This window comes from Lactuca saligna, chromosome 7 (genome assembly GCF_052625555.1).
Source record: "Lactuca saligna cultivar CGN05327 chromosome 7, ASM5262555v1, whole genome shotgun sequence".
In the NCBI taxonomy this organism is placed as follows: Eukaryota; Viridiplantae; Streptophyta; class Magnoliopsida; order Asterales; family Asteraceae; genus Lactuca; species Lactuca saligna.
In genome coordinates this window covers 58512726-58656904 of record NC_136423.1, presented here as the reverse complement: position 1 = coordinate 58656904, position 144179 = coordinate 58512726, and the positions used below count along the sequence as shown (strand labels likewise).

General features: G+C 36.3%; 2 protein-coding genes across 3 annotated transcripts; both read right to left on the bottom strand.

Moving 5' to 3' along the window:
* Positions 1-34603: 34603 nt before the first annotated feature.
* On the bottom strand, positions 34604-54410 carry LOC145005896 (EG45-like domain containing protein). Of its 2 annotated transcripts, XM_078965011.1 has the most exons (4): positions 54196-54410; positions 53822-54098; positions 53530-53614; positions 34604-34776 (listed from the first exon to the last, which is right to left on the bottom strand). In XM_078965011.1, the coding sequence occupies exons 1-3, from the start codon at positions 54302-54304 to the stop codon at positions 53548-53550; spliced, it is 453 nt and encodes a 150-aa protein (XP_078821137.1). In that variant the 5' UTR covers positions 54305-54410; the 3' UTR covers positions 34604-34776; positions 53530-53547. The 2 variants fall into 2 exon arrangements, with proteins under 2 accessions (XP_078821137.1, XP_078821136.1); XM_078965010.1 differs by lacking the exon at positions 34604-34776 and having other exon boundaries at positions 53408-53614; positions 54196-54409.
* A 9687-nt stretch (positions 54411-64097) lies between these two features.
* LOC145005945 (EG45-like domain containing protein) lies at positions 64098-64910 on the bottom strand. The gene is made up of 3 exons (XM_078965046.1): positions 64749-64910; positions 64373-64649; positions 64098-64282 (listed from the first exon to the last, which is right to left on the bottom strand). The coding sequence occupies exons 1-3, from the start codon at positions 64855-64857 to the stop codon at positions 64276-64278; spliced, it is 393 nt and encodes a 130-aa protein (XP_078821172.1). The 5' UTR covers positions 64858-64910; the 3' UTR covers positions 64098-64275.
* Between the last annotated feature and the right edge of the window lie 79269 nt (positions 64911-144179).

Genomic DNA, 144179 nt, shown 5'->3' with positions numbered 1-144179 from the left:
TATATAGTGTCCTAAATAATATTCGCCATCCTATTTATATATAAATCATGCATCTCTACGTGGCCTATCAGTTTTCACCGGTACCCCCAATATAATCATTTCCATAAACATGCATACGAATACACCACAATCCCCTCTATCTTCGATGTATTCCTATTGTGGCATGTCTATAGCTTCAATAAATTCCACAATTGCAGTTTCTCTGTGTCCATCAGGGTAATCGTTCCCATACTCAATCACATCTACCTTTGAGATAATACTATCACCAAAACTTTGGAATTCTCCACCAATCTTGTACCTTCTGAAGAAATTCATAGATCGTGTTGAATCATAAATGTTTACTTTCCACATTGTTAAATCTAGCACTGCCGAAAACCGATGGACACCAATAAGGTTTATGGGGAATAGAACCTGGAAAAAAAAATTAATTAATTAAATAGTAGTAAATTTAGTAATATTATATATATATATATATATATATATATATATATATATATATATATATATATATATATATATATATATATATAAAACTAAAATGACCATATCCACATCCTTCCATTAAGGATAACCTCCAATACTATTTGCTACATTCCATAAAAAAATGTTACTTTTTGGGGTTGCCAATTAATTTCTTGATGGTATATCGTCCACCTTGCGTCCGTTGGCCGTCTTTCCATGAACAAGTCGCTGGATATTGCAATATGTTGTACGTTTTAAAATAAAAACGTTACAATTATTTATATAAATTATCGTCTAAAAAAGTAGTTAATGTTTAACGAATATTACAGAAGAAATTAACCACCCAGAGTCAGTACTTCTAAGTGACCTTGACCAAAACTCCACATCCGGTGGGAGTATATGCAACCTATGTGTAGTGTTGAGGTTGGAAGAGATCATATTTCATTCTTTCCAAAAATCCAACGTACTATCTGTTGGATTTGGTGTCTAAGCCTATAACTATAACATGTATGTACTTGACCCGATAGTAGCATGGTCCTTTTGGGTTGCCTTCACATGTATAATTTGATATGATGGTTTCATGAGAATAAGGTTATTGATGATTTATTAATATATTATAAGTATAATATATTAATATGGTTATTTAATTAGTATTGTCTAAGAATTAACTTGGAATTACTTTTGTGGTCAAAAGAGACTAATTAAATATGGAGGGATTGATTATGTAAATCAATGATACTTATAGTTTGGGCTAAGTGATCCATGATTATGTAAGTGGACTAAACCAATCATATAACCCATGGATAGTCCATGGAGGTTAAAACCATGGGTCACAGGAATGTGGAAAGTCATGGATCATTAGGGTTTACAAAGTGTAACCCTAGCACTTGCCACAACAATAAATAGACCCTTCCATACACCAAATTTGGTTGCACGAACCATAGAGACAAGTAACATATTCTCTTAGAACCTCCTCTTGCATATTGGTGTTTGTGAACCATTAGAGGCATCACACTTGATGTGCTCAAGCTTTCGAAGGTGAAGAACTCTACCATACTCAAGAGTTATGTATCCTAACTATGTTTTGATTATATATATATAGCTTTAAATGTATGCTAGCTAGGGTGAATGCTTTGGAAAAAGAAAATGCATGTATAATTAGAGAAAACGTAGATAAAAAACATTTAGGGTTACATGTGCACTTAGGAAGTGTAACAATGCTCAAAATCCATGAGTGGTATCAATGCGTAGGATTGTTTTCTATTATATTTGATGCTTGCTTGTTTTCAAAGTTTAAAAAATTGAGTTTTCTGCATTCTAACTAATGAACTCGCCGAGTCCACTGGGGGACTCGACGAGTTCATGCAGAAATGAAGCTAATCGACGAGTCCACTTCATGGACTCGCCGAGTTGGCTGTTCAGAGTGCAAAAATTCATGTTTTTGGCCAATATTGGATTTGATCGTTACCCCAAACTGTTTTGAATCATAAACGTATGTTTTTTTTAAGGTATGGTAGTGATCATGCTCATCCAATTGAAAGGTTATTATCGAATTTTTAAGATAGTTGTTGTTTTATATGATAAACCAAATTGTTTTATAATTGTTGATATAGAATTGCCTTGTATATGAGTTTATTTCGATAAAAAATTATATGATAATTTATTTGTTAGAAATATGATCTATTTGATGTTTAATGACCTCCATAACTTGTCCTCAAGTTACAGAAAATGAAAGGTTTCATCATTAAAATCAAATTAAACTCATAGGTTATGAATACGAAGGGTTTTGACAAGTTTCCAAACTTGCCCTCAAGTTTTGAAATTTTCAAAGTGTCATTAAATGAAACTTTAATTCCAAACCCTATATTTTTAAAAAGTTAAAATTCAACCCTTATACTTTACAATATTATAGTTTCGTAATATATATATATATATATATATATATATATATATATATATATATATATATATATATATATATATATATATATATATATATATAAGAACAAGTCACTCTTACCACTAGTAGGTCTCATTCACGAAGCCAGTCTATAAGGCGGTATAAGGTTACTGCCTATAAAATGGTGGTTTAATGGTTGTCCACTCTCACCCACCGCTTCCTTGACTAGTGGAGGGTCGTTAGCCGAACGGGTAGGATAGGACACTAATTCTCCCTCATTAAAAGTATAATGATAAATTAAAGTAACTAAACTTTTTATTTAATTCCCAATCTTAGTTACTTTAGGAAAATGTGAAAATGGTGCTAATCCATGAAATTACACTTTGCACATTGTTAAGTCGTTAGTGGAGCGTGTGTGGTTAACCGACACACTAATCAGAGACTGACAATGTGTGGCAAAGGGTAGCTTGGTGGTATTCATAGATCAATGGAGCATGTGTGGTTAACCAACACATTGATTAGGTGATTTGTGACATTGGGTGTACCATGTTAATTTGCATGGTTATTCACACCTTGTTTGTGATCCTCAGCATCCTAGTCACAAACTTGAAGGAAACAATAGAGATTTAAACATCTCTTTGAAAAGTTCAATGAATCTTAAAGATCTAGGAATTTCAAACCAATTAAAACCTAATAATCTATATCGTTTTTCATGCTGGAAATTGGTAAATCATCATTTACATACCTTCAAATATTCTGCAATTGGATTACGGCATCCATCTTCGCAATTGTAGAATAGTGTGTTGGATCCTAGCCTTAATATTTCATATTTGGTGTAATATTAAGGATTCTCTTCTAATCTAAACTTTGTTTTTCTTCTTTTTTAGATGTCTACCCCAAACAATGCTTCCGCACCAATTCCTTTAGGTTGTTTCTCCCTAATGAACCTTTGTGGGAAGGTCATTTTTGATGGCTCGAATTTCAACGATTGGATTCGAAACATCATAATAGATATTCATTATAAGGACAAAGAATATGTCCTTGATAAAGAGCTAAAGGAAATTGATGTCACCACTACTACTCCTGCACAAATTGCTGAGCACACTACTCAAGAGAGGGATGCAACAAAGGTGTCATGTCTTATGATTGTAACCATGACTGTTGAGCTGCAGAAGTCCTATGAGGACTATTATCTCTATGAAATATATCATGATTTGATGGAAAGATACCATCAAAGTGCTCGACAGTAAAGGTATGAGATCATTGCCTCCTTGATCACAACGAAAATGAAGGATGGTGAACCCATCACGACCCACTTGTAGAAGATGCAGAGATATGTGGACCGCTTGCTAAAATTGAATGTCAATTCTATTGAAGAGTTGGCCATAGATATAATTCTACACTCTTTACCTTCTTGTTATTATCATTTTTGTACGACGTATAATATGAACAAAGAGGAGGTCACTCCCAGCAAGCTTCAAGGGCTTCTAAGGACTACAAAAAGCAACCTTAAAGGCAAATCGGTCGTGTCTACTCCTACTACTACTTCTGCCCCTGTTCTGGAAATAGGAAATGGAAATGTAAAGAAGAGGATTGCTCCCTCCAAGAGCCAAAAGGGAAAGTCCCTTGATGGATCCTGGTTCAGTTAATCCTTCTTCTAATCTGAAGGATGCTGATTGTTTCCATTGTTATACAAAAAGGCACTGGAAACGAAGTCGCACCAAGTACTTGTAGGACATAAAGGATGGGAAGAACAAACCCACCTTTGTCGGTATTTACACTATTCAATCTAATAACTCATCACATGCTAATTCTTGGGTCCTTGATACAGGTTGTCGATTTCACATTTGTTTTGATTTGCAAGGACTAAAGAGAAGTAGGGATGTGGAGTACGGGTAGATAAACTTAATCATGGGAAATAGTAAAATGCCGTATGTGACCAAGATTGGAGATTATTCTTTATTGCTTAGAAATGGTTTAAATGTGAATTTGAAAAATTGTTGGTACTCGGCCGATATGGCGAGAAATATTGTTTCTTTTCACAGTTTGTACAAACAAGGTTTTACCTTTTCCTTTAATAATGAAGTGGGTGCAATTTATGCTTACTATAAGGGTGTATTTTATTTTCAAGAATTACCTTGCAATGGTGTATATGAAACTGTGAATGTTGTAGATAACTTAGGAAATACTGTGTTGAATATTGATTCGTGCAATGCTTTGGACAAGGCATGCTTGTGTCATTGTCGTCTTGGACATGTCAACAAGAAGCCCATAGCCTAACTCCAAAAGGATGGAGTCTTGGAGTCATTCGACTTAAAGTCGGATAACACTTATGAATCTTGCTTACTTGGAAAGATGACCAAGTTACCCTTCACTGGTACTTGTGAAACGGGTGAAGGTTTGTGGGACCTCATTAACACCGATGTGTGTGGAACATTCAGAACCGCCACATGGGATGCTAATCGCTTCTATGTAAAATTTACAGATGATTGTAATAGGTATGGCTATATCTACTTAATCAAGAATAAGTTAGAAACCTTTGAAAGGTTCAAAGAGTTTAAGCAAGAAGTGGAAAATCAATTAGGCAGGAAGATAAAGATGCTACGATTCGATCGCGGAGGAGAGTATATTAGTATCGAGTTCCTTGACTATATTAAGGAATGTGAAATTATTTCACAACTGACGCCACCTAGAACACCACAACTTAATGATGTGGCTGAGAGGCGCAATAGGACCTTGCTAGACATGGTTCGTTCCATGACGAGTCAAGCTTCATTACCAATCTCATTCTGGGGGTATGCCTTAGAGTCTACCACGCATATCCTTAATCTAGTCCCTACCAAAAACGTTTCCAAAACACCTCACGAGATGTGGACTGGGAAGGTTCCCACACTAGACCATATCAAAGTTTGGGGTTGCGAGGCTTTTGTGAGAAAGGAAACTCATGACAAGCTCGAACCTCAGAGTGATCAATGTATTTTCATCGGCTAAATGCAAAAGTCCTTTGGATATCTCTCCTATAGACAGAGTGAAAATGTTTTCTTCCTTGTGAAGACAGGAGGAGAGAGAGAGAGAGAGAGAGAGAGAGAGAGAGAGAGAGAGAACTCAAATGCCAAGAGGACAATGGGAAACAAATTGACCTTGAAGAGCTTCAAGAGTTAAGTGATAAAGGAACCTCAAACACTAGCACTCAACCCGAGGAGGAAACTTTGATTGAACCAATTGACAAGTCCGAGGTGTTCCAGTAATGTTAGTGTTCCACCTGTGTTATATGGTTTTCATACAACAGCTGAAGGTGCTACATTTATCAGTGAAACCACACTGATAAAATTTGATGAACCTAACAACTACAAGGAAGCCATGGCAGGCCTCGAGTCTTCAAAATGGAAAGAGGTTATGGACAGCAAGATTCAGTCCATGTGTGACAATCAAGTTTGGAACTTGGTTGATAATGTATCGGTCCGTAAGACAGTCAGGTACAAATGGATCTTCAAGAAGAAGACCGACATGGATCGGAATGTACATTTTACCGGTCCATATAAGGCAACTGGTTGTGAACGAATTTACTCAAACTTTGGTAGTTGACTATGATGAGACGTTCTCACCTGTAGCGAAGATTAAATCTATAAGGGTTATGCTAGCCATAGTTGCATTTCATGAATATGAAATATGGAAAACTAATCTCAAAATCGCTTTCCTTAATAGAAAGTTGGCTGAGGATGTATACATGACTCAGCTAGAGGGTTTTGTCAGTGCGGAGTACCCTAATAGAGTGTGTAAGCTTGAGAAATCCATATATGGATTGAAACAAGCATCTCGTAGATGGAATCTTTTTTTCGATGAGAAAGTCAAATAGTTTGGATTTTCGATAAGTGAGGATGAGTCCTATGTATATGTGAAAGCTAGTGGGAGTATAGTTATGTTTCTGGTGTTATGTGTTGATGACATACTACTCAAAGGAAATGACATCCCAACCTTGTAGGATGTCAAGTCCTGGATTGGGAAGTGCTTCGCTATGAAGGACCTCGGAGAAGCTGCCTATATCCTAGGGATAAGGATATTGAGAAACAAAAGTAAAGACTAATAGGACTTCGTTAAAGTACGTACTTGGACAAGGTATTGAATTGTTTCAGCATGGAGAACTCCAAGAAAGGTGACTTACCTATCCAAGGTAAAACCATTTTGAGTAAGACTCAGATTCCGATTACAAAGGCTGAGATAGTAGAAATGAGTCATATACCATATGCTTCTGTAGTTGGTTTGATTATGTATGCTATGACTTGTACTTTCCCTGATGTGGCCTTTGCTTTGAGCATTGTCAGCAGATATCAAGGGCGCCCTGGTAAAGCTCATTAGAATGGGGTTAAGAATATTCTTAAGTACCTGCAGAGGACTAAGGACTGGGTGTATGCCCTCGGTGGGAGTGATGACTTAAGAGTGACAGGGTATAGCGATGCGCGCTTTCACACCAACATAGATAATTTCTGCTTTCAGTCGGGCCGGGTGTCTACCCTGAATGGAGGAGCAGTGACATGGAAAAGTTCCAAGCAGGAGACAAGCTGATTGAACGTGTGAATCAGAGTAAATATTAGTAAGCGAAGCAACGAAAGAGGCAATATGGTTGAAAAACTTCATCGGAGACCTTGGAGTTATTACATCCAAAAAGGAGCCTGTGGAAATTTTCTACGATAATAAAGGGGCGGTTGCCAAGGAACCGAGAGATCATGGAAGATCCAAACATATCCACAGAAAGTACCACTTCAGAAGACATCAAGTAGAAGAAGGTCACCTCGTGGTAAATAGGATATCGTCAGAAGACAACCCAGCAGATCCTGTTACAAAGGGACTCACTAAGGATAAGCACTTGCAACATGCGAGGGGCATTGGGCTAAAGGACGATATTAGTTTTAGTGATTAGGTAAACCGAAACTCGTAATAGCTAAATTGTAATTGACATTCGATGTTTAAATAAAAGGGGTTTTATTTACAACTAAAGTTACTGTCTTGTGTCAATTATTTACTATTGTTTCACTTTGCATGTTTTGACTTCGAGAATAAATAAGATTTATTCAAACTATCAGTAGTTGTTCATACTTCGGAAGTAAGTACTAAAGAAAAATGTTGTAAAACCTTGTTTATTTAATAAGTAAATAAACAAATTAATAAATGAATAATAGTCCTAAATGCGGAATAATGTAGCAAAGAGTTAGTTATGGGGGTTAAAATGTAATTCACAGATTAATTTTTAAAGAATTTTGGAGGTTAAGGGTGATTTGTTATAATTAGATTAAAATTGAAAAGATATTATGAAAGCAAGGGCTAAAGTTTAAGTGTTGGATTCAATTTGAGAATAAATTATGGGAGACGGGCTGTTTATTAACTATGGGACTTAAATTGGAAAGGTTTTAGATGGTTGGGGGCCGAATTGTAATTCATAGAGTGGATTTGAAAGGAATTTGTGGGATAGGGATTGATTGTGTACAAATAGAATAATGTCTAGATGGATTCGGGGTTTAAAACCCATCACCAACTTTCCCTCACCCCCAACCCCTCTCCGCATACATTAACCATAACCCTAATAAGTCGTCTCCAACCGCCACCCTCCCTTCATCTTTGGTTGCTGCCTCTGTTGCTGGAGCTAGGGAACCACCGTCGAGTGCCACTAACATCATCACCATAGAAGCCCTATTACAGCCGTTGCCTCCATTGCCAATGATGAAAACTTTTGTTGTCGCTGCTATTGTCGTGGTTTGAGGAAGCTACTCCTATTGCCGGGTGCGAGCATCCCAGTCGTCGTCACCATTCTTGCGTTTTTCCGATGGGTCGAGCCATCGATCGTGGTAGCCTCTATCTCCGTGCGAGAGCAGTCAATGGCCTAACTATTGGGTCTATGTGTGTATTTGTGTCTCCAACCTCCTTTCGCCATCATTTGCCCAACACGCTTTATGGTCGCCGCCACTCCAAGCAGTTGAGGTGCGACGCTACTGCTGCTCCGACTACCACGTGCCACCGCTAGGGTGGTAGTGTTTAGATGTATTTCTAGTGAGAACTAGCGTATGTTGTCATTTTTTGGAGCAACGAACCAAAAGAAAGCATCACCACCATCGTGTGGTGGTGGCTGACGATGCAACCTGCCACTACTGCCTTTCCAGGATTCTGCCGCCGCCATGTACGCCGCTAGGTGGTGGTTGTGTTACTATTTCGAGCATAGCAATGGGTGTGTATTATTTTAGTGTTGTATGATTGGGTTTGTTGGCCGGATAGATCCAGAAAGTCGCCACCACCACAAGCCACTGCCAGCCAGCACTAGGGGGGATGTGTGTGTGTATATTAAAGTAGTTAGTGTGTGTGTTTATTTGTGGATTAAAAGATTGGAATTGTAATTAGCAAAAGAGTAATCAAAAGAACCATAACCACCACCGTGAGGTGGTAGCCACCACCATGAGCCGCCATTGGCCACCACTACCCAAGGTGGTAGTGGGTGATGCCCCACTAGTAAAACTCTAATAGACCTAGCAAAACCTTAAAAGGCTTAAAGATTAATTTTGGTCCTATTGGGCCATGTTTGGGTGGAAACCCTAATTAGGGTTTAGAAAACCCTAATTTAGTTATGTGGGCCTTAGACTTATTGAGATCCACTTTTGGGCCATTGGAATGGATTGTGTATTAAGCCCAAATTATTCCATATCATTTATCTAGTAGAGTAAAGGGCTTAATGGATTAATTACTTAATGGGTTAAGTGAAACACTTAAACCTAGCTGTCATTTTATGTGAAACCCTAGTTTCATTTAGACCTTTGAGTTGGGTTTGGTATAGGCCAATATGGGCCATCCAAGAATAATCTTATGGACTAGACATGGTTCATTCCATGATAAGTCGAGCTTCATTACCAATCACATTCTGGGGGTATGCCTTAGAGACTATTGCCCATATCCTTAATATAGTCCCTACCAAAAAGGTTTCCAAAACACCTCACGAGATGTGGACTGGGAAGGGTCCCACACTAGACCATATCAAAGTTAGGGGTTGCGAGGCTTTTGTGAGAAAGGAAACTCACGACAAGCTCGAACCTCAGAGTGATCGATGTATTTTCATTGGCTAAATGCAGAAGTCCTTTGGATATCTCTCCTATAGACATAGTGAAAATATCTCTCCTATAGACATAGTGAAAATGTTCTCTTCCTTGTGAAGACAGGAGTCTTGAGAGTGAGAGACAGACACAGAGAGAGAGGGAACTCATATGCCAAGAGGATAATGGGAGGCAAATTGACCTTGAAGAACTTCAAGAGTTAAGTGATGAACGAACCTCAAACACTAGCACTCAACCCAAGGAGGAAACTCTGATTGAACCAATTGACAAGTCCGTAGCTCTGAGGTATTGCAGTAGAGTTAGTGTTCCACCTGTGTTATATGGTTTTCATATAACAGCTGAAGGTGCTACATTTATCAGTGAAAGCACACTGATAAATTTGGATGAACCTAACAACTACAAGGAAGCCATGGCATGCCTCGAGTTTTCTAAATGGAAAGAGGTTATGGACAGCGAGATTTAGTCCATGTATGACAATCAAGTTTGGAACTTGGTTGATAACGTATCGGTTCGTAAGACAGTCGGGTACAAATGGATCTTCAAGAAGAAGATCAACATGGATGGGAATGTACACACATATAAGGCGACTGGTTGCGAAGGGTTTACTCAAACTTCAGGAGTTGACTATGATGAGATTTTCTCACCTGTAGTGAAGATTAAATCTATAAGGGTTATGCTAGCCATCGTTGCATTTCATGACTATGAAATATGGCAAACTGATGTCAAAATCGCTTTCCTTAATGGAAAGTTGGCTGAGGATGTATACATGAGTCAGCCACAGGGTTTTGTCAGTGTGGAGTACCCTAATAGAGTATGTAAGCTTGAGAAATCCATATATGGATTGAAATAGGTATCTCATAGATGGAATCTTTGTTTCAATGAGAAAGTCAAATAGTTTGGATTTTCGAGAAGTGAGGATGAGTCTTGTGCATATGTCAAAGCTAGTGGCAGTATAGTTAGGTTTTTGGTGTTATATGTTGATGATATACTACTCATAGGAAATGACATCCCAACCATGCAGGAGGTCAAGTCCTAGCTTGGGAAGTGCTTCTCTATGAAGGACCTCAGAGAAGATGCCTATATCCTAGGGATAAGGATATTGAGAAACAGAAGTAAAAGACTAATATGACTTCGTTAAAGTACGTACTTGGACAAGGTGTTGAATTGTTTCAGCATAGAGAACTCCAAGAAAGGTGACTTACCTATCCAAGGCAAAACCAAATTGAGTAAGACTCAAATTCCGATTACAAAGGCTGAGATATTAGAAATGAGTCATATACCATATGCTTTTGCAGTTAGTTTGATTATGTATGTTATGACTTGTACTTGTGCTGATGTGGCCTTTGCTTTGAGCATTGTCAGCAGATATCAAGGGCGCCATGGTAAAACTCATTGGAATGGGGTTAAGAATATTCTTAAGTACCTGTAGAGGACTAAGGACTGGGTGCATACCCTTGGTGGCAATGATGACTTAAGAGTGACAAGGTCTAGCGATGCGCGCTTTCACACCGACAGAGATGATTTCTGCTCTCAGTCGAGCTGGGTGTCTACCCTGAATGGAGGAGCAGTGACAAGGAAAAGTTCCAAGCAGGAACCTAGCTGATTCAACATGTGAATCAGAGTACATATCAGTAAGCGAAGCAACGAAGGTGGCGTTATGGTTGAAAAACATCATCGGAGACCTTGGAGTTATTCCATCCAAAAAGGAGCCTGTGGAAATTTTCTACGATAATGAAGGGGCGGTTGCCAAGGAACCGGGAGATCATGGAAGATCCAGACATATCCACAGAAAGTACCACTTCATAAGACATCAATTAGAAGAAGGTTACCTCGTGGTAAAGAGGATATCTTCAGATGAAAAGCCAATAGATCCCCTTACAAAGGGACTCACTAAGGTTAAGCACTTGCAACATGCGAGGGGCATTGGGCTAAAGGACGATATTAGTTTTAGTGATTAGATAAACTGAAACTTGTAATAGCTAAATTGTAATTGACATTCGATGTTTAAATAAAAGGGGTTTTATTTACAAGTAAAGTTATTGTATTGTGTCAACTATTTACTATTGTTTCACTTTACATGTTTTAACTTCCAGAATAACTAAGATTTATTCAAACGATCAACAGTTGTTCATACTTTGGAAGTAGGTATTAAAGAAGACTGTTGTAAAACCTTGTTTATTTAATAAGTAAATAAACAAATTAATAAATGAATAATAGCCCTAAATGTGTAATAATGTAGCAAAGAGTTAGTTATGGGGGTTAAAATGTAATACACAGATTAGTTTGTAAAGAAATTTGGAGGTTGAGGGTGATTTGATAAAATTAGATTAAAATTGAAAAGATATTATGAAAGCAAGGGATAAAGTGTAAGTGTTGGATTCAATTTTGAGAATAAATTATGGGAGAGGGGCTGTTTAGTAACTATTGGACTTAAATTGGAAAGGTTTTAGATGGTTGGGGGCCGAATGGTAATTCATAGAGTGGATTTGAAAGGAATTTGTGGGACAGGGACTGATTGTGTACAAATACAATAAAGTCTAGATGGATTCGGGGTTTAAAACCCGTCACCAGCTTTCCCTCACCCCCCTCGCCTCATACATTAACCCTAACCCTAATAATCCGTCTCTAGCCGCCACCCTCCCTTCGTCTATGGTTGCCGAGAACCACTGTCGAGTGCCACTAACATCATCACCATAGAAGCCCTATTACAGCCGTCTCCTCCATTGTCGACGATGAAAAATTTCACTGCTACTATCGTGGTTTGAGGAAGCAACTCCCACCGCTTGGTGCGAGCATCCTAGTCACTATCACCATTGTTGCATTTTTCCGATGGGTCGAGCCATGGATCATGGCAGCCTCTATCCCCGTGCGAGAGCAGTCAATTTCCTGATTGTTTGGTCCACGTGCATCTTCGTTTTTCTGACCTCCTTTCGTCATCATCTGCCGAACACGCGTTATGGTCGCCGCCACTCCAAGCAGTTGAGGTGTGACATTGTTGTTGCTCCGACTACCACATGCCACCATTAGGGTGGTGGAGTTTAGATGTATTTCCGATGAGAACTAGCGTATGTTGTCATTTTTCAAAGCAGCGAACCAAAAGAAAGCATCACGACCACCGTGTGGTGGTGGCTGATGACGCACCCTGCCACTGCCACCTTTCCAGGATTCTCCGACGCCATGTACGCCGCCAGGTGGTGGATGTGTTACTATCTCGAGTATACCAGTGGGTGTGTATTATTTTAGTGTTGTATGATTGGGTTTTCTGGCCGGATAGATCAAGAAAGTCGCCACCACCACGAGCCACTTCCAGCCACCACTAGGGTGGATGTGTGTGTATATTAGAGTAGTTAGTGTGTGTTTATTTTTGGATTACAAGATTGGAATTTTAATTAGCAAAAGAGTAATCAAAAGAACCATAACCACCACCGTGAGGTGGTAGCCACCGCCGTGAGCCGCCATTGACCACCACTACCCGAGGTGGTAGTGGGTGGTGCCCCACTAGCAAAACCCTAATAGACCTAGCAAAACCCTAATGGGCTTAAAGATTAATTTTGGGCCTATTGGGCCATGTTTGGGTGGAAACCCTAATTAGGGTTTAGAAAAGAATAATTTTAGTTATGCGGGCCTTGGACTTAGTGAGATCCACTTTTGGGCCATTGGAATGGATTGTGTATTAAGACCAAATGATTCCATATCATTTATCTAGTAGAGTAAAGATCTTAATGGATTAGTTACTTAATGGGTTAAGTGAAACACTTAAACCTAACTGTCATTTTATGTGAAACCCTAGTTTCATTTGGACCTTGAGTTGGGTTTGGTAATTGGGCCAATATGGGCCATCCAAGAATAATCTTATGGACTAGAATATTTAGATGCGCTTTATGGTAAGGCCCATATGAGGGTTTAGGCCTAATTTGGAAAATTGGGCCATAGATAGGCCATAGTTTGGGCCTTGATGGTTATATGATATTAGGCCCTTAGAAGGCCATATGTTGGGCTTTGAGCCATAGTTGGACTTTTGGGCCTTTGGATTGGGCCTTGGGCTTGAATCAAGCCAAGTTAGGGGTAAAACAATATTTATCCCAAGTATGTACATATGGTTATGTGTGGAACCCAATTATTAATTGGGTGTTATTTTGATGTTGACATATTCAGAAATATGTCATCCAGCAGCTAGGGTTTTGTCAGCAGGGCTTCAGCAGTGTGAGGTGACTTTCCCTTCAGTAAGAACGGGTCTAAGGCACCAATATCGACCCGTTTAGTAGTGTAGTATGCCAGGGTTGGCCCGATGCAGATTGTATGTTTCCGGACTTCGGTTCGATGTCGGGCGGGGTCCGATGCAATGGTTTAGCTTCATGTTATATGTTATGTTTTCTAGACTTCGTTCCGATGTCGTGGCAATCCCGAGAAGTATCTATGTATGCTTGTTGTCTTTGTGACTCACGTATGTTTGTGTTATGTGTTATATGTTCTGAGGTTCGATCCAATGCAGTAGGCGGGGCCCAAGTTATTCCGAACTTCGGTCTGATGTCGAGCGGGGCCCGATGTAGTAGGCCGGGCCCAAGTTATTCCGGACTTCGGTCTGATGCCGGAGGGGCCCGATGTAGTGGGCGGGGACCAAGTTAGTTCGGACTTTGGTCCAATGTCGGGCGGGGCCCGATGCAGTGGCCAAGGCTCAATATGTGTTATTGTATGGTATGTGGTAGTTTGGGGAGAGTCACTAAGCTTCGTGCTTACAGTTTTCAGTTTTGGTTTTAGGTACTCAATTTTCAAAAGAGTAGCTCGAGAAAATTGCAGTACACACACCATTTGTTCAGCCTGGGATGTTTATACTCCGATATACTTGACAATTGTTATAATATTTTGAGATACATTGTTTATGATTTTTATGCAATATATGATGACTATGGTTTTTTACTGATGTAAAATAAATTTTTTGGACTGTATTTTTGGGATGTTTCAACTGTCATGTGTTGGCTTGTAGGATTGTCTAAGGAGTTAGGCATTGCAATAGGTTTGTTGCACCATTCATGAGTACTTCTGAAATAAGATTTGAGTATTTGATCAACCCATGCTCACTTGAATCACTTCTTGAAATTTATCACGAGTAATCTTGAGATGATAATATCATATATATATATATATATATATATATATATATATATATATATATATATATGTGTGTGTGTGTGTGTCTTTAAACCTAGTTATATGAGTTGTTGACTATGAGTTAGCCATGTATTAATGGCACGAGAACACATAAGTAACTTGATGGTATAAAATGTCGTTGTGCATGATTTAATGAGTAGTTAGTACATGCATATAATGTTAAATTTTATATGTTCCTTTTATCCTAAAATGATTAAAAGCGATATCTTGGACCCCTCTATGATTTTGTTTTGACCTATGTACTGGGCCCGGTCAGAACTAAATTGATGTGTTCAGTTATATGTCAGACAAATCGGAACTCAGGAAACGAACTACTGGACAATAAGTATGACATTGTTCCATGTATTTGTACAGCTGATATCTTGAGAACAGAGGAGTATATGATCCCTTATCTAAAGGATACGTCACTAACCCGGTCAGAGTTAATAGCGGCTTTTGGAAGCTTACGATTGCTAAGTCGGATCTTGAAGTCACATAGGCAACCATAGTTATTAGACTTATCCAAGTGGGAGACTATTGGATTTGGTGTCTAAGCACATAACTATAACTGGTATGTACTTGACCCGATATCAGCATAGTCCTTTTGGGTTGCCTTCGCCAGTGCAATTTGATAGGATGGTTTTATGAGAATAAGGTTATTTATGATTTATTAATATACTATAAGTATAATATATTAATATGGTTATTTAATTAGTATTGTCCAAGAATTAATTAGGAATTAATTTTATGGTCAAAAGAGACTAATTAAATATGGAGGGATTCATTATGTTAATCAGTGATACTTATAGTTTGGGCTAAGTGATCCATGATTATGTAAGTGGGCTAAACAAATCATATAACCCATGGATAGTCCATGGAGGTTAAACCCATGTATCATAGGAATGTGGAAAGTCATGGATCATTAGGGTTTACAAAGTGTAACCCTAGTACTTGCCACAACTATAAATAGATCCTTCCATACTCAATAATCGGTTGCACCAACCATAGAGACAAGTAACTTATTCTCTTAGAACCTCCTCTTGCATATTGGTGTTTATGAACCATTAAAGGCATCACACTTGAGGTGCTCAAGCTTTCAAAGGTCAAGAACTCTACCCTACTCAAGAGGTATGTATCCTACCTATGTTTTGATTATATATAGCTTCAACTGTATGCTAGCTAGGGTGAATGCTGTGGAAAAAGAAAATGCATGCATATTTAGAGAAAATATAGATCCAAAGCATTTAGGGTTGCATGTGTAGTTAGGAAGTGTTATAGTGCTCAAAACCCATCACTATCCGCAGAAAGACTGTCTAATAGTAGATGATTTTAAACATCACTAATGTCTTCATTCACAATGTCTTCATTTTCTTTTTGAGACACTCCACTGCTTTTTTTCCTTGGTTTGGTGATTTTCATCAATTTTGGTGTGGAGTCAATCTAAAAAATTAAAATCTTACTAAATTATCAGCAACATAATTTTTTTATAAATACACCAAATTTAGATTAGATTAATACAACTGTGAATGACGTCTGTTGATATCATGAGACACCCCTCATTTGATGTAGCCTAACAATAGGAGTGACTGCTTTTTTGTGATGTTGAACGACCTGCAGTAACGACTCAACATATTGCCCCGAAGTTGTTATCCCAACTTCCCCCTCCAAACCATGCGTAAATGTATCATCATTATTCAACTCTGTACCATGTTAATATGTTTCTTCCTCCTCTTCATTTACCATGTCCTCCCCAATAAACCTTGTATGTGGTTTATCCTTTTTCTGTAATACAAAGTCCACTTCAGAAGTTAAGTAAGCCACAACGCCTATTAGACACTTCACCAATACCTTTGTGCTCATCTTCTTCTTCTTTACTGACCTTGTTGATGTGTCGCTTGACATATAACTTGTTTCTACTTGAGACTGTTGCGGGGTAAAAGCATTTGTGTTCGTTTTAATCAAAGATGTTTCCAACTTTTACTTCTTTCTTTGAAGAGGCGAGACAACAATAAGTGGTGGACTTTGCTTCTATGGGGGACATTGCTGCCGTGGGGGAGATTCCAGATGGTTAAGAGTCCAACTCACATAGCGAATATAAAATGACTCCATGATCTCCATCTCGTTTGCCACAACAACAACATGATGGTTGTTAGGCTGCAAAAATCAGATTGTTAGTTTAACATGAAAAAACATTGGAATTTGTAATTATATATAATTATATTATAAAAAATATACCACAGATAGATTTATTATTCGACAACATTGAACCCAAGATAACAATGTTTTTTTTTCTCTACGACCTAATTTGTGGCAATTATTTCGGCATGCGAACATAATACTATGTTGTCTCTAGGAACGTCTCCAAAATACATATCTATGGAAAAAAGGTAAGTATGATGCTATTATAGTATAAAAATGAAAGTACGATGGTATTATACAATACAAACGGAAGTACAATGCTATTATGGTATAAAAAACAAAAGTATGATAACTATTTAAATACATTAGAAACTAACCTTAAACAAAAGCATAAAACCGGCAACGGTATACTTGTGCACTTTTGTCGATTCAGAACTGGTCTGCTTGAATATTCTAAAATTTTATATTTTCTCAAATATTCCATGCATCAACCCCGAAGTATACATCAAGAAATATGTAACCCATGCAAACTTGCAATTTTCAATTTATTAATTATAATTATTATTGTATTTATGTAGAATCTTTAAATGTAATACTTATTCCAATCATATATATTATCAGCAAGCTTGTATACTACCGCGAGAATGCACGTTTTAAAGTCTCATCCGTGGAGACCTTTCCACATAAAAGCAAGTTGGATAAGCATTACCGCATCTTCATCCTGAAGTACAACATAATTCGGAAGCATAATATACTCTTCTAAATCTTTGAGCCGCAAACGTGCATCTGTAATGTCAGGGAACAACCGAGCCCGAACATTTGAATTTGATCGGCATCTTTCGTCATGGAGTAAATCCACATAAGGACTAACTCTTAACCCAATAATCAATATATACTCAGTTTCACCAAAATCCAACTACATCCACTGTGTGTTAAACAGAAATCTCCCCGATTCAAACACTTCTTGAGACCGTACTTCATGCAACATCATCAAATGCACAAGAGGTCACCATTAGGGAGCTGCATTCGTAAGAATCTTCCAAATGGTGACGCTTCAAATAATCCTCGTTGCGATTAACTTAGCCGGAAAAAATAATCTTTAATGATCGTACCGATCATGCCTTTTAAATTTAAATCAGTTTCTTGTTGGTGATCATCGTGCTACAAATATATACATTTAATTTAATATAAAATGTTAGTAATTGAAAACAAAAACAAGGTTTTAAAATTACATACTAAATTCGGTTAAGGCAATAAATAACAACATACTTTCAATTTACATTATAAACTAATAAAAATACCAATTATACCATTCACATCAATTTACATAAAAAAATAAATAGCAACGTACTTTCAAATTAATTGCTATAAAGGGTTCATTTTGAAATTAATTGATATAAAGGGTTCATTTTGTGACATTATTATATTATATATTATATTATATGTTATTTTTTAATTTTCTTTGATTACATTATTATATTATATGTTATTTATGTTCATATATGTTAACTATGTTGTTTATCTTTGTTTATTTATGTTCGTTTAACATGTTTACGAACATAAACGAACATGAACAAACCCCAGTTCATGTTCGTTCGGCTCGTTTATATATATATATATATATATATATATATATATATATATATATATATATATATGTGTGTGTGTGTGTGTGTGTGTGTGTGTGTGTGTGTGTGTGTGTGAATTTTATATAAATATTGTACGGTCATCGTGATTTATGCGAAACTTAATAATATGTATTGTTGGTTTAGTATATATATATATGAGTACGTTGCTTAAGTGACAATTTTACAAATATTGTATTGTCATCCTGATTTTTGCGAGATTTAGTAATATGTATTGTTGGTTTAGATTGTATTATATTGTAAAGAGAGACTATTTAACAAAAGGTAAGTTCAAAACAGATAAAAAGAAGTATACAAGTACCATATAAAATATATAGAAACAAATAGAAATGTCATGCATTATTGTCCTAAAGAAGAAAACTTCAAAAGATCGGATCAACATTGACGGGCAATACGGACAACACAAAAATATATAACAAGGAAAAGGCTGTAAACAAAAGGACAAAATGCAGGATGATGTGGCTGGGAAAACTTCGTTTCACGTCTAAATTTGAAATTACAATAGCTTACCTTGGGATAATGACTTGAGGGGCTCAAGAGTTTTGAACTTTCTTTATATTTAGTATAGATTTTTTTTCGTGTTTTATTTAGGATCTGAATTATTCAAAATTGTTTAAATTTGACTCTTATGATCGGTTATAACCGATAATAATTGCAAAATTTGAATAATTTGAAATAATTTATGAGTAAATCAAACACAAAAAAAAAAAATAATAATAATAATAATAATGACAAAATGGAACAAAATTGAAAGTTTATTATCCTTTCAAATCATTATCTCATAAGTGATTCTAAATGTTATTAAGGATAAGCACAAGTTGAATATGAATGTCACAAAAGTACTGATTTTGTACTAATTATTCGATATACATTTATTGTGTAAGGTACTAGAAACAACATATAGAAGACAATAGAAACGACTTTAATCAATATAGATATTGAAGAAACTAATATTATGGTGGTTTCAAATATATATATATATATATATATATATATATATATATATATATATATATATATACATATATATATATATATATATATATATATATATATATACACTTAGGACATAAATGATAGTTTTCACTCCTGATAGTGGAAAGAAGCGTGAATATAATGCAGTGTTAAATTTGAATGATTTTTTTTCTTTACAAGGACACGAGCTTTGATTAGAGAGTGTTGATGCATAAGATCAACGCCGTGGAGTAGTACATGAGTATTCTAGGTGCTAGTTGCCTTTACATTGTTTATGCATTTTGCATAGTTTTCACTGTTTTTTACTTTTAACTTGTTTTGTCGATACTTTGCTTCCTAGTTATTAGTTCTATCTACCTTTTCTATTTGTATGGTGGTTCTATATGTGCCTTCTCACTGTGCTCCTTTTGATTTTTGATCTATTTCTCGTTTTATTGCTCGTATATGTGTCTTTTTGCCATTGTGAAACTCTATTGATTATTTTTTATTTGTGGGTTGGTGCTTCACATATACATGAATAAAGAAACTCTAGTTAAAAGTTTATCTGAATAACTAGGATTAAAGCAATGAACTACAATATGGTATGTGATACACATTTTATTCTGTAATATTCCTTACAAACACAACACAAAACAAATCGTAGTGACTAAATCAAAATTATTAACCTAATTAATTACTACAAATAAACAAAATAAACTATGGGATTATTACAAAAAGGGATAATGATTTTAAAGGGTAACAAACTTTCAACTAGTTCATATTTAGTCACCGAACTTTTTTCCATGCTTAATTTATCAATGAATTATTTGAAACGTTCACATTTTACCTTTATGCCTGTTGTAAACCTTCACAAAGTTGAAAGGTGGTTACCCTCTCAAGTTATTATCCCTTTAAACTTTAGGTTTAAAACGTAAAATTGCATTTGGGCTAACGTAGGTTTACGATAACCAATAGCTCATGTTTTGTTATAATTCCAAAATTGCAAATTTATGGCGATTACAAAGCTCAAATGACGTTTCTTGTTTCTTGTTTTTTTATTCCACTGGACTTCGCCTCTCATTTCTGATTGCACTCTCACTCTCATTTTCACTGTCAGCTGAAATTATACAAGTCAATATTACACAATTCTTGATTTCTAAATTTGTGGCCTTTTGTTTTAATATTGTGATTGTTTTTGCTGATTAACAAACATAACATATTAACACACGTATTATGAATGACTTAATTTCTAAATTCACATTAGGCTTGTGAGAGTGGTGTTGTATATGTTATGTTGTCACATTAGTTTTTTGGTGTTCACCTCGTTCCCACATTATTTTTGCCACAGTAGATGAGTAGATGCAGTAGATGCATGACATGCCATTTAGGTGGGGTGTCAGATAAGATTATGTTAAATGGTTTGAAATTGAAAAAAATAAGCCAATTCAAGCCTTTCAACCCTTCCTTCTCTCTCCTCTATCATTGGCAATTGAATGTTGATTTCCTACATTTCATTAGGTATTCCCCATTTGGGGGTGATGTATGTCGAGAGTGTCAAGGTCATCCCAACTTCTTGTTGGCTCCTCTCTGTCAAGTCTTAGTGTAGTACGAAATTTGAATTATGTTTTGAGTGATTTGATTGATTTCCTTAATTGGTAGTTTAGTTTTGTAGTCATGTTCCTATTTTTTGGCATCGACCTAGTTGATTAGAACAATGTTTATGACTTTAACATTGTTGTTAAGGTTATATCATATATAATTTTTAGAAATTATACCTCTTAAGCATCTATCGTGTAGTAAAAAAAACGTTAAGAAAATAAACAATTAAGTCTCAAAGTGGGTATCTTGATAGGTTTATCTACAAAAACTACTAGTTTCTTCCCAGTATCAAAACATTGGAAATGATAGCTTTTGATAAAGATATATTAGAGTATTGATTATGAAGAGTTAGTGACCAAATGATAACTGTTGAAACCCTAGGTTCTCATTTCTCATAACCTCGCCCAAAAGGGGATTTATGTTGCTTGGAATCCTAAAAATGAAGGTTTTAGTGAGTGATTATGAAGAAATGCGAAAAGAATGAAGCGTTTTGGCTGAGATAAGCTCAAGAAGTGCAACAAGGATGGAGTTTTCGAAGAGGGTACCAAATCCAAGACCTAAAACATTGATTTAAGCATTTTAGACGTGAAGCGTCCATCGAGGCATCTTAGACGGCATCAAGGACGACCAATTAAGTTAAGGGCATTTTTTTTTTAATTTCAACAATGAGGTCGAGTAATTCAGAAAAATAAAGTTCATAAAGGTGTCCTTCATGACGTCCTAGACATCGACTAAGATGGTTGGAGGTGGCAAGTGTTTTTTAGATACTTTTTTTTTTTTTTTTTTTTTTTTTTTTTTTCAATTCGGGGTGGTGCTTTTAATTATATTTCAAAAAGAATTTAACTTTGTGTTGAAATTAAATATCGTTTCCACAACTTAAGACATTTGATCATCCTCGATACAAAAAGAAATAAAATACACATGAATATGAACAATAAGTAAAACACACCTAATCAACGGATTGCCTCCCAAAAAGCGATAAGTTTAACATCTTTAGCCAGCTGGGTTACATAATTCTGAGTCATGTTTGAATATCAAGTTACCGCTGGTGATGTCTTCTCCAAAAGTGTTGTTTCACCGTTGACCATATGCATGTATAGTTTTATTAATTTTTCTGTTCACTTCGAAAGGTTCCCCTCCGTTTGTGTATTTCATCTCAATTGCACCGTGATCCGCTCCATTTGTGACAATAGAAGGCCCACTCCATTTTTTTCTTAATTTACCCAAAAAGTTTGAGTCGATAACTGAACAACTAAACCACTTGGCCTTTGATAAATTGTTTATGGACAATATGATGGTAGCGAAAAACCTTTGTATCCTCTTTGCAAATCTATGAACTTTCATAAGTTTCCTATCTGATTCCTTCTAATTCATATGGCTGGAACTTTCTCTCTATACCTACATCACTCTGCTAAATATTACTTTTCTAACTGCCCACGTAGCATGGTGTTCCAACCTCACTAGGAGATGAGATGGATTCCCCATAAAAAAATCGATATAAGGACATTCTAATGTGTGTCTTATAGGTTGTCTGATATACCCGAATTAGGCAATCCAATCTTAGTGACTAGACAAACATGTCTTTCCAAAATACATCTTATCGACACGTCCACTTATCCACTTGTTTGTGGGTGATATGGAGTGGTCATTATATGTGTGATTGTGACAACCCGAAACTTTTTCCGTTATCCTTACCCAGTTTCCGTTAATAAAATTTGGGTTTTTATTAAATTCCATCGAATTTCTTAGTTTAAGAAAGACTTTACGTTTTAAATAAATAATATGTATTTTATACGAGTCAGAATAAACGAGAAATCACGCGAAAAACTTGAATTTCCTCGAAAAACACCGAGTTTGCGGTCCAGGACGAGTTTACGGTCATAAACTCGTGTACGACCGTAAACCCTGTTTATGGTTGGAGTCAGGTGGGCCCCACTCACCGACCACAAAATTCCCTATAAATATGAGACCCCCGCCCTCATTTGAACACTTTGGACCGGAAACTCTCTCATTCTCTCTCTAGAACCTCCGACCGTAAACTCCAAAACGCCCTCATTTCTATTGGAAAACCATCAGGAAACACTTCTGGAGGTAGTGTAGGAGCATCTAAAACACGTTTTCATCAAAATCAGCATCACTGTTCTTGAGTTTACGGTCAATCTTCATAGACCATAAACAACCAATCTTTATAGATCGTAAACCTGTTTACGGTCAAATCTTCAAGGACTGAAAACTCAGTTTATGACCGTAAACCCTAGTTGACGGTCATAAATTGTCTGTCGATCGTAAACTCTCCTCTCGACCATAAACACCTCTTTCGTGGGGAAAAGCCTGTTTTCTAAGTTAACCCAAGTCCCGGTAACATTCCTTAACCAAAACCAAGTGTTTATCTAACACTTTATCGAACGAAATCGCTAATTTAAATACAAATATGTAGTTATTTGATATTAGGATTCCGTTAAGTGACACACGCATCGACTCAAGGATCTTCCGGTTTAATCCTTTACGACCAATCAACTGTGAGTTTATACCCCTACGCTTTTATAGTTTTTAAAATATTTTCAGGGGGGAATACAAGCCAAACATTAAGGTTTTCACAACTTAAAAACTGATGCAATTACAAAAATCTTTTATCAAACGTTTAGATACCTTATCCATTTTGTAATATGCGGAGCATAAGGGACGTTTTTATCTAAAACATAATTGCATACTTTTCAGAACAATACATGATCATAACATACCAGTCAAACTATAATAGGTATAGTTTGGGAAATTCATTATCGGTTTTACAAGATTAAAGCTTCTTACAAAGTCATACACATAAACTAAAATAGATTTAGTTTATCTATTACTATGTACAGAAAACTAGAGTATCTTGTTAGATAATTATTTTGCGTATAATTATTTATACTCTACACAATTACAAACGATTTCGAACACGAGAACAACCGAACGACATGTAAACTAGTTAATACAGGTTTGTGAGACCTATCTTCATTATGCCCCTCGGGGTACTGGTAAATCCTCACCTTTAGTATAACCAGAGTCTCCTGGAGGGAGAGCGTGAAATTTGTGAATAGATCTATTCGGGACCGACAATCCCACACCTAAACTGTTAGCTACAGTTAGGCAGGCACGCCTGGGGTGACAAATTTTTTAATCGTACGACGCCTGAAGAAACGTCAAGGAGGTCATCAGTCATATTAGAATGGTTATATGAACTCAAAATAGTATCAACTAACCTTTGTTTACGAGATTTCTTCTTCAATAGTTTTATTTTAATTAATAAGACTACCAACTTACTACACAGGAGGGTAATCCAGGGATCCAACCTTTGATTTATTTTAAGTAATAAAACTACTATACATACTGGTGGTAGCCAGGGTTTTCGACCAGAACATACACTACATACTGGTGCTAGCCAGGGTTTTCAAACAAATCATACATTACAAACTGGCGGTAGCCAGGTTTTTCGAACAGAACATACACTACATACTGGTGGTAGCCAGGGTTTCCAAACAGAACATACGTTTCATAAAGTAATCAGCAATCATGTTAGAAAATATTGGATTTTCATCGAAAGCATGCATACATATGTCAGAACTTAATAACAATGGTTTTCGATACAAACGGCATTTTACTTATAATGAAAAGAAACCATTTGTACAAATTTAGTGACTAGTTTTCAATACAAAAACATGCTTATGAACTCACCAGCTTTATGCTGATATGTTTTCAATACCACTAGTATTCTCAGGACAATGATAGACAGGTACCTTCGCTAGCTTTTGGAGAAGACGGAGCATTTTGGAGTCTCGTTTTTATCTTTGCTTTCTTTTTATGTACAAAAATTATGTTTTCAAACAGATATAAATATTCTTATTGTAATGTAATGGTTGTGTTCACTTTGATTGCTATGATACGATTGTTGTGATACTATGCATGACGTCGCCCGCCCAAGATGTTTCCGCCGTTATTTCTGATGGTTCGGGGGTGTGACAAATTTGTATCAGAGCTATTGTTTATAGTGAACCAAGTATACTGAACCATACATAGTATACAACTATAAACAGTAAGGGGCTGAAGTGCTCTAAACTAAAAGTATACTTTTAAGACATAAGTATTTTTACAAAAAGTATACAAGTATACCTACATACCAGAAACAATATCATTAGTAGAACAAAACAAAAGTAATTGGATGTTGGATACTGTGGTTAAACCTAGGCAGTTATGTAATCATGTCTAGGGTCAATATAGCCTGATCAACTATGTTTATTCGAGACATGACTAACATGTCTTTGGGAGTGACTACGGTGTTGCAACAGGCCTAAAACTTACCAAGTATCCATACAACAAGATATCAATATCATATAATCTACAACTTAAAACACTATGGGAGTATTTTAGTCAGAGTCGAATACATTGTAGAAATTCATTTCAAGTGTTGCTACTCATTCTTTATGTTGGAATAAAAACTTCTTATAGATCGTTAGATTCATGCAGAAAAATGAAGATAAAGAATTGATGAACACAAGAATGGTTTAACTGATATCGAATGATTAACTTGAACACCTCAGAAGTACTCTATCAAGAACTTCGACTGTAGAGGTGTTTAGGGTTACAATGCAACAGAGATAATAAATGACTATTGTATCTTTCAAGACATACATGCATGCACTATATATATATATATATATATATATATATATATATATATATATATATATATATATATATATATATATATATATAACGTAACCCTAATCTATAATCATAGTTGGACAGCCCAAACTGGATATACAAAAGAATGGCCCATGGCGCAACACATAATACCCAACAATCTCCCCCTTTGCGTCAATGGACTCGAGAGCTCAGTTCGGTTGAGCTACAATAGACTTCTTTATAGTCTTGAACACGCTCGGTATGATGGCCAAAAGATTTTTCCTGAATGTGATGTACCACCGATGAACAAGATTGATAATGAATTCCAAGCAATCGGTGGAGAACATGTACTTGTCAACAAGAGCAAACAAAAACTTTTCACCTTTAGCTCTTGTGAACATAACAATTAGGTGAGCAGATTCAATATGACCAAGACTCATTTTGTTGACATCTCCTGGATTTGCAGTAGGCTTCACTGTTGGTTTCTTCCTCAAAATAGAATCTCTTGATCCATCTTGACAACTTCATGGATGTAGGAAGCCAACATCCTCTTTAGATGACTTTTGATCGGCTCATACTCTTTCGCATTAGAGAGAAATATATTAAACAGCAGGATCCAATCATGAGGATTTAAATTGGGAAGATATGCTAGGGAAATTAAAGAAACCGAGTTATCTAAACCTCAGGTTATTTTGAATTGAACATTAACAAACTTCCCTACAGGCAAAGGCTTCAGCACCTTGACCATTGTAATTTTCTGTGCGCTCCAAGCCAGGTACTGAGGTTGACCGAACTGAAGATAAAATCAATAAGTTCTCGGTCGATTTGAGGATGAGGTGAAGGGACTTCATCAGTCGAATCAAAACAATGAAAAATTAATGCCTTTCGTGTTATAGGCATATCAAAGTGTGAATCCCTCGTATTATCACATTCAAACGAAGTCACAAGTTCCAGCAAGTATGTGCTTGGAGACTTTATAGCTTCTTTGATCAGTGTTTCCTTAGTCCAAGGGGGGACAACTTCTTCTTGCCACTAAGAGCATCATCCTCTTCTTTCTTCTTTGTTTCTCTTTTTTCTTCTTCCTTTGCAATTCGAAGATTTTCATCTATCTCCTTATCCCTTTTCTTTCAGTTCAGGATCTAAGAAATAGTTTCTTGATCTTCTTCACTATTATCTTTTTCCCCCAATGACATGTTTCTTCTTTTATTTATTACTAGAACCCGAAGCTACATTATCCTTTGGTTTGGTTTTTACAGTCACCTTCGGTTTAACATCAAGAGGGATCTTCACAGTACCTTCTCCCACTTGTTGCGGAGTGGCCATCATCTCCGAAACTCCCTTTATTTCCCATAAGAGTTCAATTGTTGGAATGAGTTTGGAGGTTAGATGATTGTGAATGGTAAGCGTAAGAATTGGTTCATGAGCTTGAATTAAATTGTGCAGCTGAGTAAGAACATCCCCAACACTACTACGAAAAACCACACGCTCGATTTTTAACAGCGAAATCTCTCTTTCTGCTATGGAAAGTTCAACCTTCTACACTTCATTGATAGCAATCTGTTGAGCAAGATCATCTCGTAGTTTCCTTTCCACCTGGAAATCAGCATGTAGCTTGACTAACCAAGAGTCAACAGATACCAGAAAGGTCTTGTTATTAGTAAAAACATCAGACCGAAGAGTCTCAAATTTGGCTTGTTCTCCTTAAAGAGACTGAGATAGGGAAGCAACCGATGCATTCACCTTAGCAGCATTTGTTTCAACATGACCCTTGAGAGTATCAAGGAAAACCTTGGAATCATGAATGAGGTTTTTGAAATCAGTTGTAGCGTTCTTGCACAAAGAAGTAGAATCATCCACAACATCAGTGCATTTGTCAATAGACTCATGATACTGGTGCAAAGCGGTATCCAGAAAGGCTTTCATTACGACATCGTTGCACTTCTTAGATTACTCGACCAGTGCATCAAGCTTTTCATTAACACTGTCTATCTACTGCTTGGTCGCTGGAGCAGATTCATCCTCTTCACTTGGGATTCGGTATGGACTGTAGTAAGTAGAATCAAACTCAAATTCGACTCCTCCAAGAACTGGATTAGAATTACTAGAGGGAGTTGGGGAAATTGGTTCGGTAGTTACTTTAGGAGGATCTTCAGTCTTAGCCCCCACATCAGATGTGTTGACTTTGACCGAATATTCGATGGTAGAGGTAATGATAGGTGTAGAGGTGAAAGTTTCTTGGGAAAAAATTGGAGGTGGTAATGGAGCGGTAGTGATAGGAGTAGAGCTGACAGGAAGTGGTGGAGCAATTGTAGAAGAAGGTTGTGATGTAGGTGAAGGTGGAGGTAGAACCGAATCCTAAATAGTAGACTTGGGTGGAGATGGAGGGGGAGTATGAATAGAATCATTAATAACATCCTCTGGAGTTAGATACCGAGGAGGTGTATTCCCCTTAGGAGAACCTTCATTTTTCTCTTCATCTTCCTCACCAGTAGACTGCTCATCATTCTTTTCTGAAGAGGAAGGTGAAGGAGTTTGTTTTCTTCGTGCCATTCTCTTCACTTTCTGTGGAGCAGAAGAGTAACCAGTTTCACTTTTTCTTTTCTTGGACTTGGCTGGTTTAGAGGATGGAACTTCGATTGCATCTTTATTGGGATTGGCTTTCTTCCCTCTTTTAGCTGGCTTCTCAACCTCATCCATAGCAACTTGCATCTCTAGAGTCAATTTGCATGGAATTTTAGGAGGAAGCAGCTTGTATTGTGAAATTACTTTACTCTTTTCAGAGACACACTGATACATGGTTTCCGGAATAGAACAGTTGTGAAACAACCAGGATAGATCAGCTACTACGATCTTCTTAGTGTGAAAGGCTGAGACAGATGAGATCAAAGCGTCCTTCATGACTGGAATCTCAAGAGAGTTCATACCCCTTCGTGTGACAAGAGTCCAAAAACGACCACACGAGATTTCTGAATGCTTCGTTGAAGAGTTCAAGCTCTGTACCAATTGGTCCAGATCAATGAACCATAGTCTAGTTTGAGTCTATTCTAAAGACCATACAGAAGCATCATAAAACATTTGTTCGAACCATCAGACCCACCAACATGCTCGGCTAACCCCTTGTGAAGAAGAGTGAGTAACCCATTCCATTAAGGAGGTAAGCATGATTTCTTGAATTTGGTGAAGGTAGTAAGCACCGCAGTGTAGCCCATCTCATAAAACATAAAAAATAGTTGAGTGGTAGTGATGAAATACGGAGAGATGACTGAAAGCGTCTACAACAAGCCCTAGCAGTGAGCAAAATCCCCCTTTTAAGATGGAAGCCTTGTGAGTAAGAATTTGAAAGTATATTCTCTCCTTGGATTTGACGTAAGTTGCAGTAGAATACACCTGAGATAGCAACGACATTGGAATAGATTCCACTTGTGTAAGAGCGATAACCAGAGGAGAATACTTTAGACATTCCACGACTTGAAGCATGTACGAATCATACAGGAATAGAGTCACGTGAATGATCATGTTCAGATTGGGCTTGATTGTAAGCAATGACGATGGTGTAGTTTGATCTTGAAGTGATGAAGAGTCCGCCATTGTTGAACCCATGAAGAAGATGAACAGTTTAATATCACTGGTGTATTTGATAGAATTGGGGAAGGGTAAGAAGGTACAGTGGTGCGATAATTCCTTTATATGCAATTGCAAGGGGAGAGAAAGAATCTGCGATAATGATGAGAAGATCTCTTAAAAAGTGCCTGGAAAAGCGGGATGTGACAGTTTGGTTTCCCCAGATAGACGTCATACGATGAAGGTTTAGGAGCCGTTTCAAATTTATGCGCCCATTCTTGAACTTATCCAAAAACTCTTTTCAATTTCTTATCCATTCAATCGACCCGATCGGTTGTTCATTCACGGTGCAGAATACCCTTTCGTTTCCATAAATCTGTTTAATGGTTGGAGTCGAAAGTAAAAACAACTCATAATTGTCACGTACCAGAATTTTGGAAAATCATGAAGATTTCCATGCATTAGGGTGCCAAAGAATAAGAAATAAAGCAATAAGCATATAGGATGTGAGTGATGTCAAATTCGACATATAGTAGAGGATCCTGGGCACGAATCTCTTCCTTCAAAGTCAAGAGAGACTTGAAGTGCTTTTGTGGTTTCCCGTGAGAATACGATCAAATGTTTGTTAAGAAACATTAAAAGGCTTCTTTTTAAACATAGGTTTCAGTGGGTGGTTAATCTTCAACCGAACGTCGATACTTAATATAAGACCGAATGTTGGATGAAGTACTTGTAAGACCGATGTGGTCTGTTGAACAAGTAGGTAGGATATTTTTGAAGTAAGAGGATTTATAATAGAAATCTAAAAAAAAAACTAAATTGGATCTTTTGGGAGAAATGCCTTAGTGTTAGAAAGTTTCATAAAGATCACGTAAGAAAATAAAAGAGACTTCATTATGTAACAATTCAGTTCTTGAATATAAATATTCACCGTTAATTCAGCATTGGTGTTGGATTTTTGGCCTCACTTAGCACGTGGTGTATGCATCTAAGATCATTAACTCAGAGTTTGTGTAACCATAAACCTCAGTGGTAATCTCTAAGAGTCTCAAGGGTTACATTGATGAACCGAAAATAGATGGAGAATATAGATGAGGTGGTTAAAGAACGGAAAGTACCCCTGCTTTAAAAAAGTGATATAGCAGAAAACTCTTGACTCATTTGAGAAGAGTAGGGTAGCTCATGACTTGAGTGAATGTAGCAGCCTGATTGGGAAGAAACGGTAGGTACTGATTGAATCATTAAGGCCTCACTCAAAGTTTTAGAGTCTTTGGCCTACATGCAACAGCATGCTTCTAGGGACACCTAACTAGTTCATATTGAAATTGACATACCTGCCCCATCTTGAGTTCATATAGCGACTATGTACTTGATACCTATTAATGAAGAAGAGACAAACAAACCACACACAAGAGAAACAAAAAACGACACAATAGATAAGATAACAAGAGATAACTAAAACATAAAATCTTTTTGGAATTTCTAATTTTCTGTAAAAAATAAATAAATAAAATATTTTTGGATTTTTGCAATTTCAGAAAAATAATAAAAACAAAAATAAGCAAAAACAATTTGAAACATGTTAGAAATAAAGAAAAATGAAAAAATAAAGCAAGTAAAGAGTCGAAAAGAAAGTATACAAAAAGGTACAGACGAACAAAAACCTTAAATAATTAAAGCTAAATAAATCGAGAGATCAGTTCATGTCAGTACCCCAAAATTGAGGAGCCGAAATAAGCAGAATGCTTGGTTCATTTTGATTCCCTAAAATTCCGGAGCCAAAATAGACCGAGCGATCAAGGAGCCAAAATAAGTAGAGCGTTCGGTTCATTTCGGTTCCCTAAAATTTAGGAACCGAAATAGACCGAGCGTTCACTCTATTTCTCCTACCTAATTTTTTAGAGAGAGGTTTGAGGATTCGGTACCGATTCTGTCTCCATCATTCCCAAACTTTGTAAAATTTTGTTAAAGCTTGCGTCTGGTAATGCTTTAGTGAAAATGTCAGCAAGTTGGTCTGAGGACCTAACAAAATGGGCTTCCACATTTCCATCCTCAATATGGTCCTTGATGAAATGGTAACTAAGTGCAATATGCTTTGTCTTTGAATGTTGCACTGGATTGTGACAAATTCTTATCGCGCTTTTAGAGTCACAATAAAGAGGAATTTTCTTCATACTTAGCCCATAGTCTCCAAGTTGACTTTGTATCCAGATTACTTGTGAGGTACATGAGGCAGCAATTATGTACTCAACTTCGGCTGTTGATAGAGACATACGGGTTTGCTTCATGGGCTGCCAGCTAACAAGCTTACCATCAAGGAACTGGCATCCCCGAGTTGTGCTCTTTCTATCTAGACTGCATCCACCCAGATCAGGATCAGAAAAGGCTCGAACAAAGAACCCGGATTTTGCTGGATACCAGAGACCGAGTGACGAGGTTCGCTTCAAATAGTGAAAAATATTCTTCACTGCTACCATGTGAAGTTCTCTAGGATTAGCTTGAAACGTGGCATAATAATAGACAGAAAACATAATGTCCAGTCTACTAGTAGTTTGATACATGAGAGATCCTATCATTTGACGATAGAGAGTCATGTCTACAGCAGGCTTTTCCAGAGATGGTGTTAACTTAGTGCCAAACGCCATGGGAACCTTCACCTTCGAGTCTCCCTTCATACCAAACTTTGCCAATAAATTCTTCATGTAGGCCTCTTGGTTAATAAAAATACCTTCTGGTCCCTATCTTATATTCAACCTAAGAAAAAAGTTAATTGGACCCATTGCGCTCATTTCAAATTTAGTCTCCATCAACTTCCTGAATTCACCTGTTAAGCTAGGATTCGTGGAGCGAAGATGATATCATTGACATAAATCTGAACTATCGCCTTCTTTCTTGCAAAAGAAGGTTGGGTCAACCAAACCTTGCTTGAATTTAAACATTTTTGGAAAGCGAGTTAATGTTTCATACCAAGCCCTTGGTGCTTGCTTCAGTCCATACACTACTTTATCCAACACATAGCAATGATCAGGGTATTTCTCATTCACGAACCCAGGTGGTTGCTCAACATACACCGTTTCTTCTAGTTCTCCATTTAGGAAGGCACATTTCATATCCATTTGATAAACTTCGAAGTTTTTATGAGCAGCATATGCTAGAAAGATTCGAACCGATTCCAATCTTGCTACAGGAGCGAAGGTCTCCTTATAGTTCCTCTTGGAAATATCCCTTTACCACCAACTGAGCCTTATTCCTAATGACATTGCCCTCTTTATTCATCTTGTTCCTGAAGAGCCACTTTAAACAGACCACAAAAGCATCCTTTGGTGTGGGAATTAGTCTACAAACTCGATTACATTCAAACTCATGGAGTTCATCTTGCATTGTCTATCCCCAATCAACGTGATCAAGTGCAGTATTGACCGTCTTTGGTTCGATTTTAAAGACACACGAATTAAACATGCGGAATTCAACATGAGAGAATAATGCAGTTTTTCTTCACTTTCAATTGAGAGCGTGTGAGAACCCGCTTAGATGATTCACCAATTATATGTGTTTTGGGATGATCCTTAGTCCATTTTGTCAGAGGAGGGTAGTTTGGGTCATAAACAGGATCCAACTATGCATTAATCTCTTCTTCAAATTCCGATTGATCATCTTCGTAATTTGTATTTGCATTCTCCCCCTCAAATGGCGAAGCGTATCCCATTTCAGGTTCAGGAGCCTCTCCCTCGGTTTGAGTGATATGCTCTCTTGCAGTTGGAGTTGGTTTCTCTCCCTCGACTCGACCATCATGAGTTGGAGTTGGATGCTCCCCCTCGACTGGACCATCATGAGTTAGAGTTGGTAGCTCCCCCCTTGATTGGGAGTTTGGCTGTGTTAGGGACAGTTGGACCCTCCCCCTCGAACATTGAGCTGTTGTTTGGAAGATCTGCTAAGGGTTGACTTTCAGCTAGTTTAGAAGGATCTTTTTCCATATATTTTGTAGCTTCATCGAAGATATTCTTCAGATGGTCGATTTTGTTGTCTACTGCTTTCGCCTCTAAGAGTATGGCCTTTTCTGGTTCGTCGAACAACCTTATATACTCTTCAAACAAGTTGGAAATTGGAACTGAGACTTGACCTGATTCTAGAAATATTCCCCTCGTGATACTCTCGTTTGTTTGAACTTTCTTCATATAGTTGTCATCAAACGTTACATAGTAGGTTTCTTCAATCTATTTGGAGTGTTTATTCAAAACCCTGTAAACCCTTTGATGTTAGTGAATAGCCAAGAAAGTTTCCTTCGTTAGCCTTGACATCGAATTTGTTTCGGTTCTCTTTGGAGTTAAAAATGAAGCATCTGGAACTGAACACGTGGAAAAACTTAACATTGGGCTTCCTCTTGTTCAGAATTTCATACGGAGTGATGGCGAATCGCTTCTTAAGTAAGGATCAGTTCTGAGTATAGCATACAGTAGCAACAACATCAACCCAAAAGTATAATGGGAGTGAAGTGAAGCTCAACATGGTTCAAGTTGCTTCACATAGGGAGCGGTTTCGTCTTTCAACAATTTGATTCTGTTGTGGGGTATAGGGAGCTAAGAAGTTGTGGGAAGTTCCATTTTCGGCCAGAAAGTCTTCAAACTCTTTATTCTTGAATTCAAGCCCATTATCGCTTCGAATGTTCCTCACCACTTTTCACAGTTGAAGTTCAACTTGCTTGATGAAAGCTTTCAACTGTGGAGTCTCCTCTAACTTCTGTTTAAGAAAGAATACCTAGGTGAAGCGTGAAAAATCATCTACTATAACCAGAATGAATTTACTGCCACCGATGCTTTTAATAGCCGAAGGTCCACATAAGTGAATATGCAGAAGTTTGAGAGCTTCAACGATCTTGGTATTGATACGTGTAGGATGGATCTTTCGGCTTTGTTTACCCATCTCGCATGCTGCACACAGGTGTTCCTTAACAAACTTGAGAACTAGAAAACCTCAAACATGATCACCAAGCACCAATTTATTAATATCTTTAAAGTTTAGGTGCGATAGGCGTCGGTGTCATAACCAGCTTTCATCAAAATTCGCCTTGGACAGCAGGCAAATAGCTGGTTTTCCTTTAATTAGACTGAGGTTTAAGGGGTACATTTCTCCTTTTCGTTTAGACTTTAACAAGAATCGTTTGGATTGCTTTTTGATAATTTCTGATCCTTTATCATTGAATGAGACATTCAGTCCGGCACCCACAATGAATTGAGATACACTTATGAGATTGTGTTGCAATCCTTCCACATACGCCACTTTTCGATTTGTGAACTCTTCATTGGTTATCATCCCATGTCCTTTGATTGTTCCATAAGAGTTGTTGCCATATTTCACACATCCACCATCCTTAATGAAACGACTCAAAAATACGACCCAAAAATTTCGTTTTTCAATATAATCAAAACCATAATATGAGTATCATAACATAGAAAAACATACGCGATGCATCCCAAATCATAATAAAATACTGTGCGGAAAACTGTATCATACTACATCAAATCCAAAACAACTAAAACCATCCCCAGGATAAAAGCTAAGCTGTGGTGTGTGCGATGCTATCACCCCGAGCTCTTCCCTTTGCTTGCGGAAGTACCTGAAACCAAAACTGAAACTGTAAGAACGAAGCTTAGTGAGCTCTCCCAAACTACCACATACCATAACATATAAACATATATTGGGCCTCGCCCACTGCATCGGGCCGAAGCCCGGAAACTGCATCGGACCGAAGTCCGGAACTGACTGGGACCCTGTCCCCTGCATCGGACCGAAGTCCGGAACTAACTGCATCGGACCAAAGTTCGGAACTAACTGGGACCTTGTCCCCTGCATCGGACCGAAGTCCGGAACTAACTGCATCGGACCGATGTCCGGAACTAACTGCATCGGACCGAAGTCTGGAACCGACTGGGACCTTGTCCCCTGCATCGGACCGAAGTCCGGAACTGACTGACTGAACATGGCATAGCATAACACATCAATCAACATGAACACATATACGGCATACTTCATCGGGCCGTAGCCCGGAACACATAACACTTAACGCATAAAACATAGCACACAAATCCTGTTCGAGCCACGAAGGCATCAAACATACTAGCTGCTGCATCGGACCTAAATCCGAAAACTACTGCTAACTGAACGGGCTGGCATTGTGGCCTTAGACCCGTTCCTACTGGAAGGAAACTCACCTCGTAAGCTGGCTGCTGAGTGTGTGGCTCGGGAAGCTAACGGCTGCTGCTCCTGAATCTTCTCGGCTACAAGTCCATAAACACACTCAATCAAAAACTAAACACTGCGCTTGGGGTAAAATGACTCTTTTACCCTTGGTCAAAGTCAACTCTCTTTTGGGCTGACTCGCCGAGTTGGGCCGCCCAACTCGCCGAGTCCTACTCTCACTTCTCAGTTCTGCACGCTGCTACTCGTCGAGTGTGGCATCGACTCGACGAGTACCCTCTTGATCCAAGAACTCAGACAATCTTCATCCGACTCGTCGAGCCGTATGAACAAACTCGACGAGTTGTTCTTGATCTTTAAGAAGATTGCCTTGGACTCGCCGAGTCAAGGCATTGACTCGCCGAGTCCTAACATGGGTGAGTTCAGCTCCCAACTCACCGAGTCACCCCCTGTGGCTCACGGCTCAACTCGACACATCATGAAGGGACCAGTCCAGTGACTCGCGACCAGACTCGTCGAGTCACATATACGACTCGCCGAGTCGCAGCCATGCATCCATCAAATACGCCGATTTGCTCAATTCCAGTCCATGCCATTCACAGATCTGGGCTTCTAGGACACAAATCACACGTAAAGTTTCCAACTTTACGTGTAGATATTCACCAATATGGATTTTAAGGATCAAAGTGCACCAAAAGAGGTAGATCTAGGGCTTTCATGCAATATGACCCCATAAAGGCATTAGATCCAAGCTCCAGGGACTAAATCATGCCTAGATCTAAAGGCTAACAACTTATTACAACCCACAAAGCACAAACAAGCTTGGGGAAGAGCCCAAGAAGGACTCCTATGAATCTAAAAGAGATTACAAGCTTGAAAACAGGGGGGAAACTAGCTATACCTCAAGGAAAACGTTGGGATGACACAAAGATGCCTGGTCTCCTTCTCCTCTTCTTGATCTACTCTTCTTTCTCCTCAAAATCTTCAAGAACACTCCAAAAACACTTCAATCTCTCAAGGAAATAAGGGAAAAGCGAGGTTGGGAGTTCTGGGGTGTGAATGGGGACGAGGTTGGGCGGAATGAGGGTTTAAATAGGGTGCAAACCCTTGAAATTTAGGGTTTCATCCAACAGCGGTGACTCGCCGAGTCCGGGATATGGACTCGCCGAGTCGCCAACTTAAACGTGTCCTGAGTCTCGTCCCTACTCGGCGAGTCGGACCTTATGACTCGCCGAGTCCAAGGCTAAAATAGGGAAATGCTCAAATAAAATTCACATACCGGAAACCAAGCGCTACAAATCTCCCCCACTTATTTTAGACTTCGTCCTCGAAGTCTGCTGCTCGATCCTGAAACAGCTCGGGGTAATGCTCCATCATCTCGTCCATCGGTTCCCAAGTCCATTCCGAACCCTTGCGGTGCTGCCATTGCACCTTTACTAGTTCTACCCTCTTGTTCCTCAAAGCCTTTGACTTGCTGTCAAGTATTGCGACTGGGCGCTCAATGTAATTCAAGCTGTCATCAACCTGAATATCCTCCAACGGTACTACCACTGAATCGTCCACCAGGTACTTCCGCAGCTGCGAAACATGGAAAGTGCTGTGGATCTGACTGAGCTTGGCTGGCAGATCCAGCCTACACGCCACCTTGCCCACCCGGGCTACAACCCTGCGAAACATGTAACCACACTGATATATTTATAAAAGTAAGACTTGAAGGACTTAGGATCGATAACTCGCCTTATTTCCTGTTCTTGTTTGATTGTGGGCTTAGGGTAGTGGTTATCCGTCCGACTGTCGTTGATTTCTGAGTTATATATCTTGTATATTAGTACGGATTACGAGTACTTCTTATTTCATTAGATGCCTAAATCACTAACTTGACTAGAACCACACACACTAAGTTAACTATAATAGGTATAGTTAAGGTCTCTATCCCTTGTTTTAACTACTACTCTACACTACTATAATTCTCTCTATTATGAAACTATACACTAATAAGAGAATACAATAACAGTTATACAAAAGACTACTCCACTATAATACAAGAGAAAGTACAACTCATAAGATAACTCATTTACTCACTACGAGATACTCTATTCGCTACACACTACACCCGAAGTTTTCCGATAGGAAGATGACACCATATGTATAGATCTATACGGGGCAGACACTATTACATCCCGACTGATAATTTCAGTCCGAGCCGCATAGGTCCAGGGATGCCTTTACTCCACTACACTATACATGACCGGGAAGGTCATGGGGGTCCGCTACTACTCACACTATTGGCAACATACAAGAAATACACTATAACCGTACTAAAACACTAAACAAAAGATAAAGTTAATATTCCAAAGTAAATAAGTATCTAATACTAAAGGAAGTTGCACCATTATTAGTTACTTCAAGTATAACTTACCATACTGCTTTATTTATTGGTGAGTCACTATTATACTTCTACGATAAATGGTTTTCAAAGATGGAAATATCATATTTCTTAAAGGTTTTCACTTACTATACATTTATGGAAAATATAGGATTTTCTAGGTTTTACTACTACTTATGACTATAAACTTCAGCTTTCATACTAATGATTCTAATGCTTTTTATATAAGAACTCACACTAAACTCTTATGAACTCACCAGCTTTATGCTGATATTCTTTTCAAAATAACTTGTATCTTCAGGTCAAAGATAGATAGGTACAATTGCAGCATTTTTGGAGAAGATGGAGCATGCAAGACCCATCTCTTATTTTTTTTTTACTTTTGGTGTTTGTCGAACATTACAAAACACACTTGTAAATACACTTACTATGTAAATGAAATGGTTGTATGTTTCTTGCTTTTACTATTATGCAATTGTGATGATACCGTACACTACGTCATCCACCCTGAAACGTATTCCGCCGTTATCGGTTTTGGGGTGTGACAATATTTGATAAAAGCGGAAACCCTAATGAATTCTTCACACAGAAGGAATGCGTATGAGTAACAATGTCTCCTGCTTTGATACCAATTGTTGGAATAAAACTTCTTATAGATCGTTAGATTCAAGCAGAAAAATAAAGATAAAGAATTGATGAACACAAGAATGGTTTAACTGGTGTCGAATGATTAACTTGAACACTTCAGAAGAGCTCGATTAAGAACTTCAACTATAGAGGTGTTTAGGGTTACAATGCAACAGAGATAATAAATGACTATTGTATCTTTCAAGACATACATGCATGAACTATACATATAACGTAACCCTAATATATAATCACTGTTGGATAGGCCCAAACTTGATATACAAAAGAATGGTCCATGACGCAGCACATAATACCCAACACTTTTTTAGCGATAGTTTACTTGTTTTAGTAACTCTCTCTTGTGTATCGCTTAGTAGAACACTTTTTCTATCATAAAGAGATATACTTTGTTTCATATCTCTTCATTGTAAAGTTGGAGGGACTTATCATCTTCTTCTTCCTGATATAGAACAAGATGGATCCAAAGAAAAGACCCAACAAAAAGAACAACAATTCCTCGATGGATCCAACACCACCACCACCTCCTCAGTTCGATCCCACTATGTTCCAGACGGCCGTTACTGCTGCTTTGTCACAGATAAACTCTGGTGGTTCTGGTGGTGTCGGGAGTGGTATTCATTCCCAAAATCATGAAGGTAGTCAAGGGCACCAGATGGAGTGCTCCTATAAAGATTTCATGAACGCAAAACCCACATATTTCGACAACAATGGAAGTGTTATTGCCTTGACTCGATGGTTCGAGAAGATCGAGTCCATATTTGAAATGTGTTCTTGTTTTGAAGCCAACAAGGTGAAATTCGCCGCTTGCACTTTCACCAACAGAGCGTTGACCTGGTGGAATAGTCGGGTCAAATCCCTAACCCTGCCAGTAGCAAATGTTATGGGTTGGGCGAGCTTGAAGGAACTCATGCTCGCCAAGTACTGCCCAAGGGGCAAAATGCAGAAGCTGGAGCATGAACTCTGGAACCTAAAGATGAAGGGTTCCGACATTGTTGCCTACAATTCTAGGTTTGAGGACCTAGCACTTCTTTGCCCGGGAATAGTCACCCCGGAAAGTAAGAAGATATAGAGATACATTTGGGGATTGACACCCTCAACTCAAGGGAATGCCTTGGCTTCCAGGCCAATCACTTTTTATTGCGCTAAATGACTGGCGCAGACTCTCATAGATCACGGGGTTGATCTAGATAAAGTGACAACCGCTCCCGAACCAACGAAAGGGAGTAGCGAGAAGAGAAACTTCTGGAAGCAGCGAAAGGGCCAGTTTTCGCAGGAGCTCTCCAAGAAACAACATACTATGGCAGTTCACGATGCCACTACTCCTGTCGTTGCTCCTGCAACTCAAGCACCTACCAGCAGATATACTAGTACCCTACCTTGGTGCAACAAATGCAACTATCATCATCACATTTCTGGCCCATGCCGTAAAATGCTCTGCAACATCTGTGGCAACAAGGGTCACATGCCTAGAAGTTGTAGAACACGAGTCAACCAACCAATCAGGCATTTGGAGCAGGTGTTGGTCAAGCCTGTGATGGCTATGGGGCGGTCGGGCATTATAAGATAAATTTCCCCAAGGCAACAACAAGTAGCAACACCAGGAGAGTTCTAGTTATAGGGAAAGAGGAGGCAGTTGCTGACCCTACCGTTGTTACGGGTACGTTCCTCCTCGACAACTCTTATGCATGCATTCTTTTCGATTCTAGTGTGGAGAGAAGTTTTGTTAGCCATGCATTCAAACATCTCCTGAAACGTAAACACAAACCCTTAACCAAAACATTTACCATTGAGTTGGCTAACGGTAAGAACGAGAGCACTAACGACATATTCATCGGTTGTACCCTTACCCTAAATGATCATTCCTTTCCTATCGACCTTATGCCAGTTTCCATAAAAAGATTCGATGTTATCATTGGCATGGATTGGTTGAGCCCCAATCGTGCTGATATCCTTTTTTATGAAAAAAGCTATCCGTCTCAATCTTCCCTCCGGAGAAACCCTCATGATAAATGGCGATAAACTCAATTCAAACCTCCGTATCATTTCGTGCGTCAAAGCCCAAAAACTTCTGCGAAAGGAATGCCAAGCATTCCTAGCCCATGTCATTAACGAAAAGCAGGAAGTTAAAGACCTCGAGAGCATCCCCGAAGTCCGCAACTTTCCTGATGTCTTTCCTAAAGAGCTTCCGGGAATTCCTCCCGAGCGTTAAGTCGACTTTCGCATCGACTTAATCCCCGGAGCAACCCCCGTAGCTAAATCCCCATACCGCCTAGCACCAGCAGAAATGCAAGAGTTATCCAGCTAGCTCAATGAGCTGCTCAACAAAGGATTCATCAGACCGAGTTCCTCACCCTGGGGAGCCTTGGTTTTATTTCTGAAAAAGAAGGATGGATCTTTTCAATTGTGCATTGACTATCGCAAACTGAACAAGCTCACCATCAAAAACCATTACCCTCTTCCTCGGATCGACGACCTCTTCGATCAACTTCAAGGAGCCAACTACTTTCCGAAAATAGACCTAAGTTCAGGGTACCATCAGTTGTGAGTCCATGAGAGTGATGTCCCTAAAATAGCATTTCGGGCTCGATATGGTCACTACAAGTTCGTAGTATTACCTTTCGGTCTAACCAACGCACCGGCGTTATTCATTGACCTAATGAATCGGGTGTGCCATCCTTTCCTAGACAAGTTCGTTATTATGTTCATCAATGATATACTTTTCTACTCCAGAAATGAGGAAGATCACAAACAGCAATTGAGATTAGTGCTGGAAACTCTAAGAACGGAGAAGCTATACATGAAATTCTCCAAGTTTGAATTCTGGATCCGGAAAGTAACTTTCTTGGGTCACGTGGTAAGCCAGGAAGGCATACATGTGGACCGCTCCAAAATCAAAGTGATAGAGAGCTGGTCAGCACCGAAGATGCCCATAGAAATCCATCAATTATTTGGCCTCACTGGCTATTATCGCGGGTTTCTCCAGAATTTCTCCAAAATTGCCAAACCCCTAACCACTCTGACTCAAAAAGACGTAGCCTTTTGTTGGAGTGAAAAACATGACATTGCATTCCAAACATTGAAGCAGTCCCTATGCAGTGCACCTATCCTGTCTCTGCTCGAAGGAACGGAGGACTTCATTGTCTACTGTGATGCATCCAATCGGGGCTTAGGTTGTGTGCTTATGCAGCGAGGAAAAGTTATTGCTTATGCCTCAAGGCAGCTGAAGGCACATGAAGTCAACTATACAACTCACGACCTGGAGTTGGGAGCAGTGTTCTTCGCATTAAAGATATGGAGACATTACTTTTATGGAGCCAAGTGCACCTTCTTTACCGATCACAAGAGTCTACTACATATCTTCGATCAGAAAGAGTTGAACATGAGACAACGATGATGGGTAGAGCTACTCTGTGATTTTGAGTTTGAAATAAGCTACCATCCCGGCAAGGCCAATGTGTTAGCAGATGCCCTTAGCCATAAGGAGTACTCAGGTCATAAAGTGAAGGCACTGACAATGACCATCCATTCCCACTTATCCGCACAAATTAGAGAGGCTCAGTTGGAATCCTTACAACCAGAAAACATGCTGGGTGAAGCCTTGAGGGGAATGGAAAAGAACTTAGAGATCCCGGGAGACGGAGTCTACTATTTCATGAATCGGATCTGAACCCCAAAGTTCGGTAGTTATAGAGAGGTTGTCATGAACGAAGCTCATAAGACTAGACACTTCGTTCACCCAGGTTCGGATAACTTGTACCTCGACCTCAAGAAACTATATTGGTGGCCAAACATGAAAGCAGAAATCGCTACCTTCGTGGGCAAGTGTCTGAATAGCGCCAAGGTGAAGGTTGAATATCAAAAGCCCTTAGGTTTGCTTCAGTAGCCAGATATACCTGAGTGGAAGTGGGAGAGGATTACCATGGATTTCATTACCAAATTACCCAGATCTCCGAGTGGGTACGACACCATCGAGGTAATAGTCGGCTGATTGACAATATCCGCTCACTTCCTGCCAATCAAAGAAACATTCAAAATGGAGAGACTCACACGAATCTACATTCAAGAGATAGTTTGACTGCACGGGGTGCTTGTGTCCATTATCTCCGATCGAGATAGCAGGTTCACCTCGAGATTTTGGCAGTCCCTACAGAAAGCTCTTGGAACTAAGCTGGACATGAGTACAACTTACCATCCTCAGAGAGATGGTAGAGTGAGAGGACCACCGAGACCTTGGAAGACATGTTGCAAACATGTGTCATCAACTTCAGTAAATCATGTGACACCCATTTTCCCTTGTTTGAATTCTCCTACAACAACAGTTATCATACCAGCATCAAGGTTGCACCGTGCGAAGCCCTCTATGACCATAAGTGCAGACCCCCTCTGTGTTGGGCTGAGGTGGGCGAAACACAGCTAGCCAAGGAGCAAGTCCATGATACCACTCTCACCAGCCCAGAAATCATCCGTGAAACCACATATAAGATCATACAAATCCGGGAACGATTGAAGGCTTCGAGAGATCGAAAAAAGAGCTACACTGATAAATGACGGAAACCCTTGGAGTTCTAGGTTAGAGACCATGTGTGCTGAAGGTGTCTCCTTGGAAAGGCATGATACGCTTTGGAAAGCGTGGAAAGCTAAATTCGAGGCACATAGGACCATTCGAGAGCCTTGCTAGGATCGGTCCCGTAGCCTACAACATTTACCGCACGAACTTAGAAACATTCATCCTGTCTTCCACGTTTCAAATCTTAAGAAATGCTTGTCTGACGAAACCCATGTAATTCCCCTCGATGAGATTGAAATCAACGAGAACCTTAACTTCGTGGAAGAAGCGGTCAAAATCATGGATATAGGGATCAAACGAACGAAACAGAGTCGCATCCTGATAGTGAAGGTCCGCTGGAACGCCAAGCGGGGACTTGGATTCACTTGGGAGCGCGACGATCAGATGAAACTGAAGTATCCGCACCTCTTTCGTAATCCATGATTTGTATTCTATGTTCGAATTTTGGGATGAAATTCCCTCTAATGGGGGGATGGTGTGACAACCCGAAAGCTTTTCCGTTATCCTTACCCAGTTTCCATTAATAAAATTTCAGTTTTTATTAAATTCCGTCGAATTTCTTAGTTTGGGAAAGACTTTACATTTTAAATAAATAATATGTATTTTATACGAGTCGGAATAAACCGGAAATCATGCGAAAAACTAGAATTTCCTCGAAAAACACTGAGTTCACGGTCCATGATGAGTTTATGGTCGTAAACTCGTGTACGACCGTAAACCCTGTTTACGGTCGGAATCAGGTGGACGCCACTCACCGAACACAAAATTCCCTATAAATATGAGACCCCCACCCCCATTTGAACACTTTGGACCGGAAACTCTCTCATTTTCTCTCTAGAACCTCCGACCGTAAACTCCAAAACACCCTCATTTGTCTTGGAAAACCATCAGGAAACACTTCTGGAGGTAGTGTAGGAGCATCTAAAACACGTTTTCATCGAAATCAGCATCACTGTTCTTGAGTTTACGATCAATCTTCATAGACCATAAACAACCAATCTTCATAGATCATAAACCCATTTACAGTCAAATCTTTAAGGACCGGAAACTCAGTTAACGACCGTAAACCCTAGTTCAAGGTCGTAAACTGCCTGTCGACCGTAAACAACTCTTTCATGGGGAAAAGCCTGTTTTCTCAGTTAAACCAAGTCCCAGTAACATTCCTTAACCAAAAGCAAGTGTTTATCTAACACTTTATCTAAAGAAATCACTAATTTAGATACATATATGCATTTATTTGAAATTAAGTCATGGATCTGAGTGTAGAGGGACTCGGCGAGTCTACGCCCTGACTCCGCGAGTCCAAGGCAATCTCCTTACCCGTAAGAATATACTCGACGAGTTGTTCATACAACTTGGCGAGTCACAGCCTAGACGTGTTCTTATGATGAAGGTAAACTCGACGAGTTGATCATACAACTCGACGAGTCGGATGAAGGTTGACATGATAGCAATAACGAAGGTAACTCATCAAGCTGTGGATAAACTCGACGAGTAGGTTCGGGTAAGGAAGTAGAAGGAAATTTAGGGACTCGATGAGTTGGCGATCTAACTCGGCGAGTCAGGTCAACGGGTTGACTTTGACCAGAGGGTAAAATAGTCATTTTACCCTATGATTAGTTATCAGTGTTTGATTAACGTATTTCGGGAATTGCAGCCGGGGAGTTATCGGAGCACTAGTCAGACAGTTCCCAATTAACATTTTAGCAGACAACATTACGAGGTGAGTCTTCCTTCCAGTAGGAACGGGTCTACGGCCATAATGTCGGCCCGTTTAGATAGCAGTAGTTCCGGACTGCGGTCCAATGTAGTAGTTAAGTATGCTTAATGTCTTTGTGATACAGGAATGTTATGTGATGCAGTTCCGGACTTCGGTCCAATGCAGTGGGTGAGGCCCTAGTTAGTTCCGAACTTCGGTCCGATGCAATGGGCAAGGCCCAGTATGTGCTGATATGTTATTGTATGGTATGTGATAGTTTGGGGGAGATCACTAAGCTTCATGCTTACAGTTTTAGTTTTTGATTTCAGGTACTTCAGCTAGCAAAGGGAAGGGCTCGGGTTGATGACATGGCACACACCACAGTTTAGCCTGGGAGTTAGACTCTAATATTTTGATATGATCTTGACACTAGTTTTGATTTGATAAATTTATTTTGACATTTTGATATTATGGTTTAGTAAAGTTTTCAAACAAAAATTTTTGGGTGGTATTTTTGGGATGTTACAAGTTGGTATCAGAGCCTTGGTTTGAGGGATTCGGGCACACTCTCGAGTGTGTCTGAACTCAAACTAAGGAAATGGTATAAGGTTTTCAAAAGAAAAACATTTTTGAAAGAAACTTTTGAAAAAGAAACTTAAAAAGAAAAGAGTTTTTGAAAAACCAAAGAAAAAGGTGTGGTACATGCGATCAGCCGAGCTTAAGTAAGTACTCCCAAATTACCCATACAGGTTTATGATATGTTCTGATTATCAGCTTATTTAGAACATCATGCTCGAATAGGACTAAGGTTCTAGGAGGATGCCTTACGTGCCTATTGTATGTGTTTCAACTTTACGATAATTGCATGATAGTATCAAGTAGTAGGATAGCCTGTTTAGGTTATACCTGTTAGTAGGAGCTTAACATCATATGCTAGTATAGTTTCTTGTTATGTTTATAGAACTTGCTTGAGTTAGTTCCTTGTCTGAATGCTGCTTGCTTTTGTGGGACTCAAAGTGATGGGAGTTAGCTATTAGGTGGATATGTTAAGTCACATGAAATCAAGGTTGAATAATCTCAGAGTGTTGGATTTGACCCTATTGTGTAGCTCTTGTTTGAGTCCTAACCGTTATTGGGATGGGTCCCTTACTCGAATGATTATCAGAGCCTCGTTGCATATGATGGTATCCATATGGTGGTTAATTGGCATTACAAGGAGGCATTCAGCAACTGAGGACTAAGTTGGGTGGATTCAGAGATCTCCCTAGGGAAAGCCGGAGATGAGAATAGCAGAGATCAGTAACAATAGAAAGGACTTGGTGGAGTCAAGGCAGTTCTTGAGGAAAGTACAGATATATGTGGAAGGAAGTATGGGCCCATACTACTGAAAGCAGAGGATCCGTACTTGAACCAAGGAAGGCTGAGACAAGACCAAGAAACATGTAGTAGTTGCGATCCCTCGAGATATATTTGTATTCTTGACGTTTGTCATTATGTCTTTTCAGAATGGTGGTTTTACGCCCTAGACCAGCAGTCGGCAGTTCAGGTGTCGGTGAGGGATCGGGGGCCGAGCATTTGGATGAGCACACTAGGGAGTTCTTCTCCTCAGAGGTTACACGCATCATACTCGAGCAGAATCCTGTGATCTTCGGTTTGATCAAGGAGGATATTTTGGAACTGATGGACGAGAAGTTGAGCACACTTCGTGCCAAAGTGGCAGCCATGATAGGGTCGCACACCATCACTTTCAGGGAGTTCAGAGCATGTGGAGCTCCTAACTACCATGGGATGCGGGATCCCATTGCGAGTACCAGGTGATTGGTGGATGTCGCCAATGCATTCCGCACAAGCAGATGTCTCAAGGGGGACAAGGTCATATTAGCATCCTGTCTCTTGAAGGACATGACACGAGATTAGTGGGAGGAGATCGGGCATGTTGTGGGAGATGACGTAGCTCTCGATAAGATGACCTGGACCGATTTCACTACCAGGTTAAGAGTCGAGTTTGAACTGGTTATCGAGGTAGAGCAGTTAGTGAGGGAGTTTCAGGATCTTACTTAGACTACTGAGATTATGGCGGAGATTACCGCCAAGTTCAGGGAGAGGGCTCTTCTCGTTCCTCAGTATGTGGCTGATGAGGAGATGAGGAAGGGCCGTTATCATGAGATGTTGAGTAGTGATATCAGACAGTTTGTGAGCCGGTCCAGCTGTAAAATGTTGGATTTTCGAGAGCTCGTGAGAGAGAGATAGATTTAGAAATGGAGAAGAAGAAGAAGCCAGAGGTGGCATCTAGCACAGGGAGTTCGGGAAAAAAGCCTAAGGTATCATATCACATATGTAGAGGATAGTAGAGCTACATTCGGTGTGGAAAGTGTCTGATATTGCACGATGGGGCGTGCAAGGCAGGGATCTTCGGCTGCTACATGTGTGGTCGAACCGGGCATATGAGTAACGATTGTACAGCCACGACTACCACCACCACAACAGCTAATCTGATTTTCTTCCATTTCAATCAGAGGGGACATCAAAAGTCCCAGTGCCTGAATTTAGTAGCAGCAGGGAAGGTGGCAGCACCTGCCCCTGCTACTTTGAGGATTACAGACGGTCGTCAGGGTCGGGATGAGGCGCCAGTGGCGAAGAGTAGAGCTTTCCAGATGACAACAGAGGAGGCGCAGGCGACTCCTGATATGGTGACGGGTATGTATTTTTCCTCTTATCTTTGTATTTAGTATTGATTATATCTTATGGTTATGTGTTTGTATATAGGGTTGTTATCAGTGATGGCATTTCAGCTACATCATTGTTTGATTCGGGGGCTACCCGATCATTTGTCTCGCTTGTGCTTAGCAAGCAGTTTAGTAGAGCTCCGGGGGAGCTAGACTGTCCACTTGAGGTTGAGATAGATGATGACAGGACCGTCAGGGTCGTGAGGGTACATAGGGGGTGTTTGTTGCAGTTATTTGTTGAGCAGTTTTCAGTAGATCTGGTTCCTATTCCCCTGCAAGGGAATAAGGTCATAGTGGGTATGGATTGGCTGATCCCTAATGGGACAGTGATTGATTGTGAGTTGTATTTAGTGAGGGTTCGCACCCTTAGTGGGGGAGATTTAATGATTCAGGGTGAGTGGCCACAGCTCGGACCAATTCTTTGTTCAGCAGCAAAAGCGAGGTGCTACTTTCAACAGTTGATGATGTGCCGGTAGTACAAGAGTACCTAGATGTATTTTCAGAGGATTTTCCTGGGATACCTCCTAAGAGACAGGTTGAGTTTAGGATTGACCTGGTTCCTAGTTCGGCTCCAATAGCGAAGGCACCATATTGGTTAGCTCCTCCCAAGATGCAGGAGTTATCTACGCAGCTGCAGGAGCTGCTAGACAAGGGTCTTATCAGACTGAGTTGTTCGCCATGGGGATCCCCGATCTTGTTTGTGAAGAAGAAGGACGGGTCACACTGTATGTGTATAGATTACCAGGAGTTGAGCAAGGTGACGGTGAAGAACCACTACCCATTTTCGAGGATAGATGAATTGTTAGATCAACTTCAGGGAGCATCTTGGTTCTCCAAGATTGATTTGCACTCCGGTTATCGTGAGATGCGGGTCAGATGTGAGGATGTACAGAAGACCACTTTTAGGACCTGCTATGGTCATTATGATTTTGTGGTGATGCCATTTGTGCTCACCAACGCACCAGTCGCGTTCATGGATCTCATGAACCGCGTTTGCAGGACGATGTTAAATCAGTTTGTGATAGTGTTCATCAATGACATCTTGGTGCATTCCAAAAATTAGGAACGGCACGAGGAGAACCTGAGAAAGGTGTTAGAGACACTGAGGAGGGAGAAAATATTCGCGAAGTTCTCCAAGTGTGAGTTCTGGTTGCGTGAGGTGTAGTTCCTTGGGCACTTCGTCAACCAGAAGGGTATATTAGTAGATCCAGCTAAGATAGAGGCCATGATGCAGTGGGAGGTCTCGAGGTCTCCATCTGAGATTCGAAGTTTCCTTGGGTTGGCAAGGTACTACAGAAGATTCATCCAAGATTTCTCCAAGATGGCATTTCCGCTCACTCGACTGACCAGGAAGTCGGTAACATTTTGTTGAAGGCCTGAGCAGCAAGCAGTATTTGAGACCCTCAGAAATAGCTTGTGTGAGGCACCAATTCTTACCCTGCCAGAGGGAATGGATAACTTCGTAGCCTACTTTGAAGCTTGATCACAGGTATGGGAGCAGTGTTGATGCAGCGAGGGCATGTGATAGCGTATGCCTCTAGAAAGTTGAAGCCTCACGAAGCTAACTATCCGACGCACGACTTAGAGCTGGGGGAAGTGGTGTTTGCCCTAAAGATTTGGATACATTACCTCTATGGAGTCCGTTGTACCATTTACACAGATCACAAGAGCCTGAGGTACCTCATGGATCATCCGAATCTAAACATGAGGCAGCGTTGGTGGTTAGATGTGGTTAAGGACTATGATTGTGATATCATTTACCATCCGGGCAAGGCCAATGTAGTGGTCGATGCCCTGAGCCACAAGGTGATGGCGGCCCCGATCAGGGATATATATCTGAGGATGACAGTGATTACTCCGTTGTTGGAGCATATTAGAGAGGTGCAGGTTAAGGGCCTAAAGGAGGAGAGGCAGAAGTGTAAGAGGATGATGGGCCGAGTAGCTTCTCTCAATTATGACCATCGAGGATTGTTGACCCTTCACGGGAGAGTTTGGGTGCCGTACTGGGGAGGAGTATGTTAGGTGTTGATGGATGAGGCCCACAAGTCTCGATTCTCCATCCACCCAGAGGCAACGAAAATGTACAGAGATCTTCGATCCGATTATTGGTGGCACTACATGAAGCGAGACATAGCTTGGTACGTGGAGAGATGCTTGACCTGTAGGAAGGTCAAGGCAAAGCACCAGAGACCCCAAGACAGGATGCAGCCGTTAGACATTCCCGTGTGGAAATGGGAGGATATCACCATGGATTTTGTTACTAAGCTTCCCAGGACTGCACGTGGAGTTGATTCGATTTGGGTCATAGTGGATCGGTTGACCAAGAGTGCACATTTCGTACCGATCAAGTAGAGCATTTCGGTCGAGAAGTTAGCCGATATTTATGTGGGAGAGGTTGTGGCACATCATGGAGTGCCTATTTCGGTAGTATCATATCAAGACGTCCAGTTCACTTCTAGGTTTTGGAAGTGGTTTCATGACGAGATGAGGACTCGTCTCCTTTTCAGCACCGCTTTCCTCCCTCAGACGGACGAGCAGAGCGAGAGGATGATTCAGACTCTCGAGGACATACTTCGTATAAAAATAGTTACCACACCAGTATAGACCGACCTCCCTTTGATATGCTCTACGAGAGAAAGTGTAGGACCCTAATCTGTTGGGGCAAGTTCGATCAGAGAGTCATGGGGAGCACTGTGGTGATGCTTAAGACCATGGAGTTGATTCAACAGGTTCGTAGCCGGCTCCAGACTACTCAGAGTATGCAGAAGAGTTACGCTGATAGGAGGCGTTTCGATTTGGAGTTTCAGGTAGGCGATATGGTCCTCCTGAAAGTGTCACCCTGGAAGGATGTCATCAGGTTCCGGAAGAGTGGCAAGTTGGGCCCCAGGTTTATTGGACCCTTTAGGGTTTTGGCTTGGGTGGTTCAGGTTGCTTATCGGTTATATCTTCTCGCAAGGCTTAGCCAGATCCACAACACTTTCCATGTGTGTCAGTTATGAAAGTGTTTGGTGGATGAGTCATCAGTTGTACCATTGGAGGATATTTAGGTTGACAGCAGCCTAAATTACATCGAGAGACCAGTTGTGATCTTGGATTGGAAGACTAAGACCTTGTGGAACAAGGTGATTCAGCTAGTGAAGGTGCAATGGCAGCACCGGAAGGGTTCAGAGTAGACATGGGAGACCGATGAGGAGATGAGGGAGCATTACCCTGAGTTATTTTCAGATTCAATAGCAGCAGACTTCGAGGACGAAGTCTAAGATAAATGGGGGAGATTTGTAACACCCCATTCCTGGTACACATTTAAAATATTGGTTTTCTTCTTATTTTAGAAGCTAATCGACGAGTCAGTGGCCCTAACTCATCGAGTAGCAGTGGGTCAGCACGTGAAGTTCGCAAGGCGACTCGATGAGTCCATATTCCGGACTCGACGAGTCCTCCAGTCTGGATGAAGCCCTAATTTTCAGGGTGTGTACCCTACTTAAACGTCATTATAGCCCCAAACTAGCCTCCTTCACCTCTTAGAGACTTATTTTCAAAACCCTAGCCTCCTTGAAATACGTATGAGTGATCTTTGCCCTTGTGAAGGAATTTTTGGTGCATTGTTGAGCAAGAAGAAGAAGGAGAAGGTGGAAGAACTTAAGGAAAAAGAAGTAGATCCAGATTACACTCCTCTTGGGCCATCCTTTCTGGTAATAAAGATTTTATCTCTATTATTGTATTAATAGATCTAGTTTGTCCCCCAAATTGATGGTTTTGAGCTCAAAAACCCCAAACCGCTAGTGATGAAGCTTTGTAATCAAGCCATATTTCAGATCTAGCCTCTCTTGAACTCCAGAAGCTCAAGAAGGCCACCTTTTGATAGCCATGGCCTTGTTCTAGTCAAGTAACCTACCATAATAACCAAGTTTGTGTGTATTTGCTTCATTGGCTCTTAGATATACGTAGAGTAAGCAACTTTACGTGTTCAGCTAGTCCCAGAAACCCAGATATATGTATTGGATGCACCAAAGCTGATTAGAATCAACTGAATAGAAACTACATGCAAAGGACTCGGCGAGTCAGGTCGCAAGTCCTTGATTCCCAGTTCAGTAGTAGCAAGTCTGTTTAAAGAGTGGAGTAAGGACTCAGTGAGTTAAGTCATGGATCTGAGTCTAGAGGGACTCAGCGAGTCTACGCCCTGACTCGGCGAGTCCAAGGAAATCTCCTTACCCGTAAGAACAGACTCGATGAGTTGTTCATACAACTCGGCGAGTCATAGTCTACACATGTTCTTATGATGAAGGTAAACTCGATGAGTTGATCATACAACTCGGCGAGTCGGATGAAGGTTGGCATGATAGCAATAACGAAGGGAACTCGTTGAGTTGTGGCTAAACTTTGCGAGTAGGGTCGGGTAAGGAAGTAGAAGGAAAGTTAGCGACTCGATGAGTTGGCTGCCCAACTCGGCAAGTCAGGTCAACGAGTTGACTTTGAACGGGGGTAAAATCATCATTTTACCCTAAGATTAATTATCAGTGTTTGATTAAGTGTATTTCGGGAATTGTAGTTGGGGAGTTACCGGAGCAGTAGTCAGACAGTTCCCGATCAGCGTTTCAGCAGACAACATTAGGAGGTGAGTCTTCCTTCCTGTAGGAACGGGTATACAGCAGCAATGCCGACACGTTTAGATAGCAGTAGTTCTGGACTGTGGTCCGATGCAGTAGTTCAGTATGCTTGATGTCTTTGTGATACATGCATGTTATGTGATGCAGTTCCAGACTTCGATCCAATGCAGTGGGCGAGGCCCTAGTTAGTTCCGGACTTCGGTTCGATGCAGTTCCGGACTTCAGTCGGATGCAGTGGGCGAGGCCCTAGTCAGTCCCGGACTTCGGTCCGATGCAGTGGGCAAGGCCCAATATGTGCTTATATGTTATTGTATGATATGTGGTAGTTTGGGGGAGCTCACTAAGCTTCGTGCTTACAGTTTCAGTTTTTGACTCAGGTAGTTCAACTACCAAAGGGAAGGGCTCAGGTTGATGGCATGGCTCACACCACAGTTTAGCCTGGGAGTTAGACTCTGATATTTTGATATGATCTTGACACTAGTTTTGATTTGATAAATTTATTATGACATTTTGAGATACACGGTTCATGGTATTTATGTTTTGATATTTGATATTATGGTTTAGTAGAGTTTTCAAACAAAAATTTTGGGGTGGTATTTTTGGGATGTTACAACTTCTTCTTCGAAAAGAAAGGAGTCGGCATGATCGCAACGCATCACAATATGAATTTCTGGAAATGAGATCTTTGGGAGTTGTACTCTGATGTTGTTTTATCATGAGATCTTTGGGAGTTGTTACCGGTGACGTCGCAAATCGTCGTCGGAGAGATCGTTTAGCGGAGATACGTTCGTAATTGCAGGTACAAAAGAAATGGAAATGGAGTCTGGTAAGACGAAGTTGAATAAAAGGGGCGACCCTAATGGCGGCCACAAAGGGGCTATTAGCGACAACATACTGGAGGGAACTGAACGCACCCTTTTTGGGGATCACCAACCGTTGGATCGGATGAGAATCGTAGGGCCAGAATTTGGTCCAAGGTTGGTCAACGGATCGACACCTACAGCGGCGACATGTCGCTGCTAAAAGCGTCGTCTCTATTGCCTTCCACAGGAACAAACCCTATCCGTTTGATTATGTGCCGAACTAAGGGTCAGGATTGAAAGGGGAGTGTCTCCGACGGATCTCCAGCGCATATCATTAGCGACCCCTCTATTAGCGACGACGATGTTGTTTTAGTAGTGACACCAAGCGCGTCTAGTCTGGTGTCGCTGCTATTGGTCTTGCAAAAAGTGACATCCCTAATATTCCCAATTCTTCTTGTGTTCCTTTTCGGCTTTTCTTATTAAATCTAAGATAAGGTGTCTAAGAATAATGTCTTGTTATTTATGCTCATATATTTCATTTTTCAGGATTGAAAAAGGAAGACTCATTCCGAAAAATAATTAAAAAATAATGAAACGAAATATGCAATCAAACAGATAAACGAGCCGATAACTGAATAAGTATAACAGAAATCATATAACTAAATGTAGAAATTTTTTTCAACCGATACTTCATACATTGCCATGATACTTATATAGAAGCATACAGTTAAAATACCTTTCAGTGTCTTTTATTTCAAAGTAAACTGATCATAAGAGAATTGATTTTAGCGTATTGCATACGTACTTCATTAATTCCCATCCTGAAAATCATAAAGAAAGTAAAAAATTATCAAAAGTCAAATAAAAGTATACAAATTAAATATACTCATAAGGGCGTTATGCCTATTGAACTCCATAAAATTCAATAGATTTCTACAATAATCATTTTGTATTTCATACAATTATACCAATCTCTATAAAGTTCGACTCTCCATGCTCTAAGAGAAAAGGGTTACGTGTATAATTACCGGTTATATTCAACGTTAATTCTCCCTGCATCCGTATTAGCAATCACAGCAAACGCCTCTTGGGAAAGGTCAATTTGATTTGCTGCACATCCGGGACAAAGATCTACAACAGTTACATCAACGCTTCTGCCTGTGCATGGGTTCAGAACACCATCATTGGTTCTACCGGTGCAAGTAACACGGTACCTAGTTCCACATGCAGCTCTGTTGGCAAACAAACCACTGTTTGCTGCTAGAATCATAGCCCCACGATCTTCAAAGCCAAAACATGATGATGCTACATAAAACATTATTCAAAATCTCAAAATTAATAAGCTACATGCAAGATCATAAATGAATTTACTTTTATCTTTGATGTATGTATATGTACTTACGCACGTAGGGAGGAGTGTAGAAAGTTGCTTGGCCTACAATGGCGTGAGCAACTGAAGCAAAGCATGCAACCATGGCGATCAAGAAAAAAGTTCTTGCAATCAAACCCATATTTGGTTTTACTCTTTTGGAACACTAAGTATGATATGTGAAGTTGTCTAGTTAATTTGGTGAACAGAAGGAAAAAGTCTCTACGTCTTCTATATTTGAAAAAAGTAACTTGAAGAGTAACAGGAAGATGTGCGGAAATTTCTCCTACCTATTCAACAAATACAAGTCGTTGACAAAGTCAAAGAAAAGTTAGATGTATATCCTTTAAATCGGCATTTGGTATAAGTATATATCAACAATAAGTTAAAACTTGTGGAACCTATGGATATTAATTTTAAATAAAATTTAAAATTTAATTATATAATAAAATAATACTTCATTAATTTAGAAAACTTATGAGTTGTAATATTATCTAGGGATAATAACTTGAAAGGGTAACGAACTTTCGACTTTTGTCACATTTAGTCACTAAACTTTTTTTCGTTATCTATTTGCCATTGAACTATTGAAATTGTTCACATTTTACCCTTATGACCGGCTGTTGCCGGTCATAAGGGTAAAATGTGAACAGTTTCAATAGTTCAATGACAAATAGATAACGAAAAAAAGTTTAGTGACTAAATGTGACAAAAGTCGAAAGTTCGTTACCCTCTAAAAAGTTAAATGACTAAATGTGAACAAACTTCCTCTTGTATTATGTTTTAGCAAATTATTTATTTTTATTAAATTGTAGCAACATTTGTTGATGAAGAAATCTATGAAATAGAAAAAAAAAAAAAAAACACACACACACAAAACACAAAACAAAACAAAACCCTGAAAATATATTTTAAAAAAAACAAAAAACCAAAACCGAAATACAAAACCAATGGTTTGACATTTTCCAAAATAAAAAATCAAAATTTCCAATCTGATTTTGGTTTTACAAAAAAATGAACCATTCTCACTGATGTGAATTATGACCATTGGTTTGGCATTCGAAATTTGTGACATCCCATGAATATGTAGTTACAACATCGTCTGAACTCGTAATTCATAGTAAGGGGTTAGAGTATCATCGCATGAATACATAGTTACAACATCGCTTGAACTCGTAATTCATCACCTACAGGTTATGGGCATGCTGGTGTTTCCACTGTGTTGTCTAGAATAGTCCGTGATCGCTATCTATACTTTGGTAGATGACTACATCGCCACATTGCTGGTTAAGGTTATGGTATCTCCTTTCATCCTACATCACATATTCATCATCATCTATATACCTAATTATCATCACCTTTCTATCATCACATATATTTAATCATTTTATTTCATCACACACCAACTATTTCATCTACCCATGTTTCATCTGCAACATATTTGTAGATATAAAATAAATATACCGTTTAAATCATTTAAAACATGTATAAAATCGTTCATCCAGCATGGACAACAAGTATTCAAATAATATGCACACATAACACGTAATTTATATAAAATACTTCATATCTATGTGTAAGATGAAAGTAACTATATCTACCATAAAAATCCCATAAATGCTTCCTAACTTCGAACCCCAAGGTTTACTCTACTAAAGCTTCATATTCTTGGCTCTCTGAACCTAGAAGGGTCCAGATCTATCACACCAAAAAGCTCAAGATAACTCTTCCTCTCACTCTACACACTCAAGCTCGCTAGGGTTCTCACTTATTGGAAATGTAGTGGCAATTGAAGGCCATACGTGCCTTTAAATATGGCTCGGGCCCAAAGATTTAGGGTTTCTGCCAACAGCGCAGACTCGTCGAGTCGCCTCACCGACTTGTCGAGTCCATTCATTAATCCGAGTCATCAGTCGCGACCTTACTCGACGAGTTGAGGCGTCAACTCGCCAAGTCTCTCTTCTTAACTCAAAAGAAAAATACTTAAATTATGATACCTGGAAATCCGGATGTTGCATTTTGTTTTTTTATTTCATAAATTTCTTCATCAACAAATGTTGCTACAATTAAACGAAAATAAATAATTTTGCTAAAACATAATACAATAGGAAGTTTGTTCACATTTAGTCATTGAACTTTTTAGAGGGAAACAAACTTTCGATTTTGTTCACATTTAGTCACTAAACTTTTTTTCGTTATCTATTTGCCACTAAACTATTGAAACTGTTCACATTTTACCCTTATGACCGGTAACAGCCGGTCATAAGGGTAAAATGTGAACAGTTTCAATAGTTCAATGGCAAATAAATAACGAAAAAAAGTTTAGTGACTAAATGTAACAAAAGTCAAAAGTTCGTTACCCTTTCAAGTCATTATCCCTATTATCTATTTTAATAACTTTATCATTTGTACGTGTTTAATTATACGGTAAATACTAAGTATTTAATTATAAATGGAGTTATTTAAAACCCCGATTTTTAGTGTGAAAGCACATGTAAAACGACATATAATTAAAGTTGTAAAAAATATTATTGTTACAAAACATATAAAACGAAGTAAAAAATGATTTTGTAATCTAATTCCAAAAGAGGGGCTGAAATGGTTTAAGAGAATCGATGTTTGAGATTTGAGCTTATTTTGTATAGAATTTCCATAGGGGACTGTTTTGGTCAAATTAATAAAGTGGAGGGGCTGAAATGGCCGATTAGACCAAGAATTGAAATTGGGGAAAAGGGGGTCATGTCTCTGTTTTCATCAATTTGAGAAAAAGAAAAAACCGATCGAAGAAAGGGCTCCGATGGCGTTCGATCGGGAAAAGAAGCAGGGGGAGGATCTCTAGGGTTTCGTTGGACCGAAGGAAGAAGAAGAACGAAGCAGCAAGCTGTTGTCGATTATTAGTGGGTGAAGCTGTGAGGAGGTAAGCACCTTCGATGTTCGAATGGTCCACAGAAAAGGGAAGAAGCAGCGAGGCTACTTCCTTTCTGCTTTGGTTGTAAGATGCGAAAGAGAATGGGGGAAGGTGGGCGTCGAGAGAGAGAGGGGGGGGGGAGGTCTTCGGTCCTCAGTTCGTCCGAGAAGAAGAAATACAACTGAAAGTAGGAAGTGGCTTGGTGGTGGTAATCTATCGCAAATAGGGAGCAGTCAATCTACCGCGACCTCCGTGTGGTTGATCTCTTCGTCCCAGTAGTAAACCGAAGGGGTAAGGACGAAGCAGCGAGGCTGCTCTTCTTCTACTCCTGTCAATAAGGTGCGAAGGAGATGAAATGTTGCCTCGTGGTTTCACCGGAACTATTTTACTTGCAACACTTTATTGTGTCACCAACAGAAGTGGACAAAAAGACTTGTATAGCTATGGTAATTAATTAGTTATCATTTTATCAGTCATAAGTAATAACTCATAACTCAAAACATATTGTTTTTTGTTACAAACTTATTGACATTTTATCAAATTAATTTTCCAGATTGGAGGAATCCTTTTGATTTTTAAAAAGGATGGCTTTTGTGGGCTGGAATAGGTCTTGTTGGAGCCTTGATTACTATCTCACTTACTGGAGTTGCCATGACCTTTTTTAGTGGTGAGCCACCTTAAAGAGAGGTCAGTTAATCTATATATTGAGGAATTAAAAAACTCATTTATAAATTTAAATTTTTAAATATTTTTTAAAATAGGGCGTCTACAAATAGACAATTTATGTATATGTTGATGCTTTCATTATTAATTAAAAATGACAATATTTAACTTTTTCTAAAAAAAATATGAAAGTGTATAATTTTTGATTTTCTTAATTGTTTCTATCTATAAGATATGACATATGATTTATTTTTAAAGTACATTGCTATAACCGATAGGAAGGAGGGGGAACATGCAAATTTACGAATTTGCCCTCCTTTTGATAAGTTTATTAATAGGTGTATAGAAAACAATTATTGTCAAAATACTTTCTATACCTTCAATCTGGGTTAAAAATATAATACAATACAATCACCTAATGTACAGAAATAAAGACACAAACTGGAAATTAAAATATAATGCAATAGTATAAATTTCCCAAAATAAAGATACAAAGATGTTAAAAATTAAAAAATCAAAGTAATCTTATAAAAATTAAAATCGCAACATTAATTATATGACAATGAAATTAGTCTATCATCGATAAAACATATGATTTATTCTTAAGGTACATTGCTATAAAGGTTTCAAAATACTTTCCAGACTAAAGAAATTTGAATAGAAACACATGAAAAGTTATGAATTGTAAAGTACATTATTATAAAGGTTTCAAAATATTTTCCAGACTAACAACCTCTTTTGAATCAAAACATACGAACCAATTTGCATATTTATTGAATCCCATATGTTAAAAAAATTGTAAAATTAAAAAATTGATGCTCTATCATCTGCAACTAAACCATTTATAAATTCAAACATATTCATTTTCAATCAACGATGGATTTTACTGTCTTAATAATCCTATAATGAAATATGAAAGAAATGTAGAGAGTAGAAACAAAAAATAGAGATAATTAAAGTATCAGAGATGGATTAAAGTGTTGTATGGTTATCGGGATGCATTGCTATCAAAATAAATCGAATACAAATTGCCGAGGAAATAAAAATATTGTTATAAAACCAAACTGAACAAAAAAAATGTCCATACCTTGAATTTGGGTTTCTTGTCGAGTAACTCAAATTTTATTCTGCAAATAAATTTTATTCTGAAAATATGATATGGCATATAGAATCTCTACATTAATATGGAAATAACTCAAATTCCTACAAATGTTACAAAATTGGTCCCTATAGAAGTTTTTGTAAAACAAATTGGCATTTTTGTAAAGAAATTGTGAAATAAGATAACAATAACTAATTTAACAGTACATTTTTTTTTAATCTGCTGCAATAAAACTTAAATTTTTGCAAATGTTACAGAAGGATTGAAGAAGAAGACACCTTTTTGTTATAAAGAGGTGAAAGAAGAATTGAAGAAGAATATCTTTTGCAAAGTAATCTCAGAAGCAATGTAACATCCATAAAATTCAAGCCAATTTAAACTTTTCAAAAACAACCATTTAACATTAATTCTTTATAAAAAAGGTTTTCATTACAATTATTATCAGAGTATTCCCAGAACCATATCATAAAACAGAACATGAGGAGCGATATGATCATGCCTTCGCCTTGCCACGGTCTCCTAAAGTACCTGAAAACATTAAACCACAACTATAAGCCCGAAAGCTTAGTGAGATACCCCTAAAATACCAACCACATATACCATACACATAACATATCATAACAGAACATAACATCCATGCACTTTGGGTCTACTATATGACTGGTCCGCTGCACCGGGCCTTCAGTCCACCTGGTCCACCCTCCGAGTACAGCCATATCCATCGAGTTTGGAGTGTGGTTGGTCCGCCGCACCAGGCCTTCAACCCACCTGGTCCACTCTCTGAGTCTACAGTATGAATGGTCCGCCCGCACCAGGCCTTCAGTCGGCCTGGTCCACTCGTCCGCCCTCGTGGGGCCTACAGTCTATTCAGATCGCTCGTTGGGCCTTCGAAATATCCGGTCCGCCCTGGGTATGTAGGCCTACATCAAAAAGTAGGACCCGCCTCAACCCAACCCCAGTAAACCAACCATGTGCACATAAACATATAACCACATAACAATAAATCATCAGTCAAGCGATCTAGCATATCACATACATAGCATACTCTAAACAAGATATTGACCTAACTGGTCACTAACATATACCATCCTAACTACCAGGATGCAAACATAGCAAAGCAATAACATAACAACAATACATGGATTACAATCCGATAAAGGGTCGGCCTTGGTGCTTTAGACCCTGTCGATATAGTGAGGATAACTCACCTCGCAACTGCTGACTGAAAAGATAAGATCACGCTGCTCCAACCTCCGACACGAACTCCACCACTGATAATACCAAAAGACTAAACTCAATAAATACCAATAATTACCAAATTACCCCTGGAAGTCAACTGGTCAACTCTTGGTCAAAGTCAAAGTCCTCAGTCACAGTCAAACTTCGTGACTGACTCGTCGAGTCCCTATGCTGTGAAAACTCCCATATCACGACCCAACTCGTCGAGTCGCCCCAAGACTCGCCGAGTCCCACGAACTCTGAGTCACCTCCTGCTCAACTCACCGAGTCATCCCTCGAATCACTGATTCACAACTCAACCAAAACGATTAGGACTTCGCGACTAGACTCGTCGAGTCCAAGGAAATCTTCAACAGACTCGCCGATTTGTTCTTCCAACTCATCAAGTTCCTGCCTGTCTTCATCCAACTCGCCGAGTACACCCATGTGACTCGCCGAGTACCTCTAGTTCTTAATCCATATAGTGGCTTTCAAGCCATGCAGTGACTCCAATCCATAGATCCAACCTCCCACAAGCTTCCCTACACGTAAAGGTGCAAACTTTACGTGAAACCATGGGGAAATAAGCCTAAAATACTCTAGGGCAAAGGCTTAAGGCAAAGGGACTTCACCAACCACTCTAGCACAAAAGCTTTACAACAAATAGGATCATTACAAGCTTGGATCTGAAGTTTCAACTTCAGATCTAGCTTCTAAACTCGAAATTGATTCTACTTAAGCCATAATCCCCAAAATAGCAACCAAGAATGAATCTAGAAGAAGGAAACTCAAGGTAACAGATTGTTACCTCAGAAATGATCCAAAGGAGGAGTAGATCCCTGATCTACAATGATATCCAGATGCTAGCCTCTTGATCTTCAACCTTCTTCTTCTCAATTTCTCTTCCCAAGCTCTAATTCTTCATCAATGGAGGTTATACACAACCAAGAATGAATCTAGAAGAATGAAACTCAAGGTAACAGATTGTTTTTTTGGTGTATTATTACTGTATTTATAAAAATCATGGAAGTAAATCAAGTTATAAGTTGAATTATAAGAACATTGGACAATTCTAATGTATATATATGATACAAAACGACGTAGTATTATGTGTTTGGGTATCTAAGCTTATATACCCTTAAAGGTATATTCACTTTTCCTTATATATATATATATATATATATATATATATATATATATATATATATATATATATATATATATATATGTTCAGGTTCAATGGAAAACAAGAAATTCTTAAAAAAAAAAAACTCTAAAAATCATAAAGATGCATAAAAAATACTTAGAGATCACAATTTTTTTTTTTCTGACTTTATATATACAAAAATCGCAGCTTTATTAACAAATTCGCTGAAAAAAAAAATTTGAAAATTTTCTTTTTTGATAGTTTAAAAAAAAATCAGCCATTTTATTAAAAAAGTTGCGATTTTTGTATATATAAAGTCAAAAAATGATTTGTGATCTCTAATTATTTTTTATGCATTTTTATGATTTTTAGGGTTTTCTTTTGTTTTCAAAATAACCTTCCTTTATATATATATATATATATATATATATATATATATATATATATATATATATATATATATATATATATATATACACACACATATAAAAAAATACACAATATATATAAATACACATATGCATACATTATAACATATATTATAGATTGCACACCAGAAACTACAAAGTATATATAAATACATATATATATATATATATATATATATATATATATATATATATATATATACATATATCGTAAAGACATTTTTACTATAATCAAATACACATACTTTCAAATACCTATACCACATATACCTACTTTCACATATATACATAATAGCATTCTACTTACACAAAATACACATATTTTCATATACATATTATATACACGCAAATACACAAAATACACATATTTGCACATATGTACACCAATAATACACCAAAAAAACACTTGATGATGAAAAACATACACTATTTTGATATACATACGACAAATTCCCGGAGTAATTGAAGCCCTAAACCCCTTTGATCGGTAATCTCACAATGTTGGGGAGTCTCTTTGTCGGAATCGATGATAACACAGAGAATATGTTGGATTAGATCGTCGATCGAACGGTTAAGATTTCCTGGAAAGTGTTAGTGCCAATCCTGCCTCAAGACCATTGTCGGCGACATTATTAGCAGTGACAAAGGCTTTTCACGCAGACTCTGGCTTGATTCACCGCTAATAGTCTATATCTCTGCTAATAATGTCGTCGGTAATAGTCTTGTTTCTTGCAAGGTTATAAAACTCGTTACTCGGTACCTGTTCGGCCGACTACCGAGTAGCGAGTACTCGAGGAGTACTCGGATTCGATAATTTATGTAGAAATATTTTTAGGGAAATTATATACGTCAAAATCATAAGCTAAAATCAAAAGTTGATTGAAATATATAACAAAATTAGATACATGTGAATACACAAAAACAGAAAAACGCATAACGGTCTCACTTCGTGAATAATTGTTGAAAATTTAAGATATATATGTAGTAATAATCACATGTATGTGTGTTAAACAATAAATCATTAAGTATATTATACATATTAATAACCGAGTTGATCAGGTTTTACAATACCACTCAGTTCAGTAAGAGGCCAATTGGAGAGTACTCGGGATTCTACAATTTGCATCGGCAAGGGGGCGAGTAGCGAGTACTTGCAGGAGTAATCGGAAAACTCGGCGAGTTTTACAACATTGGCTTCTTGTAGTGGTAACTAATTTCTTTACTAAACATCAAAATTACCCGGTGTATTTGTTTATTTTAAAATCTTACAATAGACTTTTAAAAAAGATCGGTATATATATCATTATCAATTTGTACGAATCAAACTTTTTGGTAGCCAAATATATTGGTATCAAGTATACTTTGTATGGTACTGGTAGCAAATTTTTTATAGCAATTATATTGTTACAGTACACAATTTAAAGAAAAACAATCGGTATCATACCAATTTCACCCTTAACTCCGATGACATTTGCTTTTTTATTATATGATATATTTTACGAACAATTTTGTAATTTATTTTTTATACAGAAACCAAACCTAGCAAAATCTCATGACTAAAATTTTAAATCTGAAACAGTAACTATTTAAAAGACACTTATTTTTTATTATGTAATATAATATAATTTTCTTTTGTAAGATAGAAAAAGTAGAGGCGTATTATATATTTGAAAATGTGTTCCTTTAGCATTCAAATCCAATAATGGACAAAAATATTGTTGAAGAGTATATTCTTATAGCGTGTGTTAGCCGTTAAAAAGAATACACTCATTTGGGTATATCATTAAAAAATAGTAAATTATACGACGTGTGTTAGCCGTTAAAAAGAATACACTCATTTGGGTATATCATTAAAAAATAGTAAATTATACGAATAGGTACTTATGGTTTGAGCTAATTTGTACATTTATTTTCTAACTTATTTTTAATTAGGAAGATTTTTATTGTTTGTTTTATTGCATGTTTGGTCTTTGTATTATAAAAAAAAAAATCATTTTGATCTTGATTTTTTAATTTATTCAAATATGATGGAGTAGTTAAGATCAAGTAAGATGAGATGGATGTGGGGTTGGAATATTTATTTAAATAAATTAAAAAATCAATAGCAAAATAGTCTTTCCAGGTAAAAAAAAAATCATTTTGATCTTGATTTTTTAATTTATTCAAATATAATGGAGTAGTTAAGATCAAGTAAGATGAGGTGGATGTGGGGTTGGGATATTTATTTAAATAAATTAAAAAATCAATAGCAAAATAGTCTTTCCAGGTAACACAGAACCAAACGCACAACAAAAACAAAGAGTAGAGACCTACCGATCTAAAAAAATAAGTTAGGACCAAATGTACAAATTCTCCGAAACCATTGGGACCATTCATGTAATTTATTACTCTTAAAAAATAAAGAAGAAAATATGCAATCAATAACAGAATAAGGTATCGATACTTGAACTCCTTAAAAGAGTAAAAAAATAATATAACGAAACATAGAGATTTTATTCAGCCCATACATCATACATATATTGCCATGAGACGTATACAAGCATATCCCCATATGCTTAATTAAATACATTTGAGTATCATTTATTTTAAAACAAACTGATCAGAAGAGAATTGATTATTGGCGTATTGCATACGTATTTTTATTAAATCAGATCCTGAAAATCACAAAGAAAGTAAAAATCAGTCAAAAGTTAAACAAAAATATACAAGTTTTAGCAAAGAGAAAAGGTTACATGTATAATTACCGGTTATATTCAATGTTAATTCTCCCCGCATCCGTATTAGCAATCACAGCAAACGCCTCTCGGGAAAGGTCAACTTGATTTGCTGCACATCCGGGACAAAGATCTACAACAGTTACATCAACGCTTCTGCCTGTGCATGGGTTCAGAACACCATCATTGGTTCTACCGGTGCAAGTAACACGGTACCTAGTTCCACATGCAGCTCTGTTGGCAAACAAACCACTGTTTGCTGCTAGAATCATAACACCACGATCTTCAAAGCCAAAACATGATGATGCTACATAAAACAACATTCAAAATCTCAACATTAATAAGCTACATGTATGATCATAAATGAATTTACTTGTATCTTTGATGTATATGTATATGTACTTACGCACGTAAGGAGGAGTGTAGAACGTTGCTTGGCCTGCAATGGCGTGAGCAACTGAAGCAAAGCATGCAACCATGGCAATCAAGAAAAAAACTCTTGTCATCAAACCCATCCTTGGTATGTCTCTTTTTAAAAGCCTAATTAAGTATGATATGTGAAGTTGTATTCTCAATTTGGTGAACAAAAAGAAAGTAAGGCTTCCTATTTATAGCCAAAAAAGATAACATAAACACTAGTAAAATGTGCCACAATTTTCTCCTACGTATTCAACAAAATACAAATGTAGCGTTTAATAGTCAAGGAAGTGAATGGGATCGATATGAAATCTGGTCGGTCTCTCGAGTTCTAGATGATGGTTAGTTATTCCAATGTCTCTCAAAGTAAAATCTTTTGTTTAATTTATTCTAATTCAGTTGGTGGTGAGATGCACTTGAGATTTCAAGTCTCATCTTGGAAAAGATAACATTTATAATGGGAACTTATGAGTAAATATAAGTCTCTTGTAACCTTTTTTTGTTTTCTCTCTTACAAAAAAAAAAAAAAAAAAAAAAAAAAAAAAAAAAAAACCCTATAATGATCACTGTTTTAATTAAGAGAGAATTTCATATATATCCCTCTTAAACTTCAAAATATCATATTTGCTCGGTTTTATTTCTTAATATCATATTTATCCTACATAAACTTTCAAAATATCATATTTGCCCAAATCTTTTTTTATAATGTTTTTAATATTTTATAATCATTTTTTATATCTTAGAATTATTATAATAATTAAGAAATTTAACAATATTATCCTTATGTCTATAATAATTGAATGTGAACTTCTAAATTGTTGGAATGTCTGCTTCTTAATAGACAAAAAGATTCATCTTCAATCCTTTTTATGGAATGTATGTTTTGATTCTTTAGTTTTTTGTTGTTATTGATTATTATTATGTTGCAGATATTAGATATTACCATTAATGTTTTGATGTTTCAAGAGTGTATATAAGATATTTTGATATTTAAGAAGAGCATATATGATATTTTGATATTTAAAAAGGACATATATGATATTTTGAAATTTTGTGAAGGGTAAATATGATATTTAAAATTTTATAAAGGGTAAATATGATATTTATATTTTGATATTTAAGAAGGACATATATGAAATTTTCCCTTTAATTAATTGTGAATGTTATAATACTTTTTTATCTTATAACCTTGAATGTTAAATAAACCTTCCATAAACCGCATGGGCAGTTTCTAAGGATATTCTATATACATTAATCCCCCCTCACCCCCCCACCCCCCCCCCCCCCCAACAAAATATTTGCTGCACTCATTTTCATTTTCTTTTTGTTTAATTTTTTTGCGTACATTTTTTTTTGTAATTTCGATGTCCTTTTTCATTATTATAATTACATATTATTATTAGATTAATGTTTAACTATATAATAGTATTAAAATATATTTTTTATTAATTACTAATTTATAACCCGTACAAATCACGGTTATAAAATTTATTAAACTTTTATAGTAAAAACTTAAAATTATTAATCAATTATTTGAAATAAATTATTTTATATAAATTATTTTAAATATATTAGTAATCAATAGATTTTTTTTAGTTATATAGAATTATAATCATTGATTTAAATATATATGTGAAATATATCATTTTATAATTTATATTAATTTTTATTCTATTGTTATTAATTTAACTTAATTAGGGTGAAAAGTTCAAATTTTGAAATTTAAAATGAAGAATGACAAGTGACATGCATTAATTAGAAGAAATAATAGGATGACACATGATAAAAAAGAAATAAAATATATATTAATTAAAAAGCTAATAAGGTGATACATATCAAATGGAGAATAAAACTATTCTTTTATTATAATAAAGAGATTTGGTAAATCAACTCTATCGAAGATTTGTCTTTATTTATAATCGTGACTTTTTGTAAATAGAAAATGAAGAACTAAACACACAATGTTAACACAATTATTAGATAATGATTTATTAATTACACCATATCTATTCGTGTGTGTTACTATATATATATATATATATATATATATATATATATATATATATATATATATATATATATATATATATATATATATATATATAGAGGCTTAGGTTTTTCTATTCAAAGTAATTATTGTGTTATTATATGTATAAACGGGCCAATCAAATTTAATTATTTTAAGAAAATGATTAACATATATTATTAAATTAAATATAATCGAAAAATATCATCTTAATTAACTACAAGGGTAATTTAGTCAATTAATATAGATTTAATAAAGGAAAATTGCATTTTTTTAGAGATCATAGATTCTATTAATTTTAAAATCCGATTGTACGAATTATAATTCTTTTAATTCGGACATTCTGACAGAATATGTTTATCAGTATATTCGAAAATAAAATATTTTTGAACCATAAATAATAAAAATATTGTTGAACTATTTCTTGATCATGATTTTAAAAACTTCTTGTAGAATAAAAAAATTCTTGAACAATCAATTGACTAATAAAAACAAAAAATACATTATTTCTTATAGAATACGGGTAACAATTGTTAAGAATTACATTTTTTGTTAACGAATAAAACTAAAAAAACCTTTCAAAACGGGAAAGAAAACATCAAATCTAATAACGACACTAATACATTCTAAAAAATAATGTTGCTTAGAATCACTTTTAGTTTTTTTGGTCCGTTCTTCATGCATCAAATTCTGTGAAAACAAAACAAAATTGTAGTTTAGATTCCAATAATGCATTAGCAAATGAAAAATAAAAAACTAAATTCCTTTGGAAATAGATGTAGACTTGTGAATTGCACCAAAACCAAGAAACAAGAATTTTTTCAATGTGATTGGTTTTGGAATGTTGCACTAGATTCTATATCATTTGAATTGTAGTGGTGGTTGTCACTGCAGATGGGAGTCTTTGAGAAGTTTAGACCATAATTAAAGAGCTGATTTTAAATCCATAGAATCTATGTACAACACCTTCCAACGGCTACATATTCAGCTTCAACGGTAGAGCAAACTAATGGTATATGCTTTTTGCTAGATCAACTTACAATCTATCTCCAATCATTTGAGCTTCTTCTGAAGTGCTTTTACGATCAATGCCACATCCACCATGATCCGAGTCAGTGTATCCCACCAACTTGAACTCGGAATCATGAGGATACCATAACCCAAGATTGGGTGTATGCTTTAAGTAACGAAAGATTCTTTTCACAACGAGTAAATAAGATTCCTTAGGACTGGCTTGATAACGAGCACACAATATAGTAGCAAAGATAATGTCAGGGAGAATGGTAGTAAGATATACCTGAGATCATATTATTCCTCAAAAGAGAGTTCATTCACATCAGCGCCATTTGGATCAACGCCAATAGACGTTGATGAGGATATTGGAGTTTTTGCTAGCTTGCAATCAGTAAAACCATACCTTTTCAGCATATCTGCAATATATTTAGCTTGGCAAACAAAAATATCATTAGTTAGTTGTTGACTTACAAACCCTGAAAGAAGGTTACTTCACACATCATGCTCATCTCAAACTTCTTAGCCATGATCTCCGTAAATTCTAAACTTAGCTTTTCATCAGTGGATCCAAAAATGATATCATCAACATACACTTGGGCAAACATGATATGAGATCCTAAAATCTTGATGAACAGAGTGTTATCAATCTTTTATCGTTTGTATCCACTTGAAAGAAAATAGCTTGTTAAAGTGTCATACAATGCTCTAAGTGCCTTCTTTAAACCATAGACAACTTTATCAAGACGATACACATGATTTGGAAACTCTTCACTTTCAAACCTTGGGGTTGCTTTAAAAAAACTTCTTCTTCATCCGGGCTAGTCAGTTTAAAAACGATAAGCGTCAAAAATGACTTTTTGATAGAAGAATATTTAGAACAAATAATATTAACCATGTTATAGTATATGTCACAAGGTTTCCGTACATATAAATAACGCTGAAATCTGAGTTATAACGAAGAAGTTATGACATGTCAAAGTTTCGCGACAGATTCGGCATGACGTTGTAGGACGTAAATAGTGAATTTGTGATAGAATGATATTTAGTCTTAGTAATCTAAACTAAATTTGTAGAATACGCTAAACCGAGAACGTGCATAAAAAGAACGTCTAAATTTGATTTCGTATGAGGAAGTTATGATTTTTCGAAGTTCCAACTTAGCAGTATGCAGCTCAAAGTTTGAATATGAGATTTAGTGGTTTCTAGTCGAAAAATCTAAACGAGAATCAAAGATCTTGGCGATAGTCATGCAACGGTGAAAAGACAGACGAAAACGGACGTCAGATTAAGAAGTTATGAATTTCTAACAGAGTTTTCCTGTCCCGGACTACTAAAAATAATATAATAAAAATAAAGTCAAAATTAGCCGATGGAGTCTAAACGAGATTTGTAGCACATAAACTCACCTACGTGTGCATATAAAGAACGTCGAAAATGGAGCTCGTATGAGAAAGGTATGAATTTTTGAAGTTCGGGGCACGAACCCCGACACCTGTGTTAGTGTTCATGACATGAACACTAGGTTCACGACGTGATCTTAGTAATAACGTCTCCTAGAGCCTGTCAGACCCAAGTTGCGATGATGCACCTGATGATGACTGAACTCACGACGTGAATATTTGAGATTCATGACGTGAATCCAGAAAAATGGCCCTATAAATAGAAATCGAAGGGCAACTGATTTTGGTTGCTACTTTCTTACTCTCTCACTCCCGATACCCTCTATAGCCCTCTTGAAGTACCTTCGAAGCCCGGTATTATCCCGACACCCGATGCGAGTGCCGACGCACCGAAGATCCCGAGAATAAAAGAGTTTTCGAGCCGAAGCTTTACCCACAAGAAGCCCGGTGTGTGAAGATATCTCGGTTTCATCGAAGAATACTACTTTAAGAGCCGTAGTGATGTCCGATAATTGTCTTATGAAGTGAGTGCATAGTCCCTTTCATGAACATGATCTTAATACAAGTATTGTTTGAATGTATTAAATATATGTTTTGTGTGAGTTATTTGACGATGTCTAAATTATGTGTTAAAGAACATACCTGATTGTTTATGATTACTTAAGTTAAAGAGTAAACCTAAGGTTTGTTATAATGGTTATGGGGTAATATCCCTTTATGAGTACGAGCGAGATATATATGAAGAATAGAACTTTAAAATATGTCATTGATCCGGAAGCATGGATTAGACATAGTTATTCGTCCCTAGTCTGAGAGTATGGATTGAACTTACTTAATTGTCATTAATCCGGGAGTATGGATTAAGACTTACTCAGTTTTCATTAATCCGGGAGTATGGATTAAGATATAGTCAGTTGTCCTTAGTCCCGGAGTATGGACATGACATAGAATCTATCATTAATCTGGGAGTATAGATTTAGACATAGATGTTGAATATTTTAAGTGTTGCGTCTTGGATTATTTGTTTTGTAAACGGATTGGGCTTATCCATCCGTAGTTATCTAGAATAGTTTCCTTTATCTAGATAAGTTGTTAGGGTTTTATTATAAATATATGCATGCATGTATGCGTATATAATAGATTATTCATTCACGTTGATTCTTGTAACCCTAATCATACCTCTACAGATTGTAGTTCTTAATCGAGCTCTTCTGGGGTATTTTGCATTAATCATTCGACATCTTCATCGCAATACTTGTGTTCTTATTTACGTTCTTATTATTATTATTTTGCTTAGAATCATACGATCCTGAAAGAACTTTGTTCTAACAATTGGTATCAGAGCAGAAGATTGTGTTTGTCGATACACTTTTCTTCTGTATTCATAAATAGTTAGGGTTTCCGCTTTTATCGAAGCCGTCATCTTCTTAACGACGATTACTCCGCTTTTGATAAAACCCTAATCTTAAGTTTACAGGTAAGATTCTAACAGCTCACCATGTCTCATGAAAATACGCATTCAAACCCTATTAACATCTCAAACAGCATCGGTTCTACAACAAGACTACCCATACTCTACACTCAAGACTACGAAGTGTGGGCTCATCACTTTGAAGATTACGTGGTTGGATTCGAGGATAATGGCTACTATCTCATCTGGGAAGCTATTGTTCTTGGACCGTTTGTGCACTCAGAAACAAACACCATTGTCAAGACACAGAAAGATTACAACAAGTTGGTAACAGATGTTCAAAAGATGTCGCAAGATGAGAAGGACAAGATTCTATGTAATGTCAAAGCCATGCGAATGATAAGATTTTCCTTACAATCTGACACCTTTCGGCTTGTAGGCTCTTGCACAACTGCTAAGGAAATCTGGGATAGGTTGAAGGAACTCTACACAACTGATGAGGATCTGGAACATTCTATTCAAACTCTGTTGCTCTCAGAATTCGGAGCATTTGAACAGAAACCTGAAGAGAAGCTCATTCAGACCTTTGATCGGTTCAATCATCTTTTAAGTAAGATGATCAAGCATGGAATTAAAAGGAAGGTGATCGAACAGAAAGTTACATTCATGAACGGGCTCAGACCAGAATGGATGGCCGTGGTTTCCACTGTGAAGGCACATGAACAGTTTAAATCCTACTCTCTGGCGAAACTAGTTGGAATACTGATGTCAAATGAAAGTGTTGTAACTAATGAGGCGAAAGTGGTCTCTAGCATGGGATCACTGGCTCTTGTCTCTAAAGGAAAAAGTACTGTTGAAGAAGAGGAAGAGTGAGACATGTCAGAATGTGATCTTACAAGTGAGGAGTATGCTCTGATGATAACCAATCCAAAGAAATTTGCTAGAAGAAAATTTCCTACCAATAAGAACCGAAATTGGCAAGGAAGTTATAGTTCCGAGAAGGTAAAAGAAGAACCGAAAGGCTCATCCCAAAAGGTGGAAGAAAACAAACTTGCGGGAGACTCTGGTTACAACTGCAATTACTGTCACGACAAGAACCACTTTGCCAAAGATTGCATGTTAAGAAAGATGGCTGAGAAGAAAGAGGGTGAAGACGATGAAGCATATTATATAAGAAAACTTGAAGAAGTCAAAAAGAAGAAGGCTTCCAACAGCTCCATGAATGCTCTTATTGTACAAGAAGATGCAGGGGAAGACGAGTTTGGCGGCGTAGAAGTCTGGTCAACTAATTCTGAAGATGAAGAGGTTAGAAGACCCACGCACGGAAAGGCTGGAGGTTCTGGTGGAAAATGCCTGATAGTCACTGCTGGACCATCAACCGAAAGTGCAGACACAGAACCGAACATGACTGAGAACAAGTGTTTTGCAGCCAAGCCAGTGAGTGAGAAGATCAACGACTGCGATCGAATGATCAAAAAGGTACATTCTCTCCTTGAATCTCTTAAAATTTCCAAAACTGAATATCTAGAAGAATTAAATGAACTAAACTTTAAATTTAACAACCTAAGTAGCAGCCTCATGCAAACGTGCTTAGCAAACTCTAAGCTAACTGACCAACTCGGCAGGGTGTCTACAAAAAGTGAGGAGAGAAGGATCTGGATTGAGCAGAAGGAAGCGGAGTTAGTTAGGGCTAAGGATGAGAGTATTTATTTGCAAAGAGACAATTTAAAATTATTAAAACAAAGAAATGTTTTCTGTTTAATTGCTAAGCGTCTTTATACTAATATTGCTCAATTGCATCTTAACTGTGAAATTGGAAAGAAAATACATAAAATGATTTTGCCCTTTCTTGAATTTAAGGAAGATGATGTTATAGCAGAATGTGAATCAGAAGTTTCCTCTGAAGCAACATCCATGTCATATAGGCTAGGTTTAGATAAAATAGAAACTTTCATCGATTGTAAGGAACATAAAAGTATGTTAAGAGATATCTTAGATGAAAATGATAGGATGAATATTAAAACCGAAACTATACAAACATTCGATGAATCAAATGCCAAAATCGTCAAGGAAAATAAAATTATAATAGATAATACATCTGAATTTGAAACAGAGAGTGAAATGAGTGAAATTTCAGTAGAGGATATTGTTGATTGTTCTGAGTTTGTGAAAGATGAAGCCAAGAGTGAAAAACCTCTTATTTCAGAAAACTCATTTGAATTTGCTCGTCTGTCAAAGGAACAGAAACCGAAACTCAAAGAAAAGGCTGTGGTCTATCAGAAGGTACAGACCGTACCAAACCAAGTTTATGTTGTGACTGGAGTCACTCACAGACAAACAACTGAATTAAGGATGATAGTTGAAGAGGATAATGCTGAAGGATGCGAAGACTATTTCTAGTCTGCTCCAATTGACAATGCAGATGAGACTGTGGGTCTGTCTGAGAAAACCACTTGGAGAGTCAAAGGATGATACATACCAGAACCCATCAATAAACCTTCAAGTTTCGATATTCCCAGCACAAGTGGAACGAAAGATGTTCTAGCAGAACCTTCAATGCAACCTGACGCTCCAATCGAAAGAAAAGAACCGAAAGGTCCACTCAAGAGACAGGAAGCATCGACGGTTTAAACTAAGGAATGCACCGAAACCAGAGTGGAAGACAAGAGAAGGAAGGAGAAATCCGAGTCAAGTTTCAATGTTCACAAATCTCAGAAGGAGCTAGCTAAACAGAAAAGACTCAGAAATCAGCGATATGCCTCGAATCTAAATGAACGGAAACGGCATTGGAATTCTCAAATTCCTAACTATGAATCTCCTGGGAAAGAATCCAAGGATAAAGGAAAACAAAAGTTAAAGGAAGATTTTGATTCCAACTCCTATTATTCCAAATCCCAAAACCAAAAGCCGAGTGTCGGTTCTAAACCAAGATTCGGTTCTCAACCGAGTTTCGGTTCTAAACCGACTTTCGGTTCTCAACCGAGTTTCGGTTCTAAACTGACTTTCGGTTCTCAACCGAGATTTGGTTCTAAACCCAATTTCAGTTTTCAACCAAGTTTCGGTTCTAGACCAGATTTCGGTCAACGTCCCAAGTTCATCCCTAACACAAGATTCAGTTCTAACACTGGTTTCAGTTCCAATTCTAGATATGGATCCTCCAAGTTCCAATATCAACATAATCGATCCTTCCCTAAACCTAAGAATCAAACGAAAAACACTAAACTAACTAATAAGAATACCTTAAAATTTAAAGAAGATAAGACGAAAATCAAGGTATTTACTATCAAAAGAAAAGATCAAACAACTCTCGTCAAAAGAACTTATTTTGTTGATGCTTCTACTGTAATTCATTTCTCTGTGAAAACCTCAACAGGACCCAAGAAACTTTGGGTTCCTAAATCTGCTTGAAATTGCAGGTAATCAGTGATGAGCAGTTCGACGACGAATGGTATATATGTTGGGTTATGAGCATTCTAACACTCCTAAGTGTACATGCAACCCTAAATACCTTGGATCTATGTTTTCTCTATTATACATGCAAATATGAACATCCAAGGTATTATCCTAATCTAACATACAAAACTATCAATATAATAAGATAGAATACATACCTCTTTGATGTAGAATGTCTTCATGAAGCTTGAGTGCCTAGTGCCCCAAGTGTGACACCTCAAATGGTTCACACAACACCAAATACACTTGGAATAACTTGAGAGAATTCTACACTTCATGAAAATCGGCTAGCCCTTTCTTACTCTCACTAGTGGCCGATTTTGCTCAAGAATAAGATGTTTATATAGTTATACAATTAGGGTAAACCCTAATCATCATGACTTTCCATTTCCTTGGATCCATGGGTTCAAATACACCAGGGAGCATCCATGGAGCATCATATGGGTTTTGGCCCAACTAGATAATCCATGGAGCATTAGCCCACTATATAAGTATGGATGATTTGTACAATCAACCCATATATTTAATTTGTCTTCTTTTGATCACTTAATTAATCCTAGATTAATTCTTGATCAATACTAATTAAATAATCTTATTATTCTTATTATTAATATACTAGAACTTATAATATATTAATAACCATAAGTGTTTTATTTCTCTCATTATAGTCTATCCAAGTGCATGATGCCATGCAACCCAAATGGACCATGCTGGGTCGGGTCAAGTCTTACCAATTATAGTTATGGACTTAGACATTAATCCAACAATCTCCCACTTGGATAAGTCTAAAACTATTATTGCGTATGACTTCAGGAACCAATTGGCAATCGTAGCTCTCAAAAGCTTCTGTCGAACTTTGACCTTGTAGATGAACTCTGACCTTTGTCAATGACTTGTCCATTAGATAAGGGATCATATATTCCTCCATTCTAGATATCATATGGACTGAGACATGGATTATAATCATTCTCTCTGTCCATTTGTTGTTTCCCAATTTCCGATTTATGACGACTAACTAATTGAACAAATCAAATCAGTCCTGGCCCGGCCGAGCACTTCCATTTGTCATCATCAAATCATCGAGTGGCCCACAGATATCGCTTTTATCCCGAAGGTAAAAGGAATGGATAAAATTTGACTCATATGGCTTGTTCTACTACTTGTTGAAGCATACACAAAGGCACGTTTTATAGCACCGAGTTACCAAATGCGGTTTCGTGCAATCAATGTACAACCAACTCATAGTAACAACTCATATCTCTAGGTTTGAAGAATATAAGATATTATCGTCTCATGATCACTCGTGATAAAAGCCATGAAGTGATTCCAATGAGCGCGGGTTGAATCCAATACTCAGAACTTATGAGAACTCATGAGTGTTGTATCCATTTGTCCAACACCTTAGACCTCTACAAGCCAACCCATGATAGTCTTAATTCATATCTACTTCCAACATATGACCGACTGTGGATGGTTTGAATAACTTAGTCATTCCGGAAGAATAACCTAGTTTATTCAGGAAGTCAAAACATGCAAAGTGAAACACAATAATAATTGAATCCAATATGGTATCAAAACCTATGAACATAAATAAAACACCTTTTATTTATCACCATATGATTACGCATTATTCATTGTATACTGTTTCAGCTATCAACTTTATTCTTGAATTTAAAACAATAGTTGTCCCATGCTCCATGCATGTACACTATGTTTTCTAAACACTAGTCATGCCATACACCAAGTATGCATACTATGTTTGTCTATGATCTTTACTTTGTGAACTAGATCAATTGAACATAACTTCAATGATTGTCTTTTCACACTCCCAAATCCTTACTGCAAATGCAAGAATTCCAAATTCATGCCATTTACTGAAATCTGTTAGATTCTAAACTTATATGCATTGATCCTCTTGTAACGATTATGCACAAATTCACAAAGACTTGGCAACAATCATTACAGAGTATTCCAAAGGAGATCAACTCCTTGGAAACATCCTTCTTGCATTAAGTTTCCTTAATCTTACACAGATTGAGATTTCTGACTTTGAAACATCTCCAGATTCATTTTGACTATCACTTCTGAATAAGAGTTGCCTCCTTACAGATTATGTCAATATGGTCCTTCCAGAATTATCACTATACTTCCAACTGTCCTTGAGCAACCAATCTTTGGTAAACCTTAGATTTTCCTCGACAATTGTTTAATCCTTTTAGTCATATCCAGTTCTAAACCTTTTCCCTTCTTAATGCCCCAGGCATTTGGAAACTCTTAGAAAGGATGAATATAGCACATGTAATCGAACCTATATCCAAAGCATATGCAACACGATTCATGATGTCTCACATAAAGACTAAACCAGTCTTTTGCTATAACATTTCCATTTCTATTTGCCAAGTTCTCATAATTCAGATTATGAAAAGGGATGCCGTAATCATAATCGAATTGAAGAACGCAAATAATGGACCCATATACAGAATTTCCTTATGTTGAGCCATTCCAACATGAAATTCATATATATTTCCTTGACTAAATGATTAAAACCTAATGATCTAAGCTTATAGATTTGAGATGAAGTATAATTTCCTCTCCCTTAATTATAGCAAAACAACTTTTTCCTAATTGAAACCTTTTGTTTTCTATAATTAACATTGCTAACTTGCAATCTTTATCATAATTATCGTGCTCCCACTAACATGATGATCATTAGCATAACACTTATGCTCCCACTAGGTTTGACATGTACTCAGAAATCAGCTGGACTTCTAGAAATCAATACTTTATTGACTTTCTTACCAATGTTCAGATTTCTGATACTGGATTGTTTTGATATAACTTTATCAAAATCATACACCTTCCCTTAGATAGCACACTTGTGTGTCTACACAATTATGAAGAGGGATGCCGTAATCATAATGGTTAGACCTTTTTGCCACTTCTCACAAGTCCAGGTTAGTGTGCCGGTAAACCACACACGCTCCACTAACGACTTTGAGAATGCAAATATCACAATTGCTATCTAACTAAAATCTACTTCGTGAAAGTGTTTCCTCACCATCATTTTCATGAATCGGAGAGAAACCTTATGACACTTAGATTTAATGGTGTATGTGTTCTTATCCATGTGAATTGTCAAAACCATAGTCACAAGATAAGGATAATGACAAATCCAAACTCATATGGACTGAACTCAATCTTAACTTCTTGCCACCTGGCAGCTCAAGGGCCTGCCATTGCTTCCAAGTTGTTGTGCAACCAATTGAGAACTCTAAGAACTCAACTTTAACTGGAATGGGCACAGACTATGTCAACACGATAGGTTATAAACCTCAAGTTGTGTGTTAGTGAAGAACTTTAGGTTTTATTCTTGATTAGTTCTTGAGACTTTCAAGACCTTTAAGACTCCCACTGTCCTCTTGACATATAAGACTCTCTTGTCAAATATTCAAGGGATAGTGCAGATTCTAATCAAGACAAACACTACACACAATTGGCCTTAGTTGGTCTTTGTTTTATCCAAAACATCACAACTTACCAATTTCAAATGTACGAGAGTAAAAAAAAATTACTCTTACATTTGACACGTGTTTTAAACCTTCTTAAAGACATGTCACTCAAATTACAATCTTGGAGTATGACTCTAAGACTTGTATTGGAACGTAGTATGACTCATCTTCTTGATTTAACCATTTCAACAATTCAAGATCCCTTCTTCTTAGTCATAAGAATGCACTAAGACTTCCTTAGAGAACTAATTTTGATATGGTTTCTTAATCATTAAGATGATAACAAAACTGATACTAAAGTACTCTCCCATCTTTTTAGATTTGAGAAACTTTTATCCTTCTGCCTAATTTGATTCTTCTTATTTGCTCTGCCTTATATTGGAACCTTTTCCAATGTCTCAGAATTACACTTAAGCTTGTAAGTATAACCATATTTACTGAACTTTAGTAAACTATGACGAATAGCCTTATCAATCTTTTGTGGTGGACTTAATCAGTGCACATGACTGTGTACTCGATCCCTTAGTCCATTACTTGACTCACACATCCATGTGAACAAGTAATTAGTCTTAATTTTTCCAATACTTGAAAGTTCTCATTCATCATGCTATACAATTTGCATGATTCCAAGTTTCGGTCCAATTGAGACTTGGTGATGAGAATCTTTCCTTATTTGGTAAATTTAGACATTACCACAAATGAAGGAATCAATTTCATATTTCCAATCTTGCTATTAATGGAATCATATAAGCAACAATTTTTCCTCAAATGCCATTGTAAGGATATTTTAAAATAAATAAAATCAAAATTTTCTTTTATTTTAAAACTATGCGGAAAAACTTATCCTTACAATCCATATGAAAACTTGTTGTTATCTATTCCTTAGCAATATCTCATAACTCCTAAGAAATAGCTCAAGAATCCGATTTTCAAACTACGCGATAGAAATCCATCTATGCGATCAGATTCAACATATTCTTTCTTTAAGTTCCTTTACTTTTCTTTGATTCTTAAAACATTACCATGTGACCCAGTCACATCATGTATCAGGAATCTCAGAATCGAAACTTAACATAGTTAGATTAATGGACTTTACCTGAAGTAGAGTCAATCTTATTGACTTTAACATCCTTATGTAAATTTGGCAGCTTCGCAACTAATGACCCTTACTTTGGCAATATAAACATATGGACCCTTTGATAATGGTACACAGGACTATTACAGACTTAGCCTTTTTCTCTTTACCATTTGGTCAACCTAGTTGACTATGTTCAATCCCTTTCCTTGGGAAGAGAATGCTTTTTCTGTATTTCCAGTGTCACCATTGTCAATGTCCATAAAGTTTCAGGAAGTTGATCTTAGCAAATAGATAAGATCATTAAGGGTCTTGTCATAGTATGTTTCATAGGTGTTCCAAAAGAACTCACTATGTGACTTAGAAAGTAGTTGAACCACCAACTTTCTCAAGACTTTGACACCCAACTCTCCCGGCTTGTCAATATGTGACTACATCTCCAAGATGTGATCACACCTAGACCTTGACTTGCCAATAGGGCTTGAGTGACCTTAAACTTTTCAAGAACTTGTGGGTTAGGGAGAATAATTGGGGGAGGAGAAAGAAGTATGATTTCCATGGGACATCATCTTCATTTAGGAAAGCTTGTTTCAAGAGATTTGGGAAGATCATAAATGTCTAAACCAGACTTGTTTTGGGAGATATTCAAGATAGTTGATTTTAAAGTCCTTAATATGACACCCAATATGAAATATTAAGGCTAGGACCCAACAAACTATTTTATAACTTAGAAGAAGGATGTCGTAATCCAAGCTATAAAATATTTGAAGGTAGGTGAATGACGATTCACCAATTTCCACCAAGATAAACGAAATGTATTATTCAGTTTTAATTGGTTTTTGAAACTCCTAGATCTTTGAGATTCATTGAACTGTTCAATGGCATGTTTCAATCTCGAGTGTGCCCTTCAGGTTTTGTGACTGGGATGCCGAGGATCACAAAACAAGATGTGAAGTAACCATGCAAATTACTTGGTACCCTTAATAAATTACCCCTCAATCGATGTGCCGGTTAACCACACACGCTCCATCGATACTATGATAAATATTAAGTCATCCTTTACCTACCTTGTTAAGTCCAAGTTAGTGTGCCGGTTAACCACACACGCTCCACTAACGACTTAGACAAAGTGTAAAGTGTAATTTCATGGATTAACACCTTATTCACATTTTCCTAAGTAACTAAGATTGGGAATTATTAAGAGTTTAATGAAGGGAGAATTATAGTCTTGTCAAACCCGTTCGGCTAACGACCCTCTACCAGTCAAGCAAGCAGTGGGTGAGAGTGGACACCCATTAAGTTGCCATTTTATAGCCAACAACCTTATACCCACCTTATAGACCGGCTTCGTGAATGAGGCGTACTAGCGGTAAGACCGACTTTACTCTTATACATGTATATATTATTAACTTATAATAGTATAAAGTATAACGGTTGAATTTTAACTTTTAAAATTCTAAGGGCTAACTTGGAATTAAGGTATTCATAAGAGAAAACTTTACAAATTCCAAAACTTGAGGGCAGGTTTTGAAACTATTCAAAACTAATTAATTCCATAACTTATGTGTTTAAAGTAGTTTTAATCCAAAAACTCTTCAAGTTCCATAACTTATGGAAGACTTTAAACTAATAAAAGAATTAACTTTTCTTTATTTTTATAACTTATGGAATTAATTAAGGTTACACTTTTACTCTTTAAGGAAGTGACTCTTGAACTTCCATAACTTGAGGACAAGTTATGGAGTCATAAAAAAAATATTCAATGACACAAGACTCTTCATTTTGTAACCATTACCAACTTTTATGAGTTTTATGAGTCTTTAATGTGACTCTTCATGTAACTTGAGGACAAGTTACACAAACACATTTTATACTCAACTCTTAGATTAAAATGGATTGAAAGCAACTATTTCAATTAGCTTTTCTATTAATCTAAGCAACTCATAAGAACAAGATAATTCAAATCAAACTTTTTCATGTAATTAGTCTAAACCTTAAACTAATACAAAACATGAATCTATTGACAATTATCTTTTAAAATGGATTAGCATGAACATTACCACATCAAAAAACAAATTTGTAAGTTCAAAAACAACTTAGGGTAATGTTCCTAGTCCATTTCTAGCTAAAAAACTCGAAAATATGGTGTCTGAGGTCCAACTCGTCGAGTGCATGAACCAACTCGGCGAGTTGGATCGATTTGATCACTTTTTAGGCATGGACTCGCCGAGTCTGATGATCAGACAGCAACAAATTCGTTTTTTCAGCTTCTATTGCAGGTATAAAAAGAAAACAAGCCTAGGCTCTAATACCACTGTTGGGTTATGAGCATTCTAACACTCCTAAGTGTACATGCAACCCTAAATACCTTGGATCTATGTTTTCTCTATTATACATGCAAATATGAACATCCAAGGTATTATCCTAATCTAACATACAAAACTATCAATATAACAAGATAGAATACATACCTCTTTGATGTAGAATGTCTTCATGAAGCTTGAGTGCCTAGTGCCCCAAGTGTGACACCTCAAATGGTTCACACAACACCAAATACACTTGGAATAACTTGAGAGAATTCTACACTTCATGAAAATCGGCTAGCCCTTTCTTACTCTCACTAGTGGCCGATTTTGATCAAGAATAAGATGTTTATATAGTTATACAATTAGGGTAAACCCTAATCGTCATGACTTTCCATTTCCTTGGATCCATGGGTTCAAATACACCATGAAGCATCCATGGAGCATCATATTGGTTTTGGCCCAACCAGATAATCCATGGAGCATTAGCCCACTATATAAGTATGGATGATTTGTACAATCAACCCATATATTTAATTTGTCTTCTTTTGATCACTTAATTAATCCTAGATTAATTCTTGATCAATACTAATTAAATAATCTTATTATTCTTATTATTAATATACTAGAGCTTATAATATATTAATAACCATAAGTGTCTTATTTCTCTCATTATAGTCTATCCAAGTGTATGATGCCATGCAACCCAAATGGACCATGCCGGGTCGGGTCAAGTCTTACCAATTATAGTTATGGACTTAGACATTAATCCAACAATATAGACAGTGGCTGCTCACGTCACATGACAGGAAGAAAGGAGCAATTAAGGGAGTTTCGGTCTCTAAAGGATGGCAGTCCGGTGAAATTTGGAAACAACTCCTATGGAACAATCAAAGGATACGGAATGATAACTAATGGAGACTTTTCCATCAGAAAGGTGGCTTATGTGGAGGGTTTGCAGCACAATCTCATAAGTGTCTCGCAATTAGTTGTGGGCACAGGCTTGAAGGTATCATTCGATGATACAGGATCTGAGATTATCGAAAAACAAACTAAGAAAGTTCTGCTAAAATCGGAAAGAAAAGGAAAAATGTATCCTTTGAATATTAATCCGATTCGAGGGACACCAACTATCTGTCTGCTATCAAAAGCAAACACTGATGAAAGTTGGCTTTGGCATCGATGTCTATCTCACCTGAACTTTAAAGATATCAACAAACTGGTAATTGGTGATCACGTTCGAGGTCTTCCTCTTCTAAAGTTCGAAAAGGAGCATTTGTGTGCAGCATGTGAAATGGGAAAGCAAAGCAGAAAAATCCATCCAACACGCATTAATACCAAGATCGTGGAAGCACTTGAATTATTACATATCGACTTGTGTGGACCATCTGCTATAGAGAGCATCGGAGGAAGTAAGTATGTTCTGGTAATTATAGATGATTTTTCACGTTTCACATGGGTTTTCTTTCATAGACAGAAATCAGATGCAACTCCCAAGCTGAAGATGTTCATCAAGCAAGTGGAAGTTCAACTAAAGAAGATGGTGAGAAACATCAGAAGTGACAATGGGCTGGAATTCAAAAACAAGGATTTCGAAGAGTTTCTGGCCGATAAGGGGATCACACATAACTTTTCGGGTCCTTATACTCCACAACAAAACGGAATCGTTGAAAGACGAAACCAATCGTTGTGTGAAGCAGCCAGGACCATGCTCAGCTATGCCTCTCTACCTCTATATTTTTGGGCTGATGCCATTGCTGCGGCCTGCTATACTCAGAATCGGTCCTTCCTCAACAAGCGATTCTCATTAACTCCTTATGAGATTTTAAACAATCGGAAACCAAACATCAAGTTTTTCCACATATTCGGTTCAAGGTGCTTTATCCTTAACTCTAAAGAAAACTGAAATAAATTTGACGTTAAAGCCGATGATGGGATCTTTCTGGGTTACTCTCTGTCATCAAAAGCATACCGAGTATTGAACAAGCGTTCTAAAAGAATAGAAGAGACCTACTATGTCACCTTTGATGATAATTACATGAAGAAGGTTCAACGGACAGAAGATGCCTCAGGAGACATCTTTCCCACATCTGGACAGATCTCGGTTCCAATATCAAATATGTTTGATGAATACATTCGATTGTTCGATGAACCGGAAAAGGAAATCCATTCGGAAGTAAGAGCAGCAGACAACAAGGTAGATCATATGAAGAAAGTCATAGACGAAGCAGCCAAATCATTGGAAACCGAAACACCAAGTACCTCAACCTCCGATTCAACGTTCTAGGGGGAGGATGATAACACTTTCCAACCATCTGGAGTTTCTATCGAGGGGGAGAATTACCATTCCGCCACATCTAATACTCAAAACCCGAACCAAAAACATCAAGCGTAACTCCAATCAAGGGGGAGAATCATACTACTGATTCTGTTGAAGACATAGGCTACACTTCGCCAGTCGAGGGGGAGAAGGTAACAACAAGTAATTGTTCAACTGACGAAGGTGAAGCAGATAAGTCAGATGTTGAAATTGAAGTTGAAACAGAATTAAATCCAGAATATGATCCAAGCTATCCTCCGCTTGTAAAATGGACAAAAAACCTTCCCAAAGAGCAAATAATTGGTGAATCGTCTGAAAGTGTTCTTACTAGATCTCAACTGAAGGCAAAACAAACAACATTATTCTCCAAAGTGGAATTCTGTATGTTTAATGCTTTTATCTCCAAAATAGAGCCGAAAACAGTAAATGCTACACTCGATCACTCTGATTGGGTTTAAGCAATGCAGGATGAGCTCAATGAATTTGAAAGAAACAAAGTATGGAGATTGATTCCCACACCGAAAGATGCCTCTGTTGTTGGATTGAAATGGGTATTTAGAAATAAGCTGGATAAAGAAGGAAATGTCATTCGCAACAAGGCTCGGTTGGTTGTAAAAGGCTACTGTCAAGAAGAAGGGATTGATTATGATGAAACGTTTGCTCCTGTGGCACGATTAGAGTCTGTTCGAATCTTCCTAGCATATGCTGCTCACAAGAACTTCGAAGTTTTCCAAATGGATGTCAAATGTGCATTCTTGAATGGAGAACGAGAAGAAACTGTCTATATTGAGCAACCACCCGGTTTTGTGAACGAAAGGTACCCGGATCATTGCTACGTACTGGATAAAGCTGTCTATGGGCTAAAGCAAGCACCAAGAGCCTGGTATGAAACTCTTACCCGTTTTCTAAAAATATCAAAGTTTAAACAAGGTTCGGTTATCCAACCTTTTTTCGAAAGAAGGAAGGCGAACATCTAATGATTGTTCAAATTTATGTTGATGATATCATCTTCGGCTCTATGAATCCTAGCTTAACTGCTGAATTCCGAAAGTTGATGGAGACTAAATTTGAAATGAGCACAATAGGTTCGATTAACTTTTTCCTTGGTTTGAATATTAGACAGGGACCAGAGGGTATCTTTATAAACCAGGAAGCATACACTAAAAATCTGCTAACTAAGTTTGGAATGAAGGGTGATTCAAAAGTAAAAGTTCCAATGGCATTCGGTACCAAGTTGACCCCATCTCTGTAGAAACCAGCTGTAGACATAACTCTTTATCGACAAATGATAGGATCCCTTATGTATCTAACAGCTAGTAGACCAGATATTATGTTCTCTGTTTGTTATTGTGCCAGGTTTCAAGCTAATCCAACAGAACCCCACATGACTGCTGTAAAGAATATTTTTCGATATCTGAAGAAGACATCAACTCTCGGTCTCTGGTATCCTGCAAGATCTGGATTCTTCATACAAGCCTTTTCAGATGCTGATCTTGGAGGATGTGGATTGGACAGGAAAAGCACTACTGGAGGATGTCAATTCCTTGACGGAAAACTTGTCAGTTGGCAATCAAAGAAGCAAACCTGTGTTTCCTTGTCTACAGCAGAAGCAGAATATATCGCTGCCGCATCTTGTACCTCCCAGGTTGTTTGTATTCAAAGTCAGTTGAGAGATTATGGACTAAGTATGAAAAAGATCCCTCTCTACTGTGACTCATAAAGTGCAATCAGGATTTGTCATAATCCAGTACAACATTCGAAAACTAAGCACATAGCACTAAGGTACCATTTCATCAAGGATCATGTAGAAGACGGGAATGTCAAAGTTCATTTTGTTCGTTCTACTGATCAACTGGCCGACATTTTTACTAAAGCCTTACCAGAAACAACCTTCAATAAAATCTTACAAGGCTTGGGTATGATGGAAGGAGAGTCGGTACCGAATCTTCAATTTTCTCCTTAAAATAAGGACGACAAAGATAGACAGAGCGCTCGGTCTATCTCTGCTCTAGTCTTTTCGAATTGAACAGAACGCTCTGTATATCTCATCTTCGTGAATCTCGGCTTCGCTATGTCTGCTCTCACTAATCGTTTGAAATCTCTGTTTTTAATCTTTATTTTTATTTTTTATTTTTATTTTATTTTTAATTTTATTTTTATTTTTTAAATATCCAAAAATCCAAATTTTTTTTTTGCTTGTTTGTTTTGTTATTAATAGGTACGACACAAGAATAACCGTTGAAAATTCTCAAAGCAGGTATGATTTAACTTTTATTCAAACTAGTTAAGTGTCCCTCGAAGCATGCTGCTGTATGTTGTCTTAAAGCCTCTATGATCTCGAGTAAGCCTTAATGACTCGATTGATACCCATTGTTTCTTCCAAATCAGGCTATTTTAACGCACTCGGTCTAGAGCTACCTTACTCTTCTCATTTGAGTTAAGAGTTTCTCTGCTCTGTCACGCTTATCTAGCAGAAGGTACATTCGGTTCCTTAACCATCTAATTATATTCTTCATCTACCTTCGGTTCACTAATGTAACCCTTGAGGCTCTCGGTCTTTACCACTGAGGTTTATGATTACACAAAATATGTGTTAATGATCTTCGATACGATTACCACGTTCTAAGTGAAACCCAAAATTCAACACCAATAATGAATTGACGGTGAGTGAAATACTCAAGCTTTAACTGGTTACCTGAAGAAATCTTTTTTTTTTATGCGTGATCTTTTACGAAATCGTCTACAGCTAAGACATTTCTTCCCAAACAGATCCAGTTTATTTTTTTATTTTTTTATTTTTTTGATTTCTGCTTCCTATAAGTCATAAACATAATATATCCAACCTATCTGTTCAATAGATCACATCGGTCTCACAGGTACCTCTACCAACGATCGGTTTTATGTTAAAACTCGATGTTTGGTTGGAGGAAAGCCACCCAATACATATGATTAAAAGAAGCCTTTCATTGTTTATTGACAAACAGTTGATCGTATTTTCGGGAAACCGCACAAGCACTTCAAGTCTCTCTTGACTTTGAAGGAAGTGATTCTTGCCCGGAATCATCTGCTTTCTGTTCTCTAACCGGACAGCACTCACACCCCATACATACTTGTTTTATTTCTTTATCTTTCACACTCTTATGCACGAAAACTAATATTTTCCAATATTCTAATTACTGTTTGGTATAAGTTGTGGTTATCCGTTGTAACCAAACACGAGATAACAGGGAATTTCAAACGGCTTGAAGATAAGATTTGGGCGCGTGAATTTGATCCGTTTTAAACCCACGCGTGCTTACGTTTTCCTGGGATTAACCACCCTGTCAAATCGCGCTTTTTCAGGCGACGTTTTAGTAACCTCATCATCACGGTTTCTCTCTCCAGGCAACCGTATAAATAGGGGTGTTCGTTTTCTTTGTCATTTACCAAGTCACAGCTTATCTCTCTCACACAAAGATTAAACTGTTCATCTTCTTCTTTGTTCAACAATGGCGACCTCATCCTCCGCACAAGATCAAACCGCTACATCTTCCTTGCTTACAATACGACCCAACTAGAATCTGATCATCGAACTGAGTCCATTTGCATATGACTCTTACATGTTGCATGTGGTGGAGTGTTTGAAGTATTCTCCACTGGTACTGGCCCTAACCCTAGTTGAAGCAGTTCCGATGTCGCTACTTTCTCAAGTATACTCATCAGCGACGTATGACAAGAACAAGGATCGCATCTACTTCAGTATTCACGATAAGAAATCCTCAATTTCAAAGATGAAGTTTTGTTCCATTTTAGGGCTTGCAGTTGATTCTTCCATCATCTCTCCAGACGTCATCACTATAACTCAAATTTTCATAATGCTGTACGAAATGGGGTACACCGACGTTCTTACAACAGTGGCGAAGGTCAAGAAATCATGTCTACCGTCGCAGTGGAATGAGTTGCTGACCCTGCTCATCAAGGGTTTAGCAGAAAGAAGTGGTGGTTCTGATACCACTAGCAAAGGATTTCTCACCATGCTTTATGGTTTATATAATGGGATAAATCTGGATTATGGCACAATAATCTGGTCCCAAGTGGTGCAGAGTTTGAATACCACAACTCGTCATTCTGAAATCTCATGTGGTTGATTTTGGACCATAATTACACGGAAACCTATGGATTCTTTGGAGATTCCGGTTATGACTGACGCTCTTCTTGCTTCTATCACTACTTATCACACCACGAAGATAATTCTTTCTGATCCACGTAAGTTTTCACATTATGGATCCATTCCTGAAACTATGTACAGGTGTGTCACAGCACAAAGCACAGTGATGGATGATTACGGCAAATTGACTCCAGTTGGTCTAAGGGTCTTGTCTGCAGAACAACAAGCTGCCCTAGATGCTTTGGAACAACCTGCACCCAGAGGCAAGTGGGTGGTTAAAACAAAGAAGGAAGAAGTGAAGGAGACAAAGGAGAAAAAGGAGAAAGTCTCTAAGCGAAAGGCTGGTGAGGAAGCTTCTTCTCAAACAAAACCGAAGAAGATTAAAAAGATGGCTAAAAGGCCTAAGAGAAATGTGTCTCCTGAACCTGACACTGTGGAAGATCAAGCACCAGAAACTGAGAATCCTAAAGTGTTCACCAGAGAGCCAACACCACCGAGATCTCCAACCCCACCATCATCTCCTAAGGATACTCATGTTCCATCTCCTCAACCCACAAAACTTTCCACCCCCACTCAATCACCACAACAGAAAGCTCCACTTTTTGTTCCCACAGATATACCAACCCTTCCGGTTGAAACTTCTTCTATACCCACTTCAACTACCTATACCTCTGTTCCTATTTCCAATACACCTATCACAACTTCTCTTGCAACAGAATCCATCACTATTACCATTCCCCAAATCCCAGTTGAAGTCAATGTATCTGATACAGGGGCTACTTCTGTGGTTGATCCGCCTATTTCTAAACCACCCTCTCCCACCCCCATCTTCTAATTCTGGTGCTACTTTGGGAGGTGATGATGAAGAGTATGATTCATTATATACTTTAGTCCTTACCGGATTCCAACTGATACAGACACTGATGCTCCTGCCAATAATCAACAGCTTCAAGATATTAATGACAAGCTTGACCGACTGCTTGCAGACAGCAAAGCTTACAGTAGGGTTGTCATGAAAGCTTTTGTGGAAACTACTGTTCAGCAATATACTGAAGCTATTGATCAATCCACTGCTGCAGTAAATAAGTCCACCGCTTCATGCTCCGAGGCCACAGAGAAGGTTACTGAGGTTGTTCATACAACTCAGATTTTCCTTGACTCACTCAAAGCTCATGCTGATACTAATGTAGCAAAGTACCAAGCTTCTGTTGACTCCTCCTTTCAAACTCTTCAAGAGGAGACTACTAAGTTTGATGCCCTTCGTGCTGATCTCAAAACAGAATCCACCTCTTTTCTTCAATCCGTGGATTCTCGTTTTGCTACTTTAAATGCAGAAAGCACCTTGAAGGAGGACTTGATAAAACACCAGGCAACCATTGATTTACAGAAAGTACAACTGGCCCAGAATGAAAAGGAGATTTCATTGCTCAAAACTCAAAGGGCAGTTTTTAAAAGTTGTGCTGGTGATGTGAAGAATATGTTGACTACTCTTCTCGAAGCCCATGATCCAATTTTGACTTTAACTATTCGGAAGCATCTCCAAACTAAACTTTTTCCTGCCATTTCTCTACTCAGTGAAATGAAGGGTGTCTCGGAGAAAGTCTTTCATCCGACACAAGGGGGAGAGGAGAGCAAAGTCAAGACAGAACCGAAGGTTAATGTAGCTTCGGGTTCTGGAAAGCAAATCATAGATGATAGTGACTCTGATCCTGAAGAGACGATTGTCGAAGCTCTCAAGCGGAAGAAAAGAGACAGAGAGCTTGATGACACTATGAAAGTAGCAAGGGAGGCTGAAGAGAAGGAGAAACAGACTAAAGAGGCAGAGGATATTTTACAGTGTAAGAAGACTTTGTTTCCAGAATGGGACAGAGATACTCTTATCACTCAAGCGATTGAGTTTCCTTCCATATATTGGTTGGAACCGATTGCTTCTTTCGAATGTGAAAACTCCAAGGACTCGCAGTTCGACATGTCAATCACCAAAAGAGCATTCACTTATCATTGCTTTGAGGTCACTGCTGAGGTTCCTTTTCCAAACTTAAAGGTTGACAGGGAGTTAGTTGATTTTTACTTGAAGAACGGTCAACCGCAGTACTTGACTTGGAGTGCACAGAAGATTACAAGAGTCAAGGTACTGAACTCATCACTTGCCGGGAGGTTTATGAATGTTCATTTCAAGATTAACCGTGGTACTGTAAACACGGAATATTTCATATCTCTGGCAGATCTTCCCAATCTTAATCCTCATGATTGGATCTTGCTATACAACATTCTGCTCTCAAATCAAGGAGAGTATGAGCCGATTTTGAAACATCTTAAAAGGATGTTGGCCTCCTATATCCATGAGCTTGCCACAATGGATCAGGAGATAGCAAGGGTGATGAATAAAAAGCCGACAGTCAAGCCAACATCTAAGCCCGGTGATGTAAATAAAATGAAGTTGGGGCAGATTGATTCAACTAACTTGACTGTCATGTTCACTAAGGGTGATAGGCTTAAGTTTCTATTTGCATTGGTAGACAAGCATCTGTTTTCAACAGATTGTTTAGAGCATATCATCAACATCATTCATCGATGCAAGCAGAACTCAGCATCAGACAAGAAAATTTTTGCAGATATGCTTCGGTGGTATATAACGTTTAGACAACATGTTCTGGCCATTATACCGAGGATATTTGAAATGGTGAAGAAGACCACTTGTGTTAAAAGAGAATAGAGATTCTGCTCCAAAGACGCAAAGGGGGAGATTGTTGAATATTTTAAGTGTTGCGTCTTGGATTATTTGTTTTGTAAACGGATTGGGCTTATCCATCCGTAGTTATCTAGAATAGTTTCCTTTATCTAGATAAGTTGTTAGGGTTTTATTATAAATATATGCATGCATGTATGCATATATAATAGATTATTCATTCACGTTGATTCTTGTAACCCTAATCATACCTCTACAGATTGTAGTTCTTAATCGAGCTCTTCTGGGGTATTTTGCATTAATCATTCGACATCTTCATCGCAATACTTGTGTTCTTATTTACGTTCTTATTATTATTATTTTGCTTAGAATCATACGATCCTGAAAGAACTTTGTTCTAACAATAGACCAATTGTTCCTTATCCGGGAGTATAGAATGGTCACAATCATGGACTCGAGAATACATATTAGATCTAGGAGTAAGAGTTAAAATTTACGGTACAAGGTTATGGATATGGAGAAAATTTTATATTGTGTAAATTCTAAATTATATATATGTTATAACATTGTGGGATTGAAATCCCTATGTACTCACCAGGTTTTCCAAACCTGACCCACTCAATATTTTTGTATCACAGGTATCGATACGAAGACACATTACACTGAGAGGTTAAAGAGATGTATACCATTAGTGTAGATAAATGTAACTTCTGGTTATGCTTATATGTCGTTATTGATTAGTACATCCGAAATGTTTTAAAACGAATAAAATACATCTCTTCAGAGATGCTTGGATAAAGTAGTTATCTTGTTTTTTGGGAACAAATTCCGCAATAGTTTTCTTTAAAAGATTACTCTGATTTTAAAACAAAGCATAAAAAAATTGGTCTTTTCTAGTCGTGAAATTTGGGGATGTGACACATCCATTTGATAAAATTTGAAGTTCTTGAATGAAGCAAAGGCAAGAAACAAACGAAATTCTTCAAGTCTAGCAATAGGAGCAAATGTTTCATCATAGTCCTTTCCTTCTAGCTGACACAAACCTTGAGCCACAAGTCTAGCTTTATTTCTTATTACAATCCCATCTTCATCCATTTTTTTCCTAAAGACCCAACGGGTGCTAATGATAGTCTTTCCTTAAGGCTTCGAAACAAGAGTCTACACACGATGAAATTGAAATTCATTCAGATAATCCTGCATAGCCTTGATACAATAAGCTTCTTTCAAGGCATCATTGACATTCTTTGGTTCAGTCATTGAGACGAAGTTTACGAACACACAAAAGTTGTTGCTGACTCTGCTACGAGTGAGAATCCCATAATTCACATCTCCAATGATTTGAGATTTAGGATGATCTTGAAGAATTCTTGGATTAGAACTTGCATTTAGATTACTTTGAGTTGAGTCTTCCTGATTAGATGGTCCAGCTTCTTCAAGGATGATAGGCTGGTCTTCAGGGATAGGTTGTAAGCTGATGAATTGATCAACATTGGGAACAATAGGCTCAACTTCATTTGGCAAGAAATTGGGAACAGGATCTAAAGGACTGTAAGTAAGTTCATTTAGAATTGATGACGGGTGATCAAATTTATCATTAATGAATGCGTCTTCATCAAAGGTGATGTGAGCTGTTTCCTCAAGAGTTTGCCTTGAGAGATTGAATACCCTGAATGCCTTGGACATGCTGGAATAACCTAGAAACACTACATCATCCACTTTAGCTTTGAAGTTGGAGTGCTGATCTCTTTGATTCAAGATGTAACAAACACGTCTAAACACATGAAACTAAAATATGTTCGGTTTCCTTCCTTTCAGTAGCTGATAAGCAGTTTCTCATGATGCTTAACAATGAGTGACCAGTTTCGGGTATAACACGTTGTGTTGATAGCTTCATCCCTAAATGACAAAGGAAGACCTGGTTCAACGACCATAGTTCTTCCATCTTCAATGAGACATCTGTTTCTTCTTCTGTAATACCATTTTTTTGGGGAGTTCTAAGAATAGAAAATTTGTGAGAAATTCCTGAGATTAAGAAAAAGTCTCCCAAAGAAGACTTTCTGAATTCAGTTCCATGATCACTACGTAATTTCCTTACTTTATGGTCATAAAGAACTTCCCACTTCTTGACGAGAGCAATAATTTCATCAACGACATGATTCTTCTTTCCTAAAAAGACTACCCATTCCAACCTTGAAAATGCATCCACAATGACGAGAGTGCATTTCTTCCCAACTCTTGACATAACTGGAGCTGGTCCAAAAAGAGCCATGTGAAGAAGATGAAGAGACTTGATAATGGAAAAACATGACTTTGGCCTTATGGAATACTTGGTTTTCTTCCCCTTTTCACACACTGAGCACAATTTATCCTTGGCAAACTGCATTTTAGGAATTCCTCTTACAAGTTGATTCTCAGAGATCTTCGATATGTTATTGAAATTCAGATGTGATAGCCTCTTGTGCCACAACCAATTTATATGAGATTGAGCATGAGAGAAGAAGCAGCGACGAAGAGAGTTGTCAGCAAAAAACATATCTAGAACATTGATGTTATTCTATCATATTGAATTAAGAATAGTTACACGCTTTTGATCAACAACCTTTCCTTATCTCTTGTTAAAGATAACTTCAAAGCGAGCGTCACATAGTTGGCTGAATGAAATGAGATTATGCTGAAGACCCTTCACATAAGAGAAATTCTTGAACACAATAGAATTGAATTAGATAGATCCATATCCCTTTGTAGCTCCATTTCCATTATCCCCATATGTAATAGTTGGACCATCTTCCTTTATTAAATCTTCCAAAAGAGACTTCAATTCGGCCATATGTCTTGAGCAACTTCTATCTAAATACCAAATATGTTCTTTACCCTAAAACTAAAATATACAATAAGTCCTAAAACAAAACAAAAATATACACATAATATACACTGACCCACTTTGCAATGGGTCACTGAAGAAAATATATTATAACAATCATCAAGGAGACAGTTCAATGATTTTCCATTTTTGATCCACTTATCATTGTGAGTCATGATGTTGTCAGCGCGAGTGGAGCTCTTTTCAAAAGTGAATTTACTGACGTTATGAGAGGCCTCACCACATCAATAACAAACTTTGATTGTAGAACTACTTCCTTTAACCTTAAATTTTGATTTCTCTTCAACTGTTGAATCCAAAGAACTTTGATTATTTGATTTAACAGTTCTTGTTTTAGTTCTGGGACAAGGAATGTAATCAATGATATGCTTAGATACTACATTGTAATGAGGCTCATGATACATTGAAGAGTCATCTGAAGTAGAGGACTTTGATTAATCTTTAGGTTAAGAATTGCTAATGGAGCACTAAGGAAAAATGATAAGAATTTTGTTTACAAATAAACATCACCATTACATATAGGAAATTTTAGCAAAATCTTAGTGGATGGAAGAACATACTCATGGTGAGCAGGTTGATGGGACGGTTCAAGAGCAGATAATTACAAAACACATTTGGTGATACCGTTAGAATCAGTGGAGCAATGAGAATCAACTAGCATTTGATTTATAAAATAAGAACTCACAAATCTATTCTTAAACTCTTTTATTAAACAGTCAGCTTTATAGAAGGTTGGTTTATTCTCAGTAACGTTGGTTAAGGAAAGAACACCTTTTATGTCACCTCCAAGAATTTTCTCACATTGATATGCAATTTAAGCATTAATAATTTTTGTAACATTAAAGTGAGATAAGGCTCAGTTTTTCAAAATAAGTCGAATACATTGAGCATGATCAACAACTTTTTCTTTTTCAGTGTGAAGAAAATTACTGGTCAACGAGATACATGTGTTTTCCTTTCTTAATGCAGAAATAGAATATTCGAAAAAGGTGAGTTTTTCTTTTAGTTTCTTTAACTCAAAATTGAGAGAAGATATTTCTTTATTTGATACCAATAAATCAAGATGTAAAGATCAATCATGTCATCTTTTTTGACATTCTCAATAGAAGAATGGTTAATGAGAGTTTTTACCTGATACGCTTATGTAGTGTCCAATTCTGTCTTAAGGTCTGCAGTAGCTTGAGAAGGATCAGAGTCAAGAGTCCCAACACTATTAACAGAAGTGTTAGTGGGAGATTCAACAATTTGGGCCATGAGACACTTACCTTCATCATCTGAGGAGTTTTCTTTTTCAAAAGCAGATGATAGTGTAATTATCATCTCTTGAGCGGTTGAACAATTTTGAACCAGATGATAGACTAATTAAGGGAGAGAGTTTCCAATAGCAACTCTCACATTTACATCGAGATTCAACATGATTTTCTTTTCCTTGTTATATCCACGCACAAATCTCCCTTTCAGCTTACTACTAGATGCACCATCATTGGATGATTGATGCATAGTGGCGATAGGACCTTTGTTGATGATGTCGAGCATATCAAAGTCCATGAACTTGAGAGCTTCCATGGCCTTCGATTTCCAAGTAGAGAGTTTTGTTTGTTAAACAGAGGGATCTTGTTGCAGATTGTAGATTTTGGAGTGAAAGAGGCCAACATGATTACTTGAGTGTATCAAAAACCTTCTCTGATACCAATTGAATGTTTGTATCGATTGGATACACTTCAAATATAAAGAACGCAAATAAGAAAACAAAGAACATGAAGTAAATAATACAAAGAGTTCTCCAAATTGTTCTTTCACCAAGAAAGAGTTTTTGTCTTCACCAAGGAGACAGGTTGTCACAAAGATGATTGACATAAAGCCGAACTCTCTACAATAGAGTTTACCCTAATGTAGATTATATAGTAATCTATACATGTGTATCCCATGATTTAAGGGATTACATCTTATCTATACTAAGAACCGAGATTGTTATCTATTCTATACTTATCTATATCATTACCTAATATAAAAAAGATTACATAGAATAACTATTTGTTGTGTTGACGCTGATTAGCTTGATACGTAGGCCCTGGTAGCAGAGAAGATGCTGATGCTGACAGATAGCTTGTATGAGTGTTTGACTCATCAGATCATACAGTGTGACCATACAATTCACCTATCAGGAAACATGTGGTAATTGGTTTATCCATAAGATTGGGAGGTATATGTGGGAGAACATCCCTTTTAGCATATCTGGTTGGGATAATGTTTCCCCCGCTTTAATGAATGCCACAGTCATGCATCTAAAGGTAACTTGGATATTATTTTAAGTTTAGTGGTGAGTCGTATTTAATTCACTAACTTTTTGTATTTGTAGAGAAAGTTTGATTTGGATAAGGTTAACTTGGATCTCGATCTTGCTCAGTTGTTATGACGCATTGATGTGATTTTATAAAAAATTTACAGAGGCCGGAAAACTAAAGTGCATACCTATTTACAAAAGAGTTTATGCACAACAACAAGTTGTAAACAAAGGGGGATCGTTCTCGTATAGTAATACCCGTTTCAAAGAAATGAGTTATGATATATTAAACTATTTATTTAAAGTATAATTAATCTAATTTTTAATGTTAAATGGCCCATCACTTGACTCGAAGCATTATCGATCATCAAGGGTATTAATAGTCTTGCAGTTGAGCAACAATATATATGTGGTTAATTTGTATTTTCATATAAGTGTTTATATCGTCAGGGGGGATTTAGTAATCTAATTTTTATGATGTTTATCATTTTTTGAAATATATATTGCTTTACTCCAAGAGATCAATCAACAAACTCTAGCGTCTTCTGAAGCAAGCATTCTAACACACCAATGGAGATAAAAAATTATTTTGAAAGAGTATTTGTGACATCCCCATTTTCACGGTCAGAAAAGACCGATTTTGTTTATGCTTTGTTGAAAAATCAGAGTAACATTTTAAATAAAAGTGTTGCGGAATTTGTTCCAAAACAAAATATGATAAACATTTATCAAAAGCATTTCCATAGAAATGTATTTCATTAAAATGACTCAGGATGTCATGTTCGATACAAATCATAAGCATAAACAATACAACATAGGCCTTACTACATTATTCCATATTTACAGGCCTAAAATCACTTAATCTCTCATCCCTAGACATCACACCTATACTCATCCACCACTACCTGTAATACAAGAAACTGAGTGGGTCAGGCTTAGGAGCCTGGTGAGCACATAGGGTTTTCAACCCACTATAAATAAGTTTATTAACTTTATCAAACCAAACAAACCTGATTACCTGTTCCCGTTATCCTCACTTTACATCCCTAAAGCATCTAACACAAGGGACCTAGTGTAAGGACTATCATCGGGATGGACACTACTGCTAAGGGGATTCCTCAGCAATAAATGTCCTTAAGGAAACCATGTGGGGGATGGAGTACACCTGGTGAGCACACAGTTCAAATAAACACCTACAGGTTACGAGTCTGCTAGTGTTCCACTGGATTGTCTAGAATAGTATGTGGACGTCATCAATAACATCTATAACGAGGCCTCTCATCATTTTATTTTTTCACACAACAACTATTATATCTACCCATGTTTTACCCAACACATTTTGTAGATATAAAATACGTATACAATTTAAATCATTTGAAACATGTATAAACTTGTTCATCCAGCATAGATAGCAAGTATACAGATAATATGCACACACAACACGTAATTTATATAAATACTTCATATCTATGTGTAAGCTGAAAGTAACTATGCACTCACCTGAATGGTGGTGACTTAGTACTCAAACAGCGCTTCGATACTCTCAAAACAATTTTCCTTCGATAAAACCTAGTATCAATACCACTAGGGTTTAGTCTAACGATAACCACGACAAATTAATAGTTTGAATATTATTACTATTATATAAGCGTTAAACGATACTTATATAACTCATAATAATAGGCCAAATAATTATTTTAAGGACATAATAACATTACTATAATTATTTGAAAGCTATATTAAAAATTACGTAAGCGTAGCTTACTTACAACGGATTTTAAAGAAAACCGGGATTTGCTCGGAGCAACGTTTCGAAACCGAAAGACCCTTTTTTCAGGACTCCGGGAGCCTCGGGGCTTCCTTTGGGTGCTAGGGTTTTATCTAGGGTTTAGGAGTGGTTTGGGGAGCTAGAGAGAGAAAGAAACTCGAGAGAGAATGAGATTTGGTATGAAAAATCCGGAAACCCTTGCCCCTTTTTATAGCCTAAGAACCCTCTCGGAATGTTGGGCGTTCAGCAGCTATGCGGGGCATAGTCTCAGATAAGAAGACCAGCTAGTGTTCTTCGGACGGTGCAACGTGGCTACTTATGGACCGAGGGAAGATAGAACGCAAGGCGTACGAGCTTCGGACATGGGGCGTACTTTGCATGCATCGATACGCTGGGAGTTCTCGGATTATGTTGGGCATAACCCTCGCACCAGGTGTCATCATCTGAAGTGAGGCCTTGGGCAACAAGCAACGGTTGGGATCGTGCCACGTCAGCAATCTCGCAACAGGTCTCGCAAATTTACTTTCCGACTTCTAAAAATCATAACTTTCGCATACGATCTCCGTTTTTGACATTCTTTATATCCACGTGTAGGCGGGAATGCAATCTACAATTTTCGTTTAGACTCCGTCGACTAATTTTGAATTTATTTTATAAGTTATATTTTTAACAGGTCGGGACAAGATTGGTCCGTTAAAAATTTATAACTCCTTCATCTGACGTCCGTTTTCATCTTTCTTTCTATTGTTATGCTACAAATAACGAGATCTTCGCTTCTCGTTTAGGTCGTGTCGGCTAAAAACCGTTCGATCTAATATTCGAACTTCAGGCTATACACTGCTAAGCCGAAACTTCAAAAAATCATAACTTCCTCATACGAAGTAAGATTTGGGCGTTCTTTTTTATGGACGCTCTCGGTTTAACGTATTCTATGACTTTCGTTTAGATCGCTAAGGCTGAATCTCGCTTTATCGTATATTCACTATTTACGCTTCCCAGTATCGTGCTGGTTCCGTTGCGAAACTTCGACAAGTCATAACTTCTTCGTTATAACTTGGATTTCGTCGTTCTTTGTATCCCTGGAATCCTTGTTTCGACCACTACAACTTTATGTAAAAAAAGGGCTTATCTCACACTTTAATTTTGACACTTATTTTTATACTTTATTAATTATATTTTTATAATTAAGTAATAAGCACACAAATACACATAATTCACATAGAATTCAAATATTTTATTTTTATTACTTCAAAAACATTTACAATAATTGATCTAGACTATTACATTGTCTAAAAATTCTTAGCCTCGAAACCCGGGCGTTACTATATTGCGTTCTCGACATAGCCATATAAGAGGCATTGGGCATAAACATAACCAAAGGAAATAATATTCTTACAACCTTTGAAAACTTTGGTTCACTTTGGAAATTAGTGAGTTGATAAAGATGACATGAAGCTCCATGGTAGAAGCTCTCTAGAGATATCCACCAATAACATGTCATCTTGATATGGATGCTAGTCCTTCTTCTTTCAAAAATAATTTCATAAGTATTTAAGAACAAAAGCCAATCTTTTGTCCTAAAGGAGAACATGAAAGTATCATATATTTATTTAAGTTTTTAATACCTTAAGAACAAGAGAGAGAGAGAGAGAGAGAGAGGGGGATAACGAAGCTCAAAACCATGATTTTTCTCACAAAATAAGTGAAGAATGAAAGCCCTTCTTAAATCTTTGATTATGATCTTTATCCCATGGATCTTAGCACTTTAAGAAACATGCCTCTAAACCCGATATCTTAATAATACTTTCAAGACATGCTTCTAAAGCATGTACCCTTCAATATCATAATCAAAAGACCACATTCTCTTACACCATGACTAACTAATGTGTTTTACAAAAAAAAAAAAAAAAAAAAAAAAAAAAAAAAAAAAAAAAAGGAGAAGATTATATATGAAATCTTCCAATATTTTTTAAGATATAAAGCCTTACCTATTTAACTAAAAGACAAAAGCCTTTCTAGTCCAAAAAAAGTCTTTGTGACATAATAAATCATACCTTACGAAATATTATGAAACGTTTTGATACTTTAGCATTTAAAATTAATATTTCCATGACATCAATAATTTCAAACTAATTGCAAGAGTTATATTTATTTATCAAAAATCAATTTTGTCACACTCCAAAACCGAGAACGGCGAAAACGTTTTGGGGCAGAGGACGTCATGTAATGTATCACAACAATGTAAATTAGTAAACAAGCAACAACATCATCCATTGCATTAATAGTATAATTTTAATTACAAGTGTGTTCTTTCATAGTATAAGACAACATAATGAATAGTCAAAATAAAAGACGAGTCTTGACTGCTCCGTCTTCACAAAACCTGGTCGTCGTACCTGTCTATTTGTGACCTGAGAATACAAGTTATTTTGAAAGATAGTATCAGCTTTAAAGCGGGTGGGATCATAAGTATTTTAGTGTCTGTATTTGTAAGAAAGTATTTGTAAGTATGTGAAGTGTAAGTATGTAAAAGTTTTGAACCTCCTAGAAAACCCTATGTTTCCTACTAACAGTAGCCTTCTACCAAGGCATCTAGTATCTGTGCGTGACTCTTGTAAGAGTGTGTATTTTCCCAAATCTGACTATCATTAACCAAAAATATAGCTTTTACATTACAGTGCGTCGTGTGAATGTTCACGAAGTGAATGTAATGGGAAAAATAGTATAGTACTGTAGTATTGTAATAAGTAACTATTGTTGTACTAACTACCTTAAACCAATTGTAATTTAATGTACCATGTGATTAGCCTGTATCATGCTACCGACTCAATAGAAAAACGACGATGTAAGACGTCGTAAGAAATGACATTTGGCACCCGTAGACTTGCAAGTCCCACTGTAGCAAGCAACAAGGTGTAGGATAGTCAATCCAGTATAGATCTATACACAAAATCATACGCTCCCCAATTAAGGAGATTCTGGATACAAAAATGGTCATGGCGGGTAGTGCCATGCCCCGTTTAGTGGCTCACATAACTGTATTAATGTATATGTAATGTATGTGCTAGATGTATTTTGTGTTCTTGCTCTATCTAGCCTGTATTGTAATGAATTGTGTGTACTAGCTGTATTGAGTGTTCTCTCTCTATCTAGCATGTATAGTAATGTATTGTGTGTACTAGCTGTACTATGTGTTCTTTCTCTGTCTAGCCTGTATTGTAATGTACTGTGTGTACTAGCTGTATTGTGTGTTCTTTCTCTGTCTAGCCTATATTGTAATGTACTGTGTGTACTAGCAGTATTGTGTGTTCTCTCTCTATCTATCAAGTAGTGACTCATGTATGAACTAACTCATTGTATGATTTATTGCTCTAGTAATAGTATTAGTAACTTCCTAAACTACGCCTATTGTAGTTTACTAGTAATATGACTTGTACTTATAAACATGAACGTATACCCTTGCTACCCAAGGGTATTGAACTGACTGATAGAACTTTTATGTCTATATATGTATACATAATATATAACTAATATTTAGACGACCTTCGGACGGATAACCAATGCCCTAAAGCCACATCCCAACGAGGAAAATGAGATAAAGTAAGCTAGCCTTTCTAAGTCCTTTAAACATTTCTTATATAACTATACATATATAGGCATGCATTGGACAATATAAAAGTATAAAAGAAGTTTTGTAAAACCATTGAAAAGTTTAGTAACTAAGAAAGGATGACTTGGTGTCAGTTTGTAAATTGATTTGAAAGCAGTTTGTTTGATAAGAACAATTTAAAGTATAAGGAAACCTTTGTTTGAAACACAATTGTAACAGAGTTTGAAAAGAAACATTAAATATGTAAGACAGTTTGATAAAGAGTTTTAAACAAGTAAAAACATTTTGGAAAGCCATTTGGAGTAATCTGTTTGGGAAAACAGCTAACAGAGTAGTAAATCCATTTGTATGCTACTTATTAATCACATGTGATTGATATAATAACTAGCATGATTCAACTTGTATCCCCCCCCCCATAAAAGCATTTAAAAACATTTAAAATATTGATTAAGGGGGTATAAACTCACCTTCAGTGAGTGGTTTGGATGAACGGACTGAATAGGATGCTAAGTGTCAAGTGAAGACTGGAGCACACACAAGGATCCTAATTAACATATAATAACACATATATGTATTTAATTAGTCATTAAACAACTAATTAACCAAGTTAAGACATCCTAATACATGCAAAACACCTTATATAAGTGCTATAAGTCCTAAGGATTGTATCTATGTGTTGTAGGACATTGCTATTGAGTTTAGGGTTCAAGGGAACCCTTCATTTTAGTTTACGGTTTTTGTGACCATAACCCATTGAGTTTATGGTTGTAAACCCATGAGTTTATGGTCATAAACTCATTCTCCTTTTACCACTTTGTGATTTGAAGCCTCATAAGTCCTTAGAAGCATGTCTACTTGAAGTATAAGCTTATAGAAGGGATTAGGGCACCATGTCACTCCTAAAGGGAGTTTACGGTTCTTATTATTGGGTTATGAGCATTCTAACACTCCTAAGTGTACATGCAACCCTAAATACCTTGGATCTATGTTTTCTCTATTATACATGCAAATAGGAATATCCAAGGTATTATCCTAATCTAGCATACACAACTATCAATATAACAAGATAGAATACATACCTCTTTGATGGAGCTTGTCTTCATGAAGCTTGAGTGCCTAGTGCCCCAAGTGTGACACCTCAAATGCTTCACAATCATCAAAACACTTAGAATAACTTAGAGAGAATTCTACACTTCATGAAATCGGCTAACCCTTTCTTACTCTCACTAGTGGCCTATTTTCCTCAAGAATAAGATGCTTATATAGTTATACAATTAGGGTAAACCCTAATTGTCATGACTTTCCATTTCCTTGGATCCATGAGTTCAAATACACCATGGAGCATCCATGGAGCATCATATGGGTTTTGGCCCAACTAGATAATCCATGGAGCATTAGCCCACTATACAAGTATGGATGATTTACACAATCAACCCACATATTTAATTAGTCTTCTTTTGATCACTCAATTAATGCTAGATTAATTCTTGATCAATACTAATTAAATAATCTCATTATTCTTATTATTAATATACTAGAACTTATAATATATTAATAACCATAAGTGTCTTATTTCTCTCATTTAGTCTATCCAAGTGCATGATGGTATGCAACCCAAATGGACCATGCCGGGTCGGGTCAAGTCTTACCAATTATAGTTATGGACTTAGACATTAATCCAATAGTCTCCCACTTGGATAAGTCTAAAACTATTATTGCGTATGACTTCAGGAACCAACTGGCAATCGTAGCTCTCAAAAGCTTTTGTCGAACTTTGACCTTGTAGATGAACTCTGATCTTGTCAATGACTTATCCATTAGATAAGGGATCATATATTACTCCATTCTAGATATCATATGGACTGAGACATGGATTATAATCATTCTCTCTGTCCATTTGTTGTTTCCCGATTTCCGATTTATGACGACTGACTAATTGAACAAATCAAATCAGTCTTGGCCCGGCCGAGCACTTCCATTTGTCATCATCAAATCATCGAGGGGCCCACAGATATCGCTTTCATCCCGAAGGTAAAAGGAATGGATAAACTTCGACTCATATGGCTTGTTCTACTACTTGTTGAATCATACACAAAGACACGTTTTATAACATCGAGTTACCAATGCGTTTCGTGTAATCAATGTACTATCAACTCATGGTAACAACTCATATCTCTAGGTTTGAAGAATATAAGATATTATCGTCTCATGATCACTCGTGATAAAACCCATGAAGTGATTCCAATGAGCGCGGGTTGAATCCAATACTCAGAACTTATGAGCACTCATGAGTGTTGTAGCCATTTGTCCAACACCTTAGACCTCTACAAGCCAACCCATGACAGTCTTAATTCATATCTACTTCCAACATATGACCGAATGTGGATGGTTTGAATAACTTAGTCATTCCGGAAGAATAACCTAGTTTATTCGGGAAGTCAAAACATGCAAAGTGCAACATAATAATAATTGAATCCAATATGGTCTCAGAACTTATGAATATAAATAAAACACCTTTTATTTATCACCATATGATTACACATTATTCATTGTATATTGTTTCAGCTGTCAACATTATTCTTGAATTTAAAACAATAGTTGTCCCATGCTCCAAGCATGTACACTATGTTTTTCTAAACACTAGTCATGCCATACACCAAGTATGCATACTATGTTTGTCTATGATCTTTACTTTGTGAACTAGATCAATTGAACATAATCTTCAATGATTCTTTTTTCACACTCCCAAATCCTTACTGCAAATGCAAGAATTCCAAATTCATGCCATTTACTGAAATCTGTTAGATTCTAAACTTATATGCATTGATCCTCTTGTAATGATTATGCACAAAGTCAGAAAGACTTGGCAACAATCATTACAGAGCATTCCAAAGGAGATCAACTCCTTGGAACCATCCTTCTTGCATTAAGTTTCCTTAATCTTACACAGATTGAAAATTCTAACTTTGAAACATTTCCAGATTCCATTTCGACTATCACTTCTGAACAAGAGTTGCCTCCTTACAGATTATGTCAATATGGTCCTTCCAGAATTATCACTATACTTCCAATTGTCCTTGAGCAACCAATCTTTGATTGTCCTCAACAATTGTTTAATCCTTTTAGTCATATCCAGTTCTAAACCTTTTCCCTTCTTAATGCCCTAGGCATTTGGAAAATTTTAGAAAGGATGAATATAGCACATGTAATCGATCCTATATCCGAAGCATATGGGACACGATTCATGATGTCTCACATAAAGACTAAACCAGTCTTTTGCTATAACATTTCCATTTCTATTTGCCAAGTTCTCATAATTCAGATTATGAAAAGGGATGCCGTAATCATAATCGAATTTTTAGAACGCAAGTAATGGACCCATATACCGAATTTCCTTATGTTGAGCCATTCCAACATGAAATTCATATATATCCTTGACTAAATGATTAAAGCCTCACGATCTAAGCTTATAGATTTGAGATGAAGTATAATTTCCTCTCCCTTAATTATAGCAAAACAACTTTTTCCCAATTGAAACCTTTTGTTTTCTATAATTAACATTGCTAGCTTGCAATACTTATCGTAATTATCATGCTCCCACTAACATGATGATTATTAGCATAACACTTATGCTCCCACTAGCTTTGACATGTACTCAGAAATCAGCTGGACTTTTAGAAATCAATACTTTATTGACTTACCAAAGTTCAGATTTCTGATACTAGATTGTTTTGATAAGACTTTATCAAAAACATACACCTTCCCTTAAATAGCACACTTGTGTGTCTAAACAATTATGAAGAGGGATGCCGTAATCATAATGGTTAGACCTTTTTGCTACTTCTCACAAGTCCAGGTTAGTGTGCCGGTAAACCACACACGCTCCACTAACGACTTTGAGAATGCAAAATATCACATTCGCTATCTCGCTAAATTCTCCTTAGTGAAAGTGTTTCCTCACCATCATTTTCATGAATCGGAGAGAAACTTTATGACACTTAGATTTAATGGTGTATGTGTTCTTATCCATGTGAATTGTCAAAACCATAGTCACAAGACAAGGATAATGACAAATCCAAACTCATATGGACTGAACTCAATCTTAATTTCTTGCCACCTGGTAGCTCAAGGGCCTACCATTGCTTCCAAGTTGTTGTGCAACACATTGAGAACTCTAAGAACTCATATGCAAAGCCAACTTTAACTGGAATGGGCACAGAATATGTCAACACGATAGGTTATAAACCTTAAGTCGTGTGCTAGTGAAGAACTTTAGGTTTCATTCTTGATTAGTTCTTGAGACTTTCAAGACCTTTAAGACTCCCACTGTCCTCTTGACCTATAAGACTCCCTTGTCAAACATCCAAGAGATAGTGCGGATTCTAATCAAGACAAACACTTCACATAATTAGCCTTAGTTGGTCTTTGTTTTATCCAAAACATCACAACTTACCAATTTCAAATGTACAAGAGTAGGAAACTTTTACTCTTACATTTGACACGTGTTTTAAACCTTCTTAAAGACATGTCACTCAAGTTACAATCTTGGAGTATGACTCTAAGACTTGTATTGGAACGAAGTATGACTCATCTTCTTGATTTAACCATTTCAACAATTCAAGATCCCTTCTTCTTAGTCATAAGAATGAACTAAGACTTCCTTAGAGAACTAATTTTGATATGGTTTCTTAATCATTAAGATGATCACAAAACTGATACTAAAGTACTCTCCCATCTTTTCAGATTTGAGAAACTTTTATCCTTCTACCTAATTTGATTCTTCTTATTTGCTCTGCCTTACATTGGAACCTTTTCCAATGTCTCAGAGTTACACTTAAGCTTGTAAGTATAATCATATTTACTCAGCTTTAGTAAACTATGACGAATAGCCTTATATCTTTTGTGGTGGACTTAATCAGTGCACATGACTATGTACTCGATCCCTTAGTCCATTACTTGACTCACACATCCATGTGAACAAGTAATTAGTCTTAATTTTTCCAATACTTGAAAGTTCTCATTCATCATGCTATACAACTTGCATGATTCCAAGTTCCGGTCCACTTGAGACTTGGGTGATGAGAATCTTTCCTTATTTGGTAAATTTAGATATTACCACAAATGAAAGAATCAATTTCATATTTCCACTCTTGATATTAATGGAATCATATAAACAACAATTTTTCCTCAAATGCCATTGTAAGGATACTTTAAAATAACTAAAATCAAAAATTTTCTTTTATTTTAAAACTATGCGGAAAAACTTATCCTTACAATCCATATGAAAACTTGTTGTTATCTATTCCTAAGCAATATCTCATAACTCCTAAGAAGTAGCTCAAGAATCCGATTTTCAAACTACGCGATAGAAATCCATCTACGCGATCAGATTCAGCATATTCTTTCCTTAAGTTCCTTTACTTTTCTTTGATTCTTAAAACATTACCATGTGACTCAGTCACATCATGTATCAGGAATCTCAGAATAGAAACTTAACAGAGTTAGATAGTGAACTTTACCTAAAGTAGAGTCAAACTTATTGACTTTAACCTCCTTAGGTAAATTTGGCAGCTTCGCAACTAATGACCCTTTATTCGGCAATATAAACATATGGACCCTTTGATAATGGTACACGGGACTATCATAGACTTTAGCTTTTCTCTTTACCATTTGGTCAACCGAGTTGACTATGACCGATCCCTTTCCATTGGGAAGAGAATGCTTTTCTGGATTTCCTGTGTCACTATTGTCAATGTCCATCAAGTTTTGAGGAAGTTGATCTTAACAAATAGATAAGATCATTAAGGGTCTTGTCATAGTCTGTTTCATAGGTGTTCCAAAGAACTCACTATGTGACTTAGAAAGTGATTGAACCACCAACTTTCTCAAGACTTTGACACCCAACTCTCCCGGCTTGTCAATATGTGACTACATCTCCAAGATGTGATCACACCTAGACCTTGCATTGCCAATAGGGCTTGAGTGACCTTAAACTTTGTGGGTTAGGAGAATAATTTGAGGAGGGGAAAGAAGTATGATTTCCATGGGACATCATCTTCATTTAGGAAAGCTTGTTTCAAGAGATTTGGGAAGATCATAAATGTCTAAACCAGACATGTTATGGGAGATATTCAAGATAGTTGATTTATAGTCCTTAATATGACACCCAATATGAAATATTAAGGCTAGGACCCAACAGACTATTTTATAACTTAGAAGAGGTATGCCGTAATCCAAGCTATAAAACAATTTGAAGGTAGGTGAATGACGATTCACCAATTTCCACAAAAATAAACGAAATGTATTATTAGGTTTTAATTGGTTTTTGAAACTCCTAGATCTTTTGAGATTCATTGAACTGTTCAATGGCATGTTTCAATCTCGAGTGTGCCCTTCAGGTTTTGTGACTGGGATGCCGAGGATCACAAAACAAGGTGTGAAGTAACCATGCAAATTACTTGGTACCCTTAAGTGTTTACCCCTCAATCGATGTGCCTGTTAACCACACACGCTCCATCGATACTATGATAAACATTAAGTTACCCTTTGCCTACCTTGTTAAATACTAGTTAGTGTGCCGGTTAACCACACACGCTCCACTAACCGACTTAAACAAAGTGAAAAGTGTAATTTCATGGATTAGCACCTTCTTCACATTTTCCTAAGTAACTAAGATTGGGTATTTTTAAGGAGTTTAGTTACTTAGCATTTATCATTAATACTTTTAATGAAGGGAGAATTATAGTCATGTCAAACCCGTTCGGCTAACGACCCTCCACCAGTCAAGCAAGCGGTGGGTGAGAGTTGACACCCATTAAGTTGCCATTTTATAGGCAACAACCTTATACCCACCTTATAGACCGGCTTCGTGAATGAGGCGTACTAGCGGTAAGACCGACTTTACTCTTATACATATATATATATATATATATATATATATATATATATATATATATATATTATTAACTTATAATATTATAAAGTATAAGGGTTGAATTTTAACTTTTAAAATTCTAAGGGCTAACTTGGAATTAAAGTATTCATAAGAGAAAACTTTACAAATTCCAAAACTTGAGGGAAAGTTTTGAAACTATTCAAAACTAATTAATTCCATAACTTATGTGTTTAAAGTAGTTTTAATCCAAAAAACTCTTCAAGTTCCATAACTTGAGGACAAATTATGGAAGACTTTAAACTAATAAAGAATTAACTTTTTCTTTATTTTATAACTTATGAAATTAATTAAGGTTACATTATTTTTTTTATATTTATTGAATGAAGAGACTCTTGGTCCTCCATAACTTGAGGACAAATTATGGAGTCATAACTCCAATAAATTAGAATTAGACTCTTCATTTTTGTAACCTTTGCCAATTTTATGAGTTTTATGAGTCTTTAATGCGACTCTTCATGTAACTTGAGGATAAGTTACACAAACACATTTTATACTCAACTCTTAGATTAAAATGGATTGAAAACAACTATTTCAATTAACTTTTCTATTAATCTAAGCAACTCATAAGAACAAGATAATTCAAATCAAACTTTTTCATGTAATTAGTCTAACCTTTAAACTAATACAAAACATGAATCTATTGACAATTATCTTTGAAAATGGATTAGCATGAACATTACCACATTAAAAACAAGTTTATAAGTTCAAAAACAACTTAGGGTAATGTTCCTAGTCCATTTCTAGCCAAAAACCTCGAAAGTATGATGTCTGGGGTCCAACTCGTCGAGTGCATGAACACAACTCGGCGAGTTGGATGCATTTTGCCTTGGACTCATCGAGTCCCTTCATGGACTCGGCGAGTCTGCTGGGCTGACAGCATCAATTTCGATTTTTCAGCTTCTATTGCAAGTATAACAAGAAAACAAGCCTAGGCTCTGATACCACTGTTGGGTTATGAGCATTCTAACACTCCTAAGTGTACATGCAACCCTAAATACCTTGGATCTATGTTTTCTCTATTATACATGCAAATAGGAATATCCAAGGTATTATCCTAATCTAGCATACACAACTATCAATATAACAAGATAGAATACATACCTCTTTGATGGAGCTTGTCTTCATGAAGCTTGAGTGCCTAGTGCCCCAAGTGTGACACCTCAAATGCTTCACAATCATCAAAACACTTAGAATAACTTAGAGAGAATTCTACACTTCATGAAATCGGCTAGCCCTTTCTTACTCTCACTAGTGGCCTATTTTCCTCAAGAATAAGATGCTTATATAGTTATACAATTAGGGTAAACCCTAATTGTCATGACTTTCCATTTCCTTGGATCCATGGGTTCAAATACACCATGGAGCATCCATGGAGCATCATATGGGTTTTGGCCCAACTAGATAATCCATGGAGCATTAGCCCACTATACAAGTATGGATGATTTACACAATCAACCCACATATTTAATTAGTCTTCTTTTGATCACTCAATTAATGCTAGATTAATTCTTGATCAATACTAATTAAATAATCTCATTATTCTTATTATTAATATACTAGAACTTATAATATATTAATAACCATAAGTGTCTTATTTCTCTCATTTAGTCTATCCAAGTGCATGATGGTATGCAACCTAAATGGACCATGTCGGGTCGGGTCAAGTCTTACCAATTATAGTTATGGACTTAGACATTAATCCAACACTTATACCATATTCCTTTAGGTTTACAACCTTAAACCCATATGGTTTATGGTCTTTTGATGTTTTCAATCCCTTAACTCAACAAGGAAGGGATCTAAGCAAGTTTCCAAGGCTTAGCAGGGACTAGAGCACACTTTGGCACCCTTTTTAGGGTTTACGGTCCAAGAACATCTTGGACCGTAAAAACCTTGATCTTGGTGTTTCTTGTGTGATTTCTTGATATATGGAAGTGTAACAAGCCTTAAGATACTCTAGGATAGAAGTACTTACAAGATAGAAGCTTGAAAAGGTGCTAAAAGTCCAAGAACACTAGTGTGTGTTCTTGGTGAAACTTGAAGATCTACACTTTTGGAATGATTTCAGGGATGGAAGTGTGTTAGATCACTAGATTAAGGTAGATATCAACTTATTAGGGCTAGGAACACTTACAAGTTGAAGATCAAGAAGGAAAATTCGGATGCTACATGAGAGGATTTGAGTTTTGCTCTTGAAAAGTGAAAAAGTGTGAAAAATGGCTAAGTGCCATATATATAGTTATTAGGGTTTACGGTCCAAAAGACATTTGGGTCGTAAACTCCAAACTCTTGGAGTTTTTGGAACTTTATTGATGCACACTAAACCGTAGGGCATCCTCTCTCCTAATATCTCCTAAAGTGCTAATCCTAAAATACTCAAACTTATTCCAAAAAGCTTGAAAATTAGAAGAAACTGTTTTGACTTCTATTGAAGTGAAGGGTTGTACAGAATAGAAATTTTGGGTTGTCACAAATTTCTTATAATTAATATTTGCATCAAGTTGTTGTTAGCACTATAAGAAAAATGACTTACAGTCACACCAAAAAAGTGTGACCATATGTGTATAATGACATTTTATTTTTTTTCAATGAAAGTGTCACGGAAGGTGACGCCATCATATGGGTGTTATGGTCACTTTAATATGTAGTGTCCGTATGATATGAAAACATGTGGCCGTATTATAAAAGTGTGGCAAATGTGTACGGAATTTCTTTTCCTTAAATATCCAATATTGTGTCGTTAAACCGTCATTCGACACATTTATTTAGTAATTGTTGTGACTGTATATCACCAATTTGCGACATTCATGATGTTTTAGTGTAGTTTTTTCTGTTATATTGTCACACATTTAAAATTTTATTAAGACTATTGTGTATATTTTATAAACATGTAATTACGGTGAGCATGACCATGTTCGCTAAATGGCCACATTTAATTAATTTCATATGTGGCTATTTGCTAATAATTAGTCACAGAAAACAATCAATTTTTGTGATTATAGCCTATCGTATAGAAATACAAAATTAAGTGAAATACAATCATAAGTATTATATAGACACATATTTTGTTAAAATTAAGGACTATTTGGTATCTTATTAAGACTATTGGGTATATTTTAGATACATATAATTACGGTGAACATGACCATGTTTGGTAAATGGACACATGTAATTAGTTTTGTAAGTGACAATTTGCTAGTATTTAGTCACAAAAATCAATTATGGTATTTATTTGCCACATAAATTGTTTTTCATGTTGTTATTGTTTAACTTATTGACATAAACAATAGAATAAACATCATTTTAAAACAATTGTAGGCTCATAATTCTTGTTTATTATGGCTATTGTTAACCATTTAGCCACACATTAAAAATTGATGTAAAGTAACCATTGTATAATTTTAGAGACATTGTAAACCTATAAAACATGGCCAAATTTATACTAAAGCCACTTAAATTTAATTTTTATTCTTACCTTTTCTACATTGTAGACACATTAACATAAGTTACATTAAAGTAACCAAACCCAACAATATGAAACAAAAGCTAAATTCAAAATTTGATATTATAGTAATAAATGAAATCCAAATCCATACATTAAATTCCTAATTAAAATACCAAAAAAATTGTCCTAATTGCAAGAATTCAAACACATCATAAAACAAAACCTAAACATAACTATGCATTCTTCTTATTTGTATTGCTCCATGTCTTCTGGAGAAGGGTATCAGATGATATGTAAGTTGGTTTCCTTTTATTTCAGTTTTGAAGTTGATGTTCTTGATGTGATATAATATATGGTACCTATACCAACAACATTGAAAAAAAATGAATTCATCAAGCACTTAGTATACAACTTTATGAAGAAAATAAAGTGTAATGCACAAAGTAGTGAATATAATTAAACAAACCTTTGACTCGGTTTGCACAAGGTATTTTGGCCATGGAACAAAACTTTGATATGCATCCTCAACTAATGTGAATTGTCCAGTTTTATGGGGGTAGAAATGCATGTTTTATTACCACTTCATCAATGGAAACTTTATAGCAATCATCTTGTAAAGGAACTCCATGAATGAATTGTCTTTCTGATGATAAGTGAATGGTACCACGAGCAATGATGTTCCTTTTATACGGGTGTGATAGAGTACACTTTATTGGCTACAATGATAAGTAATATTAGAATCAGGAAAAAAAGACAAAAATGTATATTCAACTTGTAAAAAACACTGACCTGGTGAAGTTGTTTATTTGGTGAAACTGTTGGTATGTCAGGATTGATAGTGGCAGGCTTACACTCAACAACTTTTCTGGTGGGTTTTGTATTTTCCTAATATAAAGATTTAAGATATATACTTAGAATTTTGTTTTAATATAAAAGATAAATTAATAGTATTGAAAACTATAAACTTAGTATATACTACTGTTGCAGATTTCATGGAAATCATTTGTGTATCAAGAGTTTCAGTTGCAGATTTGGTTTGAACTGGTTTCTTGGTGGGTTTTTCAATTACCTAAATATGTTAAAGTCCCAGAGAAAAAACATAAACTAGTGCCAAAAAAAGTATATCAATGATGATCATATATGATGATAACATACTAGTGTTATAGGTTTTGATGGTTCCTTGGTTTTGAGACTAACAGGAGTCGTTTCACTACTTTCAACAATCTTGTCACTTGAAATACCCTAGAAAATATAAAGATAATAGGGAAAATATGTAAAAGAAATGCAATTTACAATTAACATTGACAATAGATGTTGTTAATAAGATTACTTACAATTGTATGAGACAGATTTGGAAGCTCATCTCCTTTTGCATTAAGATGAACCAAAACTAGCTTTAGTTTTTGATCTTGTTCATTAACCTTTGTAGAAAAAGCCTTGTGTTCAACATCTTTTTTCTCGAGCTCACGTTTTCCATTATGCAGTGCAACTTTAAGATCTTTAATTTCTTCCTTAGATGATCCTTTGTTGCGAGGAACATTGAAATATCTGTTGTAAGTGACTCCCGTGCCGACACCCTTTAAAAATCCGCCTTTTTCCTTGCCAAAAACTAAGGTCATGGCATCCGTGTCTGGTTCAACATTCACTTGTCCTTCTTTTATCTATTTCTCATGTTCCATCTACCACACAAAATAGTATAATTATTGTCCTAATAAAAGTGATTGAAATCTTTACAGTAAAACAAATAGAAAAGGTTAGTGAAGTTACCAGTTTATCCGCCATGATTTTAGCATCTTCATACTTAAATTCTCCTTTACTTTCACGTCCTTTACACCACATAAATGGCCTTGGGGGCATTTCCTCTTTTGAACTTTCTCTTCAATCTTGATAGAAAAAAATTAAATTGTAAACAATATAAAGACCAAGCTTACCAACTTCCGCTTAAGAGTAGTATACCCCCCCCCATCCCATCCGATGAACATACTTTGACATGTTTCGCGCTTTGATAGTCCTTTGTGACACATTCTGTCAAAAAAAAATTGTCAAGCACTTTTGGTAAGTTTATGATAAATAAATGAAGAAGATTTGGAAAACAAATTTAACATTAAACTCTTGAGATTGCGTATATGTCACGAATTTGTTCCAATCATCTTTTTCAGTAATTAGTGCACGATAATGAACGGGGATTTTTTCATGCTTTCTGGGATTTCCTAGATGTGGTTTGATGTAATCTGCATACAATTTCCGTCTGAAGTTCCGTAGAAGGATACCAATCCTATTCATCACAAATTGTTTTCCATTTTCATGAACTTCAAATTAGCGCTAAAATGAAGCAACAATGATTATGTTAGTATTTAATTCATGATTTTTAAATATAATATGATATGCAGTTACAAAAAGTGAAGAAAATATTTACTGTAATCTCTTCCCATAGTTTCTCCTTCACTTTCGGTTTTACTTTCTTCCAGCAAAGAGCACTTAATCCCACCTTCTCGCGGACAAGATCACCCAGATAACTGACAAACACAACATTATTCTTCCCTATAAATTTACCGAATTCATCAAACTTGACACGTTTTTTTTCTACCACCAGAATTGACATACTCAGTCTTCAGCTTTGGCAATCGAGTCATGCCCCTCTTCCTATTTTACCTATTAGGAACTGTGTTTTGGATTTTTACTTCCGAATCTGAACGACTATTGTAGTCAATTTCCTTATTTTCACCATTTTCTATGTCCGAATCATATACTTGGTTCCCATCATCTTGCTCGTATTTTGTATCATAGTCGGGTATATCCTCATGTTGTTCCTTGTTCACCTCCATGATTCTTTTGTTGACATGAAACATAGTAAATAAGTTTGATAATTTATAAGTTTAATGAAAAGGTATGAGTAACTTATATTGCAGACAAGTTTTCACAAACACATTTCATCGAAGAGTTGGTGTGCAACAAGCACAATAATATGAAGAATCAAAATATTGTGTTTTAAGTAGAATCCCCTAATCAATACAATCAGTAACATTGACAACATAAACAAACAACATACTTATAGTAGAATGCGTGATGAATGTTGTCGAATGAGGAATTGAATTATAATCCAACTTGGATATAACCTAGAGAAAAACCATACGATCGTTGAAAAAATCAAAGTCTTTTAAATATTACACTATTAGTACGTCCTAAATTGGTGGTCATTACCAAATTTACCGTAATTTCCTTGATCTGATGGATTGATCTTCATAGTTTTGGCGGTGAGATAGATAAAGAATTACCACCTGGATTTGGAGCCTAAAACAAAATGGAAAAATTGTTTGCCTCCCATTATAGTTGCTTAATTTTGATTGACGAATTCAAATGTTTTCCAACTTTTGATCTGATATTGAACCTACACCATGAGAAGCATAAATCGTGGTTTGGAAACATGTTCTGGCTTTTGAAACATAATTACGAGTTATTAGAAATTAATAGAAATATTACAAATTTGGTCCTTCTAAGTTAACAATTCTACGTTATGATACAATTATATGACTATTGGAAATAAAAAATATTTAACATTTAATTATTTATATACAATGGGAAAATAGTATAATTAAACAAAAATAAGAATAAGGTCTAGCTAGCTTACTAATTTTTATTAATAATTTATATGCCCTAAATATATATACCATTGATCAACCTGTACTACCAACCCATTTTGGTCCTAAACATGTACCAACACCCCTACCTAACATTGTAATGGTCGACCCGTACCACCAACCCACCAAAAACAACCCATACACCTATTATAAACCCATCGTGGTCCTAATCTCGTACCAACACTCCTACCTGACATTGTAATGGTCGACCCGTACCACCAACCCACCAAAAGCAACCCATACACCTATTATGAACCCATTGTGGTCCTAACCCCATACCAACACCCTTAACTGACATTGTAATGGTCGACCCATACCACCAACCCACCAAAAGCAACCCATACACCTATTACGAACCCATCGTGGTCCTAAACCCGTACCAAGACCCTTACCTGACATTGTAATGGCCGAACCGTACCACCAACACACCAAAAGCAACCCATACACCTATTATGAACCCATCGTGGTTCGAAACAAGTAACAACACCCATACCTGACATTGTAATGGTCGGCCCGTACCACCAACCCAGCAAAAGCAACCCATACACCTATTATGAACCCATCGTGGTCCTAAACCCGTACCAACACCCCTACCTGACATTGTAATGGTCGACCCGTATCACCAACCCACCAAAAGTAACCCATACACCTATTATGAACCCATCGTGGTCCTAAAACCGTACCAACACCCCTAACTGACATTGTAATGGTCGACCCGTACCACTAACCCACAAAAAGAAACCCATGTAACTATTATGAACCCATTGTGGTCCTAAACCCGTACCAACACCCCTACCTGACATTGTAATGGTCGACCCATACCACCAACCCACCAAAAGCAAGCCACACACCTATTATGAACCCATCGTGGTCCTAAACCCACACCAATACCCCAACCTGACATTGTAATGGTCGACCCGTACCACCAACCCACCAAAAGCAACCCATACACCTATTATGAACCGATTGTCATCCTAAACCCGTACCAACACCCCTACCTGACATTGTAATGGTCGAACAGTACCACCAACCCACCAAAAGCAACCCATACACCTATTATGAACCCATCGTGGTCCTAAACTCGTACCAACACCCCTACCTGACATTGTAATGGTCGACCCATACCACCAACCCACCAAAAGTAACCCATACTCCTATTATGAACCAATCATGGTCCTAAACATGTACCAACACCCCTACCTTACATTATGATGGTAGAACCGTACCACCAACCCACCAAAAGCAAGCCACACACCTATTATGAACCCATCGTGGTCCTAAACCCATAACAATACCCCAACCTGACATTGTAATGGTCGAACCGTACCACCAACCCAACAAAAGCAACCCATACACCTATTATGAACCCATTGTCGTCCTAAACCCGTACCAACACCCCTACCTGACATTGTAATGGTCGAACAGTACCACCAACCCACCAAAAGCAACCCATACACCTATTATGAACCCATCGTGGTCCTAAACTCGTACCAACACCCCTACCTGACATTGTAATGGTCGACCCGTACCACCAACCCACCAAAAGTAGCCCATACTCCTATTATGAACCAATCATGGTCCTAAACCTGTACCAACACCCCTACCTTACATTGTGATGGTCGACCCGTACCACCAACCCACCAAAAGCAACCCATACACTTATTATGAACCCATCGTGGTCCTAAACCCGTACCAACACTCCTACCTGACATTGTGGTCCCAAAATATGAATTTATATATTTCTATTTAATTTATATACTAATTTATTTTTTCTGTGGTAATAATAAAAACAATTCATGTATGAATTTTATACTAATTTAATATTATTTTTATGTGAAGATTATATTAATGTATAACACTATTATCATTAATCATTATAATCGCCATCGTTCAACTTGCACGTCGTGTGTAGACTGCAGGTAATCAGAATTGATGTGAGAATGGCATGCATCGATGTCTCTTCAACTCCGATTGATCATCCATTTAAACCCTCCATTTGTATGAAAATGATCATCCATAATCTCTCAAGAAATTGTAACCTGCTTCTTCATCTTATCAAAGTATGCATTTACATAATTATCGTTAAAGTTTTTTTGTTATTATGTACTGCCTTCTCAACTCTCTTTACCTAAGAGGTTAAACGAGGTCATGTATTATCATATGGCTATAAATGAAAGCAACTGCTTTTTTCTTCTGTGAATTAATTTTCCATTTGTTTGTTCACCAAATTTGATTCTGGGGTTGTTTTCAATTTATGGAATTTAGAGACCTCGATGATTTAAGCACACAAGTTGGTTAGTATAGTCTCCCTATTTCTGTTTTTTCCCTTTAATTTGGTGCCTTTATTTATGTCAATCATGTTTACAAATGTACATAGGTAAGTGATACACATAGTAAGTTGTATTACAAGCTACTGATTTTGTGTTCATGTCTCCAATATTTGGGAAATTTACTCACGTGACCTATGTTCTGCGAAGAAGTGAAGAACACCAACAAGGCAAACAATCATGCCATCAACAATTTTTCGTCTTGATGTTGAGATTTGAAAGAAACTTTCATAATACACACCAACTGCTAGATAAATTGCTTCAATAATGTTTCTGAATGTTTTTTTTTGATGATCCAGTTAGTTCCCCATGGAATTTGGTCTAGAGCAGTTAACATGCCTTCTTTACCATGCTTCCTCTACTTTAAAGAATTTTTTGACCATATCTAATTTCCAATAAGCCTTTTTGTTTACTTTAATTTCTTGAAGTCGTCATTCTTAGGTCCTTACTCTTGAATTTGTTTTTGTTTCAATTCAATTTCTCTTTTATTTTTTTGTCAAATCATTTCTTATTTTCACTATGATTTAATAGTTGTTTTTTTCGTATATTCTTATGCCTTTTATATCTAGATTCTCCTAAAACCAATACGCACAACAACTTTAGGTCAAGATTTACGTAAAAAAAAAAAAAAAAACTAAATTGTTTCCGTATTTTATAAAACAAATTTTGGTAGTACCATTTATATCTTGGGGAGAAAATAATGGTTATATTGGTAGATTAAATGTTCAAATATTATGTTTATTCCAAGTGACAGCTTCTCTAAGGGGATAAGATGGTGAACATGACAATGATTACGCGGATGACTAATAGGCTTCCACTAGCTGAAGGACTTAATGGTAGACGCAATATGTAACATGTAGATTTTTAAAAACAAGAAGTTAAAGCTTTATTCAACAACCTTTCAAGACTGATGTATAAAATAAGAGTAAAAACACAAAACTCTACATTGTGTTTACACATATTATATCGTCACATTTTAGCAAATGAGTTGACTATTAGTTTAAGATACAAAGGAACAACTTTAATCATAAGGCTAAAACGGTCATTTACTCTAAACAAAAGAGTGAAATAGTCATTCCCTCACATAAATAATAGTTTTTTATTCAACAAATGACTTTCTCCTATCAAGTTTAATTTTTGACCATTTTGCATCTGGTGTTACTTTGGTGAAATTCAACATTTCTACTTTACAAATAATGATGACAAATTTACGGTGTTTTGCAGGTGAAAAAACTCAAACCCCAGTTTCTTCTTGGTTCATTTGGAGTTCGAGGTGTGAAAAATTTTGAGGGATTGAAAATTGCAACACGACAAATGACAACAAATACTATTAGATTTTTAATTTTTAGATATCAAAGTATGCTATTTCTGATAAAAAAGGATTTCTCTTTTGATTTTCTTACCACAATAAAAATGTTTTTATATATTTTTTCGCTAGATGTAAGATTTTAAAATTTTAGATTTAGTGTTCGATTTAATGGAGATCTGATGCTCAATGTAACTATTTTGTCCATTTTTTTGATGTATCCATCCCCACAAAACAAGAATTCTTTCCTATTTACTTACCACCAACTGTATCAAGTATCTTGCCCCATGTTTAGAAACAAAATGACGCTATTGTTTCTGACTTAAATGTTGCTTTAAAAACAAAAAGACAGCCATTTAAACTATATTTAGTCAATATATCAATTAAATAATAAAAAAATCATTAGCTTCATAAAAAAAACATAATTTAACTCTAAAGTTTTATGTTTAAAAGAACATAAAATCATTATCGTAATATAGACCGAGTTGATTCATATTTCCGCAAAGATTGAACCCAACAATCTATAGTTTTCGTGTTTACGTTTCTTTCATCTTTTTTTCTCCGGTTCAAAGGAAAATCATACATAAATTAAGCTCAAAGGTAAGAATTTTGGTGAACATTTCCCTCAAATCTATTATATACTTTATTTATTATAATAAAATTAAACAAGTATTTAAGTCCCACATGTTGTGACGGTAAACTTGTTTGCAATCAATAAAAATCGGAAACTATAAAAAAAAAAAATCATTTAAGGATGCGCGAGATAAGTCTTTTTTTATTTCATAGATAAAATGTAATTTACAAATGTTAACGGTTCATATATAACATAATTTTAGTTATACCAAATCAAGTGGATCAAAAAAAATTTCAAAATAAAATTTGATCCAAACAATTATCTATGGGAAAGGAAGACCAAAATAAGGCTTCAAAATGCGTCTTAAAGAAATTAATAAAACGAAAACCATAAAAAGAATTATTCAAACGACAAAAAAAGAAAATTTTAAAATATAATAAAACGAAAACCAATAATTTATCTTTTATATTATGAAGAATAAAAATTGATAGATCTAAAATTTTTTGTGGAAAAAATATGAGAATCTATTGTGAGCACAAACAAAATTACTATTTCAAGAAAAACTTTTTTTTAGGTTTTCTATTATATATAGTAAAAGTTGTAATATAACATGATTTTACCAAATGAAATGAATAGTAGCTTGAAGTGATATGAACGGTATTTTAAATTAATCCTTATATAATATAAAAAATGAACAAAAAAATTCAAGCTTGATGAATAGTTTTCTAATTTTTTCCTCTTCTATCTTCTTTTTCATAATCTAATTTAATTATGCTTTCCTAAGAAAAGTAATACCTTGTTACTAGTCGTGGTTACGATTCTGACCAATTCCAAATAAAATTCAAAATCATAACTATAAAGTAAATATACATAAGATAATGATGGCTAATGGCTTAGTCAAGAACTCAACACCACATAAATATATACTTTGGATAATCTTAAGCATAGATAAATTACAAAAGTTGTTCGGTTTATAAGTTTATTAGATATTGCGGTTTTTAAATTATATTTAGTAATGTTTCGTTCCTACATATGAAAGATGTTGCAGTTATGGTGTCTATTTGAAAGGATATTTTTATCATTTCAAATTTCTTTTATCATTTTAATTTATTCAATTATAATTTATAAAAACAAACACAATACCCTGTTAAAATTGGAAATCTGCAACTAAAAAAACACATACACACATACACGCATAATACGAAAATGAGTCATGAATTTTGGATTTTTACAAAGTGTCTTAAAATTGGAAATTGACAGGTTACTTTCAAGAAACGGTTTCACAGATTCATTGTATCAATGGCTGTTGGTTTAGGTTTGTTGAGGGACGCTCTGAATTACTGTGATTTTCTGTTCCATACTTGTTGACTAACATGGCAAAAGATCGAAAGGTTTGTGGATTTTTTGGTAAAGTAATATATTTTCTTAAAATTCTTTATTTTTAAAAACCAACTTATAAAGACAAATCCATTCTCCGTGTATGTAATTTTAATTTAGTTCAAATATTCCCATTAACTTTTTTAAAATTATTTAGATTCGCTTAATTGAATTGGATCGAACCGATTCGTCCATAAAAACGTTGCTAAAGCCATGGACTGAAATCCATATATTTTTATTATTCACTCTACAAAATATATTTTAAATATTTTATTAGTGTTATATTATTTAAATAAAACATGAAACCAAATACCATTTGCTTTCTTTTACTATTTTACGTTATTAATGGTTAAAATAAAGAGAAATTCTTTTTAAAAAAATGCACATACTAGATGTACCCATAATCTTAATCAAGGGAGGAGCCACCCTAGGACAAGGGTAGGTCCAGGCGCACCTTTTTTTTTTTTTTTCAAGATAAAATATAATACTTGTTGATATATGTTATTTTTTCAACTTGTATTATTCTTTCATTTTTCATTTGGTTTTTCATTAATTAGTTTATATATATATATATATATATATATATATATATATATATATATATATATATATATATATATATATATATATATATATATATATATATATATATATATATAATTTATGAGGACCTAAAATTTTATTTGGCTTCGCCCTTGATGCCGATGACAACGTTTAAAAATTAAAATGCATTTTGTTATAAAAATATATGATTCAGAAACAAAAGATTTGTATAGTTGATTTATTAAATCATTGATATTTTGTTTCGGATTAGATGATTGTCGTTTAATAACAAAAAAACAACCATTTAAGATATATTTAGCAATATGTTAACAGAATCATTAGAAAAACATTCATTAATCATTTGTATCTAAAAAACAACAAGCTGTTAACTCAAAACCTTATATATTAGAGTCTACTTGACTCAAAACTTTATATATTAAAGACTAGTTGTGTCACCAAACAATCAAAATATTTAAGAAGTTTGAGTTTCTAAGAAAATAAGAAAAAATAATGATTTATTATTATTGAAATTTTTTATCTTTTAATTTTAAGAAAATAGTTTAAACTAATAAACAAACGAAAGTAATGAAATTTAATCTACGAATTTTAAAATTAAAAGATAACTTAATTAATAAAATTGATATCTATTAGTATATTTATATCTTCTTTTTGTTTTATGAGACTTATGAGACTTGAATTTTGCTTCCCTAAAAGAAAGTAAAACTTCCTTAATAGTCATGGTTATGATCATAACTACTTGCAAATAAAAGTCAAAATTAATAACTAGGAAAGAAAGTCTACGATAATGCCTTAGTTAGCAAGCCAACATTACATAAATATATAAGTAAACTGCAGAAACCATCCATAAGGTTTGCTCCTATTTGCAGGTTTAGTCAAATTTTTAAAACTTTTATAGGTTACATCTATATGTTTTTTTCTTGTTTTGTTGTGAATTGGTGTTTAAATGATGCTTTCTTTGTGGAGTTTTTTTGTGCTGTTTTTTGTTGCATTTTTATATACAAATGGTGTCTTTTTTAGGTTTGGTATTGATTTAAACACGATTCGAAGATGATTTGATGCTGTTCTTTTGTGTTGTCAAATGGACTATTAATGTTTTTCTTGTCAAACTTGTGTTAAATACTTTTAAAATTGTCTATTGTTGAACATTTATTTTAAATGACTTATTTTGAAAAGATCAATGTACCCGTAGACCAAATCGTATTATCACCTTCATATTGTTCGCTTTAAGTTAGTGCACATGAGGTACCCATTCCATAGCGACATTTCACAATTTTATTACTATTTAAGTTGAACCACCCCATGAACACCCAACAACATAACCCGTCCATTCTCGTTGCTCATATTATTCAACCCCCATCGATCTTTGACAAAACCCCATTACCCTCCAACATTTGATTTTACCAAAACCCCTATTGTCCCTCCTTCACTCGATGGTACTTTGTTGCATCATATCTATAAAGAAAATTTTCTTATGACAATGAAGACCAACATATGAAGATCAACAAGGCAAAATTTATTTGTGCAGTTTTTTGGTGTTGTTTTTTGTTGCACTTTTGTATACTAACTGTATCCTTTTTAGGTTTGGAATTGATTTAGATATGATTTGAAGATGAGTTGTTGTTCTTCTTTTTGTGTTGTGAAATGTACTATTAATGTTTTTGTATTGTCAAACTTGTGTTAAATACTTTTAAATTGTATCATTTTGAACATTTTTAATGACTTATTTTGAAAAGATGTAAGTACCCGTAGACCAAGTCGTATTTACCACCTTCATAATGTTCGGTTTCAATTAATGCACATGAGCTACCTACCCTATAGCCACATTTTACAATTTTATTATTATGTAAGCTGAACCACCCCATGAACATCCAACCACCTACCCCTCAATTCTCGTTGCTCATATTATTCAACGTCCATCGATCTTTGACAAAACCTCGTTGCCCCCAACATTTGATATTGCCCAAACCCCATTGTCCCTCCTTTACTCGATGGTACTTCGTTTCACCATATTTATAAAGAAAATTTTCTTATGACAATGAAGACCAACATATAAACATAATGGTCTAACATCGTATAGTGATGACAAAACATTGAGGGTTTTTTGATCAACGATGATCACACCATGAGGTATTAAGTATTGAGTGATCAACAAGGCAAAATTTCTTTGTGTAGTTTTTTGTTGCATTTTTATATACAAAGTGTGTCCTTTTTAGGTTTGGATTTAATTTAGATATGATTTGAAGATGATTTGATGTTGTTCTTTTGTGTTGTCAAATGGACTATTAATGCTTTTGTGTTGTCAAAGTTGTGTTAAATACTTTTAAATTGTCTCATGTTGAACAGTTTTTAATGACTTATTTTGAAAAGATGCATGTACCCGTAGATCAAACCGTATTTATCACATTTATAATGTTCGGTTTCAGTTAATGCACATGAGCTACCCACTCTATAGCCACATTTTACAATGTTTATTACTATTTAAGCTCATATTATTCAATCTTCATCGATCTTTGACAAAACCCCATTGCCTTCCAACATTTGATATTACCCAAACCCCCACCGTCCCTCCTTTACTCGATGCTACTTCGTTGCTCCATATTTATAAAGAATTTTTTTTTTATAGTAGTGAAGACCAACATATGAACATGATGGTCTTACACTATATCAGTGATGACAACACATCGAAGGGTTTGTGCTTAACAACGATCATACCATGAGGTATTAGGTATCGAGTGATCAGAATGGCAAAAGTGTGAGATGTTGAGTTTGATTTGGTCCTCATAATCATCTCTCAGTTATTCTCCACTACAACCCCTATTGCTCTTCCACTCTCTCACATATTCTCCACAAAATTGAGTTTTTTTTTTTCCAATTGGTTATTCAATAATAACATGTCCAATTATTTATTTTATTTCTTCATGTTTCTTGTACAATTCACAGATTCTTTGTTACATTCGAAAATTGGGACTAGGAATCCATAGAAAAGTATTTATGAACCAGACCCCATAACCATTCAAAAACCTAGTATTCGACCTTCGATTACTCTAAAATTTGAAATATAAGCTAATAGAAAGGAAATAAGCTTATGCACGATGACATATATGTCAAGATTAAGAACATTATAGGGGTATTTTAGTCATTTTGTAACAAATACTTGTTAATGAAAATAGGTGGTGTATGAAATGAAGTCGTGTGAGATGCATATATAGGAGAAAAATAAGCTTTGGATTAAGTGAGTACTATTGAATACATGTCCTAGTACAACAACCATCAAAATTCAAGATACTTCTAGATTTGAATATCTTAAAGTTGTAAGTGTAGACACCACACATTCTAAACTTATTAGTTAGAAGCTAAGTCACGATCTATTAGAAACTCGATAATAATGAATTATCCAACTATTTTATAAAATGCCAAAACTAGAACCTCTTAACTTGTTTTTACCTTAAATATGTTTTTCTTCATATTATACATATTAATGCAATAAAAATGTATTTATACATGAAAAATGTTTAACTAAACATCGTATAAATACATTTTCAAGACTATAAATAAACCTTCTACTTTTTTTTTTTAAAAACATAAAGGCATTTTTCGAGAAATATTAATAACTTTTAGAAGCATAGATACATATTTTTATGTAGCTAGAAGTATAAAAATTAAAAGCACGATATTTTTTTAGAGATATTAATATGTTTTTTTAGAAGTATAGATACATGTTTTCACGTATTTAACTAGAAGAATATCAGTTAAAGTGTGTAGTTAAAGTGTGTTTATATGAAAAATTAAAGTTATACTTCTAAAAAAACGTAAAATACATATTTATACTTGTATAGTATTAAAATATTTATTTATACTTCTAAAAAAAAATATATGTAATTTTACTTCTGAAAAACATAAAAACAAATATTTATGCTTTAAAAAATGTATATATACTTCTAAAAACATTTATATATGTATTTATACTTATAATATATATATATATATATATATATATATATATATATATATATATATATATATATATATATATATATATGAATATATGTATACACACACAAACAAATATAAATATTTAGAAGCATAAATACATATTTTTACGTTTTTTAGAAGTATAATTATTGTTTTTTAATAATATAAATATGGATTTTGTAACACCCAATTTCGGGTCGTGTCTTAATTCGGGGTTGTGGACCGAATTTCGATTATGAAAAGGCTTTGGGCTTTGAGTAAGGAAAAGGTTAGAACTTGTTGAAGGTTGATAATGTTGGTGGTGAGATCTAATCACTTTATTTGTGTGTTGGAAGTCTTTCCTAAAGGGAAGACTTATAGATCAGGCTTTTTTTGTGGATTATGGTTTTAAATTGGTAGTTGATAAGCCAAAAGTAACTACATAGGATTGTGGGGCTCTTCAATACCTTTCTATGCATAAAAAGAATGCGGAAAACAGAGTTAAAACAAACTAGTTATGGTTGTTTGAAGTTGAGCTAGAAAATAGGAGCCTTGCACTATGCAAGGCATACGCTAAGTACGTAGAGCGTAGTGGCTGAAGGTTGGGATGCGTTTTTAGTGGGCTACGTCAGGTGTAGCCTATGTTACGTTGGGTGTAACTTCGCATAGTAAAACCTTTAACTCGGGGTTTTGAGCCTTATTTAAGGACTCTAACCCCATGGGGGGCCTTCTTATCATCGCCCTACACACTTTTGAGCTTACAAATCGAAACCCTAGCCATCTTGTGATGATTTTAAAGCATTAGGGTGTTTTCTTGTGTGTTTTGTGAAAAAGGAGGTCATTGAAGGTGTGCTTAGGGAGTCCAAAGCTTATAGATACATACTCTACTCTTCTTCAACATCCTCCAGGAGGTATGAAGAGTGAACCTTGATGATTAATTCCATAGATCTATATTGTTATGGGTTTTATGAGCTTTTCAATCCCTTGATCTTGTCTCTTGTGAGTATGAGCTACTCCATACCTCATAGGTGGCAGTTTGTAGCATTTCTAGGCTTGTAAAGTGATAAAAATGGGAGCTTTCACACTCTCATCCTTCCATGCATGATTATTTGGGCATTAGAGTGTGTTTTCGACGTAAGATCTGCTATTGTTCTCTTTTAAGCCATGCAAACGCATAAATTTAGGAACTTTATCACTTTAGATGTTTATTAGGATCATATATGAGCAATTTATTGATTAAGACCATAAAATGGAATTGGTTTAACAACATAGCACATAGGGCGTACTCATAGTAAGCATGGTGTACCACTTCGTAAGGTGTAGTTTGAGTATCCATGGCGTAAGTCAATTGGCATTGACGATTCACTTTTTTGATCAATTTAACCCTTGGTCAACTATGAGGGGTTGAGGACTTATAAGGGAAAAAAGGTATTTTGCCCAAATAGGGGTTAGCATTGGCTTTTGGACTCATTAAGTAGGGTATTACCGTAATTGCTAACTAAGGTTTCGTTTGTGGAAAAGTGTTATTCAGTTTAGGGAGTTCCGTTGATAAGTTGTGCTTATAAAGGATTTGTTCGGTTACTTATGATTGGGATAATGCTTTGGTTTGAGAAGGTTTATGGTTGGGTTTCTCATTGATATAGGCTGTGATTACAAGTTGGAATCTTGGAGTTATGTTGCTATAGATAGGGGTCATGTAGTAAAACATTTTAGAAATTATTCGAGGAATCTGGTTTCTCTTATGATCGATAATGGTAGGAGTGGGTGTCAAGGATCAAATGGGTGATGTTCTGGGCTAACTAGGAAGTTCAGATGGTTATGAAGATTTTTAGACTGTAGTTGAATCCAAGTAGAGGTGAAACATCATGGGAGTTAATAGAAATATTTCCAAGTGTGGGTCTATACTGATGGGTTTTATGTTTTCTAGCATTTCTATGGTGCACATACAACCCTAATGCTTTGGATCTAAGTTTTCTCTAATTATACATGAAACATTGTTTTTCTAAAGCATAAAGCCTAAACTAGCATGCAAGGTAACATTCAAATCATAAAAAAATAGTTAGAAGAGTACCTTGTGTCGTAGCTTGCTTGTCTTTGAATTTTAGGAGCCTAGCACCTCAAGCGTGATGCCTCAAATGTCTTATAACAAACCAAGAACAAGAGAATGGACTTGAGAGAGAGGCTTGGGAGCTCAAAATCGGCTAGCAACTCTTAGTGTGCATGGGGTAACCGATTTTAGGAGTTAGGAGTTTCTTATATAGTCTAGGTTTACATCCATGCAAACCCTAACCCATCATGACCCTTCATATTTCATAGGCCCCTTTGGGCTAAACCTTTATGGACTTGCATATAGGTTTAGTCCAACTCTAATCAACATGGGTCATGAGTCCAAATACAAGAATTACTAATTTACTTAATTAGTCCCCATAACTTTAATTATTTTCGTTTAATCACTAAATTAATACTAAATTAATTATTGATCAATACTAATTAAATAATGTGATTTCTTAATTCATATATTATACTTATAATATATTAATAAATCACAATAACCTCTTCTTCAAGTATCCATCAAATGAAATTGTTCCAGAGTGTTACAACCCAATTGGACCATGCTATTATCGGGTCAAGTACATACCAATTATAAGTATGGGCTTAGACACCTAATCCAACAATCTCCCACTTGGATAAGTCTAATAACTATAATTGCTGATGTTCTTCAAAACCCAAGTAACAATTGTAGCTCTCTAAAAGCCAATGTCGAATCCTGACGCGCCTTTCAGATAAGTGATCATATAATCCTCTTTTCTTTAAGATATCATGCGGACAAATACATGGAACATAGTCATACTTCTTGTCCAGCAGTTTGTTTTCCGATTTCTGATTTTTTTTACATAGAACTTAATTGAACACATCAATTTAGTCCTGAATGGGCCCGACACATAAGTCAAAAACAAATCATCAAGGGGCCCAAGATATCGCTTTTAATCCTCTTAGGATTAAAGGAACACATAAACTTCTAATTATATGCTTGTACTAACTATCCGCTAAATCATACACAACATCATGTTTTATAACATCGACTTATCGATGCGTTTTCACACTATCAATGTACAACCAACTCATAATCAACAACTCATATATCGGTTTGAAAATAATACAATATTATCATCTCACAATCGCTAGTGATCAATTCCATGAAGTGATTAATGTGAGTGTGGGTTGATCCAATACTCAAATCTTATTTCAAGAGTACTCATGAATGTTGTAGCAAACCTTTGCAAAGTCTAACTCCTTAGACAATCTTACAAAACCTATTCATGACAATCTACTTACATAACCTACTTCCAAAGTATGATTGATTGTGGATAGTTTGAATAATCTTATTATTCTGGAAGTCAAAACATGCAAAATGAAACAATAGTAAATAATTGACACAAAATAGTAACTTTACTTATAAATAAAACTTCTTTTATTCAATCATCAAATATCAATTACATTTTAGCCATTACAAGTTTCTAGATATCTATCTAATCATTAAAACTAATATCATCCTTCAGCCCAATACTCCATGCATGCAACAAGTGCTTTTTCCATGTTGAGTCCCTTTGTAAGGGATCTGATAGGTTCTTCTCTAACGATATCCTCTTCACTTTGAGTAATTATTCTTCTATTGGATGTCTTATAAAGTGATATTTTCTATCGATGTGCCTGGATCTGCCATGATCCATTGGTTCCTTGGCTAAGGCAACTGCACTTTCATTGTCACAGAAAATATCCGTAGGCTCCTTTATAGATGGTACAACTCCAAGGTCTCCAATGAAGTTCTTCAACCATATTGCCTCCTTTGCTGCCTCACTTGCTGATATGTACTCTGATTCGCACATTGAATCCGCCACAATTTCCTGTTTGGAACTTTTCCATGTTCTCACTCCTCCATTCAGGGTAAATACCCAGCTCGATTGAGAGCAGAGATTATCTCTGTCGGTCTAAAAACTTGCATCACTATACCCTGTCACTCTCAAGTCATCACTCCCACCAAGGGTAAGGACCCATTCCTTAGTCCTTCGTAGGTACGTTCTTTACCGCCGTCTAGTGAGCTTTACTAGGGTTCTGTGACATCCCCATTTTCACGGCCAGAGAAGACCGATTTTGTTTATGCTTTATAAAAATCAGAGTCCTTCTTTTAATAGAAATGTTGCGGAATTTGTTCCCAGAAAAACATGTTAAATACGTTATTAAAACATTTTTGAAGAAACGTATTTTATTCATTTCAAAACGTTTGGGATGTCATCGTTAATACAGAAACATAAGCATAAACAGAACTTACATTTATTTACACTAGTGATCTACATCTCTTTAAATCTCTCAGTGTAAAGTGACTTCGTATCAGCACCTGTGATATAAATAAACTGAGTGGGTCAGGTTGGGAAACCTGGTGAGTACATAGGGTTTTCGACCCACAATAATATAATTATTATGTTTAAACAATCAAGCAATTAAACCCAATTACCCATCCCCATTATCTTATTTAGTCTTAAGGATCTACCCTAAGAATCAGCTATTCCTCGTTTATTTATTCCTAAGGATCATCCTAAGGAATCGACACGAAGTCCATCATTACCAAGGATTATAGAATATATCTAGTGAACACGTAGTCCGAAACATCCGGTAAACACTTAGTTCAAAAGTAGCTAGTGAACACACTTAGTTCAAAATACCTAGTGAACACACTTAGTTCAAAGATATGTAGTGAACACACTCAGTTCAAAATACCTAATGAGCACCTAGTTCAAAAACACCTACAGGTCACGAGCTTACTAGCGTTCCACCGGACCATTTAGTATCGCCCATTGTCATCATCTATACTCCACCAGATGACTGGATCACTGAAAACGTTGATGTCTCCCATCGTGTTATCACAAAACAACTATTTCATCTACCCATGTTTTACCCAACACATTTTGTAGATACATATACAGTTTAAATCATTTAAAACATGTATAAAAATCTTTCACCCAGCATAGACAGCAAGTATTCAGACAATATGCACACACAACACGTAATTTATATTAAAATACTTCATATCTATGTGTACGATGAAAGGGAACTATGCACTCACCTGAAAGGTGGTGACTCAACACTTGGACAGCGCTTCGATACTCTCAAAACAACTTTCCTTCGATAAAACCTAGTATCAATACCACTAGGGTTTAGTCTAACGATAACCGTGACTAATTAATAGTCTAGCTATTATTATTATTATTATATAATCGTTAAATAACACTCAATATAACTCATAATAATAGCCCAAATAATTATTTTAAAGTCCTAATAACATTACTATATCGAAACATAAGCTATGCTAAAGATAAGATAGGTACAGCTCACTTAAAGCGGGTTTTCTCGAAAAACTGGGCTTTGCTGGATCAGCGTTCCAGAGCTGAAAGGCTCTTTTCTTGGAGCCGTCGGGCGCTCCGGGGCTTCCGCCTCCTGCTAGGGAGTTACCCTAGGCTTTGGGGGGGTTAGGGAGGCTTAGAGAGAGAGTTTAGAGAGAGAAAGAAGAGGTTTTGGGGTGAGGAAGAGGCTAGACCCGGCACCTCTATTTATAGTGGAGAAATCTGATGGACTTGCCGAGTCTGAGTCATGACTCGCTGAGTTGGTGCATGTGGCAACCTTCTGGTGGTGCCACGTGTCCAATTCTAGTGGTGCCACGTCACCCCCTATTGTGTATCAGCCTTCAAAATTAGAAAAATCATAACTTTCGCATACGAGCTCCGTTTTCGACGTTCTTTATATCCACTCATAGGTAAAATCAATATCTACAACTTTCGTTTAGACTCCGTCAGCTAATTCTCTATCGATCTCAAATTTAACAGTAGGAGGCGTTTAGACTGTTAAATGACCGCGAAGAATTCATAACTCCTTCATACGGACTCCGTTTTTGTATGTCTTTTTACCGTTGAGTTCCTATTAATGAGATATTCAACTCTCATTTAGGTCGTGTAAGCCAAAAACCACTCGAACTAAAATTCGAGTTTCGGGTTGTACACTGCTAAGCCGAATCTTAGAAAAATCATAACTCCCTCATACGAAGTCAGATTTCGGCGTTCTTTTTATCGAAGCTCTTAGTTTAACATATTTTACGACTTTCATTTAGATTGCTAAGGATAAATCCGCTCTATTGTAAATTCACTATTTACGCTTCCCGGTGTTGTGCCGGTTTTGCCGTAAAACTTCGACGGGCCATAACTTCTTCGTTATAACTCAGATTTCGGCGTTCTTTATATGTACGGAAAGCTTGTAACATATTCTAAAACTTGGTTAAGATTATTTATTCTAAATAATCTTTTGTCAAAAAGTCGTTTTCGACCCCTATTGCCTCTAAATTGACTAGCCCGAATCTACGGGCGTTACAATTATCTCCCCCTTAGGATGATTACGTCCTGGAATCATCAACGAAACAGGGCTCACATGATGAATCCATTTGTTATCTATTCATCGTAATTCATAACTTCGATGTTTTCTTCGAATGTGTATCTAACTCTTAGACTCCTTGACTACAGGCGGTGCTAAATCCTACATCCGCCCTCTATCTCACATTAGACTCCAAATTATGACCTTCAACTCACAATCGTCAATCCTCAGTTGATACGAATTTAATGGAACGATGCGTCATATTCTAATGACCTATCATCGTGTGATGTATTGCTTGGACTTAGGTTGTTTAGGGTCAAATTCCGGAACAGTCTATACCTTCCTTCATGTTCTAATTTACATCTTAGAAGGTAGAATTTCTAGCAACCGTCGCGATACTTCTACTGATCGCTTTGATCAATTCTTCTGGCCTAAGTCGGTGCTACATCAAACTTGGTTCTCTGAACCACGTAACATACTTATCGTAGTCGGACTCAATTCGATATGACCACTCGGGTCGGAATATCAACAATCTTCTTGGTCATTACCGAAACGATGCTAACGACATGCTTGAATAAAACAAAATCATTTACTAGCTTCTTGGTAACCTTGTGACTTTCCCTGATCCAAGCGTGAGTCCTGTGCTTCCGGTAGTATATGCATCTACTACCTTTCACACCTACTCATACTCGTCCTAACTATTGTCTCGCAGTTTTCCAAGTCACTATGCAAGAAAATCACATAACAGTTTAACGTATCAGATAAAAAAACAAAGGTTTTATTATTTCTTGAAACTATTACATAGGTGTTCAAGTTCACCCTAGACTATGCCTCTAATAGGCTACATCATACGATACTATGGCTACTGCATAACTTGATCTTCGGATATGAAGTCCTCATCCTTGATTCCTTGCACGGTTTTCTGCTTCGTCGAGGATCATGTGGAATGCCCTTGGCCTCGGTGGCGTTTTTGGTCTTGCTACTTTATTTTTCTTTGGGCAATTCTTTGAAAGATTCCCCCCTTCTTTACATTCATAACACAACCTCTTGTTGGATATACACTCATTGGCGTAATGCCCATACTTTCCACACTTGAAACATGTCACCTCTTCGCCGCATTTTCCAAAGTGTTTATTCTTGCATTTATCACACCATCTTGCTTCACCTCCTCCTCCAGGCTTTGAGAATTTTCTCTCCTTGTTGGACCTTGAAGATCCTTCAAACTTCCGCTTCTCTCCTGCCTTATCTTTTTCTAGACCCTTTTCTCTTATCTGGGCCTCTACATTCTTAGCTGCCCTAACAGCTGTTTTCAAGGTAGTTGCCATTTTGACCATTAGGCCAAAGATAGTGGGTAATCTGTTAGCAAACCTATCAATCTTGGAAAGTTCAGTAGGCACCAAGTAGGGGAATAACTTCATCCTCTCGGTGAATGCGGTAGCATGCTCATCAACACTCATCTTCCCTTTCTTCAGATTCTGAAACTCGTTGTTCAGCTCTATTAGATCTATCTTTGAGCAGTACTGCATTTTCAACTGTTCCAAGAACTCTTCCCATGACATCCTTAAGGCTTCTCCTTGTGGCATCGTATCTGCCAATAGCTTCCACCAGCTTAAAACTCCAGTTTTCAGTTGTCTTACAGCGAAGACGGTCTTCTGTTTCTCGCTACAGTCACAACTCTCAAACATCATCTCCATCTCGGAGATCCAATCCATAATCTCAACAGGCTTTGGGTTCCTGAGAGACTTGGTGGTTTCGCACCCAAGAAATTCTTGTACATTCGCCCATCCTTGTCGTTTCTCCTCTCCGGGCCATCCCTTTGATCACCTTGGGTCCCCACTTGACTCACTTGGCGACTGTAGTTCCCTTCCTCCGATTGCTCGGGAATCTGCTCGGGTTGCTCAATGGGCATAGTAGGTTCGTCCCTATTCAACATCCGCCTCATTTCTTCCCTTTGTTCAACTAGCATAACCCGAATCATGGCTTGAACTCCAGCCATGGTGACTGGCTCAGGTGCAACTTCTTCTACAACAGGTATTTGCTGAACTACTTGGGGTTGGTTCCTATTCTCATTTGCATTCATGTTTCCGCTACGGGTCCTTGCCATCTTGATCTATACACCGAATAAGGTGAATCTAGATCTTTATTTAGGATTGATGTTTAAATCATCCTTATCACCCTGAAACGTTTATATGCTAGTTCTAATATCGTATTCATACGTTTAGAATCCTAAACACATAAAGTTTCCAGATACAGTCGGCAACAGACCATAGATCCGATCAAACTATAGCATAACAAATCATTTAGCACATAAAAGTAATTTAGGCATGATTCCTAAATTAAGCTAGTGCTCACACCTCACAATCATCGCTTAGCATTCTAAGTTTAAGTCTAGAAATAAATCCATATTCCTAGTTCGCTTAAAGTAATGCTCTGATACCAACTGTGACATCCCCATTTTCACGGCCAGAAAAGACCGATTTTGTTTATGCTTTATAAAAATCAGACTACTTCTTTTAATAGAAATGTTGCAGAATTTGTTCCTAGAAAAACATGATAAATACGTTATTAAAACATTTTTGAAGAAAACGTATTTTATTCATTTCAAAACGTTTGGGATGTCATCATTAATACAGAAACATAAGCATAAACAGAACTTACATTTATTTACACTAGTGATCTACATCTCTTTAAATCTCTCAGTGTAAAGTGACTTCGTATCAACACCTGTGATATAAATAAACTGAGTGGGTCAGGTTGGGAAACCTGGTGAGTACATAGGGTTTTCAACCCACAATAATATAATTATTATGTTTAAACAATCAAGCAATTAAACCCAATTACCCACCCCCATTATCTTCTTTAGTCTTAAGGATCTACCATAAGAATAAGATATTCCTCATTTATTTATTCCTAAGGATCATCCTAAGGAATTGACACGAAGTCCATCATTACCAAGGCTTATAGAATATATCTGGTGAACACGTAGTCCGAAACATCCGGTAAACACTTAGTTCAAAAGTAGCTAGTGAACACACTTAGTTCAAAATACCTAGTGAACACACTTAGTTCAAAGATATGTAGTGAACACACTCAGTCCAAAATACCTAATGAGCACCTAGTTCAAAAACACCTACAGGTCACGAGCATACTAGTGTTCCACCGGACCATTTAGTATCGCCCATTGTCATCATTTATACTCCACCAGATGACTGGATCACTGAAAACATTGATGTCTCCCATCGTGTTATCACAAAACAACTATTTCATCTACCCATGTTTTACCCAACACATTTTGTAGATACATATACAGTTTAAATCATTTAAAACATGTATAAAAATCTTTCACCCAGCATAGACAGCAAGTATTCAGACAATATGCACACACAACATGTAATTTATATTAAAATATTTCATATCTACGTGTAAGATGAAAGGGAACTATGCACTCACCTGAAAGGTGGTGACTCAACACTCGGACAGCGCTTCGATACTCTCAAAACAACTTTCCTTCGATAAAACCTAGTACCAATACCACTAGGGTTTAGTCTAACGATAACCGTGACTAAATAATAGTCTAGCTATTTTTTTTATTATATAAGCGTTAAATAACACTCAATATAACTCATAATAATAGCCCAAATAATTATTTTAAAGTCCTAATAACATTACTATATCGAAACATAAGCTATGCTAAAGATAGGATAGGTACAGCTCACTTACAGCGGGTTTTCTCGAAAAACTAGGCTTCGCTGGAGTAGCGTTCCTGAGCCGAAAGGCTCTTTTCTTGGAGCCATCGGGTGCTCCCGGGCTTCCGCCTCGTGCTAGGGAGTTACCCTAGGCTTTTAGGGGGGGGGGGGGGGGGGTTAGGGAGGCTTAGAGAGAGAGTTTAGAGAGAGAAAGAAGAGGTTTTGGGGTGAGGAAGAGGCTAGACCCGACACCTCTATTTATAGTGGAGAAATCTGATGGACTCTCCGAGTCTGAGTCATGACTCACCGAGTTGGTGCATGTGGCAACCTTCTGGTGGTGCCACGTGTCCAATTCTAGTGGTGCCACGTCACCCCCTATTGTGTATCAGCCTTCAAACTTAGAAAAATCATAACTTTCGCATACGAGCTCTGTTTTCGACGTTCTTTATATCCACGCGTAGGTAAAATCAAGATCTACAACTTTCGTTTAGACTCCATCGGTTAATTCTCAACCGATATCAAATTTAACAGTAGGAGGTATTTAGACTGTTAAATGACCGCGAAGAATTCATAACTCCTTCATACGGACTCCGTTTTCGTATGTCCTTTTATTGTTGAGTTCCTATTAATGAGATCTTCAACTCTCATTTAGGTCGTGTAAGCCAAAAACCGCTCAAACTAAAATATTTAGTTTCGGGTTGTACACTGCTAAGCCGAATCTTAGAAAAATCATAACTTCCTCATACGAAGTCAGATTTCGGCGTTCTTTTTATCGACGCTCTTAGTTTAACATATTATACAACTTTCGTTTAGATTGCTAAGGATAAATCTCGCTCTATCGTAAATTCACTATTCACGCTTCCCGGTGCCGTGCCGGTTTTGCCGTAAAACTTTGACGGGCCATAACTTCTTCGTTATAACTCGGATTTCGGCGTTCTTTATATGTACGGAAAGCTTGTAACATATTATAAAACTTGGTTAAGATTATTTATTCTAAATAATCTTTTGTCGAAAAGTCGTTTTCGACCCTTATTGCCTCTAAATTGACAAGCCCGGATCTGCGGGCGTTACAGGTTCGCCTTGTTGGATTAGGTGTTTGAGTTCATAACTATTTTTGGAATGTACCTTATGCGATTAGCATGGTCGATTTGGGTTGCATGACATCATGCATTTGGATAGACTAAAATGAGAGAAATAACACTTAAAGTTTATTAATATATTATAAGTTCTAATATATTTGTAGTATTATTTAATTAGTGTTGATCAAGAATTAATTAAGTGATCAAAAGAACACTAATTAAATATATGGGTTGATTGTGTAAATCAGCCATACTTGTATAGTAGGCTAATGCTCCATGGATTATCAAGTTGGATTAAAACCCGTAGGATGTTCCATGGTGTCTTTAAACCCATGGATCATGGAAATGAAAAGCCATGTCAAGTTAGGGTTTACATGGTGTAACCCTACTTAGACACACTATAAAAGAAATATGTAAGCAACCAAAATCCGCTGACTAGTGAGAACAAGAGGGCATAGCTGATTTTAGAAGTGTTCTATTTCTCTCAAGGTTATTCCAAGTGTATTTGGTGCTGTGTGAGACATTTGAGGCATCACACTTGAGGTGCTAGGCTCACAAGGTTCTCAAGGAATCCAAACTACAAAAGGTATGTTCTTCTTTTAGCATTTATGTTTAAAAGTTCCCCATGGTATGATAGATATGTTACAAAGATTTGAAAAATCAATTTTGCATGTATCATAGTAAAAAACATAGATCCAAGGTTTCTAGGGTTGGATGTACACCTTAGGAGTGTTAGAATGCTCAAAACCCAATAGTGGTATCAGAGCCTAGGCTTGTTTGTTTGATACTTGATGAAAAATTGTGAAAAACTCAGTCTTTCTACACTTTATAACATGAACTCGTTGAGTCCATGGAGGAACTCGAGGAGTCCATGAGTTAACTCATCCTACTCGTTGAGTAGATTCATGCACTAGACGAGTAGGAGCCCCAGAATGCAGATTTGAGAGTTTTGCTGCTGGAAATGGACTAGTAACATTACCCTAAACTGTTTTGGTGTTATAAAACTTGTTTTAGATGGTGTAATGGTTATGCTAATCCATTTTCAATAGCTATTATCACAATTTCAAGTTTTATATGGTTAATTTTATGATTTTTGAAATTGTTGATATGCATGTTCATGAACTTATGAGTTTGGAAGATCATAGGAATTATTTGTAACTTGCTTGTTAGTTTAAATCTTGATCATTATGTGTTTTAATGGAATCCATAATTTGTCCTCAAGTTATGGATTACCAAAAGTCATTCATTTAAAGTATATTAAAGAAACACATAGGTTAAATAAAATGAAAAGTGTCTCATTTTAATAAACCATTTAAGTCATAAGTTATGAAAGTTGAAAAGTTTTGAAAGTTACAAAACTTTCCCTCAAGTTTTGGAACATGTAAAGTCTCTTTAAAAACTTTAGTTCCAACCCCTAGAATTTTAAAAGTTAAAATTCAACCCTTATACTTTATAATGTTATAAGTTAATAATAAATATATATGTATAAGAACAAGTCGTTTTACCGTTAGTAGGCCTCGTTCACGAAGCCGATCTATAAGGCGGGTATAAGGTTGTTGCCTATAAAATGACAGTTTAATGGGTGTCCACTCTCACCCACCGCTTCCTTGGTCAGTGGAGGTTCGTTAGCCGCACGGGTAGGACAAGGACTAGAATTCTCCCTTCATTAAAAGTATTAATGATGAATATAAAGTAACAAAATGTTTTTATAAATTCCCAATCTTAGTTACTTTAGGAAAAATGTGAATAAGATTCTAACTCGTGAAATTACACTTTGCACTTTGCTTAAGTCGGTTAGTGGAGCGCGTGTGGTTAACCCGCACACTAGTTAGACTTAACAAGGTAGGCAAAGGGAAACTTAATGTTTATCATAGTATCGATGGAGAGCGTTTGGCTAACCGGCACATCGATTGAGGGGTAATACATTAAGGGTACCAATTAATTTGCATGGTTACTTCACACCTTGTTTTGTGATCCTCGGCATCCCATTCACAAAACCTGAAGGGCACACTCGAGATTGAAACATGCCATTGAAAGTTCAATGAATATAAAAAGATCTCGGAGTTTCAAATCCAATTAAAACCTAATAATTTATTTCATTTTTCATGATGGAAATTGGTGAATCGTCATTCACCTACTTTCAAATATTTTATAGCTTGGATTACGGCATCCCTCTTCAAAGTTATAAAATATTGTGTTGGGTCCTAGCCTTAATATTTCATATTGGGTGTTATATTAAGGACTTTAAATCAACTATCTTGAATATCTCCCAAAAGATGTCTGGTTCAAACAATTATGATCTTCCCAAAACTCTTGGAACAAGCCTTCCTAATGAAGATGATGTCCTATGACTGGATCATGGAAATCAGACTTCAATTCCTCCACACCCTCCAACTATTCTCTCTAGTCCACAAGTTCAAGGTCACTCAAGCCCTATTGGCATGCAATGTCTATGTGTGATCACATCTTAGAGATGAAGTCAAATATTGACAAGCCGGGAGAGTTGGGTGTCAAAGTCTTGAGAAAGTTGGTTGTTTAATCACCTTCTAAGTCTCATAGTGAGTGTCCTTTGGGACTACTATGTAAAAGACTATGACATGACCCTTAATGATCTTATCTATTACTTGGTGCTGCTGAATCAGAAATGATTTGGAGCTCTGGTAAAGCAAATTTGATTAGTAAATCAACTTCCCAAACTACCATGGATATTGACAAATTGGTGACATTGGAAATCCAGAAAGCTTTCTCTTCCCAATGGAAAGGGATCGGCCATAATCAACTTGTTTGACCAAATGGTAAAGAGAAAAGATAAGTCAGAGACATTCCTGTGTACCATTCCCAAAGGGTCCATATGGTTCTATTGCCAAAAAAGTAAGGGGCATTGGTTGCAAAGTTTCCCTAACCACCTGAAAGATCTGAGAGAAGGTCTAGTTAGAAAGTTTGATTCTGCTTTAGGTAAGCCCACTATTTAACACTGTTAAGTTCCTTATTGATGATTTTTAATACAAAATTTGACTCGGTTACATTTTGATGTTTGGCAAAATCAAGAAAAAGAAAGGACACTTAAAGAAAGAGTATGTTGAATCTGATCGCGAAGATGGATTTCAATCGCATGGTTCGAAGATCGGATTCATGAGCTACTACTTAGGAGTTATGATAGATTGATACGAAATATGTACGAACATAATTTTCATTTAAAGCTGCATTGTAAGGAATTTTTTTTTCCGCATTTCATAAATAAATAAAAAAATTTATTTTATTTTAGTTTATATCTCCTTGCAATGGCTTTTATGGAAAATTGATGTTTATATGTTTCTAGCAATAATGGAAATACGAATTTGATTCTTTCATTTGTGGTAGTGTCTATATTTACCAAATAAGGAAAGATTGTCATCACCCAAGGTTTCAATTGGACCGAAACTTCAAATCATGCAAGTTGTATAGTATGATGAATGATAATTTTAAGCTTTGGAAAATTAAAACTAATTCCTTGTTCACATGTATATGTGAGTCAATTGAAGGACTAAGGGACCAAGTATACATTCTTGTGCACTGATCAAGTCCACCACAGAGGATCGATAAGATTATTCATCATGATTTACTAAAGTTTAGTAAATATGGTTATACTTACCAGTTTAAATATAATTCTAAAACATTGGAAAAGTTTCTATGTATGGAAGAACGAATGAGAAGAATCAAATTAGGCAGAAGGATAAAAGTTTCTCAAATCTGAAAAGATGGGAGAGTAGTTTAGTATCATGTTTAGTGATCATCTTAATGATTAAGAAACCATATCACAATTGGTCCTCTAAGGACATCTTAGTGCATTGTTGAAGTGGCTAAATCAAGAAGACGAGTCATACTTTATTCCAAAACAAGTCTTAGAGTCATACTCCAAGATTGTAACTTGAGTGATATATCTTAAAGAAAGGTTTATAACACTTGTCAAATGTAAGAGTAAAATGTGTCCTACTCTTGTACATTTGAAATTGGTAAGTTGTGATGTTTTGGATAAAACAAAGACCAACTAAGGCCAATTGTGTGAAGTGTTTGTCTTGATAAAGAATTTGCACTATCTCTTGAATATTTGGCAAGTAAGTCTTATATGTCAAGAGGATAGTAGGAGTCTTAAAGATCTGGAAAAAACTTTTAGATCTAATCAAGAAGAAAAACCTATATTTTATCACTAGCACATGACTTGAGGTTTATAATCTATCGTGTTGACATATTCCTATTTCTATGCCCATTCCAGTTAAAGTTAGCTTTGTATATGAGTTCTGAGAGTGCTCAATTGGTTGCATAACAACTTGGAAGCAATGGATGGCCCTTGTGCTGCCAGGTGGCAAGAAGTTAAGACTACACAAGTTCAATCCACAAGAGTTTGGATTTTTCACTAACCTTGTCTTGTGATTATGGTTTTGACAAATTCACATGGATAGGAACACATACACCACAAAATCTAAGTGTCATAAGGGTTCTCTAAGATTCATCAAAATGATGGTGAGGAAACGCTTTCACAAAGTAGATTTTAAGCAGATAGCAATTGTGATATTTGCATTCTCAAAGTCGTTAGTGGAGCGTGTGTGGTTAACGACACACTAACATGGAGTTGTGAGAAATTGCAAAGGTCTAAACAATTGAGCCTATGCTTACGACATTCCTTTTCATAGTTCTAAAATTGTTTAGACACACATGTGTTCTATCTAAGGAAAAGTGTATGATTTTGATAAAGTTATATCAAAGCATCTCATATCGGAAATATGAACTTTGGTAAGAAGGTCAATAAATTATTGATTTCTAGAAGTCCAGCTGATTTATGAGCACATGTCAAAGCTAGTAGGAGTATAAGTATTATGCTAATAATCATCATGCAAGTGGGAGCATGATAATTATAATAAGTGTTGCAAGTTAGCAATGTTAAATATAGAAAACAAAAGGTTTCAATAGGGAAAAAGTTGTTTTGCTTTAATTAAGGGAGAGGAAATTATACTTCATTTCAATTCTAAAAGCTTAGATTGAGGTTTTAATCATCTTTAGTCAAGGATATATATATATATATATATATATATATATATATATATATATATATATATATATATATATATATATGAATTTTATGTTGGAATGGCTCAACATAAGGAAATTCTATATATATGGGTCGATTATTTGCGTTCTGAAATTCGATTATGATTACAGGATCCCTTTTCATAATCTAAATTATGAGAATTTGGCAAATAGGCATAGAAATATTATAGCAAAAGACTGGTCTAGTATCATGTTTTTATGAATCGTGTCCCATATGCTTCGGATACAGGATCGATTGCATGTGCTATAATATTCACATGTTCTTAATTTTTCCAAATGCCTAGTACATTAAGAGGGAAAAAATAGTAGAACTAGATATGACTAATTTGATTAAGCAATTGTCAAGGACAATCTAAGGTTGACTAAGGATTGGTTGCTCAGGGACAGTTGAAAGTATACTGTTAGTTTTGGAAGGACCATATTTACATATTCTGAAAACAGGCAACTCTTGTTCAGTAGTAATAGTCAGAAGGGGAATATGGAAAATGTTTCCATAGGTGGAAGTTATTCATTAAATCTATTTAAGACTAGGAAACTTAATGCAAGAAGAATGTTCAAAGGCAATGAACTTTGATTATGAGACTTTGTTTCCATGGAGTTCATCTCCGTTGGAATACTCTGTAATGTCTGTTGAAAACTCTTTTTGACTTTGTGCATAATCATTACAAGAGGACCAATGCATATAAGTTTAGAATCTAACAGATTTAGGTATATGGCAGAAATTTTGAATTCTTGCATTTGCAGTAAGGATTTGGGATTGTGAAATGAGTATCATTGGAATTATCAAAATATCATTTGTTACCTTAAGAATATTTTTAAATACTAAACGTGTTACATTTTTTCCATTAACACCAATCTTTTTTTTGTACAAACTGTTCTTTCCAATTTTAATTTATGCATCTTTGCTTTATTATTTATACAATATAGCAAACATACTACATGAATAAGAGGCTTCAAAGATGGAAATTGCAATAGACGTGTTTGTCGCTATGTTCATGACGGAACGATGCAGAAACAACTATGAAGTGTGCATTCAATTGGTTTTAGAATATAATCATGATATTCATGACAATGAATCAACATCCCATATTTCAGGACGACCATCGCTCCCATTTCGATCGCAACTCCTTGGCCACTATGCACAGTTCCTGGTTCAAAAAAATAATCTAACCAATACAACAATGTGTACTCATAAATAAACATTTTAAAGTAAGCCATAATGAAGATACGAACAACCTCCTAAATTGAATACCACTAGTCCCATGATGAATGGCAAGGTAGTAATTTCGAAGTGTGAATAATCCACTATGTACCATTTCCATTTCAATCCCTCCATGAATATACCTCTACCAACTCCATATTCAATAATTGTCATGCAAGAATTCAACATTGCATATTTTTTTTTTCTATCAAGAGAATCAATAAAGGAGAGGCCACCACTATTTCAAGGAGTTTCTATCGCAATATTTCTCCAACCAAGAATTTATTATCAGCACCTTTTCCAACTTCTTTAGATATCAATGAGAAGGAATTAATATCAATTTTTTTGAAATAAAATCTTACCACCTCTAATCCCATGCAACTATGTTTTAGTCTAGTTTATTCAAATTTTGTTGACAAATGAAATACTCTAAGAATACAAGCGATTACCAAACTATTCTTGGTACTACGATATATAATAAGGAGGGCATCATCCATGTAAAAAATGATGGGATATGTTAGATTATTCGTCATCATTTTAAATTTCCTTTAATACATGATTCCATTTGATATTCAATAGTGAAACACTAGCCCTTTCAATTACAATGATGAACAAGAAAAGGAAGTCGGTTCTCCTTTCTTGAGACCACAACTACGAATAATTTATTTATTTGGGGCACAATTAATAAGAATTGAAATCAACCATAAGATCACGCTTTAATCCACTCACGCTGAGTATGACCAAACCCCATAGGCATTATAACTTGGACAAAAAAAATCTAGTTTATATAGTCATAAGCTTCTCTATATCTACTTTATGGACCATCACGTTCGTTTTCCTATATTTACACCAATCTAGGATACTATTAACAATAATCGGCTCACCCTTTGTATTCATTTAATTATCACACTTTTTTTTCTTTGCTCGATGCAACGACGCTCTCCAAGTAAATGTTAAACTCAACCTACTATATAATAAAGATATGAGTTTTCTTACATCTTATTGTTTTTTTTATGAATACTTCCGAGAGAATTTGGTCGCAACTAGGGTTCAACCTTTGGTGTCGATACATCTTAAAGAATTCGGTAGCGACTATATATATATATAAATATATATATATATATATATATATATATATATATATATATATATATATATATATATTAATTTGGTCTTTGTCATGAATTCCTAATTTGATCTATATGTTTCTTTTATGTTCATGAAATACTTCTTATAGGTTTATATTTATAGTATCATATTTTGGTTATTTTAAGAGTAAAAGTATCTTATTAGTTTTCAGAGTTTAATCGAAATTTCTTTCAATTAGGTGGATAACTATTTTTCTAGTTTTAATTTAAAATAGACATTACATGTTTGGACATAAATTTATACTCGTTTAAGCATTATATAAATGATATATATTAAATTTGGGGCAATGTCAATGTTGCACTTGCAATTCTAAATGTAATTCAAGGTTTACATATCTTTTACATGAAAACATATACTAATTCTTTAATATATATAAAACACAAACAAAACTATTTTTTCCAAATACTAATAACAAGTAAAATTCTGAATAACAACTATATGTTATCTATTTGATATCTTTACCTTTTTCGGCAGTAAAATGGTGAAGAATTTTTTATATTAACAGAAGAGTTTAATACTTGGTGGTTTACAAGAGAGAGAGAGAGAGAGAGAGAGAGAGAGAGAGAGAGAGAGAGAGAGAGAGAGAGTCTTTCAAAAAGGTCTCATATTCAAATAATATGCAAAATGTAATTGTTGGATTAAAATGTGAAATACTAGATTGAGAGGATGCCAATCACCATATTAAGTGTAGTATCCATATTGTAACAGACAATTACAATGTATAATTCTAATTATTCACAATAAATGCACTATATAGTAACGAAAGTCATAACTAT

What these genes read in the sequence shown, in the direction of transcription:
- LOC145005896 (XM_078965011.1), bottom strand. Translation starts at nt 54,304, where the DNA reads ATGGGTTTGATTGCAAGAACTTTTTTCTTGATCGCCATGGTTGCATGC. An exon ending in CTACACTCCTCCCTACGTGC is followed by an intron (nt 54,099 to 54,195) that starts GTAAGTACATAT and finishes TGTTTTATGTAG; the next exon opens with CATCATCATGTTTTGGCTTT. An exon ending in ATTAACGTTGAATATAACCG is followed by an intron (nt 53,615 to 53,821) that starts GTAATTATACAC and finishes TATGATTTTCAG; the next exon opens with GATGGGAATTAATGAAGTAC.
- LOC145005945 (XM_078965046.1), bottom strand. Translation starts at nt 64,857, where the DNA reads ATGGGTTTGATGACAAGAGTTTTTTTCTTGATTGCCATGGTTGCATGC. An exon ending in CTACACTCCTCCTTACGTGC is followed by an intron (nt 64,650 to 64,748) that starts GTAAGTACATAT and finishes TGTTTTATGTAG; the next exon opens with CATCATCATGTTTTGGCTTT.